At 35.7% G+C, this 144,179-nt stretch overlaps 1 protein-coding gene across 1 annotated transcript; it reads right to left on the bottom strand.

The window, feature by feature from the left end:
- Positions 1-101,968: 101,968 nt before the first annotated feature.
- LOC110665630 (zinc finger protein CONSTANS-LIKE 5) lies at positions 101,969-103,557 on the bottom strand. The gene is made up of 2 exons (XM_021825831.2): positions 102,717-103,557; positions 101,969-102,627 (listed from the first exon to the last, which is right to left on the bottom strand). Exons 1-2 carry the CDS (start codon positions 103,437-103,439, stop codon positions 102,244-102,246), a joined length of 1,107 nt encoding a protein of 368 aa, XP_021681523.1. The 5' UTR covers positions 103,440-103,557; the 3' UTR covers positions 101,969-102,243.
- Positions 103,558-144,179: the final 40,622 nt, after the last annotated feature.

Raw genomic sequence — 144,179 nt, 5'->3', positions numbered from 1 at the left:
TGTGGATGACATACTGTTGATAGGTAATGACACAGGTATGTTGACAACTGTAAAGGTATGGTTGTCAAATACATTCTCCATGAAAGACTTAGGGGAGGCAACCTATATTCTTGGGATTCGCATCTATAGAGATAGATCGAAAAGAATAATTGGTTTATACCAAAGTCTATACTTGGAAAAGGTGTTAAAGAGGTTTAACATGCTTGATTCCAAGAGAGGATTGTTGCTAGTGAGACATGGTATCCACCTTTCTAAAGAGATGTCTCCAAAGACACCTGAAGAAAGAGATAAAATGGCCAGGATTCCATATGCTTCGGCTATTAGAAGTTTAATGTATGCAATGTTGTGTACTAGGCCGGATATCGCATATGCTGTTAGTTTGACTAGTAGGTATCAATCCAATCCAGGTTTGAAACACTGGATAGCCGTTAAGAATATCCTTAAGTACTTGAGAAGAACTAAGGATTTATTCTTGATCTATGGAGGTGGAGACTTGCAATTGGATGGTTATACTGATTCTGATTTCTAATCAGATATCGATGATAGAAAGTCTACCTCTGGGTATGTGTTCATTTGTAATGGAGGTGCAATCAGTTGGAAGAGTTTCAAACAGAGCACGACTGCAGATTCCACTAAAGAGACTGAGTATATTGCTGCATCAGATGCTACAAAGGAAGCTGTTTGGATAAAGAAGTTTGTGACAGAACTTGCAGTAGTTCCTTCCATTGAGTCAGCAGTTCCAGTACACTATGACAACAATAAAGCAGTCATAGAGGTCTCACCAGAAATCCAAACACATAGTAAAGCGCTACCACATTATCAGAGAAATAGTTGGACGAGGCGATGTAGCCATGCAGAAAATAGCATCAGCTAAAAATCCAGTTGATCCATCCACTAAGCCTATGTCACAGACTCAGCTAGACCGACATCTTGAGAAGATGGGTCTAAGATATTGTAATGAATGGCTCTAGTGCTAATGGGAGATTGTTAGTAGTATGCCCTAGAGCATATCATTTAGTATGTATCTTGTACATCTTTTATTAATAAAAGGCATTTTCACTTTTCCGTTTATATAATATATTTATGTGTAATAGAAAAGGTCCATTGATATTTTATTAGAAATTCTATTCTAAAGTTGTTAAGAATATGAGTGACAGTATTTCTAGTACAAAGTATCATAAATAGGTTCACAATCGAGGATACTTCACAATAAAGACATGACTTATCCAGAAAGATTATATTCATGTTTGTTCCCAAGTTATTTATATGAGATATAAATAAAATGGAATGTTAAGTCTCATGCCATATAACAAACATAATAGGCACTTATACATGATAAGTAGGCCGAACTGAAGGAACGGAAGCGTGAAAAACACAAGTTTATACCATTGAATTCAAAAATTTTCACCTAGGGTCACATGCATCATGCAAGATTTATTTTTATCTATTTGATTTCAATGATAAACAACATATTAAAACTCTTTTAATATGTTTTTGGATCTGCATTTGCCATTTAAGATCTTAAAATTAATCAGATTAATTTTAGAACCCTAGATTAAATCAAGAACGATTATACTAATCTCTTGATGCACTGCAGTGTGTCTGCGCCTTTGAGATTCGTCTTTAGGATACCAGATGTTGTCCCTCTAGCTTGTCCACACCAAGAACACCTATGGCAGCCCTTGAACAGCTTCTAAAGCTTTTTCTATTAATTAGAAATTCAAGTTCTGCCTTTTAAGAGAATAGAGATGTAAACAGGACACTAGAAATAATTTCTAGCATTCTTAATTCAAGATATTGATAGCTAATCTATTTGAATTGATGAGAGATGAAGAAGAATAGATGAAAAGCCTCAAAGTGGCATGGCAAAGGAGAAGAGTGGCTGCTGGTTATTTTTTCTTTTCATAACCATACTTAAATAGCTAGGTTAACACATTAAACCTTGCCACATGTCACCCTTTGATTAGCTATAGGTTTAAGTGACCCAATCACATTGTGCCAAGTGTCAAACCTCTATTTAATCTTGATTTTAATCATCTTACATGATTAAAAAACATTTGGCAAGTTTATGTGTAATCCCATATGTCACCATCTCATGGTGCCACGTGTCACACTGTGAAATGACCAAAATACCCCTGTGTCTTAATTTTGAGTTCTTAACCCAAAATAATTATTTTTCTTCTTCTAATTAATTTATATCAAATATAAATTAATTAATTAATCTCTATTAATTAATTTCTCATTAATTAAATTCATGTTTAAACACTTTAAATATAAATTTAATTTATACTACACATCCAATAATCTAGATTTGGTTTCAAGTCATGCTAGGGACTTTGCAATTTAATTGCAAACCAAACCTATTTAATTAATCAATTAAACTCTTTAAATAATTAATTAAATCATATTTAAATAGGTGATAACTTGTGTATGTGTGTGACTTACTAGGCTCATCACTAATTGGCAATGAGACATGATATCAACTCTTAATATCATCAGAACTCTTTCTTACCATAAATGATTTCTCTAAATCATTTTATGCACCTCATAGACCATGGTTAACACCTAGCATAGCATGCCATGGCCACCCAATTAGTAATAAGGTTTACCTTAAATGAACCTATAATCATATGTTACCATGCACTAGAATCTCTCTGTTACAAAATCCCAACTCAAGCTGGAGTCATGGTTTATGTCAAACTCCATTTGCTATGAATATTATGTTCTCTTTTAATTTCAGTTCTTGATTAAAAGATTTTCTCATCAGAAACTCTTTTCTGAATAAATATATTGAAACATCAAGAATAATTAAACGAACATAGGATTTTATCTCTATTTACTTAGAGGAACAGATTCCATCTTGATCAACACCTACCTCCATATATAACTAGTAGGAGCCAACACATGCCCACATACCCATACATAGTACAAGTATGAAAGCAGTATCAAACTCAAACTACCTATATACAAGATAACTGTGCTATCTCAGGTCTAAAGATTATATGCACTGATATGATTTATGACAAAACATTGATAAGAGAAAACTCTATGTGCTTGTCATAAGTGTCGCTGGTTCGACCTACTTATCATTTATAAGTGCCTATCATGTTTATCATATAGCATGAGACTCACCATTCGATCTTATTTATATCTCATATAAATAACTTGGTAACAAACATGAATACAATCTTTCTAGATAAGTCATGTCCTTATTATGAAGTATCCTCGATTGTGAACCTATTTATGATACTTTGTGCTAGAAATATTATCACTCATATTCTTAACAACTTAAGAATAATATTTCTAACAAAATATCAATGGACCTTTTCTATTACACATAAATATATTATGTAAACAGAAAAGTGGAAATGCCTTTTATTAATAAAAATATGTACAAGATACATACTAAATGATATGCTCTAGGGTATACTACTAACAATCTCCCACTAGCACTAGAGCCATTCATTGTAGACCTATCTTCTCAAGATGTCGGTCTAACTGAATCTGTGACATAGGCTTAGTGAATGGATCAGCTGGATTTTCAGCTGATGCTATTTTCTACATGGCTATATCGCCTTGCCCAACTATATCTCTGATAATATGGTAGTGCCTTTCTATGTGTTTGGATTTTGGGTGAGACCTTAGTTCCTTAGCCTGTATGACTTCTCCATTGTTGTCACGGTGTAATGGAGCTGTTGACTCAATGGAAGGAACTACTGTAAGTTCTGTCACGAACTTCTTTATCCAAATAGCTTCCTTTGTAGCAACTGATGCAGCAATATACTCAGCCTCTGTAGTGGAATCTGCAGTCGTGCTCTGTTTGGAACTCTTCCAACTGACTGCACCTCCATTACAAATGAACACATATCCAGAGGTAGACTTTTTATCATCGATATCTGATTGGAAATCAGAATCAGTATAACTATCCAATTGCAAGTCTCCACCTCCATAAATCAAGAATAAATCCTTAGTTCTTCTCAAGCACTTAAGAATATTCTTGACAGCTATCCAATGTTCCAAACCTGGATTGGATTGATACCTGCTAGTCAAACTAACAGCATATGCGATATCTGGCCTAGTACACAACATTGCATACATTAAACTTCCAATAGCCGAAGCATATGGAATCCTGGCCATCTTATCTCTTTCTTCAGGTGTCTTTGGAGACATCTCTTTAGAAAGGTGGATACCATGTCTCACTGGTAATAATCCTCTCTTAGAATCAAGCATGTTAAACCTCTTTAACACCTTTTCCAAGTATAGACTTTGGGATAAACCAATTATTCTTTTCGCTCTATCTCTATATATGCGAATCCCAGGAATATAGGTTGCCTCCCCTAAGTCTTTCATGGAGAATGTATTTGACAACCATACCTTTATAGTCGTCAACGTGCCTGTGTCATTACCCATCAACAGTATGTCATCCACATATAAGACAAGGAAAGTGATAGCACTGTCACTAACCTTCTTATATACACATGGCTCATCCTCATTTTTGATAAAACCAAAGGATTTAATGGCTTCGTCAAAACGGATGTTCCAACTCCTCGAAGCTTGTTTCAACCCATAAATGGATCGCTTTAGCTTGCATACCTTGGAACCATCTTGGGATTTAAAACCCCTAGGTTGTTCCATGAAAATGTTTTCTTCAATGTATCCATTGAGAAAAGTTGTTTTGACATCCATCTGCCAAATCTCATAATCATAGTATGCAACTATTGCTAATAAAATCCTAATTGATTTAAGCATGGCAACAGGTGAGAAAGTCTCCTCATAGTCGATTCCTTGCCTTTGGCGAAACCCTTTCGCTACTAGCCTTGCCTTATAGGTCTCTACCTTTCCATCAGAACCAATTTTCTTCTTGAAAACTCATTTGTTCCCTATAGGTACAATACTTTCAGGTGGGTCAACAAGATCCCAAACTTGATTCTTATACATGGAATCAATCTCAGATTTCATAGCATCAATCCATTTTGAAGAGTCTATATCTGATATAGCTTCTTCATAGTTAAGTGGATCATCTCCATGATCTACTTCTTCATGAGTAGACAACTCTTGTTCTTCTTCATGAAGAAAACCATATCTCACTGGTGAGTGAGATACCTTGGTTGTTCTACGAGGAACAGCTGTAGATGTTTCATCAATGGGTATAGGTTGACTAGATGGATCTATATCTATCTGATCTGTTGGTTGGTCAGAATTCTCCAATCCTAACTCTATTTGCCTTCCTTTGCCTCCTTCTTAAACAAACTGTTGTTCAAGAAATGTGGCATCTCTACTTATCACAACCTTTTGTGAAGTAGGCAAATAAAAATAATATCCAAAACTATCTTTTGGATATTCAACAAATCGACCTTTTTCTGATCTGGTCTCCAATTTATCAGTGTTCAGCTTTTTGATATAAGCTGGACAACTCCAAATCTTAACATGCTTAAGACTTGGTTTTCTTCCATGCCATATCTCATAAGGTGTGGAAGAAACTGATTTTGATGGAATCCTATTCAGAATATACAAAGCTGATTCTAATGCAAATCCCCAAAAGAAGATTGGCATATCAGTATAGCTCATCATACTACGTACCATATCCAATAGGGTATGATTTCTCCTTTCAGATACACCATTCAGCTGTGGCGTTCCTGGAGGAGTCAGCTGAGAAACAATGCCATGCTCTCTCAAGTATTCATCAAATTCAGTACTCAAATATTCACCTCCACGATCTGATCGAAGAGCTTTAATACTCTTTCCTGTTTGATTTTCAACTTCAGATTTAAATTCTTTGAACTTTTCAAAAGATTCATGTTTGTATTTCATCAAATACAAATACCCAAACCTTGATTTATCATCAGTAAAGATAATAAAATAATGAAAACCCCCTCTAGCCATTTCTTTAAATGGACCACATACATCACTATGTATTAGCTCCAAAATATTTTCAGCTCTTAGCCCTTGTCCAACAAAGGGTGATCTAGTCATTTTGCCTTGAAGGCAAGATTCACAAGTTGGAGTAGGCTAAGAGCCCAATGAGGATAGAATCCCCATTTTCTCTAGTTTTGCAATCCTATCTTCTGTAACATGACATAACCTTAAGTGCCAAATATATTTTGAACTGGAGTTGGTTTTCACCATGGCATTGCATTCTTTTAGATCACTTGCATTCAATTTGTGTTTGTCATTATTATCCAAATAATAAAGACCATCATTCATATAACCCGAACCATCATATTTATTTCCAAAATAAATATTGCAAACATCATCTGTGAACTGAAATTCATAGCCATTTCTAGTCAAACTAGATATAGAAATGATGTTCTTAAAAGCATCAGGTACATATAAAATATTATCTAAACACAAAACATGTCCAAACATGTAAAAAGATTTAGATCCTATGGCTAAAGCTTCAACAGTTGAGCCATTGCCAATCCGGACTCTAATATCTTGAGAACGCAAGCTGCTACTATTTGCTAGTTCTTGCATATCATTAGAAATGTGAGAACTGGCACCAGTATCTAAAACCTAAGCTGTAGATGAACTATGAGTATCATCGGAATCTAAATAACAAGATATGGACATACCTTCCGAAGGCGTATCCTTCTTGTCCTTCAGAGAAGCAAGATACTCAGGCGCTTCTTTTCCAAAGGCCCATCCTTTTGGCAGTGGAAACACTTTCCTTTGCCTTCATCAGCTTTAGTCTTCCTTTTCTGTTTAGCTATTTTCTTGGAAGGACCAGGAATCTGAGGTTTCTTTTTCTTATTACCCTTCTTCTTGTTGGACTTTCCAGCAGAAGAAGACGCAATTAAAGCTACCTCTTTTCCTTTATTGCCCGGCATATTCTTTTGGGCAATAACCAGCATGTTGAGTAAACTAGCTAAGGTGCATTCTTGTTTAGTCATATGAAAATTTGTTACAAAATTCCCAAAAGACTCAGGAAGGGACTGAAGGATCAAATCCGTTTGTAGTTGGAAATCCATGTTGAAGTCAAGATGTTCCAATTGCTCAATCAGCCGAATCATCTTGTGGACATGATCCCCAACATTCTGTCCCTCAGACATTCTCATACGGAATAGCTGTCTAGATATCTCATACCTAGCATTCCTGCTGTGCTCACCATATAACTCTTGTAGGTGAAGGAGGATCTCACTCACACTCTGCATGTTCTCATGTTGCTTCTGTAACTCATTACTCATGGAAGCAAGCATGTAACACTTAGCTCTCATATCATGCTCCTTCCACTTGTCCAAAGTTTCATATTTCTCTTGTGTGGCCTCTGGAGGTAAGAGACCAGGAACATTTGAATCTAGAACATATCCTATATGTTCAAGGTTCAGGACAAGTTTCAAATTTCTTAACCAATAAGACAGATTAGGTCCTGTCAACCTATTGTGATCAAGTATGCTTGCAAGGATATTGGATGGTGGTGGTTGTTTTGTGCTCATTTTTATCAGAAAAGTAACTGCAGAAAATAACCCAATTAATTAGTAAATGTATCATGTAATTAACCAAAATGATTATGGTCTTTTAATCAAATTGGTCCTCCCACTAACTTAGCGTATCCTACACTTCCAAAGTAGAAAACAGAAATCCTAGTTGGATGGATTTCTAGTGGGTGATTGAATTCTTATAATTCTATTGATCATCCTCAGGTACATCCATTATTGGAATTACAATAAACTTTAAGTGAGCAACTCCTTGCCCATCACATCTCATGTGAGGTGCAATCCTTTACCTAGCCCCTAATGCTCAAAATCTCAGGTACATCCATTATTGACTTATCTTGCATTAGTTAAGTTGATCCCATTGAGCCAGTAATTATGCAAATAATTTTAATGTCCTCAGGTACATCCAATATTGGCCACTAAACCATTTACATATTTACAACATCTCATGCTTAACAATTATACTTAAGAAAATCTCTTAAATTAATTGCATCTTATGCAACTATTTAAAATTTCTTAAAATAATTGCCTCAATGGAGGGCCTATATTATAATTACTTTAATTATAGCATTTCCAACTTAATTATTTGTTTGGAAGATTTTATGGTCATTCTAATTACTATTAAGGTCTCGCTTTGCACATTATCCAATTAGCATGCATATATCATATAATAGCATACATTCCCATACATCTCATGCATTCATGGATAAGCAATAAATATGGTATGATCATGGACTTTCTAAGGGATTCAATTCTGAGCCACCAAGAATTGAATCAGGGCATTCCTAGGTGCATTTCATTCATTCATTCATATTACAAGAGTTGCTGAAGGAGTACATAATCAACACTTGATCTTGAATTCCTCCCACTGGTCCCACCAATGCTCTTAACCTCCTTGAACTTCTTGCAATCCAATATTACATGGTAATCATTGGCATACCAAGGCAAATTTACAAGAACTTAAATAAATGAAGTTACAACCCAAAAATTATTACAAACTTAATAATACATGCCCAAAATAAATTAAAATAAATTAATTAATTTACAATCCCAAAGAAACATAAAAGAAATAAATCCAATCACATTGGTCTTTTATAGTCCATGATCATCCATCATGCATATCACTATTTAATAATTAAATAAAACATACATACTTAAATTAAATTGAATATTTCATATTCAACTTAAAAATCCAAATTTGAATATGATTCAAATAAATTTAAAAATTCAGATTTGAATCTCATTCAAACAAATTTAAAAATTCAGATTTAAATCACATTCAAACAACTTTAAAAATTCAGATTTGAATCACATTCAAACATTTTTTTAAAAATCAGATTTGAATCACACTCAAACATTTTTTAAAAAATCAGATCTGAATTTTATTCAATCAATTTTAAAAAATCAGATTTAAATATGATTCAAACAACTTTAAAAATTCATATTTGAATCACATTCAGACAACTTTTAAAATTCAGATTTGAATCACATTCAAACAATTTTTAAAATTTTGATTTGAATCATAATTTAATTGTGTGATAAAATTTCTAATTAAAAAATTTAATTAGATATAAAATGGATCTTAGATCATACAACAATTGCACATTCACCATCCATTTACCTTTGCACACCATTGTGGTGCATCAACCATGCGCACCATGGTGTTCATCGTTTGTGCCGCCACCTTGGCTTTGCAACCAGCAATGAACTTTTAATCTCATGATCAAACACACAATTAAATCATATAAACATCAATCTAAATGGAAAATATAGTGGCTCTGATACCAATTGAAGGAACGGAAGCGTGAAAAACACAAGTTTATACCATTGAATTCAAAAATTTTCACCTAGGGTCACATGAAAGATTTATTTTTATCTATTTGATTTCAATGATAAACAACATATTAAAATTCTTCTAATATGTTTTTGGATCTGTATTTGCCATTTAAGATTTTAAAATTAATCAGATTAGATTAAATCAAGAACGATTACACTAACCTCTTGATGCACTGCAGCGTGTCTGCGCCTTTAAGATTCGTCTTCAGGACACCAGATGTTGTCCCTCTAGCTTGTCCACACCAAGAACACCTATGGCAGCCCTTGAATAGCTTCTAAAGCTTTTTCTATTAATTAGAAATTCAAGTTCTGTCTTTTAAGAGATTAGAGATGTAAATAGGACACTAGAAACAATTTCTAGTGTTCTTAATTCAAGAGATTGATGGCTAATCTCTTTGAATTGATGAGAGATGAAGAAGAATAGATGGAAAGCCTCAAAGTGGCGTGGCAAAGGAGAGGAGTGGCTGCTGGTTATTTTTTCTTTTCATAACCACACTTAAATAGCTAGGTTAACACATTAAACCCTTGCCACATGTCACCCTTTGATTAGCTCTAGGTTTAAGTGACCCAATCACATTGTGCCAAGTGTCAAACCTCTATTTAATCTTGATTTTAATCATCTTACATGATTAAAAAACATTTGGCAAGTTTATGTGTAATCCCATGTGTCACCATCTCATGGTGCCACGTGTTACACTATGGAATGACCAAAATACCCCTGTGTCTTAATTTTGAGTTCTTAACCCAAAATAATTATTTTTCTTCTTCTAATTAATTTATATCAAATATAAATTAATTAATTAATCTCTATTAATTAATTTCTCATTAATTAAATTCATATTTAAACACTTTAAAGATAAATTTAATTTATATTACACATCCAATAATCTAGATTTGGTTTCAAGTCATGATAGGGACTTTGTAATTTAATTGCAAACCAAACCTATTTAATTAATCAATTAAACTCTTTAACTAATTAATTAAATCATATTTAAATAGGTGATAACTTGTGTATGTGTGTGACTTACTAGGCTCATCACTAATTGGCAATGAGACATGATATCAACTCTTAATATCATCAAAACCCTTTCTTACCATAAATGATTTTTCTAAATCATTTTATGCACCTCATAGACCATGGTTAACACCTAGCATAGCATGCCATGGCCACCCAATTAGTAATAAGGTTTACCTTAAATAAAACTATAATCATATGTTACCATGCACTAGAATCTCTACATACAAAATCCCAACTCAAGCTGGAGTCATGGTTTATGTCAAACTCCATTTGCTATGAATATTATGTTCTCTTTTAATTCCAGTTCTTGATTAAAAGATTTTCTCATCAGAAACTCTTTTCTGAATAAATCTATCTGTCCTTGCCAGGAACTTGAAACATCAAGAACAATTAAATGAACATAGGATTTTATCTCTATTTACTTAGAGGAACAAATTCCATCTTGATCAACACCTACCTCCATATATAACTAGTAGGAGCCAGCACATGCCCATATACCCATACATAGTACAAGTATGAAAGCAGTATCAAACTCAAACCACCTATATACAAGATAACTGTGCTATCTCAGGTCTAAAGATTATATGCACTGATATGATTTATGACAAAACATTGACAAGAGAAAACTCCATGTGCTTGTCATAAGTGTCACTGGTTCGACCTACTTATCATTTATAAGTGCCTATCATGTTTGTCATATGGCATAAGACTCACCATTCCATCTTATTTATATCTCATATAAATAACTTGGTAACAAACATGAATACAATCTTTCTGGATAAGTCATGTCCTTATTATGAAGTATCATCGATTGTGAACCTATTTATGATACTTTGTGCTAGAAATATTATCACTCATATTCTTAACAACTTAAGAATAATATTTCTAACAAAATATCAATGGACCTTTTCTATTACACATAAATATATTATGTAAACGGGAAAGTGGAAATGCCTTTTATTAATAAAAATATGTACAAGATACATACTAAATGATATGCTCTAGGGCATACTACTAACACGAACCAATGACACTTATGACAAGCACATGGAGTTTACTCTGATCAATGCATTGTCATAAATTATATCAGTGCATATAATCTTTAGACCTGAAATAGCACATTTATCTTATATATAGGTGGTTTGAGTTTGATACTGCATTAATACTTGTACTGTGTATGGGTATATGGGCATGTGTTGGCTCCTACTAATTATATATGGAGGTAGGTGTTGATCAAGATAGAATCTGCTCCTCTAAGTAAATAGAGATAAAATCCTATGTTCATTTAATTGTTCTTGATGTTTCAAGTTCCTGGCCAGGATAGATAGATTTATTCAGAAAAGAGTTTCTGATGAGAAAATATTTTTAATCAAGAACTGGAATTAAAAGAGAACATAATATTCATAGCAAATAGAGTTTGACATAAACCATGACTCCAGCTTGAGTTGGGATTTTGTAACAGAGAGATTCTAGTGCATGGTAACATATGATTATAGGTTCATTTAAGGTAAACCTTATTCTAATTGGGTGGCCATGACATACTATGCTAGGTGTTAACCATGGTCTATGAGGTGCATAAAATAATTTAGAAAAATCATTTATGGTAAGAAGGAGTTCTGATGATATTAAGAGTTGATATCATGTCTCATTGCCAATTAGTGATGAGCCTAGTAAGTCACACACATACACAAGTAATCACCAAATTAAATATGATTTAATTAATTAATTAATTAATTAAAGAGTTTAACTGATTAATTAAATAGATTTGATTTGTAATTAGATTGCAAAGTCCCTAGCATGACTTGAAACCAAATGTAGGTTATTGGATGTACAATATAAGTTAAATTTATATTTAAAGTATTTAAATATAAATTTAATTAATGAGAAATTAATTAATAAAGATTAATTAATTGATTTATATTTGATATAAATTGATTAGAAGAAGAGAAATAATTATTTTGGGTTGAGAACTTAAAATTAAGACACAGGGGCATTTTGGTCATTTCACAAGGTGACATGTGGCACCATGAGAGGGTGACACATGGCACTACACATAAGCTTTCCAAATGTCTTTTACTCATGTAAGATGATTAAAATTAAGATTAAATATATGTTTGACACTTGGCACAATGTGATTGGGTCAATTAAACCTAGAACCAATCAGAAGGTGACATGTGGCAAGGGTTTTAAGTGGTGACCTAGCTATATAAGTGTTGTTATGAAAAGAAAAAATATATTCAGCTACTACCTCCTTTGTGCCGCCACTCTTGAGGTTCCCATTCTCTCTTCTTCTTCATCTCTCATCAATTCCAAGAGATTAGCAAACAATCTCTTGAATTAAAAATACTAGAAATTGTTTCTAGTGTCCTGTTTACATCTTTAAACTCTTAAAAGGAAAAACTTGATTTTCTAATTAATAGAAAAAGCTTTAGAAGCTGTTTAAGGGCTGCCATAGGTGATCTTGGTGTGGACAAGCTAGAGGGACAACATCTGGTGTCCTAAAGACGCATCCCAAAGGCACAAATACGCTGCAGTGTATCAAGAGGTTAGTGTATTTGTTCTTTATTTAATCTAGGGTTCTAAAATTAATCTGATTAATTCTAAAATCTTAAATGCAAATACAAATCTAAAAACATATTAAAAGAGTTTTAATATGTTGTTTATCATTGAAATCAAATAGATAAAAATAAATCTTGCATGATGCATGTGATCCTAGGTGAAAATTTTTGAATTCAATGGTATAAACTTGTGTTTTTGATGCTTTCACTCCTTCAAAAACATGTCTAGACATATAAAAGATTTAGATCCTTGAATCGTTGCCAATCCGGAGTCTAACATCTCTAGAACACAAGCTGCTACTGTTTGCTAGTTTCTACATATCATAAGAAATGTGAGAACTGGCACCAGTATCTAAAACCCAAGCTGTAAATGAACTATGAGCATCATCAACATCTAAATAACAAGATATAGACAAACCTTCTGAAGGTGTATCCTTCTTGTTCTTTAGAGAAGCAAGATACTCTGGGCAGTTCCTTTTCCAGTGCCCATCTTTCTGGCAGTGGAAACACTTTCCTTTGCCTCCATCAGCTTTGGTCTTTCCTTTCTATTTAGCTATCTTCTTAGAAGGACTAGGAATTTGAGGTTTCTTTTTCTTATTGCCCTTCTTCTTGTTAGACTTTCCAGTAGAAGAAAATGCAATCAAAGCTACCTCTTTTCCTTTATTGCCCGGCATATTTTTTTGGGCTATAACTAGCATGTTAAGTAGACCAGGCAAGGTGTATTCCTGCTTAGTCATATGGAAATTTGTCAGAAAATTCCCAAATGACTCAGGAAGGGACTGAAGGATCAAATCCGTCTGTAGTTGAAAATCCATGTTAAAGTCAAGATGTTCCAGCTGCTCAATAAGCCGAATCATTTTGTGGACATGATCCCCAATATTTTGTCCCTCAGACATCCTCATGCGAAATAGCTACCTAGATATATCATACCTGGCATTCCTGCTATGTTCACCATACAACTCTTGTGGGTGAAGGAGGATCTCACTTGCATATTGCATGTTCTCATGTTGCTTCTGTAACTCATTACTCATAGAAGCAAGCATGTAACACTTGGCTCTCATATCATGCTCCTTCCATTTGTCCAAAGCTTCATGTTCCTCTTGAGTGGCCTCTGGAGGTAAGGGGCCTGGAACCTGTGAGTCTAGAATATATTCTACATGTTTAAAGTTCAGGACAAGTTTCAAATTTCTTAGCCAATCAGAAAGATTAGGTCCTGTCAACCGATTGTGATCAAGTATGCTCACAAGGATATTGGATGGTGGTGGTTGTGGTGTGCTCATTATTATCAGAAAATTAACTGCAGAAAATAACCAAATTAATTAGTAAATGTATCATATATTTAACCAAAATGATTATGGTCTTTTAATCAAATTGGTCCTCCCACTAACTTGGTGAATCCTACACTTCCAAAGTAGAAAACGGAAATCCTAGTTTGATGGATTTCTATTGGGTGATTGAATTCTTATAATCTTATTGATTATCCTTAGGCACATCCATTATTGGAATTACAATAAACTATATGTGAGCAACTCCTTATCTATTACATCTCATGTGAGGTTCAATCCTTTTACCTAGCCCCTAATGCTCAAAATCTCAGGCACATCCATTATTGACTTATCTTGAATTAGTTAAGTTGATCCCATTGAGCCAGTAAACATGCAAATAATTTTAATGTCCTCAGGCATATCCATTATTAGCCACCAAACCATTTACATATTTACAACATCTCATGCTTAACAATTATTCTTAAGAAAATCTCTTAAATTAATTGCATCATATGCAAGTATTTAAAATTTATTAAAATAATTGCCTCAATGGAGGGCCCATGATATAATTTCCTATAATTATACCATTTCCAACTTAATCATTTGTTTAGAAGATTTTGTAGTTGGCTTAATTACTATTATGGTCTCACTTTGCACATTATCCAATTAGCATGCATATATCATATACTTGCATACATTCCCATACATCTCATACATTCATGGATAAATATATAAATATGGTATGATCATGGACTTTCTAAGGGATTCAATTCTGAGCCACCAAGAGTTGCATCAGGGCATTCCTAGGTGCATTTCATTCATTTATATTACAAGAGTTGCTGAAGGAGTGCATAATCAACACTTGATCTTGAATTCCTTCCACTGGTCCTACCAATGCTCTTGACCTCCTTGATCTTCTTGCAATCCAATTACATAATAATCCTTGGTATATGAAGGCGAATTTACAAGAACCAAATAAATGATATTACAACCCAAAAATATTACAACCATTATAATACATGCCACTAAAATAAATTATTAATTTACAACCCAAAGAAACATAAAAGAAATCAATCCAATACATTGGTCTTTTATTGTCCATGATCATCCATTATTCATATCACCATTTAACAATTAAATAAAATATACATACTATAATTAAATTGAATATCTCATATTCAACTTAAAAATCTAGATTTGAATATGATTCAAACAAATTTAAAAATTCAGATTTGAATCACATTCAAACAAATTTAAAAATTCATATTTAAATCAAAACTTATTATGTGATTAAAACTCCTAATTAAACATTTTAATTAGTCATGGATCTAATTATGGGCCTTGAAAACAAGCCCACATTCAAGCGCACATTCATGCACATGGTTGAATGAACCAAACCATGCACACCAATGGTGCTCATCATCATGCTGCCACCTATTCTTTGCAACCAGCAATGAATCAATCAACTTTTGATCAAATCACACAATTAAATAAGATATAAAACAATCTAAATGGCAAATATAGTGGCTTTGATACCAATTGAAGGAGCGAAAGCATGAAAATTATTAGATTAGAATATTAAATTCAAAAATTTTCTTTTAGGGTCTCATGCATCATGCAAGATTCATTTTTTACCTATTGATTTCATTGTTCAATAGCATATTAAAACACTTTTAATATGTATTTGGACTTACATTTGCCATTTAAGATTTTAGAATTAACTTATTAATTCATTATAATCCTAGATTAATTCAAGAACATGTGCACTAACCTTTTGATGCACTATAGATGTGTTTGGTACCTTTGGGAAGCACCTAGGATCCCAAATGTTGTCCCTCTAGATTGTCCACACCAAGATCACCAATGACAGCCCCTTGAACAGCTTCTAAAGCCTTGCCACATGTCATCTTCTGATTGGCTAAGAATTTTAATTGACCTAATCACATTAAGCCAAGCGTCAAAACTAGATTTAATCTTGACTTAGATCATCTTACATGATTGAAAGACAAATGGCAAGCTTATATGGTGCCATGTGTCATCATCTCATGATGCCACATGTCACCCTATAAAATGACCAAATTACCCTTGTGTTGTAATTTTGAGTTCTCAACCCAAAATAATTATTTCTCCTTTTCTAATCAATTTATATCAAATTTTAATTAATTAATTAGTCTCTATTAATTAATTTCTCATAATTAAATTCATATTTAAATACTTTAAATATAAATTTAACTAATACTATGCATCCAATAACCTAGATTTGATTTCAAGTTATGCTAGGGACTTTGCAATCTAATTGCAAACCAAACCTATTTGATTAATCAATTAAACTCTTTAAGTAATTAATTAAATCACATTTAACTTGGTGATTACTTGTGTATGTGTGTGACTCACTAGGCTCATCACTAATTGGTAATGAGATATGATACTAACTCTTAATATCTTTAGAACTCTTTCTTACCATAAATGATTTCTCTAAATCATTTTATGCACCTCATAGACCATGGTTAACACCTAGCATAGCATGCTATGGCCACCCAATTAGTAATAAGGAATACCTTAAATGAACCTTTTATCTTATGTTATCATGCACTAGAATCTCTCTGTTACAAAATCCCAATTCAAGCTGGAGTCATGGTTAATGTCAAACTCCATTTGCTATGAATATTATGTTCTCTTTTAATTCTAGTTCTTCATTAAAAAGATTTTCTCATCAGAAACTCTTTTCTAACTAAATTTATCTGTCCTGGCCAGGAACTTGAAACATCAAGAATAATTAAATGAACATAGGATTTTATCCCTATTTACTTAGGGTAAAAGATTCCATCTTGATCAACACCTACCTCCATATATAACTTGTAAGAGCCAACACATGCCCATATACCCATACACAGTACAAGTATGAAAGTAGTATCAAACTCAAACCACCTATATACAAGATAACTGTGCTATCTCAGGTCTAAAGATTATATGCACTGATATGATTTATGACAATGCATTGACAAGACTAAACTCCATATGTTTGTCATAAATGTCACTGGTTCGGCCTACTTATCATGCATAAGTGCCTATCATGTTTGTTATATAGCATGAGACTCACCATTCCATCTTATTTACATCTCATATAAATAACTTGAGAACAAACATGATTACAATCTTTCTGGATAAGTCATATCCTTATTGTGAAGTATCTTCGATTGTGAACCAATTTATGATACTTTGTGCTAGAAATACTGTCACTCATATTCTTAACAACTTAAGAATAGAATTTCTAATAAAATATCAATGAACCTTTTCTATTACACATAAATATATTATGTAAATAGAAAAGTGAAAATGCCTTTATTATTAATAAAACATGTATAAGATGCATACTAAATGATATGCTCTAGGGCATACTACTAACATACCTAATTAATGGAATATGTAGCAGTCACTTTTATGCATAGTGATCTTCATAAAAATTGTTGCCCTATGTCTTATGATCATTGAGAAATTTGTATCACAAATTTTCAAGTTTTGTGGAACTATTTATGGCTAATTAATTGACCTGGACTTATGTACCTGTGCCAACAAGTGTTTAGTTAGTCGGTGACTTCAGTCACTTTTGAGGTTTTTAAATTATAACTTGAGGAAGGTTTATATAACAAAGTTGTAGCCCTATTTCTCAGGTTTCTAGAAAGGTATGGCTCATCCCAATTGGAGTTTTCTAGTGGGAGATATGACTAAAAGGCATTGCAGGGTCAAATGAAGTTTGGTTAGATTCAGTTTTGATGTATTGACTTGTTCTAACAATTTGACCTAATTCTCTTGATTTTTGGGCTTTGGTCAAAATACCAATTTTGTATATCTGTGTCTTGTGGACATTTTACCACTGATTTCATTACATTTGAGTTCTTGTAGACCAAGTTATGGCCATTTTTCCAAAACTGGTCAGGTAAATTTATGTCCAGCAGTTTTTGAACAACCTAATTCTGGGCAGTTTTGTGATCCAATTTGGGCCAGCAATTTGGTTTAGTTTAAGGCATTTCTAGGTTTTGTGGTCTTCATGACAATTGTAGCCCTATATCTAAGCTTTCCAATGATATAAAATTTTGGTCATTTGGACTAGTATACAGGGAGTTATGACCAAATGAATACGTACTGTTCATTTGGTCATTTTCTGGGTTTTGTGCAGGGTCATCCGGATTTGGGCAGTGTTTAGGTTAAGTTTTGGACAAAATTTGGGCATGGTTTCTTCATGGAAAATGGGATATTTTGGGTTTAAGTTCATCTCCAATTGGCCTCATACCAATTGGAGTCACAAAATTTCAGTTATGGTTCATCAAACACAATGGACTCATTGAGTCCCAAACCTGCAGAAAATAACACTCCCAAATATTCAATCTCTTCTAACTTCCTTCAATTTGCATATATAGCACTTCAATTAGGCAACAAATAGTCTCAACAACATCAATTACAAGCCAAATCACAAAATCTCCAATTCAAGATCAAACCCTAATTTTAATTTTTCCAAATCCCACATGCACTTATGTAAATAAATTCTAACATTTTTAACCTTGTTAATCCACCTCCATAACCCATTTAAAACCAATAAAACCATTAATTTCATACTCCTCTTAGGGCTGCCAAAATTCAAGTGCCCCTTTTTCTCAAAATTTCTTTTTGATTTCATGAAGTTTACACTTAGTTTAGCATGATTTTCATGCTTAGGGAAGAGAGATTAGGAGTTTAGTGCACTAACCTCACTTGGTGACTTGCAAACTTCACTTATATCCCTTCTTTTTACTATCAATGGCTTCCTTATGGAGTGGGGAGGATTTTTAATGAAGAGGGCTATGGGTTTTGGTGAGTAAATAAGGGAAGATTCAAGCTTGAAGCTTGAACAAAAATGGTAGAGAGAGGACCAAGGTGCCAGCCATGGCAGAGAGAAGAGGAAGAAGAAGGCTTGTGGTTGCTGGCTCTTGTCTTCTTATGTGTATATATATATATATATATATATATAGAAGGCTTGTGGTTGGTGGCTCTTGTCTTCTTATGTGTATATATATATATATATATATATATATATTATGTACTTTAATATTTTATAATTTCATAAGTCTTTTTCTTTTCTTTTCTTTTCTTCTTTTTATTCCTTTCTTATTTTTCTAATTCATTTCATAAATTTTATTGTATGTTAATTATTTTATTCTCTCAAATTTTTAATTTGAAATTTAAGTCAAAATTCACCTCTAGGGGTGAAATGACTAAAATGCCATTCGTGGTGCTCATCAGATTATTATTATTATTTTTGTACCAACTAATAAATTCTCTTAAATTTTATTTATTTTCTCTAAATTTTTTCTATATTTTCTTAACATTTATTCCATCAACTTATGCCTCCTCACTATAGTTTAGTGACTGGTGTCGGTCCAAACAGCTAGAACGTCTAGAAAAATAATTAGACTAGAGTGAGGAGTCATAAATAACTCAAATATTAATAAGAAAAATTTAGGAAAAATTTTAAAAATAAAATACAACCAAGTTAAATGAGCCGGTGCCCTAGCGATCGGTAACCCAGTGGGAAGTTGCGGTTCTCGCAACTAGGAGCCCTAGACTAGGGAGAAAATTCTTAAAATAATTTTTGAGACTCCAGAGAAGAGTCATTGAGGTTTCTATGACATTAGAATGCCAAGAAAAGGCTTAGAAAAATTTTTCAATCGGTACAGACAATTTTAGTCTGTTAAGCCAAACGGAGGGCATTTTGGTCATTTCGTCTTCAGAGGAGATTTTTGACCGACTTGTCTAGTTAAGTAAATAATTATTATGATCTAAAATATGAATAAATATTACTAAAAATTGAATTGAAAATGAGTAGAGAAAAAAAGAAAAGAAAATAAAAGAAAATACCTAATTATGACATCATATGATGTCATTAAGAACCTATCCACCAATCACCATTCAAAAAGCTTACATAAAACCATTAAAAAGAGATAAAATTGATAAACAAATCTGTTTTCTTCCTCATTGCTTCAGCTGGCCGAACCCATTTTTTTTCTCTCTTCCTCCATTAGTTCTTCATTCAAGCTCCATTTTCCCACTCAATTCTACCATAAAACCTCTAGTCTTTTTCATAAAAACTTCATTTTACCTCTTGGGAAAGTGTTTGGCAGCCAAGAAAAGCCAAGAAAGTGAAGGAATTACTTGGGAAAATTCTGCTCAAAAAGGGTTAGTGCCCTAAACAATTTCTTTCTTTCTTTAATCTTGTAAGCATGCTAAATCAAGTAGAAAATTGTGTGAAATTAAAAGAAAAACTTGAGTAAATGAAATATCTAAATTTGGCAGCCATGAAAAAGTTTAAGGATTGTTGGTTTTTGATGAAATTAAGTGGCTTAATTATGTTATTGATGGGTATAGATGATGGATAAAGTGATTTGGTATGAGTTTGGTGTGTGTATGCAATGAATTGGAAATTGGAGTTAGGGTTTGAGCATGAAATTGAGACTTTGATCATGTAATGATGAAAGTGAGTTTTAATGGTCAATTAGTGACCATTTGGTTATTGGTAAACAAGAAATGAAGTGTGTTTAATGATGGGATTTAGGTTTAGTGTGGCTGCCCTAGGTGACCTGCAGAATTGGACATGAGTCTAGCAGATTTGGGCAGCCATAACATGAATTGTAGAGGTTCAATTGGTGTTTGGCCAATTGGACATGAAATTAGACACATAATGGCACAACTTTGGTGAAGAAACCATGCCTAGAAAATCAAACCAAATTAACCAAAAGTTTTCCCTAATCCGGGTGACCTGCAATCTGCTTGGGCAAAATGACCAAATGAACAGTGTTTGGTCATTTGGCTATAACTCAATGTAGAAAGGTCCAATTGACCTAAAAGTTTACCAGCAACAAGATGAGATATAGACCAACAACTTTCATAAAGAAACCTGACCCAAATTATGACCATAACCTAGTCAAATTGCCAACCAAACTTAGGTCACCAAATCTGGCAGAATCAAATTGCCCAGAAAATCTGGGTACAGGTCACTCCAACCAGTTATGGTAAAATGACCATAACTTGAGCTACAAAACTCTAAATAGAGTAATTCAAAAAGGGAATTAAAGAAGACACAATAAGGAACAACTTTGGTGAAGAAAGGTTAGCCCAGTTTCCACTCTAATATTGTCCAATGGAATAGTAAACTTAGGTAATAAAAACTGAAAATTTAGAAATGCATCTAGGGGACTTCAAATTGCAATTGGCAATTAATACTAGCAAATGTAAAACTCAAAATGTGGGATCTTGGTGTAATTAGAATTAATATATCCATTAAGTATAAAAAAGTCAACATTTTGGTTGACTAGTAAGGTGAATAGTAATCAAAATGATTAGTAAATTAAGATGAAGACCTAGACCAATTCAAACCTTAAATGCTTAGAATTGTATGACAAATGTGGACTATCCATCCTAGTCAAAATTGTTAAAAAGAAATTAAGGCCATAAATTTAACATCAATGAAATATTCATGGATTACTTGAAACATGAAAAATAAGTCACCTAATTGATGTGAATAGATAGTTAGGGCTTATATGCCCATCACAAATGGAATTCATAAAATATTAGTAACTCAACTTAAAATATAAAATTTGTAATTACATAAGTAGATTCTTAAATGTATAAATGAGAAAGGAAAAATGTTTTGAATACAATGGTACTTGTGAACCATTGTTTAGAATTGTGATCAATATGAATAACATAATGAATGAATAAATGAACCATATTAATGTATGAATGAGACATTAGTTCTCATTATTGTAGAGAGGAGAATTATTTTGAGTACAATGGTATAAAGGGATAATTGATGTGAATTGTGATCATATAAATGATCAAATGAATGTATGAATTATAATTGAAATTTATCATGAAATAACGAAGTCATAAAACACAATATATTAATATTTAATGATATTACGTGCCCTTGTATCACCTAGACATGTGTGTCAGATTGGATAGTTTGGTATGCCAATAGGGTATTGTTTTAGCAGTACTGCGAAAGGCTTTATGCCTGTATTCATGGCTTTGTGCCCGTATTCATGGCTTTATGCCCGCATTCATGGCTTTATGCCAACATTCATGGCTTTTATGCCTGATCATGTGTTATCATGGCTTTTTAGCCATACTGACTGCATACGTGGTTAACGTTCTGCGTCCCATGATATGATGGCCCGAGACACCGTGGTGTCCAGTGCCAACGACCCGTTATCCAGTTTAGTCAGCCTGTCATAGGTTACTTGGGCAATGAAATTTATTGAGATAAGTTAAGAATATTAGCAATTAAAAATATTAGAATTTAAATAAAATAAATGAGTAAGATGGCCTAAAATAAATTAGAATAGTTATTTATTAGAAAGAATCAAAATGAACTGGACCAATATTAAAATTTACTTATTAAGATATAATCTGAAACAACCTAGCAAGTATAGAGAAAATGCTAAAAGATTAGCAAAGAAAATTATAACATAAATAAATATTGCAAATGTGACTTATATAATAATATAAGCATAAATTTATTATTTTTAGATCATTTTTCTTTGTACATTATTACTGTACATTGGCGAAATAAACACTTTCAAAGAACACTAAATTAGGATAAAATATATTAAATTTTAGAAACCGCATGTGAAGTATAAATAAATCTTAATTATTTGTATTATGTTTTATTTCTATCTTTATTTGTATATTATTTCCTTGTTATATTATTGCACCACTAAGCAGTAATGCTTAGCGTGATGGAATTATTTCCTTCGTGCAGGTACTGAAGCTAGAACCCAATGGACGTTTGATTGGGAATTTTGGGAGTTTTGATCTGTAGAAATGTCTGAAGTATTCAAGGTTGTCACCTCCTCAGCAATACATGTAGATAGGGCTCACATTAAGCATATCATGTATTTTGTGTATGTTATTTATTTCTTATATTGCCATGTAAATTAGCAAATTGTAATTAATTTGTATATCATGTAAATTGAGGATTTATTTAATTATTACAAATGATGTAAATTAATGCAAATTTGAGAATTTTGCTATAAGAATGGAGCATGAATGAATTTGTACAAATGAGTATAGATTTGAATTACATAATGATTTTTCAAATGATGATATGAGTATGGATGAGATTATACTTAGAAAATATTTGTGAATTTTCAAACAGATGAATAGTAAAACACGTCAAACGAAAATAAAATAGGGAAAACTTCGTTAGTTTCTCCGTCGAAAAATAATCGATATTAAATATAATGAGAACAAAATTTTTAAAGAAATAAAGTAAGATAAGTTAGGGTGCTCCAGCACCAAATGTAGCACGCCTTGCTCAGCTACACTGTAGTCGGGTGAGGGGTGTTACATGCATACATCCAACAATTGAATGAAAGTAAACATTTTAAATATCACATATTCAAAACGAAAGAACCTTTTGGAATCTCATTCCAAAAACCACTTATATTGGTTAAGAATTTAGTTATGTTAAACTATTTAACATTAGGTTTGCAAATAAAAAGATTTGAAACTGTGTCAAAATTCTGATTTCAGAAATTTACATATGCAGTTACACCACTTGTGTAACTTTTATACAGCTATGTAACTTGGTTGTGTAATTTTCTATTTCTAGAACAAAAGGTACTTACAAGGGAAAAATGTCTTTACATGACCTCATGTAACTTTTACATGACCTCGTGTAACCTGTGTAACTTTTACACGATACATGTAAAGATGAAGCATGTCATTACATGATTGGTGTAACTTTTACACTGCTTGTGTAACTGATTATGTTTCCTTGCAATGGTGTTACACGACCATGTAACATTTCATGCCATTGGTTTAAGGTGGGCGTGAAACTTATGACTATTAACATTTATTTCAAGAAAGGATTTACACGATTGTGTAACATTTTCACTACTTGTTTAAAGACAAATCTTAGAACACTTTGTTTCCATTTTGGCATTATACAACTCGTGTAACTTTTACTCTACTTGTGTAATAGCCAAGCGTGTCATTACATGGCTCATGTAACATTTATACCACTTATATAATGCAATCTTGGCATTACATGACCCCTGTAACTGTTACACTACCCATATAAAGACAAAGCATGTCATTACACAGCCGTGTAACCAAGTCATGTAACTGGAAAACTACAGAAAAACACGATTTTAACTCTTAAAACCCAGAATTTTCCATCGACTAACAAACAGAATACAACAAAGCTCTTAATATTAAAAAAGAGTGGCTCTAATACCAATTAAAGTAGCAAAAGGGTTGGGGTTGGGTAATTAGGTAATTTTAAATTTAATTAACCTAAGTTCATGCATCTTATGCAATCACTTTTCATTTCTATGTTAACAATTAACATGCCCAACATTATGTTACAACTCTTGTAACACCAATTGGTCTTCTAACCTATTTTACTTTTAGGAAACTTAAAGAGAGAACAATCCTACTTAACCTAAAATTAGGTTTAGGGATTTTACCCAATGAGGTGCTGTATCAGTATTTAACCACCAATCCAGGAAGCAGATCTCCAAGCATAGGTTCTCTAGCCCATCTACATGAATCTTTGTGATCTCTACTCAACCCTTGAACCAAATTCTCCCTTAGTCTAACATATAAAAGGGAATGGATTTTCTTGGGTTTTTCCTTTTGGATAATTAGAGAAACAATTTATCTAACTTTGATTTAAGAGTAAAAGCTTCTAATTTCTCTTCAATATTTACTTAGAAGAAAAGGAAAAGACGATTAGGCTTTAGGTTGAGAAAAAAAAAAGTAAGAGTAAAAAGAATTTTCTATCTCATTACCTTTTCTTTGTTTTTTTTAAACGTGTGGGTTGGTCTTTTATACTCTAGGGATTTCTATATCCCTAAAGTAGGTGGAATTCTCTGAAATTTAGAAATTCACAATCCCTAAATATATTTAGTGGAGAATGAGTGTTTTTCACTAAGTAGACAAGTTTTACAAGTGCCTTTCTTTCATCAAACAAAATTGATGAGTTTTTGCTATCTCATGGTGCCACATGGTATCTTATGCCACATCACCACCAAGTCACTAAGTGTAACATCCTCCCTATAAGTGTTCTGTACGTTTTATTGCTCCAGTAGTCAAATAATAGTCCAGGCAAGTCAGGATGTCTAGAACTACACTTCGATGATAGTGAACAGACATATAATGATGAAATAAATAAAAAGAAAATACAAGAAAAATCAAACAAAAATGAAAGAGAGAAAATGATGCTAAGTTAAACGAGCCGGCACCGCAGCGATGGGTGACTGCACTGGGAAGGCCGTTGCCGACCCCAGGACCGTGGGGAACCCTCTGAATCTAATTTTGAGACATAAATAAAGGTTTATTGAAATGTAATTGACACTAGAAATATCAAAGAAAAATTAGTAAATTAGTACAAAGAAAAATGAAAAATCGAGAAACAGACAAAAATCGGTGTTACCGAAAAATCGGGAATATAACCCGAAGTGGGGTATTTTGGTCATTTGACACCTAGTGTTGCCTTTTGACCTCAATGTCCATTAAGAATAAATGATATTGCACTTAGGAAATGTCATGAAAAAAATTAAAATGGGATACAATATGTAAATAGTAAAAGAATGGTGCAAAATGAGCAAATAAGGAAACTTTAACTAATTAAATATTAAAATGAGCTTAGTGCTCCACTAACTTGAATATTGGGACACTAAAATATGCTTTGGGACAGCAGATTGCACTCATTATCATCTTCATCTTCAACCTTTAAAGTTTTGGACGAATTGAACTTCCATGGAAGTCCACCATGGCCAAACTCCCTCCATCACCATGCACCATTGATCAAGCCCTCCTTTCTACTTAGTTCCTTCATTAAAGCTTGCCTACTCACCTTGGGGAAGATATTGGCAACAAGAAAAAAAAGATTTGGTGAAGTTTGAAGGAAGCTCACAAGTGGTAAGTGTCCAAAATCTCTCCCTTGCTTTAGTAAACCTTGTGTTTAGGTTGAGGTGAGTATTTTGGTGAACAGAAATGAAAGAAATAGTGAGAAATGGACTTGTCCATTTTTGGCAGCCATGAACCTTTGTTGAGCTTGAGTTATTTTTACTTCTAATGAATGGAAATGAAGGTTAATTAATTCAAATGAAAGTTGTAGTAAGTTTGTATCTATGTATGTGCATGTAGTGTTTGAATTAAGGGTGTGAAATGAAACTTTGATGCCCTGAGCAAACTGCCATGTTTGGCAGCCCCTAATAGCATGAATTTGTGTGTGAACATGTAGTTATTAATGAAATATGCTAAGGTTAAATTGTGGGCAGCAAGTGTAAGTTACATTAAAGTATGATTATGTTGAAGTGTATGTGTAATATTGATATTGAGATATGTTGAATTTTGGTGGAAGTGAGTGTTAAACTTAATGGTGAATTGTGTTCATTGAGTACTTGAATATTCTGCCCAAAAGTGTTGCTGGAATTGTGTACAATATATATCTATGGAAGTGTTATTGATTGAATATTGAAGAAATGAGGAGGAGAAGGAATATCAAATTGGAAGTGTATGTGCTTTGTGCAGGTTGTGTGTGAAGGCAGTACATAAATTAGGCCATAAGTGCCAAACTATGAACCCAATTGGTATGAGGCTAATAGGGGGTGAAACTAGACACCAAATAGGCCAACTTTCATGTAGAAATGTTGCCAAAATTCTGCCTAGAAACTGACCTTAAAAATGACCAAATCCGGATTAGCAACCTTGCAACCCAGATTGTTGACCATATGAACAGTAGTCATTTGGATGACCATAACTCACCCAAAACATGTCCAATTGACCTGAAATTTTTACCATGGTTAGTTTAGACATAGATCTACAATTCTTTTGAAGACACCAAAGCTGAGAAATGGCCAGAACCAAGTCAAATGGCTTCCACAAATTCGGGTATAAAAACTGCCGAACCAAAACTGACCTAAAATTGACCAAATTTTGCACTAAAGGTGCAATCTGTCCAGCTTTAGTAAATTGACCATATCTTGGTCTATATAACTCAGAATGACCTGAAATTTTGCCCTGCATGCAATAAGACATAGAGCTACAATTTTTCTTCTTTGACCAGAAGCTAAAAACCAAGGGAAATAGGACTTTAAGCTAGACCAATCTAGCACACAAAAATTGAGAATTTGACATTTTGTATACAATGATGCTTGAAGCATTTTGGCAATGAATGCCAACTTGTAAAAATGGTAAATTGCACTATATTGGCAGCATATTGAGATATAAATTGTGACATATTGATGCTAGAAACAACTTATCCATATTACCTAAAAAGGTCAACATATGCATTGACTTGTGAATTATATAATAGTTAGTAAACTCCAAAAATTGAAGAATTAAACAATTAATTAATAATGTGCCCTATTTTGCCTAGTTGACTAGTATGGATAGGTTGGCATGCCAATAGGATTCTGACAGCTGTTCTGTAAATGGCTTTATGCTATACTGTGTTTTTGGCTTATCGCCTACGGCTATACATATTGTGTATTTATTTTTGGCTTATCACCAGATTGATTATATGGCTTTTTAGCCACACTATTTGCACACCGGGAGACACTTTGTGACCGATGGTGTGACGGCCCAAGGTACTAGGTACCCAGTGCTAGTATATCCATTTATCCAGTCTGGTCAGTATATAGGCTACACGAGCAGTAATTCAAGTACTATTAAATTCAAATACCTAAATCCAGTCTACCGACATACAGCACCACCAAAAATTTGTAAACACTTTATTTACTTTATTTTAGTGTATATTTCTTTATATTTGGCACCACTAAGCAAAATTGCTTAGTTAGTTGCTTTTGTAACGCGTAGGTATTGGAGATACAGCTGGGGAGCCCAGCAGACCTATGACCGGGTGAGACATCAGATCTGCACAGGAGTCTAGAGTCATCTGCACTGCATTGCATACATGGTAGGACTTAGGATATCTTGTATTTTGTACTTTTGTTGTATATTTGAAATTCAGCCATGTATTTTGTAATGTTATGAAAGCTCTAAAGTTTGTAATATTTTGTACATATTAAATGACATGGAGATTTTCTATATATATTTAAATTATTATGGACTGTATTATGGAACTTTTTAATGACTGTAAAAGTCTATTGACTTTACTGAGAAATAGAAACTGTGAAATATTTGAGATTTTGATATCATCATATTAAAATGTTTTCAACAGGTTTGGAAAGACAGTTTGTCCTAAATATAGACGGCACCTTGCCAAATTTTTATTACCAATCTTGAAACACTGATTTTATCAAAGTATGACAATAGTATCAGCATGATATGAATATTACATAAAAGACTTCTTAAAATCAAATTTAGTTCAAGAAATGAAATAATCACAGACTAGGTGTTCCGGCACGCCGTGTAGCATGCCTTGCTCGGCTATACTGTAGACGGGTGAGGGGTGTTACATTTAGTGGTATCAGAGCACGGTTTAGGCATTTCTGGACCTAGATAGATTGCACATCATGCATTGCATTGTAAGTGCTAAGATGGCTCTAATGCAGATCTTTTGATTTGTTTTGTTATTTTGATCAGAATATGGACTCCACATCGCAGAGAGCGGTCGATGAGGAAGTGGAAAGTCATGCTCCATCTATGACTGAACCAGGAGACAGGAGGGAACCTGCTCCACCGGTACCAAATGCACCAGCCACATTTTAGCAAATGGTTGAGTTCTTTAGACAGATGGCAGGAGTTATGCCACCACCACCACCTCCACATAAAAAATCTCATATGGAGAGACTCAGGAAGTTTGGAGCAGTGGACTTTCTAGGCAAAAGAGAAGATGATTCTGCCACAGCTGAAAACTGGTTGGACAGAACTGGAAGAGTCTTGAAACAACTTCATTGTACTCCAGAGCAGAATTTGGAAGCTGCTGTATCACTACTACAGGATGATGCATACCAGTGGTGGGATACAGTAACTAGTGAGGTGCCACCAGAACAGATAACTTGGGATTTCTTTCTCACTGAGTTCAGAAAGAAGTATGTGGGCAGTGTATACTTGGAAGAGAAGAGAAGGGAGTTTATTACCCTACGCCAGAGACAGCTGATAGTGGTTGAATATGAAAGAGAATTTGTCAGACTGAGCCGCTATGGGCGAGAAATAGTCCCTAATGAGGCAGAGAGATGCAAGAGATTTGAGGAAGGACTCAATGATAACATTAAAGTAATGATTATAACCTTGGGGATTACAAAGTTTGCCAAGTTGGTGGAAGCAGCACTGAAGGTTGAAAAAGTTAGAATGAATGAGTAGAACAGAAGGGACAGACAGCAGAAAAGAGGTCAGGGTCAGACCGGTACATCTTCTGCCCCTAGTAAGAAATTCAGAGGTTCGCCTACTCAGAGTTTTAGTAGAGCACCAAGTCAGGGTCAGTCACAGAGGCCCAAATCTCAGTTTGCACCAAGGAGAGGCCAGTCCACCCCTTCAATGGCTAGCTCTCCAGGAACAGGGTACAGGGGACCAGCCCCAACAGTATCTGTTGCTTGCCCACATTGCCAAAAATGGCATAAGGGTGAATGTTGGAGGATGATAGGTGCTTGTTTACGGTGTGGATCTACAGACCACCTAGTCCGAGATTGTCCTCGCAGAACTGCTACATCCACTCCAGTATCAACTGATAGGCCTGCCCCTCCAGCTCCAAGGGGTAGAAGGCCGGGTAAGGCTGAGGCAGCCGGTACTTCACAGAAACCTGTATCAGAATCTGTGGAGAGAGCAGAAGGCAGAAAACCAGCCAGAGCCTATGCTATAAGGGCACAGGAGGAACAGGATGCTCCAGATGTCATCAAGGGTACGTTCCTCCTTTATAATACTTCTGTGCATGCATTAGTGGATCCTGGATCTACTCATTCATATATTTGTATCAAGCTGCCCGTAGAAAAGGGAATACCAGTGGAGGAAAGTGACCAAGACATCCTGGTCACAAATCCGCTAGGCCACAGTGTGGTAGTAAACAAGGTGTATAAGGGCTGTCCATTGAAGATTCAAGGGAAAGAGTTCTCAGCAGACTTAATCGAATTGCCTTTCCATGAGTTTGATGTGATTTTGGGAATGGACTGGTTATCCCATCATTAGGTAATAGTAGATTGTAAATTGAAGAGAATCTCTCTGAAAACTGCTAAGAATGAAGAAATAATAGTAGTGGGTGAAAGGAAAGATTTCTTGTCCAATGTCATCTCAGCTACAGTTGCAAGGAGATGGCTGAGAAAAGGGTGTGAAGCCTATCTGGCACACATGGTTGACACTAGGCAGGGCAAACTTGACTTGTCTGACATACCCACAGTAAGGGATTTCTCTGAGATATTTCCTGAGGAATTGCCTAGTTTGCCACCAAAAAGGGAAGTTGAATTTGCTATTGAGATTATGCCGGGTACAGCTCCAATTTCAATTGCTCCGTATAGGATGGCACCTCCTGAATTGAAAGAGTTAAAAATCCAGCTGCAAGAATTACTAGATTAGGGTTCATACGCCCCAGTGTGTCACCTTGGGGAGCTTCGGTACTATTTGTAAAGAAGAAAGATGGGACCCTGAGGTTATGTGTTGACTACCGGCAGTTAAACAGAGTAACAGTGAAGAACAAGTATCCATTGCCTAGAATTGACGATCTGTTTGATCAGTTGAAGGGAGCTAGTGTGTTTTCTAAGATTGATCTCATATCAGGATATCATCAGCTAAGGGTTAAGGATGCAGATGTGCCTAAAGCTACATTTAGAACCCGTTATGGGCATTATGAATTCCTGGTGATGCCATTTGGGTTAACAAATGCTCCAGCAGCATTCATGGACCTTATGAACCGTATCTTCCATCCATACTTAGATCGATTCGTAGTGGTCTTCATTGATGACATCCTGGTGTATTCCAAGGATAAAGCAGAACATGATGAGCATTTGAGAATTATTCTGCAGACTCTAAAAGAGAAGAAATTGTATGCTAAATTGTCCAAGTATGAGTTCTGGTTGAATGAGATTGCATTCCTTGGACATATAGTATCAGCTGAAAGGATTAGAGTGGATCCCAAGAAGATTGAAGCAGTGATGGAATGGAAGCCTCCCAGAAATACAACTGAGATCAGAAGTTTCTTGGGGTTAGCTAGATATTATAGAAGATTTGTAAAGGGATTTTCCCTGATAGCTGCTCCAATGACCAAATTACTACACAAGAATACGAAATTTGACTGGAATGACAAGTGTCAAGCCAGTTTTGAGAGGCTGAAGGCTATGTTGACAGAGGCACCAGTGTTAACACAGCCAATGTCTAGAAAAGACTTTGTAGTCTACAGTGATGCCTCACACAATGGATTAGGGTGTGTACTCATGCAAAAAGGGAAAGTGATCGCATATGCTTCCAGGCAGTTAAGGCCACATGAAAAGAATTACCCTACTCATGATTTCGAGTTAGCAGCAATTATCTTCGCATTGAAGATATGGAGGCATTACTTGTATGGAGAAAAATGCTACATATACACAGACCATAAGAGTCTGAAGTATCTGCCAACCCAGAAGGAACTTAATTTGAGACAGAGGCGATGGATTGAATTCCTGAAAGATTATGATTGTGTGATTGACTACCACCCTAGGAAGGCAAATGTAGTCGTTGATGCTTTAAGCAGAAAATCTATTGTAGCATTAAGATCTCTGAATGCCCAACTATCCTTAACTCATGATGGAGTTATTTTGGCTGAGTTGCAAGTGAAGCTGAATCTGTTACAATAGATACAGGATGGGCAGAAGACAGATGGGAAATTAATGGCTGTTATGGGCAAAATCACTAAGGGGAAGGAAACTGAATATGAAGTGAAAGAAAATGGGTGCCTATATTATAAAGAAAGAGTGTGTGTTCTAGATGATAAAGAATTGAAAACCAGTATTCTGAAAGAAGCACATAACAGTGTGTATGCTATGCACCCAGGAAGCACAAAAATATACCATGACCTGAAACTCCGATACAGGTGGCCAGGTATAAAGAAGGACATAGTTGACTATGTAACTAGATACTTGACATGTCAGCGAGTCAAAGCAGAACATCAAGTTCCATCAGGTTTGTTACAGCCCATAAACATACCTGAATGGAAATGGGATCGAGTCACTATGGACTTTGTCAGTGGTCTACCTCTCACTCAGAAAAAGTATGATGCAGTATAGGTGATTGTGGATAGGTTAACCAAATCAGCACATTTTCTGCCAGTTAGAACTGATTACTCACTGGAAAAGCTAGCAGAATTGTACATCAGTGAGATAGTTAGACTACATGGAATTCCACTTTCCATTATATCTGATAGAGACTCGAGGTTTACATCTAGATTTTGGAAGAAATTACAAGAATCCTTGGGCACACAACTCCATTTTAGTATGGCTTTTCATCCTCAGACGGATGGACAGTCGGAAAGAATAATCCAAGTAAATTTTGAAACTTATTGAGTTATTGTAAATAATAATTGAACTGATAATGATAATAATAACCGAATATATGTGATAGGTCCTCGAGTATATGCTGAGAAGTTGTGTTATTGAGTTTGAAGGAAGTTGGGACAGATACCTTCCACTGGCAGAATTTGCATATAATAATAGCTATCAAGCTAGCATACAAATGGCACCCTATGAAGCACTGTATGGGAGAAAATGCAGAATACCTGTATGTTGGACTGAGTTAGGTGAAGATAAGCTAGTGGGGCCAGACCTAATAAAATAGACAGAGGAAAAGGTGAAACTGATAAAGGCCAATTTGAAAGTTGCCTCAGACCGATAGAAATCTTATGCTGACTTGAAAAGAAAGGACATTGAGTATGAAGCTGGCGAGAAAGTATTTCTCAGTGTATCACCGTGGAAGAAAGTATTGAGATTCAGGAAAAAGGGAAAATTAAGCCCTAGGTTTATTGGCCCATATGAAGTTATTGAACGTGTGGGACCAATAACTAACAGATTAGCCTTACCACCTGAGCTGGACAAGATACATAATGTATTCCATGTCTCGATGCTTAGAAGATACAGATCAGATCCTTCAAATGTCATCTCAGCAGAAGAAATTGTGGTACGACCTGACCTGACATATGAAGAAGAACTAATTAAAATCTTGGCACGAGAGGTAAAAGAGCTCAGAAATAAGACAATTCCACTAGTGAAAATCCTACGGAGACACCACAACACGGAAGAGGCAACATGGGAGAGCGAGGTGACAATGAGACAACAGTTCCCTCAGCTCTTCACATCAGGTAAATTTCGAGGACGAAATTTTTATTAAGAGGGGAAGAGTTGTAACATCCTCCCTATACGTGTTCTGCACGTTCTATTGCTCCAGTAGTCAAATAACAGTCCTGGCAAGTCAGGATGTCTAGAACTACACTTCGATGATAGTGAACAGACATATAATGATGAAATAAATAAAAAGAAAATACAAGAAAAATCAAACAAAAATGAAAGAGAGAAAATGATGCTAAGTTAAACGAGCCGGCACCGCAGCGATGGGTAACTGCACTGGCAAGGCCGTTGTCGACCCCAGGACCACGGGGAACCCTCTGAATCTAATTTTGAGACATAAATAAAGGTTTATTGAAATGTAATTAACACTAAAAATATCAAAGAAAAATTAGTAAATTAGTACAAAGAAAAATAAAAAATCGAGAAACAGATAAAAATCGGTGTTACCGAAAAATCGGGAATATAACCCGAAGTGGGGTATTTTGGTCATTTGACACCTAGTGTTGCCTTTTGACCTCAATGTCCATTAAGAATAAATGATATTGCACTTATGAAATGTCATGAAAAAAATTAAAATGGGATACAATATGTAAATAGTAAAAGAATGGTGCAAAATGAGCAAATAAGGAAACTTTAACTAATTAAATATTAAAATGAGCTTAGTGCTCCACTAACTTGAATATTGGGACACTAAAATATGCTTTGGGACAGCAGATTGCACTCATTATCATCTTCATCTTCAACCTTTAAAGTTTTGGACGAACTGAACTTCCATGGAAGTCCACCATGGCCAAACTCCCTCCATCACCATGCACCATTGATCAAGCCCTCCTTTCTACTTAGTTCCTTCATTAAAGCTTGCCTACTCACCTTGGGGAAGATATTGGCAACAAGAAAAAAAAGATTTGGTGAAGTTTGAAGGAAGCTCACAAGTGGTAAGTGTCCAAAATCTCTCCCTTGCTTTAGTAAACCTTGTGTTTAGGTTGAGGTGAGTATTTTGGTGAAGAGAAATGAAAGAAATAGTGAGAAATGGACTTGTCCATTTTTGGCAGCCATGAACCTTTGTTGAGCTTGAGTTATTTTTACTTCTAATGAATGGAAATGAAGGTTAATTAATTCAAATGAAAGTTGTAGTAAGTTTGTATCTAAGTATGTGCATGTGGTGTTTGAATTAAGGGTGTGAAATGAAACTTTAATGCCTTGACCAAACTGCCATGTTTGGCAGCCCCTAATAGCATGAATTTGTGTGTGAACATGTAGTTATTAATGAAATATGCTAAGGTTAAATTGTGGGCAGCAAGTGTAAGTTACATTGAAGTATGATTATGTTGAAGTGTATGTGTAATATTGATATTGAGCTATGTTGAATTTTGGTGGAAGTGAGTGTTGAACTTAATGGTGAATTGTGTGCATTGAGCACTTGAATATTCTGCCCAAAAGTGTTGCTGGAATTGTGTACAATATATATATGGAAGTGTTATTGATTGAATATTGAAGAAATGAGGAGGAGAAGGAATATCAAATTGGAAGTGTATGTGCTTTGTGCAAGTTGTGTGTGAAGGCAGTACATAAATTAGGCCATAAGTGCCAAACTATGAACCCAATTGGTATGAGGCCAATAGGGGGTGAAACTAGACACCAAATAGGCCAACTTTCATGTAGAAATGTTGCCAAAATTCTGCCTAGAAACTGACCTTAAAAATGACCAAATCCGGATTAGCAACCTTGCAACCCAGATTTTTTACCATGAACAGTAGTCCTTTGGATGACCATAACTCACTCAAAACATGTCCAATTGACCTGAAATTTTTACCATGTGTCGCAATAGATTTTGCGGTCGCCTGGACGATCACTCACCGAAGTGGGAAAAAGTGAGGAGTCGCCACCTTAGTTTTGAGGGAAACTAAAGAAAACCATTTGAGAAGTTAAAAAAAAATGAAACCACTTCAAAACAGAGATTCTAAGTTCGGGGTCCGTAAACGGGTGGGGAAGGTGTTAGGCACCCCACCTCGTCCCTTAATAAGGGTAAGTAGATTTAATTCTGCGTCCTTTATAAATTAGTTTGGAGGGCTTAGACGGCAATGTTAATCCTTTTGGTAAAAGGAATATTTGATCTTTCACTAAATTTGGATCACCCAGATACATAAGTAAATGAGACAACCTTAGTGAACGGGTGTGAGAATCGGATAAGAACTCTCCTCCGATCTCTTTTAAGTTGTTTATTAAAATTTTGAGGGGAGACCGGATAAGAACCCTCCTCCGATCTCTTTTAAGTTATTTATTAAAATTTTGAGGGGAGACCGGATAAGAACCCTCCTCCGATCTCCTTTAGAGTTATTTATTAATGTTTTGAGTTGAGACCGGATAAGAACTCTCCTCCAATCCCTATTTAATGTTTATTAAAATTTTGAAGGGAGACCGGATAAGAACTCTCCTCCGATCTCTTTTACGTTTATTAAAATTTTGGATTGAGACCGGATAAGAACTCTCTTCCGATCTCTTTCAGATTAACAGGAGCCTGGAAGGGATTTCTCCGATCTCCCGGATTTTTAATTTCAACTACATGACATAAGAACCTAAAGCTAAGGATTCTGGCGTTCTAAGATGCTGGGGATAAGGCTTCTCGATACCTTTTGACTAGATCGGGAAAACTAGACTTGATTTATCGACCTTCCATACGTTTATTTTACCGATATCTATTAATGACCGATCTACTCTGTTTCGTTTACTTTGGTCTTATTCCACTTTATGACATCTTTGTTGAATTGCTGTTTACGTCGGCCTAATAGTTTGGCTATCTTCCTGACGTGTTATTCATGTTCTCTCTTTTAAAAGAGACCTCTAAGTTGCAGTTACCTACGTTTACCCAACCACTTACATGCTACTAGGAGTTAGAAAAACTTGCTTTCAAAAAAAATGAAGATTAATAAAAATGAACTGATCACTAAATAGATGATTTGGGAGTGTCATTCTTTGGGGATCGTTTGTGCAAAAATAGTCTTGAAGAAAGTTGCAGATGTAAGAAGAACACAGGAAATGCAGAAAGTAAATGTAAGCACTTAATAAAACAGTGGTATGAGCTCTTACAGTAACATTCTTTGGGGATCGTTTGTGCAAAAGTAGGAAGTCACAGATGTGAGAAGAACAAAGAAAATGCAGAAAGTAAATGTAAGCACTTAATAAAACGAGTAGTATGAGCTCTTACCTGTAAGGAGCCAAATCTACTAAAATAACTATGGGGTGTCAAATAGTGATAAGGCAAGGATTGATTGGCCTGAGGGGTGGTGTTCCTCGTGAACTGGAGGGTGCTTAGCTAAAATGCGATCAGATCAAGATGAAAAGAACCGAGTGGAATGAAGTTGAGCTTGGACAATGAAAACAGAGATGATAAAAGGCAGAAAGTGAGAGTGTGACCAGATAATGAACAAACTGGAAATGTAGAGTTCCAGTATTCAGAATCTTTTCAAGAAAAACACTTCAGAAAACTAGTTTCAAAAGTCTTTTGATTGACACTTCTAAGTAGCAGAGTAGCAAACTAAATGAAATTTCAGAGTTCCTCTGCTATAATAATGACCTCTTGTCTATTTTTTTGCCGTCCACAGAGCAGTTTTATGCAGATATTTATAGGAATCGGGTGCTCTTCGTGAAGGGTCAGGATTTATTTGAGGGAGATGGAGGGTCGAGATTTCGAAGGACATGATCGGAGGTTCAGGAATTAAAGAGAATCAAAATGAATGGTTGAGATCACTCTTCATAATATTTGTCCTTTTCTTCTTTCCATCTGACGGTCCCAAATTTCCTTGTCCGGAACGATCCGAGGGCTAAGAGCGAAAGACGCTGGTATTGTCGTCTTCTCTCTTGATCTAAGGGTTCCGGGTTTGTCCTTACAAGTGGGATCAACGGTGGAGATTGGGATATCTGGGGTGTCATGACATACCACGGCATTTGTCGACGTGCGGGCGATTCTTAGGCGTGCGGTAGAGATCTCGTATGCAACGCCTTAACTACCTCGGCTCTGATTCTGACGACGGTTATTGGAATTTGTCTTATTCTTTTTGCCTACCGATCCCTCCTCTTTCTGATCTCTTTCACATGTTCTTTCCGACCTTTCATGCTGGTCTCCCACCTTCCGATCTACTATTCCAATCTTTTCCCTACTTGGTCAGTCTGGTCAAAGTATTAATTGTCCTCGATTCCGAGCGTTAAGCCGTTTTACGCTCGACAATAAATGCTCATTTTCCCCTATATATACTCCTGTCAGCGAGACATTTCTTTCATCGATTTTCCTCTCTTCCTTTCTTACTTTCCCTGTTCATTGCTCGGTGGAAGTTCTGGCTATAACTGTGGCTTTGATCTTTTTCCGATGGACTTCTTTACTCACCGACTGAAAATTCACGATCCCGGTGATCGAATGACCTTAACTGACGATGGTGAGAGGACTGGATTTGACCGATCTGTATTGCGGACCTTGGTTGTACCGATCTCGAGTCGCTCAACTGAGTTCATTCGGTTTCTCATCACATTGAGTGTTCCGACAGCGGTTTTCCTCCACATTGGGTGTTCCGACAGCGGGTCGGTTTCGGGTGGTAACATCGGTGACGATGTCTCTCATCTTCATGGGAGTCATAGTCACCCCATCTGAGCTGCACATCTATCCGATGTCAACAGCCGGTCTCCTGGTCAAACACGTCTTTTGATTCAGCCACGAGACTAGGCTTTGACATAGGCCTTTTAGATAGGATGTTCCACCGGTCTCTAGAGATCGCCCAAATGATGTATTTAGACCTTTATTGTAGTCCGATCCCTAGAGATCGCCCAAATGATGTATTTTATTTTCAATGCAATCCGATCTCTAGAGATCACAGAAATGATGTGATCCAATGTCAGTGTAATCCGATCCCTAGAGATCGCCCAAATGATGTAATCCGATCTTTTGAAAATAAAGACTTTATTTTATCGGTTATCATCTTATTATTTTTGCATTGATTATTTTTCCGATCTCTAATGTGGTTATCCGATCTGGTTCTTTACCTGAATGACACTTAACTGATCCTTTATTCAACTTATTATGCCGATCTCCAATTAACCGATCTCTGAACATTCGGATATTTGAGAGAAGTGTCAGAACAGCTGTCGAGTCCCACCAATCGATGCGCTGCCTAGAACCTCACGAGCATTAAATGCTCGGACTAGTATAAATAGGGGTGGGAGGGTTAGCCAGTTGTTCTCTCATTCCATTTTCAATCCCCTGCTCACAACTTCGAAATTCTCTCATTTTCTCAAGTTCTTCCGCCGATCGGACTCGGTAAGGGCTTTGATCCTCTTTTAGTTTAAATTCTTTGTTTCTTTTGAAAAATGAGCGGTGCAGAAGGTCGGAGAGCGGCGAGCCCTCCTTCTATTCGATTCGTGGTCATCGTCGATGAAGAAGAGGCGATCGACCAAGCGTTCAACAAGAACCTCCCGGGGCCTCCGCTCCAACTCGGGGCGGGTCATACCATCGAGGCTCGCACCTTCTTGAGGAGAGACTCTCCTATAGACGAGCTACCGTCGGTTCTTCGAGAATCCGATCTGCAATCGTTTAGCCAAGAATATAACATTCGGCTGATTAAATGCGAGCTAATCAAGTGCCACGGCGATCTTCGTGTCGATCACTCCTTTGAAGAGAATGACATGGTTATGGTGTACGAGGAACAGTTAAAGGCCGGTCTGAGGTTCCCTCTAGACGATTTCTATAAGGAGGTTCTAAAACTTCACCGAGCATGCATTGTTCAAATTCACCCCAACTCGTGGCGGATCTTGGTAGCCTTCCGAGGTCTATGCCGAGCTAAGGGAATCAGACCTACGGCTAAGGTGTTCGCCGAGCTGCACAGACTAACTCGCTGAAAGGATGGCGAACCTTTGGTTCTTTCAGGCGAAGCCTCATTGCGGGCTCTTTTCCGATATGCCCTCATCCCTTAAGAATTGGAAGAACCGTTTCTTCATTCTGAGGAGCAAAGATCCGAGCTGCTTTGAGGACTTCCCTCGTAGCTGGTGGTACCAGGGGCCCTTGCTTCCGAGGCACACTACCCTGAGTCAGGAGGAAAGTTTAATAGTGATGGATCTGAAGAGTCAGGCCGCCACTCAAAAGTATTCTTGTTTGGATGCGGTGACTGCCGAGCTGAACCATTGGACTATTCAATTGCTCACCGGCCAAGACCGCGAACTTCCGCTCTCTGACCTCGGCATTGGTATTTTCTATATCTCAGTTCTCACGACCTTAGCGATCTCACTAACCTTCTCTTTGTGCAGGTATGGCGGGTGGTGAGGGTTCTAGGAAGCGGAAGAAGGAAAGAGAGATCTCCCGAAAGATAAAGGAGATGAAGCGTTCGGAACGACTTCAAACTCCCGGTCATGAGCCTGGGGAGATACAAAGAGACCCGCCTCAACCTTCGGGTCCGCGGACCTCAGAAGCTGTCCGATCTCCTCCTAGAACGGAAGAGCAGCCTCCACCTCTCCCAATTGTTCCAAGCACAGAAAGGGGGCCTACTCAAGCTTCTGGGAGGACCTCTTCTCGTGGCGCTCAAATACTGATCGACTCCTTGAAGAATAACGGATTTGTTAGAGAGTACCCAGATTTTGCCAAAGTCCTGGGGTCTACCATCTTCTTTCAGGAGGATCGGGACAGGCTATCCCGGAATGGTCTCGATGATATCTTGACTCAATCCATAAGCCTAAACGTAGAGTGTCTGGTGAACCGGACCATGGTTCGGGAAAAGATTCAGCGTCTGGGTAAGGAGATCGGGAAGAAGAATGAGGAAGTGGCTTCCCTCCGATCCCAACTCTCATCCGCTCGGGATTATATATCTCAAGTCGAGGGACGGGCAAAGTTCCATGAAGACAGGCTGGCCGAACAGAATCATATTTTGGCTGAGAGGGACCGTGCTCTTGGGGAAGTCCAGGCGCTTCACGCCAACGAAGCCGCTCAGGTCGCTCAACTTATAGAGGAACTCAAGGAGAAAGACGAGGAGCTTAAGGCGAAGGATGAGGAGCTTAAGGAGAAGGACGAAGAGATGGTGACAGGGATAGCCGGAGCCTATGTGAATGCTCACAAGGACCTCTTGGCCGAACTCCAGAAGCGCTACCCTGAAGAGGACTTCTCCTGGATGGCCGACACGGCTCTGAGGCGGCGATGAGGACAGTGAGGAGGAAGCCAGGGTGAGAGAGAGTGAGCAGAATGTAAATCAGGCTGGGGGTGATCCCCCAGCCGAATAACTTGTACAAATTATGAAATGAAATGGAATGCCTCTTTGTTCAATGAAGGGTTGTGATCGGAAAATTTTAAACCATTGTTTGTCTGAGTATTTGATTGTATGAGCACAGCAAGACAAAAATGCAATTATTAATCTAAGTATAAGAGATCGGAAAGCACAATAAGCATTAGATCGGTGGGAAGAAATCTTGAGCAGGACTTGATTAAAATTGAAAATTTAACTTGAAAACTTAAGATCGGAACCCTCGTTAAACCAGACCAAAACCTTAGCTCTTAATCTTAGAAAAGGAGATCGGCAATAAAGCGTAAGAAAAGATCTAATGCTAGTTCACTTCATTTATCAACAGAGATCGGGGATATACAGCCAGTCGGAAATTCGACAGCGGGTTTGAGAGATCGGTAAATGATTTGAGAGATCGGCAGGGCTTTAACGAATGTTAGGACTTAGCATTGATTCAATTCCTTTTAAGGAGAGTTCGGAAATATGGTCATCTGGTAAAGAAAAATGAAGAGAAGTCGGAAATGTCATTGGCTGGCCCAGGGAGACCTAGTGCTGGGGATCGATTTCAAAGTCTTGTTGATTTTGGGGATCGGCCAAAATATGGTGTCGACAGCTGCCCCTCTTTACATAATTTCTATTAAAGGAAAGAAATTTCCGTGTCGGAATTATGTAAAGATTCAAACTCATATTTTGGACGATTAAGTGTTTGAAATTAGGGAACTAATGACCTAGAAATTGTTAACAGAGGTTGACGTACCAGAAAATTAAAATCAACTTAGATCAAGGAACCAGAGGTTGATAACAGGAAACTTAAATTAAAATCAACTTAGATCAAGGAACCAGAGGTTGATAGCAGGAAATGTAAATTGCTGGAAATTTAAAATCAACTTAGATCAAGGAACCAGAGGTTGATAGCAGGAAATGTAAATTGCATGAAATTAAAATCAACTTAGATCAAGGAACCAGAGGTTGATAGCGAGAAATGTAAATGCAGGAAATTAAAATCAACTTAGATCAAGGAACCAGAGGTTGATGACAGGAAATTTAAATTGCATGAAATTAAAATCAACTTAGATCAAGGAACCAGAGGTTGATAACAAGAAATTTAAATTGCATGAAATTAAAATCAACTTAGATCAAGGAACCAGAGGTTGATGACAGAAATTTAAATTGCATGAAATTAAAATCAACTTAGATCAAGGAACCAGAGGTTGATGACAGAAAATGTAAATTGCATTAAATTAAAATCAACTTAGATCAAGGAACCAGAGGTTGATGACAGAAATTTAAATTGCATGAAATTAAAATCAACTTAGATCGAGGAACCAGAGGTTGATGACAGAAATTTAAATTGCATGAAATTAAAATCAACTTAGATCAAGGAACCAGAGGTTGATGACAGAAATTTAAATTGCATGAAATTAAAATCAACTTAGATCAAGGAACCAGAGGTTGATGACAGAAAATGTAAATTGCATTAAATTAAAATCAACTTAGATCAAGGAACCAGAGGTTGATGACAGAAATTTAAATTGCATGAAATTAAAATCAACTTAGATCAAGGAACCAGAGGTTGATAACAGGAAACTTAAATTGCATGAAATTAAAATCAACTTAGATCAAGGAACCAGAGGTTGATGGCAAGAAATGTAAATGCAGGAAATTTAAAATCAACTTACAAAGCAAGTCTAACCCTGACACATGAAGTTCTTCCCTGATGAAGTGTACTTAACAAGATACTGAAGGCCGATGATTAATGGAAAAGGAGTTGCAAGACTTGGCCCATGACCTTCAAGGCTTCAAATGCCCCTCTTCTATTCCCGATTTTTCTTCTTATTTTATGGAAAGCGCCCTTGCGGGTTTTCACTTTCTTTCCGTCCATTTAACCAGAAGCGCCCTTTAGGGTTTTCACCTCTAGTTTTCTTTTTTTTTTTTTTTTTTTGTGAAGGCCACTTCCTGCAAATCTCATAATAAAGTACGTGAGGTTATCAATTTTTGAATTCAAATCTTATGGCAAAAATTTTAACTAATCAATAGCGCGTTAAACAAAGAGAAAGGATAGCATTAAAAAGTGGGTAAACGGGAAAACACAAACAGTAGGAATGAAGTATAACTTTATTAGGAAAAATAGACTTTCAAAGGAGAAGAAAAAGGTACAAAGATAGATCTCACATATTCCTTTTAGTTGGTTTTGAAGTCTTTTAACTGCCATTATTTCAAGTTCTCTGCAGCCTCATGCCATAATGGTCTCTTCTCCATCCTTGGTTTCATACCCTCTTCCTTATTTCTCCACTTTGGCTCTTGGGGCGCCCCTTCGGGTTTTCACTCCAAGTTTTTTTTTTTTTTTTTTTTTTTTCAGGTTTTTTTCAGGACGCCCTTTCGGGTTTTCGTCCTTTACTCATTTTATGCATAGTACCTCTTGACAGTGTCAGCATTCACGGGTCTCGGGAATTCTTCACCGTCCATATGGGTCAAGATTAAGGCTCCTCCGAAAAATGCCTTTTTAACCACATAGGGTCCCTCATAAGTTGGTGACCATTTGCCTCGGGGATCGTTTTGGTTCGACAGCACTTTCTTCAACACTAGGTCCCCGAGTTGGAATTCACGTAGGTGAACACCTTTATCAAATGCCCTAGCCATTCTCCTCTGGTATAATTGCCCATGACATGCTGCTGTTAACCTTTTTTCGTCCAGCAAATTTAACTGATCCAACCTTGACTGGATCCATTCCGATTCATCAATCCCTGATTCCTTCAGAATCCTAAAGGAAGGAATTTCGACCTCAATAGGTAATACTGCTTCCATCTCGTAGACCAGTGAGTATGGAGTTGCCCCGGTTGAGGTTCTTACGGAAGTCCGGTATGCGTGAAGAGCATAGGGAAGCATATCATGCCAATCCCTATATGTGACCGTCATTTTCCGGATTATCCTCTTGAGGTTCTTGTTTGCAGCTTCTACCGCTCCATTCATGCAGGATGATGCGGGGAGGAATTGAGATGCGGATTTTGTATTGATCACATAATTCACGAATCTTGGACCATTCAAGTTCTTGGCATTATCGGTGACAATTTCATTCGGGAGACCATGCGGCGGATGATGTTGCTTTTGAAGAATTTAAGGAACGTGTTCTGCGTGATGTGAGCATACGACGTTGCTTCGACCCATTTGGAGAAATAGTCGATGGCCACTAGGATGAATCTGTGCCCATTGGATGCCTTAGGATTGATAGGACCAATCACATCGATGCCCCACATTGCGAAAGGCCATGGTGAGACGAGGTTGAACAGTTTATGAGGTGGGACGTTTATCGGATCGGCATAGATCTGACACTTATGGCACTTCCGGAAATACTCGATGCTATCCTTCTCCATTGTGGTCCAAAAATACCCACGTCGCATGATTTGCTTAGCCATCATGTGTCCATTGGCATGGGTCGCACAATTTCCCTCATGTGTCTCGAAGAGGATTCTCTTTGCTTCTTTTGCATCTACGCATCTCGATGGTCGCCGTTGGAGCTCCTCTTGTATAGGGTTTCTCCTTTGGGAAGTATCCCAATGCTAATCTCGAATCATCTTCTTTTCATTTTTGGTTGCCCACGAGGAATTCTGCAGTTCTCTGATGAACCAGGATGTCATGATACCAAGGCTTTCCATCGGGTTCTTCTTCAATCGTGAAGCAGTAGGCTGGTTCATCCCTTGCTTTAACCCTCAATGCTTGAGTTGTCTGCCCTTCTTCCATTTGAGCCATAACGGCTAGAGTAGCTAAAGCATCGGCAAATTGATTCTTGTCCCTGCTCAGATGAGTGAAAGAGATTTCTTGAATTCCTTGATCGGCTCGATGAAGTACTTACGATATGGGATCAACTTGGGATCCTTAGTTTGCCATTCTCCCTTGACTTGATAAATTATCGAGGAGTCTCCGTACACCTCCACTTTACGATTTTCATTTCGATAGCGACTTGTAGACCCATCACACAAGCTTCATACTCTGCGACATTGTTGGTACAGTCAAACCTCAACTTGGCTATCGGGAAGTGTTTTCCGTCAGGGATACGATCTGACTCGATTCCGTTTAGGATAAATTGTTGCTCCATCAAAATACATTTCCCATACATCGACGGGCCCCTCCTCTTCGCGATCTACTTCATTAATATGCTCATCGGGAACTCAAAATCGAGCTTCATAATCACGGATAGGATTTTTACGCTAGGAGGTCGACAATTCTGCCGCCTTTCACCGCTTCCGGTCATGTAGACTATGTCGTCTTTGGGAGAGTATAACCTGCCACTTGGCTATCCTTCATGTCACGAATGGGCTCTCAAATACAGATCAAATAGGATCCAACCTGGAGATGAGCCATGTCTTGTGATTCAACATCTAGTGCTTGAGGCGATTTCTTGTCGTGCTAATCGCGACAAGTCTTTTCTAAGGAAGAGTACCTTGACTCACAATCATTGAACTTCTTGCTTAGGTAATAAATGGCCCTCTCTTTTCGGCCGGTATCATCATGTTGTCCCAAAACTCATCCCATCGAATTCTCCTGGACTGCCATGTACAGTATCAAAGGCACACTGCACAGTGGAACCAATCTTGGTGGATTTGTGAATCGCTTGATTTTCTCAAAAGCCTCTTGACAAACTGAATCCCATTGAGTAGAGTTGTTTTTCCGGAGTAATCTGAAAATAGGCTCAGCTTTGGCAGTAAGATTAGAAATAAACCTCGAAATGTAGTTCAGCTTTCCCAGAAAACTGCGCACCTCCCTTTCTGTTTTTGGGGATGGCATTTCTTGAATAGCTCGAACCTTATGCGGATCTACTTCTATCCCTTTCTAGCTTACTATGAATCCCAACAACTTTCCCGATTTAGCTCGAATATGCATTTAGCGGGTTGACTTCAAGTGGTATTTCCTGAGCCTTTCGAATACCCTCCTCATCACCTGAACGTGGCTCTCTTCTCCCCTGGATTTAATGATCATATCATCCACGTACACCTCCACTTCTTTATGCATCATGTCATGGAATAATGTGACCATTGCGCGCTGGTAAGTAGCCCCTGCATTTTTCAATCCGAAGCGCATGACCAGATAGCAGAATACTCAACAATGAGTGAAGAAAGCACTTATATCCTTGTCTTCTTCGTCCATTGGGATCGATTGTACCACAAGCCCCATCAATGCACGAACACCTACCCAATCCCGCAGCATTGTCAACTAGCACATCAATGTGGGGGAGAGGGAAATCGTCTTTCAAGCTAGCTTTATTAAGATCCCGGTAGTCAACGCACACCCTGACTCTTCTGTCCTTCTTCATTACCGGGACAACGTTAGCCACCCATTGGGGATATTTGACCACTTCCAAGAACCCGGCGTCATACTGTTTCTTGACTTCATCCCGAACCTTAAGCAGTGTGTCGGGATTCATTCTCCTTAGTTTCTGCTTCACCGGAATTGTTCCTGGGATTAAGGGAATTTTGTGCGTTACTATCTGAGGGTCCAAACCCACCATATCATCATAGCTCCAGGAAAACACATCGAGGAATTCTTTAAGCAGACCGATCATATCTCCCAATTCCTCACTCTCCACTACCTTAAGTTCCCTTTTTACTTCCTCCGTGCCTAAGTTTATTGTGCGCGTTTCGTTTTCACAAGGCACGAGGGAGGGTTCATCTTTTTCATCGTCTTTTTGTGTAAGTTCTTCCTCAGAATCACTTGAAGTAATGGCAGTTATGGGGATTTCAAAATTAACCAGAGGAATTTATGAGTCTATTGGATTATTAGGTGTTAATTGATGAATGGTCCTGAATGAATAAAGAATAGAACATGTTATAAGGGTGGAATTAAAAAGGAAAGAAAGAGAGTATTGGATTTAAAATGCGCTATCAACTCATTAATATTAATGCCATAAGAAAAGGTCCATTTACAGTATTACACTTGTCACCATGGACAAAATGATCAAGTGTAGATAACCAGAGGTACTTTACTCGAAATTGAGTACAGGGATATCCTCCGTTGTCCAGTTGTTCAGCTCTTACCCCTCAGTCATTGGCGAGACTAGGACCTCATACAAGGAGTCTAGTTGGATGACATCGATGGATGGATCATCGGGTGATTCTTCTGTATTTGCCGGATGTTGAATGACTGGTTTGGTGAAGATCTCCGTGATTCTCGGGACTACTTTCATCTTTCCCATCTTCTAGTCAAATCTCTGATCCCGAAGTATTTTCCTCATCCAGAATCGCCCATCCACGAGGGCATCCTCCTCATATCCCAAACCACTACGGCCCACCTTCTGAATAGCCGGTATGGGTTCCACGATCCCTTGCAAGGCGGTGCCCAAGCCTTTCCCTTCTTGATACCCATTCCTCGACATCACTTTGGCCACCATAGCCATAGCCCCCTCCTTCCCGGTATCTTGCAGTTCAAGGGCCTGGAAAGAACTCTCCAATGATTCTTCGGCCGCTTCCACATAAGGAAGTGATTGCGGCTTGGTGACCAGTATGGCTTCTTCGCCCCTTACAGTGATGATTTTGCTGTCCTTAATGTATTTGATCTTCTGGTGCAAAGTCGAAGGAGCGACGTCGCGGAATGGATCCATGGCCTCCCCAACGGCATAGTGTAAGCGGCTCAATGTTCATCACAGGCGTGGCGTTGAAAGTACCTGCACCGACTTGGATTGGCAAGTCAATGTCTCCCAGCACCTCTCTCCTGGTACCGTCAAAGGCTCTTACCACCATAGCACTCTGACGTATATATGATTGGTCGACCGGCAGCCTGGCTAAGGTTGCGCGAGGCAGTACATTAAGGGCGATCCGTTATCGATGAGAACTTTGGCCACTATACAACCCTTGCACTTCACGATTACATGTAGAGCTTTATTGTGCCTAAGCTGCGGGATCTACCTCCTCTTGAGAAAAGGCTACAAAGTTGGAAGCTGGATTTGTTCTACTATCTTCTCAAAGCGTCGGTGTGATGTCGGGGTTCACAAAGGCTTGATCCAGATTCTCTGCAAGGCTTGTCGGTGGACTTGAGCTCGAGGATCGGTGATACTTGATGAAATTGGGCGGTGTCTTCCTCAATTGCTCCACTTCATCATACTCACTCTGTTTCATTATTTGGAGCAGTAGTTCTTCTTCTTCTTTATGTTCAGTAGGTTCTACTTCCCCTGCTTTCTCAACCTCCTCTTCTGTATTTTTTGATGACTCTCCCATTTTTACTTTCCCTTTCCTCTTTTCTTTTTCTTCGTTCCCGTAGCACCTTCCACTTCGAGTTATGAACTCAACTTCTTGCTCAGTGGAGAGGACTTTGTTGCGATAACGGGCGAGAAGCTGGTTTGGGAGTAAGGTTCTTTGGTAGGTCCAGCATAAGTCATTCTGAAATGCTCGTGAGGAGCGAAACATGGTTTTGGTGGTGCCAGAGGTGAGGCGAGACTGGGAGTGGATGTACTGCTTGACGCATCTTGAGTGAAAACTTGGAAGTTATAGTTCTAAGGGACAGCGTGAGTATTGGTGATGGGGAGCTGGGGTGGAGTTTGAATAACCGTTACTGGTGGTGAGGCTACCGGGGGTGAGAAGGTGATTCTGGGCTTGGAGGTAGAAGCAGTTTGGCTGAACCTAGTGGTGTTCACTCCCTCTTCCGTCTTTGACCTCTTCTGATATCTCAGAACCTTGAGAGACAATAAGTTCCGGACCTCTTGCCTGAACCCCTCACAATCTCGCAACTCATGGTCAGCTGCCCCTCCATGATAAGGACACCCCGTATTCTTTTCGGATCCCGCTGCCTGAGGGCAAAGGTAGCCCTCCCTTATTGCTACAGCAAAAATCTCCTCAAAGTGAGGAACCAGCTCGTCTACTTCCAGTGTTGGTTCTTCTCCATTAGACTCTATCATATTTACACTACTGCCCGCATTATGGTTAGGCAGTGGGTTTGAGGTAACGTTGGGGAGGGAACCATTTCCCTCGATCTTCAACCACCCGTTTCGGATTAAAGCGTGCACTCTCCCTCTGAGTGCCCCGCAGTTATCAGTTGAATGCCCTTGTGCCCCTCCGTGATACTCACACCGGGCAGTGGCATCATACCACCTGGGATATGGCGGCTGGATCGGGTCTAAGGGAACTGGTGCGATTTGGTTTATACTGACAAGGTATCGGTATATTTCACTGAGAGGAAGGGGAAGAGGTGGATCAGGGTTCCTTAGAGGTCTCGGGTTGTTTTGTGGTGGTCTTGGTTGAGCTGGAGGAGGAGGTGGTCTTGGTTGGAAATTTGTAGGTGGGGCGTATTATGGGCGTGGTTGTGGATAATTAGGGAAAGAAGGTGGAATGTTTGCGATGGTTTGGCCATGAGAGGGAGGATATGGCCGGTAGTTATTTTGGGGAAATTGGGGGTAATTATTCTGACGGGTGATAGAGTGTACATCACCCTCCTTCTTCTTGCCAAAGCTGGCAGTCTTCTTTACAGGGTTCTCAGCCAACTCCTGTAGTCTTCCTATTCTCATATTAGCTTCAATTCTCTCACCAGCTTAGATGATATCGAGAAGGTTGGAGGTATTGCCAATCATCGAGGTTGAAGTAGGAGCCTTCAATGTTTGATGAATAGGAGCGAGTTCATTGTCGATCCAGGAGGATATACTGCAGCCTTCTCCCTCCATCGTTGGGCATCTTGCTTGAAACCTTCCGGTCTTCTGTGCAGTTACGGAGGTCCCTCCTTGTGGGTGCCGCATCAAAATTGAATTTGTCTTGCTTTAGAAAGGTATCGGCTAAATCCTTCCGAGTGCGACTTGCTCTGTCCAATTGTATGCACCATCTCGGAGCCGCTCGGAGGCTCTCGTGAAAGAAGTGAATGAGAAGTCTATCGTCTTCTGTTAAAGCGGACATTTTGGCAATGTAGGTTGCCGGTGGATGCTGAGGATCTGAGTTTCCGGTGTACTTGTCGAAATCGGAACCTTGAATTTGGGTGGTACCACCACATCGGCACCAATCTCGGTGGCGACACATCGATGAACCATACATGTTCAGCCCCTCTATTGCCCTCGATCTTTCTTCTAGAGCCGATAGTTTCTCGTTTTCTCTCGCCCTATGTTCTCCTTCCATCGTATGATGCGCTCCTCCAACCTGGGAGCCGAGGGTGGAGTAAATTGGAGGATCGGGATTGAAGGGTGTGGCTCGGCATTTGAGATAGCGGGTAATAGGAAAAAGGTAGGTCATTATTTATGGTCACCGGATTGACGGTGGTATTGGATCCGGATTGATGGTGGAAAGTGAAGGAGGTTGAGCGTATTGAGAATCAACCGTTGTAGGAGGTGGGGAGGTAATGGTAGGTTAGGGTGCAGTGGGCCTATTTTGGGACATCTCCTCATCATCTTCATAAGTTACGAAACACGGTCTTTTAGTTCGGACACTTGCCCCTATAGGTTACATGACTTGTTCTGGTCTTCCATTAGTCTTCTTGTTCGAGATCTTGTTAAGTACACTCATTTGAGGTTGAGCAGTGTGCTTGGTGGACTTGCGTTGTTAGAAGCAATATTGATTTCTGTAAGGAGTAAAAAGAAAATTTTAAATAAACTTGAATTTTGCAAAGAAACTAAAAGTCTGATGCGGGCCGAAGGATCTGATGGCATTTGAGAGCGAGGTTGAAATCAGTAAAAGGATAATCGCCTCGGCTTTATCATGGCATTGTTCGATAGTCGGCCAGTGAATAACGGATTGAATGCGCATTTATGATACATTCATATGGCGCATTTCAATTTTTCACATAATCCTAGCGAGGAAGTTCCTACGAGTCATACTATTCATTCACAAATTTTGCTAAACAATGGTCCAAAAATCACTTCATTAACTAAGTAATTTGTACATCGTATCTTTTACATTGGCCTAAGCTCTGGAAGGTTCTTTATAATAAGATGACATTTTCTGAGATACTCATATAACCTTTCTTCTTGGTTGGCGGGTCAAATGCTTTGGGGCATACTCGGATTCGGGTAATAGTTCTCGTTTTCCTGTGCTATTGTTCTCTCGGTGGTCAACATTCTCTTTCAGTCCTTGATAGAGAAACGACATTTTCTTTCTCTCTTCTTTCTTTAGCACACTCTTTCAAGATATCGTTGATGAGTAGTGCTTGTTCTTTCAATTCGAGCTTCTTCTTCTTACTTTCTTGCTTATATTCTTCGACGAGTACCTCTTGGTATTTCATCTTTTCCTGAAACTTGCTATTCTGTACTTTCGCTTCTTTTACCTCAGCTTGGAGAGAGTCTCTTTCCCTTTCCCACTGTACCTCTTGCTCCTCGAACCCCATCCTTTCAGCCCTTACCTCTTCCTTAAGTCTTCTTACTCTCCTTTTAAGTTTCTGCTGTTGGTCCTTCAGCTGTTTTATTTGTTCCTGCAGTTGTGAGTTCTCAGTATTAGCCTCTCGTAGTGAGTCATCCAGATGGCCATTCGTTTCTTCTAATAGGACATCTCGGAGCGGGTTACTGTCTTCGAATTTCATAGTTGAATGTTCTCGGTCCCTGTCAGCTCTCCATTTAAGATAATCGCCCGAGGTGCTTGGGCCCTTAGGCAATCTCTCCATCAGAGTGACGTTCTCCCACGATTTGCGAGCCTTTTTCAACCCTTCTTCTCCTTTGAGCTCGTGGTAGAAGCGACCTTGGTGGTATTCTTCAATGTTGATCACGCGGTGTGTTGAGCCGAGCGCCTCATTACCAATGCGGAGTGTAACTTGTGTATCCGGTTACTCCGATCGAGGACACCGTGAATACCCCGTCTGATTAAAGCGGGTTGGCTTGGCGTCCTGACTTCCTCCAACAGTAATCATGGCTATTGAAACTCAAAATCCGTTCCCACCACTGTTTTTCATTCTTCGGGCTGATCACTAATCGGATCATCTTCTCAATGGGAGGCTGGTCAAGGTACCAAGTCAATCCTTTTGTCTCCATAGGACACATGTGACTGATAATCCAGAGGTATAACAGTTGAGAACAACACTTAAGGGATCCTGCGCCTGTTATGCGATGAGGTAAGGGTTAATAAAGTCTCCGCAAGGATTGCAGGTATTGGATTAATCTGCTTCCTTTCCACCGTCCATAACACTTCCACCGCGTTGCAATTTATGATTCCCGGTGGTCAGGGAGCAGAATCGGCCGTAGATTCCCAAAGCGAGAGCTCTGAAACCGGTCCCCTTTGTTTCTCATGGAGGCATTGATCTAAACATTTCTGGAGATATGTCCAATACCAACCATGTGTTTTTCCTTTGGCCGTTTCTTTGGACTTTACTTCTTCTGGGGGAAAACCCAACATATGTGCCAGTCGTTTCTAGGTCTGCCTATGCTCGAGGTGTAAGTAGATCCGGTTCTGCAATGAGTATGGGATCCTGACAATGCCTGATATTCTTCCATTGTGGGGACCGTATCAATGTCATTGAAAGAGAATACCCCGTACTTAGGATTCCAAGCCGACAACATGGCTTTTAATGCCGGGATTTGGACCTTGACTTGCATTAAGGTTGCAATCCTCCCGTACTTCTCTTCAAAATGTACCTTGGCCTGATCGGGAAGCGACCTCCATCCGTTAGATAGACCCTCTAGGCTGTTCATTCTGACCTCTATTTTATTCAGATCTAGCGAAGGTAGCGAGCTAGCAGGTGCCTCGGAAGCATCATTTTGCGAGGGTACCGGACTATGAGCTTATTTGGACCAAAGTTTAACATTACAACCTTTTACGCGATCGACTCGAGGATGCCATGATAAAAATGATGCCTATCCTTTTACGGACTCTTGGTTTGGTAATGCTGTGAGAAAATTCGTTAGTAAGACAAATTAGGGTAATTTTGAATCATCTTTGTTGTGAGTGACACGTACACATTTATCAAAGTAGGAAAATGTGTAGGTGTTCTAGTAGGATTCAAGATTACCCTCAAAAGAAATGAACAAAAGGAAATTAAAGCAGAATAGGGTAAGAGAAAGTATGCCCCTTTTGTCCTATAGTAGGGAGACTCCTAACAGGGTGGCGCTACCTACTGGATAGTTCTATCTTATGAGGTAGTTTAATACGGCCTTCAAGTATTGTGATAGTTTAGCTCAGGAGCTAATTTTCTAAAAGCCACAGGTTCCCAAATTGCCCCTACTGTAAACAGTAGAGCCCCATTCTACCCCCATGATGTTATCGGGAAAATTCCACGAGTATCACAGTGGATAGAGCGAGTTTCAATTTGAGCAGAAGCCTTCACGGATACTAACGGGGTAAAACCCACGGGTACCGCTACATGACTCCCTCCTACTTTCCTAAAAGGGTAAGAAAGCTCGGGTAAGGACCAAAGTGTGTGAGGACATTGTTTGAGTGTTCGGTGTGTGAAGGGACACCTTTACCTCTTCCCAATTCGAGGATTTTATTTTTCCATTTTTCCTTTTTTTCCTTTTTGAAATGAAGAGCCTTTGTAAGAGATAGAACAGGAAAAACAAAATAGTTAGCGATAATAATAATTAACATATAAGACATCGCGAGTGAGCCCATCTAACTATAATTTGATCGGACAAAATTAAATCTACTTTTGGACCACTAGGCAGGGATATACTTCCCGATTGGAGTTGCCAAGTATGCAATAGATTTTGCGGTCGCACAGACGATCACTCACGAAGTGGGAAAAAGTGAGGAGTCGCCACCTTAGTTTTGAGGAAACTAAAGAAAACTATTTGAGAAGTTAATTTAAAAATGAAACCTCTTCAAAACAGAGATTCTATGTTCGGGGTCCGTAATCGGGTGTGGAAGGTGTTTGGCACCCCACCTCGTCCCTTTATAAGGGTTTGTAGATTTAATCTGCGTCCTTTATAAATTAGTTTGGAGGGCTTAGGCGGCAATGTTAATCCTTTTGGTAAAAGGAATATTTGATCTTTCACTAAATTTGGATCACCCGGATACATAAGTAAATGAGACAACCTTAGTGAGCGGGTGTGAGAATCGGATAAGAACTCTCCTCCGATCTCTTTTAAGTTGTTTATTAAAATTTTGAGGAGACCGGATAAGAACCCTCCTCCGATCTCTTTTAAGTTATTTATTAAAATTTTGAGGAGACCGGATAAGAACCCTCCTCCGATCTCCTTTAGAGTTATTTATTAATGTTTTGATTTGAGACCGGATAAGAACTCTCCTCCGATCCCTATTAAATGTTAATTAAAATTTTGAAGGGAGACAGGATAAGAACTCTCCTACGATCTCTTTATACGTTTAAAATTTTGTATTGAGACCGGATAAGAACTCTCTTCCGATCTCTTTCAGTTCTGAGGAGCACGGAAGGGATTTCTCCGATCTCCCGGATTTTTAATTTCAACTACATGACATAAGAACCTAAAGCTAAGGATTCTGGCGTTCTAAGATGCTGGGGATAAGGCTTCTCGATACCTTTTGACTAGATCGGGAAAACTAGACTTGATTTATCGACCTTCCATACGTTTATTTTACCGATATCTATTAATGACCGATCTACTCTGTTTCGTTTACTTTGGTCTTATTCCACTTTATGACATCTTTGTCGAATTGCTGTTTACGTCGGCCTAATAGTTTGGCTATCTTCCTGACGTGTTATTCATGTTCTCTCTTTTAAAAGAGACCTCTAAGTTGCAGTTACCTACGTTTACCCAACCACTTACATGCTACTAGGAGTTAGAAAAACTTGCTTTCAAAAAAAATGAAGATTAATAAAAATGAACTGATCACTAAATAGATGATTTGGGAGTTTCATTCTTTGGTGATAGTTTGTGCAAAAATAGTCTTGAAGAAAGTTGCAGATGTAAGAAGAACACAGGAAATGCAGAAAGTAAATGTAAGCACTTAATAAAACAGTGGTATGAGCTCTTACAGTAACATTCTTTGGGGATCGTTTGTGCAAAAGTAGGAAGTCACAGATGTGAGAAGAACAAAGAAACTGCAGAAAGTAAATATAAGCACTTAATAAAACAGTAGTATGAGCTCTTACCTGTAAGGAGCCAAATCTACTAAAATAACTATGGGGTGTCAAATAGTGATAAGGCAAGGATTGATTGGCCTGAGGGGTGGTGTTCCTCGTGAACTGGAGGGTGCTTAGCTAAAATGCGATCAGATCAAGATGAAAAGAACCGAGTGGAATGAAGTTGAGCTTGGACAATGAAAACAGAGATGATAAAAGGCAGAAAGTGAGAGTGTGACCAGATAATGAACAAACTGGAAATGTAGAGTTCCAGTATTCAGAATCTTTTCAAGAAAAACACTTCAGAAAACTAGTTTCAAAAGTCTTTTTGATTGACACTTCTAAGTAGCAGAGTAGCAAACTAAATGAAATTTCAGAGTTCCTCTGCTATAATAACAGCCTCTTGTCTATTTTTTTGCCTGTCCCTGGAACAGTTTTTATGCAGGTATTTATAGGAATCGGGTGCTCTTTGTGAAGGGTCAGGATTTATTTAAGGGAGATGGAGGGTCGAGATTTCAAAGGACATGATCAGAGGTTCAGGAATTAAAGAGAATCAAAATGAATGGTTGAGATCACTCTTCATAATATTTGTCCTTTTCTTCTTTCCATCTGACGGTCCTAAATTTCCTTGTCCGGAACGATCCGAGGGCTAAGAGCGAAAGACGCTGGTATTGTCGTCTTCTCTCTTGATCTAAGGGTTCCGGGTTTGTCCTTACAAGTGGGATCAACGATGGAGATTGGGATGTCTGGATGTCATGACATACCACGGCATTTGTCGACGTGCGGGCGATTCTTAGGCGTGCGGTGAGATCTAAATGCGCAGCGCCTTAACTACCTCGGCTCACGATTCGCGATGGTTATTGGAATTTGTCTTATTCTTTTTGCCTACCGATCCCTCCTCTTCGATCTCTTTCACATGTTCTTTCCGACCTTTCATGCTGGTCTCCCACCTTCCGATCTACTATTCCGATCTTTTCCCTTCTTGGTGCAGTCCGGTCAAAGTATTAATTGTCCTCGATTCCCGGCGTTAAGCTTTGTTTTACCTTTCGACAATAAATGCTCATTTTCCCTATATATACTCCTGTTGACAGAGACGTTTCTTTCATCTGATTTTCCTCTCTTCCTTTCTTACTTTCCCGGTTCTCGTTGCTCCGGTGGAAGTTCTGGCTATAACTGTGGCTTGGATCTTTTTCCGATGGACTTCCTTACTCACCGACTGAAAATTCACGATCCGGTGATCGAATGACCTTAGCGGCGATGGTGAGAGGATGGATTTGACCGATATGTATTGCGGACCTTGGTTGTACCGATCTCGAGTCGCTCAACTGAGTTCATTCTGTTTCTCATCAAATTGAGTGTTCCGAAAGCGGTTTTCCTCAACATTGGGTGTTAAACGGTAGTCGGTTTGGGTGGTAACATCGGTGGCGATGTCTCTCATCTTCATGGGAGTCATAGTTACCCCATCCGATTTGCACATCTATCCGATGTCAGCGGTAGGTCTCCTGGTCAAACACGTCTTTTGATTCAGCCACGAGACTAGGCTTTGACATAGGCCTTTTAGATAGGATGTTCCACCGGTCTCTAGAGATCGCCCAAATGATGTATTTAGACCTTTATTGTAGTCCGATCCCTAGAGATCGCCCAAATGATGTATTTTATTTTCAATGCAATCCGATCTCTAGAGATCACAGAAATGATGTGATCCAATATCAGTGTAATCCGATCCCTAGAGATCGCCCAAATGATGTAATCCGATCTTTTGAAAATAAAGACTTTATTTTATCGGTTATCATCTTATTATTTTTGCATTGATTATTTTTCCGATCTCTAATGTGGTTATTCGATCTGGTTCTTTACCTGAATGACACTTAACTGATCCTTTATTCAACTTATTATGCCGATCTCCAATTAACCGATCTCTGAACATTCGGATATTTGAGAGAAGTGTCAGAACAGCTGTCGAGTCCCACCAATCGATGCGCTGCCTAGAACCTCGCGAGCATTAAATGCTCGGACTAGTATAAATAGGGGTGGGAGGGTTAGCCAGTTGTTCTCTCATTCCATTTTCAATCCCCTGCTCACAACTTCGAAGTTCTCTCATTTTCTCAAGTTCTTCCGACGCCGATTAGACTCCGGTAAGGGCTTTGATCCTCTTTTTAGTTTAAATTCTTTGTTTCTTTTGAAAAATGAGCGGTGCCGAAGGTCAGAGAGCGGCGAGCCCTCCTTCCATTCAGTTCTCGTGGTCATCGTCTGATGAAGAAGAGGCAGTCGGGCCAAGCGTTCAACAAGAACCTCCCAGGGCCTCCGCTCCAACTCGGGGGAGGGTCATACCATCGAGGCTCGCACCTTCTTCAGGGAGAGAGACTCTCCCTATAGACGAGCTACCGTCGGTTCTTCGAGAATCCGATCTGCAATCGTTTAGCCAAGAATATAACCTTCGGCTGATTAAATGCGAGCTAATCAAGTGCCACGGCGATCTTCGTGTCGATCACTCCTTTGAAGAGAATGACATGGTTATGGTGTACGAGGAGCGATTAAAGGCGATGCGAGGTTCCCTCTAGACGATTTCTATAAGGAGGTTCTAAAACTTCACCGAGCATGCATTGTTCAAATTCACCCCAACTCGTGGCGGATCTTGGTAGCCTTCCGAGGTCTATGCCGAGCTAAGGGAATCAGACCTACGGCTAAGGTGTTCGCCGAGCTGCACAGACTAACTCTTGAAAGGATGACGAACCTTTGGTTCTTTCAGTGAAGCCTCATTGCGGCCTCTTTTACGAACTGCCCTCATCCCATAACAATTGGAAGAACCATTTCTACATACTGAGGAGCAAAGATCCGAGCTGCTATGAGGACTTCCCCCGAAGCTGGTGGTACCAGGCCCTTGCTTCGAGGCACACTACTGAGTCAGGAGGAAAGTTTAATAGTGATGGATCTGAAGAGTCAGGCCGCCACTCAAAAGTATTCTTGTTTGGATGCGGTGACTGCTGAGCTGCACCATTGGACTATTCAATTGCTCACCGGCCAAGACCGCGAACTTTCGCTCTCTGACCTCGGCATTGGTATTTTCTATATCTCAGTTCTCACGACCTTAGCGATCTCACTAACCTTCTCTTTGTGCAGGTATGGCGGGTGGTGAGGGTTCTAGGAAGCGGAAGAAGGAAAGAGAGATCTCCCGGAAGATAAAGGAGATGAAGCGTTCGGAACGACTTCAAACACCCGGTCATGAGCCTGGGGAGATACAAAGAGACCCGCCTCAACCTTCGGGTCCGCCGACCTCAGAAGCTGTCCGATCTCCTCCTAGAACGGAAGAGCAGCCTCCACCTCTCCCAATTGTTCCAAGCACAGAAAGGGGGCCTACTCAAGCTTCTAGGAGGACCTCTTCTCGTGGCGCTCAAATACTGATCGACTCCTTGAAGAATAACCGGACTGTTAGAGAGAACCCAGATTTTGCCAAAGTCCTGGGGTCTACCATCTTCTTTCAGGAGGATCGGGACAGGCTATCCCGGAATGGTCTCGATGATATCTTGACTCGATCCATGAGCCTAAACGTAGAGTGTCTGGTGAACCAGACCATGGTTCGGGAAAAGATTCAGCGTCTGGGTAAGGAGATCGGGAAGAAGAATGAGGAAGTGGCTTCCCTCCGATCCCAACTCTCATCCGCTCGGGATTATATATCTCAAGTCGAGGGACGGGCAAAGTTCCATGAAGACAGGCTGGCGAGCAGAATCATATTTTGGTGAGAGGGACCGTGCTCTTGGGAAATCCAAGCGCTTCACGCCAACGAAGCCGCTCAGGTCGCTCAACTTATAGAGGAACTCAAGGAGAAAGACGAGGAGCTTAAGGCGAAGGATGAGGAGCTTAAGGAGAAGGACGAAGAGATGGTGACAGGGATAGCCGGAGCCTATGTGAATGCTCACAAGGACCTCTTGGCGGAACTCCAATAGCGCTACAGAAGAGGACTTCTCTGGATGGCCGACACGGCTCTGAGGCGGCACGATGAGGACGGTGAGGAGGAAGCCAGGGTGAGAGAGAGTGAGCGAGAATGTAAATCAGTGGGGTGATCCCAGTAGAATAACTTGTACAAATTATGAAATGAAATGGAATGCCTCTTTGTTCAATGAAGGGTTGTGATCGGAAAATTTTAAACAATTGTTTGTCTGAGTATTTGATTGTATGAGCACAGCAAGACAAAAATGCAATTATTAATCTAAGTATAAGAGATCGGAAAGCACAATAAGCATTAGATCGGTGGGGAAGAAATGCTGAACGGGACTTGATTAAAATTGAAAATTTAACTTGAAAACTTAAGATCGGAACCCTCGTTAAACCGAACCAAAACCTTAGCTCTTAATCTTCCGAAAAGGAGATCGGCAATAAAACTGGTAAGAAAAGATCTAATGCTAGTTCACTTCATTTATCAACAGAGATCAGGGATATACCCGACGGGTCCGGAAATTCGACAGCGGGTTTGAGAGATCGGTAAATGATTTGAGAGATCGGTAGGGCTTTAACGAATGTTAGGACTTAGCATTGATTCAATTCCTTTTAAGGAGAGTTCGGAAATATGGTCATCTGGTAAAGAAAAATGAAGAGAAGTCAGAAATGTCATTGGCTGGCCCAGGGAGACCTAGTGCTGGGGATCGGTTTCAAAGTCTTGTTGATTTTGGGGATCGGCCAAAATATGGTGTCGACACCATGGTTAGTTTAGACATAGATCTACAATTCTTTTGAAGACACCAAAGCTGAGAAATGGCCAGAACCAAGTCAAATGGCTTGCACAAATTCGGGTATAAAAACTACCGAACCAAAACTGACCTAAAATTGACCAAATTTTGCACTAAAGGTGCAATCTGTCCAGCTTTAGTAAATTGACCATATCTTGGTCTATACAACTCAGAATGACCTGAAATTTTGCCCCGCATGCAATAAGACATAGAGCTACAATTTTTCTTCTTTGACCAGAAGCTAAAAACCAAGGGAAACAAGACTTTAAGCTAGACCAATCTAGCACACAAAAATTGAGAATTTGACATTTTGCATACAATGATGCTTGAAGCATTTTGGCAATGAATGCCAACTTGTAAAAATGGTAAATTGCACTATATTGGCAGCATATTGAGATATAAATTGTGACATATTGATGCTAGAAACAACTTATCCATATTACCTAAAAAGGTCAACATATGCATTGACTTGTGAATTATATAATAGTTAGTAAACTCCAAAAATTGAAGAATTAAACAATTAATTAATAATGTGCCCTAGTTTGCCTAGTTGACTAGTATGGATAGGTTGGCATGCCAATAGAATTCTGACAGCTGTTCTGTAAATGGCTTTATGCCATACTGTGTTTTTGGCTTATCGCCTACGGCTATACATATTGTGTATTTATTTTTGGCTTATCACCAGATTGACTATATGGCTTTTTAGCCACACTATTTGCACACCGGGAGACACTTTGTGACCGATGGTGTGACGGCCCGAGGTACTAGGTACCCAGTGCCAGTATATCCGTTTATCCAGTATGGTCAGTATATAGGCTACACGGGCAGTAATTCAAGTACTATTAAATTCAAATACCTAAATCCAGTCTACCGACATACAGCACCACCAAAAATTTGTAAACGCTTTACTTACTTTATTTTAGTGTATATTTCTTTATATTTGGCACCACTAAGCAAAATTGCTTAGTGCGTTGCTTTTGTAACGTGTAGGTATTGGAGATACAACTGGGGAGCCCAGCAGACCTACGACCGAGTGAGACATCAGATCTGCACGCAGAGTCGAGTCATCTGCCTTTGCATTGCATACATGGTAGGACTTAGGATATCTTGTATTTTGTACTTTTGTTGTATATTTGAAATTCAGCCCTGTATTTTGTAATGTTATGAAAGCTCTAAAGTTTGTAATATTTTGTACATATTAAATGACATGGAGATTTTCTATATATATTTAAATTATTATGGACTGTATTATGGAACTTTTTAATGACTGTAAAAGTCTATTGACTTTACTGAGAAATAGAAACTGTGAAATATTTGAGATTTTGATATCATCATATTAAAATGTTTTCAACAGGTTTGGAAAGACAGTTTGTCCTAAATATAGACGGCACCTTGCCAAATTTTTATTACCAATCTTGAAACACTGATTTTATCAAAGTATGACAATAGTATCAGCATGATATGAATATTACATAAAAGACTTCTTAAAATCAAATTTAGTTCAAGAAATGAAATACTCACAGACTAGGTGTTCCGGCACGCCGTGTAGCACGCCTTGCTCGGCTATACTATAGACGGGTGAGGGGTGTTACACTAAGCCACATTTCTCTCATGGCTTCATAAGCCAAATAATTATTCTTATCGAAATAATTTATACCACTTATTAATTACTAATTAATTAAAATCCTTTAATTAATTAAGCTTATATTTAAACATTTTAAATATTAGCTTATTTTCTTCTAATGAACCCAATTATTTGAATTTAGTTTCAAGTCATGTTATGGACTTTGTAATCTAATTGTAAACTAAATTCATTAATTTAATTAATCAATTAAATCATTTAATTAATTAATCAAATTAATATTTTCTTGATCACATTAGTTCTATTATATGTGACTTTCTAGGTTCATGACTAATTAGTAATAAGAATATGATATTAGCTCTTTAATAGCTCTAGAATACTTTCAATGCCTAGAGTGAAATTCCCTTTTTCACTCTTGGTTTCTTATAAATAATAGTTGATACCTAGCATAGTATACCATAACTTCCTAATAAGTGATAAATGAAATTCATTCCATTCCTTAGAACCTTAATCATGCATAACATGCACTAAAATCTCACAATTACAGAGTCTTAATCCTAGATAAGGTCACAGTACATGTCAAAACCCAATTGCTATGGACTATAAGTCCTCAGCTGAATTCTAATTCTTGATTAATAACAATTTCCACCAAAAACTCTTTTCTAACTAAGTCTTTTTGTCCTAGCTATGAACATTCTTTATCAAGAACAATTTAGATAGAATAGGACTTCATCCCTATTTAATTAGGCTAACGGATCCCTTTTTTACTAAACACCTATTCCCATATATAACTGGTTAGAGTCAACACACGCTGGTGTACCCATATATTATATAAGTATGTAAGCAATATCAAACTAAACCACTTATATATGAAACAACCGTGTCATCTTAGGTTAAGAGATTATGTACACTATTATGATCTGGATGACAATATATTGACACAAGTAAACTCCATATATATGTCCTCTATGTGCCACTAGTTTGGCCTATTTATCTTATAAGTGCTCACTGTATTTGTCCAAAATCATAATGTCAGATGGCATGAGACTCACCATTCTACTTTTATTTCTATGTCCTACTAATCCGTGGAAACAAATAGAGGTGACATCTTGATAGATTATGCCCAAGTAAATATCCATGACTATGAACCATTCTTAGTAGCACGTGAAGGCTTGGGAAGTGTGGGTTTGGGCCATTAGTAGGTTGAATTTCAAAATTTTATCTAGGGTTACATGCTAGCACACCTTAGTAGCTTATGAACCTAGCCAACCTCCTATGCCCATGAACATGCCAAAACACCTTTTAGCATACTTTATTAGTTCATTTGCCATTAAGGATTAATGTTTAGTATTTAATCACATTAAATGCTAATTAAAAGAGGGATTGAAATTCAACTAACCTCAAAGGCACAGAATCAATCCTTCTTACTCCCTTTGGGTGCTCCTAGGGCTCCAAGTGTTGCCCCTCTAGCTTGACCACTACAAGCTCACCAAGGATCACCAAATTGTAGCCCTAATCCTCTTTTAAAGCTTGCCAACCACTAAAAACTTAGGGTTTTTGCTTTTGGTGAAGGTTTTATGGATTTAAATGCACTAGAAACTCTTTCTAGTATTTTGATTAAAGAGAAAACTAAGCTTTCTCTCACTTATGTATGGAAGAAAGATGGAAGAGAGAAGGAAAAGCAAGTGTGCTAGCTAATAAGAAGAGGAAGAAGAAGAATACTTCTTCCTTCTGCCTTGCATTTTTATATAAGAGACAAAATCCAACTAATTGGTGCCATATGTCAACATATGATTTAATCTTGCTTTTTCTTGTCTTAATCCCATTAGGCCAACTGTCAAGCTTAGATTAAATCTCCATAAAGTTGTCTTCCATCATAGGAAGATAAGTGACACAATCATATAGGTGCCACGTGTCACCATCTCATGGTGCCACATGTCACCATGTGGAATTACCATTTTGCCCTTATATGTAATTTTGAGTTCTCAACTCAAAATTGTATTTTCTCCTTTAAATTAATTTATATCTCATATAAATTAATTAATTAATCTCCATTAATTAATTTCATTATTTGATTTATATTTAAACTCTTTAAATATTAGTCTAATTTATGTTATACATCTCATAACCTTGATTTGGTTTCAAGTCATACTAGGGACTTTGCAATCTCATTGCAAATCAAATCTATTTAATTAATTAATTAAACTCTTTAATTAATCAATTAAATCATAATATACTTGGTGAATTGCTTGTGTAGGTGTGTGACTTACTAGGCTCATTACTAATTGGCAATGAGAGATGATATAAACTTTTAATATCATTAGAACTCTTACTTACCGTAAATGATTTCTCTAAATCAGTTTAGGCATCTCATAGACCATAGTTAACATCTAGCATAGCATGCCATTGTCACCTAATTAGTAATAAGGAATACCTTAAATGAACCTTTAATTATATGTTACCATGCATTAAAATCTTTCTGTTATAAAATCTCAATTCTACCTGGAGTCATGGCTAATGTCAAACTCCATTTGTTGTGAATCTTATGTTCTTTTTTAATTCTAGTTCTTGATTAATTAGAATTTCTTGTTAGAACACCTTTCTTGCTAAGTCCATTTGTCCTGGCCAGGAACTTGAATCATCAAGAACAATTAAATGAACATAGGATTTTCTCCTTATTTACTTAGGGTAACGAATCCCATCTTGATCAACACCTATCTCTATATATAACTAGTAGGAGCCAACACATACCCATATACCCATACACAGTATGAGTATGAAAGCAGTATCAAACTAAAACCACCTATATACAAGATAACTATGTTATCTCAGGTCTAAAGATTATATACACTGATATGATATATGACAATACATTGACAAGAGTAAACTCCACGTGCTTGTCATAAGTGTCACTGGTAAGGCCTACTTATCATCTATTAGTGCCTATCATGTTTTTTATGTGGCATTTGACTCACCACTCTAACTTATTAATATCTCATACTAATACTTTAGGAATAAACATGATTACAATCTATCTAGATAAGTCATATCCTTTGTCAAGTATCCTCCATTGTGAACCCATTTATGATACTTTGTGCTAGAAATGCAGTCACTCATATTCTTAATAACTTAAGAATAGAATTTCTAATAAAATAACAATGGACCTTTTCAATTACACATAAATAGATTATGTAAAAAGAGAAGTGTAATTGCCTTTTAGTAATAAAATATGTACAAGATATATACAAAATGATATGCTCTAGGGCATACTACTAACAATCTCCCATTAGCACTAGAGTCATTCTTACTGTATCTTAGACCCATCTTCTCAAGATGTCGATCTAACTGAGCTTGTGACATAGCCTTCATGAATGGATCAGCTGGATTTTCGACTGATGCTATTTTCTGCATGGCTACATCACCTCTCCCAACTATTTCTCAGATAATGTGATAGCACATTTCTATGTGTTTGGATTTCTGGTGAGACCGTGATTCCTTAGCCTGAATGACCGCTCCATTGTTGTCACAATAGAGAGGAACTGCAGACTCAATGGAAGGAACTACTCCAAGTTCTGTCATAAACTTTTTTATCCAAACAGCCTCTTTTGCAGCATCTGATGCAGCAATATATTCGGCCTCTACAGTGGAGTTAGCAGTTGTACTCTGTTTGGAACTCTTCCAACTAACTGCACCTCCATCACAAATGAACCCAAAGCTAGAGATAGACTTTCTATCATCAATACCTGATTGAAAATCAGAATCAGTATAACCATCAAATTGTAGGTCGCCACCTCCATAAATCAAGAATAAATCCTTAGTTCTTCTCAAGTACTTAAGGATATTCTTGACAGCTATCCAGTGTTTCAAACATGGATTGGATTTAAACCTGCTAGTCAAACTAACAGCATATGCGATATCCGGTATGAAGGAGTGGAAGCATGGATTAAAGGGCATTAGAATCTTGAATTTCAAAAATTATTTCTAGGGTTACATGCACCATACCAAGTGTCTTATGATCCTAATTAATTACCAATGCCAAATTGCATACCGAAACACATTTTAGCATGCATTAAAATTTCATTTGCCATTAAAGAATGTGAATTAACATTTAATTTAATTAAACCCTAACTAAAAGAGGGGTTTCTAGGTACTAACCTCTTGATACACAATTGATGCAATTCTGACTCTTAGGATGTTCTTAGGACCCCAAATATTGTCCCTCTAGTTTGTCTACCACAAGCACACACCAAAGTTGCAATGGCAGCCCCTAGATTGGCTTCTCAAGCCTTGTCAATCAATTTTGAGATGGGGTTTATACTTTGTGAAGGTTGTATGAATGTATTGGGAGTTAGAAACACTTTCTAATAATTTTAATTCAAGAGGAAATCAAAGTTTTTCCTTTGAATCAATTGAGAAATTGAAGAGGAGAGGGAGACACCATGTTGCCATCTAACTTGAGAGATGTAACGCCCCTATTTACACAGCCTGGTATATTTCACTATTTCAGTGACCGGTGTCGGTCCGGACAATTAAGGGGATTAGAACTATACTTAAGACAACTAGATAAGCCCTGAACACAAATAATTAGTAATTGCCAATTAGTTAAGTATAAATAAGAAAAACAGAACATAAGAAGTTAAACGAGTCGAGAGTCATAACGATGGGTGACCTTCTCGGGAAGGACTGCGAAGTCGATTTAAACTCAAATTTCGAACAGTAAAATGTGACACTGAGGTCCTTAAGACTATTATAAACACAGTGGAAAAGAGAAAATCATGAAAAAAGGTTATTAAGCCAGTCAAATAATTAGGTCAGGGAGCTGGAAGAAATATTGAATTATTTACAAACCGGGCTGACCTAATTATCAAATAAAATCAGAGAAAAGAAAATTTCAGATTCAGGAATTAAATTAAAGAACCAAGGAAAAATAAATGAAAAAGAAAAAGAAAAGAAAAGCCTTTAATGACTTCATGCCTACCTTATATTATGACATCATAAGTCCAATTTAATTTTTCATACACATTTTGACCAAGTCAAGATTTATTATTAGATAAAATATGAAAATGAAAAAAAAAATAATAAAATTCAAATTTATCTTCTTTCCATTTTGGTTGCCATCTCTCTCTCCCAAATTCTCTCTCAAACCTCCATTGTCACCCCAAACTCCAAACTTGAAATTGTTTCCTCTCTCCATAAATCTTTCCCTAAACTAGTAGAAAATCTTAATTTAAGTCATTATTTGGAGAGTGGACGGAAGAAAGACAAGAAGGAGAAGAAAGGAAGAAGGAATTTCAAGCCTTGAAAAGCATCACATAAGGTTAGTGAGGTTTTTCCCATACCTCTCTTTACATGCATGCTTAAGCACTTCAAATAAGTTAGAAATTTATTTACAATCAAAAGAAAACATTTGTGGAGGACCAAAGCGAATTTCGGCCAGCCTATGAAGGGGGATGAATTGCATGAGTTTGATTGCATTAAACTTGTTAGAATGCTTGAATGAGATGTAAGAGTATGTTAAGATGTGTTGAATCAATCAAATGTAACAATTAGTGTGAATTAGGGTTTTGCACTTAGGGTTTAGGAGACAAAATTTGGAGAAAAGGTGAAATGATGTGTTTGACCTGGTTTGAAGTGAGAAATGGTCATTTGTGACCAAATGAAGTGTGTTGGAAGTGTTTGAATTGAGGTTATATTTGGATTCAATGTGGTCATGCTGCAGGCAGTAGGACCAAGGTCCCTTTGAGGGACCAAAACTGAAAATTTACATGTCTAATTGGTATGAGACCAATTTGGAATGAAAATATACACAAAATGACACATTTTTCATTCAGGAATCATTCCCAAAAAGTGACCAAAACCTAGTGAACAAATTGACCAAATCCAGAAATTCTCAGTCTGACCTGTACAAACTGACCAAATGAATAGTATTTGTTCATTTGGCCATAACTTGAGCTAGGCAGGTCTAAATGACCTGAAATTTTACCAGTGGACATATGAGATATAGACCTAAAACTTTCATGAAGAACATGAACCCAAATTATGCCATTAACCAAGCCATTTGGCCACCCAAATTTGGTGACCTAAAACTGCCAGAACCAGAATTTGCCCAGAAATCTGGGTTAAGTCCAATCCGGCAACCATGGTTCAAATGAATATAACTTGAGCTACAAAACTCCAATTAGAGTGATTCAAAAAGGAGAATAAAGTTAAGACAATAGGAAACATTTTCTGTGGAGAAAGGTTTGCTAAATTCTAACAGAAAAATGACCAATGGAATAGTGCAACTTAAGATGCCAAAATTGAAAATTGGGAATTTTGCCTAAAAGACCTAAGTTTTGAAAAAACAACCAAAACCAACAAATTTGGTGACCAAAATGTGGTATGTGGGTGAAGTTGGGATTCCCATACCTATTAAGCCTTAGAAAGTCAATAAATTGACTTAAATAGTGTAGTGAATAGTAACTCTAAAACACAAATTTTAAAGAACGTCAAGTTTGGCAGATATAAGCTAGATAAAAGTGAATTTGAATTTATTTTTGGATTTTTGCTAAGTTATGGTACTGAAACACTGTGAAACTGTGTGTTTCAGCTGAAAAAGGCTCGGAAAGTCTAAGAGACTGAGTCAAGGCCTAGAGGCGACTCATGTCAGATTTGTGCACAATAAACCTTATTTGAGCATGTTGTCATTGAAAAAAATTGATTTGGTATGATTTATGAAAATTTTGTGTTAATCATGAATTGTGTTGTCACTTTGTGAATGAAACTATGACTTTGGAAATCTATTGGATTTCTCATGAATTATTTGAATAAAATGTTTGAAATAGATTTTTTATTCACACTTAGTATGACAGTGCCTTATTATTCCTCCTCCATTTATGGGGTGAGATCGATTATTTTTCCTCCCTCTCTGATTTACTAGTTGAGGTTGTAGATCGGATGAGTACTCATTAGCTAGCTAGCCACTTCCCTCATTGATGTCGATTAGTGGGGTTGTAGATTGCTTTGTCGTGGTGTACAACACGGCATTGATTGGAAATTTTATGTCATGGCTTAAGTTGTGTATGATTTGGCAATACTATGTTTATTAAATTATTTGACCAAATTGTGCTATTATGAGTTTTGATAATTTGTGAAATGTGATTGAGAAATATTTAAATTGTGTTTTGTCAATGAATGATTTATGTATTGTATTTTAAATTTTTATTGTGCACTACTGAGTATTTTTATACTCAACGATAGCTTATTTTGCTGTCGCAGATAAGAGCAAGGAGAAAGCAGCAGAGTGAGCTGCTATTGCAGTTGAGGACTACACTGATCTTTTTATACGGGTATTGTTTTATACTCTTGTAATTATTTTGATGTAAATATTGTAATGTTTTATGTATCAATGTAAAGTTGAGCAGTTGTATAATAAATTGTAATATTATTTTTGGATTTTCTTTTTGTAAATTAAGATTTGTATTTGTAAATTTCATACTATATGCACTGTAAATGAAGTTATGAAATATTTCAAGTTGATAAATTTTTGGTTGAATTGTGGAATGAATTGAATTGTGTTGACTTGAGATTATTTGGAGGTTGGGAGTTGTGGAAAATTTATTGGAAGTGTTTTTCTCAGGTATTTGAAGAACTGTTTTCTCAAAATACAGACGGCACTCTGCCGAAATTTTTATAAAACTTACGGAAAAATAAAAATGGATAAAAATTTTTACTAGTTTTTAAGCTTTGAATAAATGATTTTAATTCCTACTAAAATGCTCACCACTTCAAAAATGTAAGAAAATGGTTTTAAAATCCCTTGTAGTGTACTTAATGAATTATTGGTAGGTGAAGTTTGGTAGTTCATTAGGTATTCTACGGGATCATGTTATGCCTTACAAAGGGGTAAGATGTGACAAGAGAAAAGAGAGAGGAGTGATTTTTTCTTTATTACTTTTCTTTATATACTTAGGTCAAACCTCATTAGCTCTCTTGCCACATGTCATCACAAGATCCCATCTTATTATTATTTGATTTAATCCTATGAAGCCAAGTGTCAAGCTCCATTTAATTCATGACATGTGGTCTTCCATCATAGGAAGACAAGTGGCAAGATCATATGGTGCCATATGTCACCATGTGAAAAGACCAATTTGCCCTTACTTTTTAATTTGAGTTCTCAACCAAAAATTATAATTTCTCCTCTTTAAATCAATTTATATCAAATATAAATTAATTAATTAATTAATCTCTATTAATTAATTTCTCATAATTAAATTCATATTTAATCAAATTAAATATAAATTTAATTTATATTATACATCCAATAATCTAGATTTGGTTTCAAGTCATGCTAGGGACTTTGCAATTTAATTGCAAACCAAACCTATTTAATTAATCAATTAAACTCTTTAATTAATCAATTAAATCATATTTTAAATGGTAATTAGCTTATATAGATGTGTGACTTACTAGGCTCATTACTTATTGGTAATGAGAAATGATATTAACTCTTAATATCATTAGAACTCTTTCTTATCATAAATGATTTCTCTAAATCATTTCAGGCATCTCATAGAACATAGTTGACACCCAGCATAGTATGACATGGCCACCCAAACAGTAATAAGGAATACCTTAAACGAACCTTTAATCATATGCTACCATGCATTAGAATCTCTCCATTACAAAATCCCAATTCGAGCTGGAGTCATGGAAATGTCAAACCCCATTTGCTATGAACATTATGTTCTCTTTTAATTTCAATTCTTGATTAATTAGATTTTCTTGTCAGCAACTCTTTTCTGACTAAATTTGTCTGTCCTGGCCAGGAACTTTAAATATCAAGAATAATTAAATGAACATAGGATTTTATCCCTATTTACTTAGGGTAACGGATTTGATCTTGATCAACACCTATCTCCATATATAACTAATAGGAGCCAACACATACCCATATACCCATACACAGTACAAGTATGAAAGCAGTATCAAACTCAAACCACCTATATACAAGATAATTGTGTTATCTCAGATCTAAAGATTATATGCACTCATATGATATATGACAATGCATTGACATGAGTAAACTCCATGTGCTTGTCATATGCGTCACTGGTTCGGCCTACTTATCATGTATAAGTGCCTATCATGTTTTTTATGTGACATGAGACTCACTATTCCAACCTATTAATATCTCATATTAATACTTTGGGAATAGACATGATTACAATCTTTCTGAATAAGTCATGCTCTTTGTGAAGTATCCTCGATTGTGAACCGGTTTATGATACTTTGTGCTAGAAATACTGTCACTCATATTCTTAATAACTTAAGAATAGAATTTTTAACAAAATATCAATGGACCTTTTCAATTACACATAAATAGTTTATATTAACAGAAAAGTGAAAATACCTTTTTATTAATAAAATTATATATAAGATATATACAAAATGATATGCTCTAGGGCATACTACCAACAATATCCCACTAGCACTAGAGCCATTCATTGCAGTATCTCAGACCCATCTAATCAAGATGTCGGTTTAACTGAGCTTCTGACATAGTCTTCGTGAATGGATCAGCTGGATTTTTAGCTGATGCTATCTTCTGCATGGCTATATCGCCTCGCCTAACTATCTCTCTGATAATATGATAACGCCTTTCTATGTATTTGGATTTCTGGTAAGACCGGGGTTCCTTAGCCTGTATGACTGCTCCATTGTTGTCACAGTATAGAGGAACCGCTGACTCAATGGAAGGAAGAACTGCAAGTTCTATCACGAACTTTTTTATCCAAATAGCCTCTTTTATAGCATCTAATCTAGCAATGTACTTGGCCTCTGTAGTGGAATCAGCAGTCGTACTCTGTTTCAAACTCTTCCAACTAGCTGCACCTCTATTACAAATGAACACAAATCTAGATGTAGACTTTCTATCATCAATATCTTATTGAAAATCAAAATCAGTGTAACCATCAAGTTATAGGTCGCCACCTCCATAAATCAAGAATAAATCCTTAGTTCTTCTCAAGTACTTAAGGATATTCTTGATAGCTATCCAATGTTTCAAACCTGGATTGGATTGAAACCTGCTAGTCAAACTAACAGCATATGCGATATCCGGCCTAGTACACAACATTGCATACATTAAAGTTCCAATAACCAAAGCATATGAAATCCTGGCCATTTTATCTCTTTTTTCTGGTGTCTTTGGAGACATCTCTTTAGAAAGGTGGATACCATGTCTTACTGGTAACAATCCTCTCTTGGAATCAAGCATGTTAAACCTCTTTAACAGCTTTTCCAAGTATAGATTTTGGGATAAACGAACTATTCTTTTTGCTCTATCTCCATAGATGCGAACTCCAAGAATATAGGTTGGCTCTCCTGAGTCTTTAATGGAGAATGTATTTGATAACCATACCTTGACAGTTGTCAACATACCTATGTCATTGCTTATCAATAAAATGTCATCTACATATAAAACAAGAAAAGTGACAGCACTCTCATGAACCTTCTTATATACACATGGCTCATCCATATTTTTGATAAAATCAAATGATTTAATGACTTCATCAAAACAGATGTTCCAACTCCTCGAAGCTTGTTTCAACCCATAAATGGATCGTTTTAGCTTGCATACCTTGGAACCATCTTGGGATTCAAAACCCCTAGGTTGTTCCATGAAAATGTTTTTATCAATATTTCCATTGAGAAAAGTTGTTTTGACATCCATTTGCCAAATCTCATAATCATAGTGTGCAGCTATTTCTAATAAAATCCTAATTGATTTAAAGCATGGCAACAGACGAGAAAGTCTTCTCATAGTCGATTTCTTGCCTTTGGTGAAACCCTTTCGCAACTAACCTTGCTTTATAAGTATCTACCTTTCCATCAGAACCAATTTTCTTCTTGAAAATCCATTTATTCCCTATAGGTACAATACCTTTAGGTGGGTCAACAAGGTCCCAAACTTGGTTCTTATGTATGGAATCAATTTCAGATTTCATAGCTTCAATCCATTTTGAAGAATCTATATCTGATATAGCTTCTTCATAGGTAAGCGGATCATCTCTATGATCTATTTCTTCATGAGTAAACAACTCTTGTTCATTTTTATGAAGAAAACCATATCTCTTTAGTGGGTGAGATATCCTAGTCGATCTACGAGGAATTACTGTAAATGTTTCATCAATAGGTGTAAGTTGACTAGATGGATCAATATCCATTTAATCTATTGGTTGGTCAGAATTCTCCAATTCTAACTCTATTTGCCTTCCTTTGCCACCTTCTTGAATAAACTGTTATTCAAGAAATATTGCATCTCTGCTTACCACAACCTTTTGTGATGTAGGCAAATAAAAATAATATCCAAAACTTTCTTTTGGATATCTAACAAATTGACATTTTTCTAATTTGGTTTCTAATTTATCAGTGTTCAACTTTTTAAAATAAGCTGGACAACTCCAAATCTTAACATGCTTAAGACTCGATTTTCTTCCATGCCATATCTCATAAGGTGTGGAAGAGACTGATTTTGATGGAATCCTATTCAGAATATGCAAAGCTAATTCTAATGTAAATCCCCAAAAGGAGACTGGCATATTAGTATAGCTCATCATATTGCGTACCATATCTAATAGGGTATGATTTCTCCTTTTAGATATACCATTCAGTTGTGGCATTCCTGGAGGAGTCAATTGGGAGACAATGCCATGCTCTTTCAAGTATTCATCAAATTCAGTACTTAAGTATTTGCCTCCACAATCTGATCGAAGATTTTTAATACTTTTTCCTATTTGATTTTCTACCTCACATTTAAATTCTTTGAACTTTTCAAAGGATTCATATTTGTATTTCATCAAATACAAATACCCAAGCATTGATTTATCATCAGTAAAGGTAATAAAGTAATGAAAACCGCCTCTAGCCATTTCCTTAAATGGACTACATACATCACTATGTATCAATTCTAAAATATTTTCAGCTCTTAACCCTTGTCTAACAAAAGGTGATCTAGTCATTTTGCCTTCAAGGTAGAATTCACAAGTTGGAATAGATTCAAAACCCAATGAGGATAAAATCCCCATTTTCTCCAGCTTTACAATCCTATCTTCTGCAACATGACCTAATCTTAAGTGCCAAATATATTTTGAACTTGTGTTAATTTTCATCATGGCATTACTTTCATTTAGATTGCTTGCATTAGATTTGTATTTAACATTATTATCTAAATAATAAAGTCCATCATGCATATAACCCAAGCCAACATATTTATTTCCAAAATAAATATTGCAAACATCATTTGTGAACTGAAATTCATAGCCATTCTAGTCAAACCAGATATAGAAATGATGTTCTTAAAAGCATCAGGTACATACAAAACATTATTTAAATACAAAACATATCCATACATGGATAAAGATTTAGATCCTATGGCTAAAGCTTCAACAGTTGAGCCATTGCCAACTCGAAGTCTAATATCTCATGACTGCAAGCTGCTACTATTTGCTAGTTCCTGCATATCAAAAGTAATGTGAGAACTAGCACTAGTATCTAAAACCCAAGCTGTAGATGAACTATGAGTATCATCAGAATCTAAATAACAAGACACAGACATACCTTCTCAAGGTCTATCCTTCTTGTCCTTTAAAAAAGCAAGATACTCTGGGCAGTTCCTTTTCTATTGCCCATCCTTCTAGTAGTGGAAATACTTTCCCTTGCCTTTGTCAGCTTCGGTCTTGCCCTTTTGTTTGGCTATCTTTTTGGAAGGTCTGGGAATTTGAGGTTTCTTATTCTTATTGCCCTTCTTCTTTTTGGACTTTCTAGCAGAAGAAGAAGATGTAATCAAAGCCACCTCTTTTCCTTTATTGCCCGGCATATTCTTTTGGGCAATAACCAGCATGTTAAGCAACCTAGCCAGAGTACACTCTTGCTTTGTCATATGAAAATTTGTCACAAAATTCCCAAATGACTCAGGCAGGGACTGAAGGATTAGATCCGTCTATAGTTGGAAATCCATGTGAAAATCAAGATGTTCTAGCTGCTCAATAAGCCGAGTCATCTTGTGGACATGATCTCCTACATTCTGTCCCTCAGACATTCTCATGCAGAATAGCTGTCTAGATATCTTATACCTAGCATTTCTACTATGCTCACCATACAACTCTTGCAGGTGAAGGAGGATCTCACTTGCATTCTGCATATTTTCATGCTGCTTTTGTAACTCATTAGTCATAAAAGCAAGCATGTAATATTTAGCTCTCATATCATGCTCCTTCCACTTGTCCAAAGTGTCTAGTTCCTCTTGAGTGGCCTCTGGTGGTAAGGGATTAGAAACCTTTGAGTCTAAAACATATCAAATATGTTCTAGGTTCGGAACAAATTTTAAATTTCTGAGCCAATCAGAAAGATTAGGTCCCGTCAACCTATTGTGATCAAGTATGCTCACAAGGATATTGAATGGTGGTGATTGTTGTGTGCTCATTATTATCAGAAAATTAACTGTAGAAAATAACTAGATTAATTAATAAATGTATTAAGTAATTAACCAAAATTATTATGGTCTTTTAATCAAATTGGTCCTCCCACTAACTTGGTGAATCCTACACTTCCATAGTAGGAAACGGAAATCCTAGTTGGATGGATTTCTAGTAGGTGATTGAATTCTTATAGTCTTATTGATCATCCTTTATTAGAATGATAATAAACTATAAGTGAGAAACTCCTTGCCCATCACATCTCATGTGAGGTTCAATCATTTATTTAGCTCCTAATGCTCAAAATCTCAGGCACATTCATTATTGGTTTATCTTGCATTAGTTAAGTTGATCCCATTGAGCCAGCAAATATGCAAATAATTTTAATGTCCTCAGGCACATCCATTATTGGCCACCAACTATTTACATATTTACAACATCTTATACTTAACAATTATTCTTAGGAAAATCTCTTAAATAAATGCATCACATGCAAGTATTTAAAATTTCTTGAAATAATTGCCTCAATGGAGGGCCATGATATTATTACCATAATTATACCATTTCTAACGTAATCATTTGTTTGGAAGATTTTGTGGTTGGCCTAATTACTATTATGGTCTCACTTTGCACATTATCTAATTGGCATGCATATATCATATACTTGCATACATTCATACACATCTCATGCATATATGGATAAATAAATAATATGGTATAATCATGGACTTTCTAAGAAATTCAATTCTGAGCCACCAAGAATTGAATCAAGGCATTCCTAGGTGTATTTCATTCATTCATTTTACAAGAGTTGCTGAAGGAGTACATAATCAACCCTTTGATATTGATTTCCTCCCACTGGTCCCACCAAAGCTCTTGACCACCTTGTTCTTCTTGCAATCCAATTACATTGTAATCCTTGGCATACCAAAGTGAGTTTACAAGCATATGGACTTTAAAGTCCTCAAATAAATGAAATTACAACCTAAATTATTATAACATTTATAATACATACTACTAAAATAAAATTAATTATTTTACATCCCAAAGAAAAATAAAAGAAATAAATCCAATCACATTGGTCTTTTATTGTCCATGATCATCCATCATGCATATTTAAAATTTAACAATTAAATGAAATATACATGCTAAAAAAAATAAATTGAATATCACATATTCAACTAAAATTCATATTTGAATCTTATTCAAATAAGTTTAAATTTATAAACCATTTTCCAAATTTAATTCTATGAAAAAAAATTTCATAAATTAATTGTGTAATTAAAATTTCTAATTAAATAATTTAATTAGGTATGGGCTTAATTATGGGCCTTAAAATACACAACAATTGCATAATGGGCCTAAAAACCAAGCCCAATAATCCAACACACCCATGGGCCGTGTATCTTGCCCAACCTGCCCCTAGAGCACCCAAACCATCTTCAAATCAATCCAAATTTGATCCAATCACACAATTAAGCCTCATAAACAATCTTAATGGCAAATATAGTGGCTCTAATACCAATTGAAGGAGTGAAAGTGTAGATTAAAGGGCATTAGAACCTTGAATTTCAAAAATTATTTCTAGGGTTACATGCACCATACCAAGTGTCTTATGATCCTAATCAATTTTCAATGCCCAATTGCATACCAAAACACATTTTAGCATGCATTAAAATTTCATTTGCCATTAAAGATTGTGAATTAAATTTAATTCAATTAAACCCTAACTAAAAGAGAGATTTTTAGGTACTAACCTCTTGATGCACAATTGATGCAATTCCGACTCTTAGGATGTTCTTAGGACCCCAAATGTTATCCCTCTAGTTTGTCCACCACAAGCACACACCAAAGTTGCAATGGTAGTCCCTAGATTGGCTTCCCAAGCCTTGTCAACCAATTTTGAGATGGGGTTTATACTTTGTGAAAGTTGTATGAATGTATTGGGAGTTAGAAACACTTTCTAATAATTTTAATTCAAGAGGAAATTAAAGTTTTTCCTTTGAATCAATTGAGAAATTGAAGAGGAGAGGGAGACACCATGTTGCCATCCAACATGAGAGAAAAAAGAGAGGAGTGATTTTTTCTTTATTACTTTTCTTTATATACTTAGGTCAAACCCTCATTAACTCCCTTGCCACATGTCATCACAAGATCCCATCTGGTTATTGTTTGTTTTAATCCTATGAAGCCAAGTGTCAAGCTCCATTTAAATCATGACATGTGGTCTTCCATCATAGGAAGACAAGTGGCAAGATCATATGGTACCATGTGTTACCATCTCATGGTGCCACATGTCACCATGTAAAAAGACCAATTTGCCCTTTCTTTTTAATTTGAGTTCTCAACCCAAAATTATAATTTCTCCTCTTTAAATCAATTTATATCAAATATAAATTAATTAATTAATTAATCTCCATTAATTAATTTCTCATAATTAAATTCATATTTAATCAAATGAAATATAAATTTAATTTATACTATACATCCAATAACCTAGATTTGGTTTCAAGTCATGCTAGGGACTTTGCAATCTTATTGCAAACCAAACCTCTTTAATTAATTAATTAAACTCTTTAATTAATAATTAAATCACATTTTAAATGGTGATTAGCTTGTGTAGATTTGTGACTTACTAGGTCCGTTACTTATTAGCAATGAGAAATGATATTAACTCTTAATATCATTAGAACTTTTTCTTAACGTAAATGATTTCTCTAAATCATTTCCAGTATCTCATAGACCATGCTTAACACCTAGCATAGTGTGCCATGGCCACCCAATCAGTAATAAGGAATACCTTAAATGAACCTTTAATCATATGTTATTATGCACTAGAATCTCTCCGTTACAAAATCCCAATTCAAGCTAGAGTCATGGTTAATGTCAAACCCCATTTGCTATTAACATTATGTTATCTTTTAATTTCAGTTCTTGATTAATTAGATTTTCTTGTTAAAAACTCTTTTCTGACTAAATCTGTCTGTCCTGGCCAGAAACTTGAAACATCAAGAACAATTAAATGAACATAGGATTTTATCCCTATTCACTTAGGGTAACGAATTCCATCTTAATCAGCATCTATCTCCATATATAACTAGTAGGAGCCAATACATGCCCATATACCCATACACAGTACAAGTATTGTCACACCTTACCCCTCCGTAAGGCATAACATGATCCCGTAGTATGCCTAATGAATTACCAAACTTCATCTACTGATAATCCATTAGATATACTGCAAGGGATTTTAAACCTTTTCTTATTTCTTTTTACAGTGGTGAGCACTTTTGATAGGTATTAAAAAAAAAATTTTAACTGAAGTGAAATCAAATAACAATATGAAGTATCAATAATTTCTGTAAAAATTTCGGCAGAGTGCCGTCTGTATTTGGAGCAAAATAGTTTTTTAAAAACCTATAAAAAAGCACTTCAAATATATTTGTTCAATCCCAAACTCCAATATGGCTCAACTCAAATCAGTGTCCTCAACACAGTTTAAACTCAATTCAATATCATTTTCAGCAATTCCAAAGATAAAGTGCAAAATAAATGAGTATTTCAAAAGCTGAAATAAAAGAATTGTAATACAATATTTTGACAAGCCAAAATAATATATAACTTTATTTTACAACTGCTCAAGACCAAGTACAATATATACATATAGTTCACATACATTACAACAAAAATTACAAAGAGGTGTTATACTCAAAATACCAGGCAAAATCCCAAAAGTATAGCACAAGCAGCCTACTCTGCAGCTTTATCTGTCTGTCTACCTGTGACAGTAATGAAAAAGCTATCACTGAGTAAAATTTACTCAGTGGTGCACAATAATAATTTAAAATGCGGTATATAAAACTTTTATTGACATTTACAATTCAAATAATTCACAATTTCATGTCACAATTTTCAAAGCTCATATAACACAAATTTGATCAAACAATTTAATAATACAGTATTGCCAATCAATAACACAACTTAAGTCATGACACAAATTTTCCCAACATGCCGTGTTATACACCACAACAAGGCATACTCACCCCACTAATCGAAATCAATGAGGAAGGTGGCTAGCTAGATAATGAGTACTCATCCATACTCACCTCAGACTGGCAAGTCAGAGAGGGAGGAATATAGTCATACTCACCCCATAAATGGAGGAGGAACATAGTAATATTGCCATGCCAAGTGTGAATCAAAACAATTCCAAATCACAATATTTAAATATTTCATACAAACCATAAATCACATTTTATCTCAAAATTTCCATTTGCAAAGTAGGCAACACAATAATTTCCAAATAAAATTCCCAAAGCCAAAATAATAAAAAATTATTCATAACTCATTTCTCTAAATAAATTTTCTAGTAAAAGCAGTGAATATAAAAAGCATTGTGCACAGACCTGATTTGAGTTGCCTCTAGGCCTTAACTCAATGTTCCTTATGCTTTTCAATATCCTTTTCAACTGAAACACACAATTTAAAGTGTTTCAGTACTCAGTTAAATTATTTCTAACAATAAAATCCAATATCTAAATTTTCTTGGTATTATTCCCTTCAATTCATTTCATCAGTCAACCTATAATGTTGACCATTAATACACACTAGGTGAATTAATTTTAATGTTCCCAATTTATCACATTTTATAGTCTCTAAGTGTTGGTATATGTTACCAATTTCATTTTAAAGCTTATTACATTTTATTGCCATTTTTCATATTTCATGGCCAATGTTTACTATCTATTAGACCAAGCTACATTATAAATTTAACATATTTCTCTTCATTAAATTGTTTCTCATTATGTCTTCTTTAATTTCCTTTTTGAATCACTCCATTTGGAGTTGTATAGCTCAAGTTATGGTCAATTAACCATAACTAAGTCAAATATAAATTTTAGTTTCTTTTTTAGGCACTTTCGGTTCTAATTTTACTAATTTATTTGGACTGTTTGTAATCACATTGAGGTCTAGCATTCTTCATAAGTATTGTTGCCCTATGTCTTAAGGACAACTAAAAATTTTACTTACCATTTTTCAAGTCTTATAGAATTCTTTATAAACAAATTATTAACTTGGACTCAAAGGTCCTATATTGGCATGGTCCTCAATTAGGTCAATGGCTTGACCTTAAATTCTGACCTTATACATTTATAATTTGAGGAAGTTGTCTAAAACAATGTTTTAAGTCTCTTTCTTAGCTTTCTAGATTGGTATAGCTCATTACATTGGGAGATTTCTTGTGGGAGATATGCCTATTTGAATTTTCTGGACTTAATGATCAATTGTACCAATTCCAGATTTAGTGTGTCAACTTAATCAACTTAATTGACTAGTTCCCTTGAGTTTTGGGTTTTGGTCAAATTACCAATATTGTATATCTATGTCTTATTGAAATTTTGGGACTAATTTCTTGTTATTTAGAGTTATATGGACCAAGTTATGGTCATTTTATTATTGCTGGTCAAGTTGCACTTATATTGCAAAGTTTAGTTCATTTTTAGGTCAAAGTCAATTCGACCAGTTTTTATAACCCAACTTTGGCGATTATGGTAATTGGCATTTCTGGGCTTGGTGGTCTTCACCAAAGTTGTAGCCATATGTCTAAGCTTTCCAACAGTATCAATTTCAGGTCATTTGGATCAGTTTTGAGTGAGTTATGGTTAAAAAACTGGCTACTATTCATATAGTCAAATTCTGGGTTTACCAAGTTACCAATTCCGGATTAGGTCAAGTTTGAGGTCCTTTTCTGGATAGAATTTTGGCAAGCTCTCTCCATGAAAGTTGGTCCATATTGAGTCTAGTTTCACCTCCAACTGGTCTCATACCAATTGGGGTCACACATTTAGGGTTATAAGTTAAATTGTATACTGCCCTTTACACTTTCCTCAAACACCAATCACATATACATTCAACTTGCCAAATTTAAACTTCTCACACCAATTCTGATTTGGTATTTTACCAAATCCATTCCTCACTTCACATTATAGTTAGTTTGGGAAGTAAATAACCAATTAACAATACACCAATTACAATTCCGATTCACCAAATCCAATTCTAACAATATATACAGATAATCACTCCTAACCATAACATATAACTTCACCATTACCATAACATATAACTTCACAACTAATTTACATACACATTTAGCAATCTTTAAGACCACAATGCGTCAAACAACTTCATAAACTCCAGCATTCTTCAAGAAGTTAACAAGCTTCCAAATTCAACATTGCACAATCCTTCAAAATCTACTTCAAAATTCTAACTCTAAACATCAATTCCCCACTTACACATAACATCATAAACTAATTAACTTCATTACCCACCAATTACCTGTAAAAAGAAATCAAGCTCCTTCAATATCCATGGCTGCCAAAAATAGTACACGTCATTAACTCCTCAAATCCTTCAAATTTCTTCACCATTTAACATTTCTCAACCTCCATACAAGCTTTAATGAAGCAAGGAAAGGAAAATGGCACTTACCTCTTTTTGAAGCTTGTTAAATCTTCTTCAAATCCTTCCCTTTTTGTTCCCAATATGCTACCCAAGGTGTATGGACCAACTTTTATGAAGAAGACTAGAAGAAAAGGTGGTTTGATCATGGAGGCATGGAGCTTCAAGCTTGGCCGGCTCTGGAGTTTTTGGGAGGATTGGATTCGGCTTGAAGATGAAATGAAGAAGAAGAAGTGGCTGAAGTGGGATATGCTGTCCACTAAGCCTTATATAGGTCCCTTAATATGTTTAAATATCCCTTAGTGCTCCACTTAAGTTTCATTAATCAATATTATATGTTAAATTTTTAATTATTCAATTTATATCCCATTTCTTTCATCATTTATATTATGTACCACAGTTTTAAATTTTCATGACATTTTCAAAGTATAATACCACTTATTTTTAATGGACATTTAGGTCAAAAGCAACTCAGGGTGCCAATTAACCAAAACGCTCCTATTCGGTTTGTATTCCCGATTTTTCGATAACACCGATTTTTGTCGGTCTCTCAATTTTTTGTTTTTCTTTGTACTAATTAATTAAAATTTTTTTAACATTTTCTAAGTCAATTATACCTCAATAAATATTTATTTAAGTCTTAAAAATATTTTTCAGGGTTCCTCATGGTCCAAGGCTAGTCAACGATCATCGCCTCAACTTCCCAGTGCGGTCACCCATCGTTACGGTTTTTAGCTCATTTAACTTAATCACATTTCATTGCTCTTATTTTTCCTTTGTTTTTCTTGTATTTTCCTCTATTGTATTTCATTATTTTAAGTCTCCTCACTAACATTTAAGTATAGTTCCAGGCATTATAGCTGTCCGGACAGACACTGGTCACCTGAACAGTAGAATGCACTACCGAATATAGGGGTGTTACAAGTATGAAAGCAATATCAAACTCAAACCACCTATATACAAGATAACTGTGTTATCTCAGGTTTAAAGATTATATGCACTGATATGATATATGATAATGTATTGACAAGAGTAAACTCCATGTGCTTATCATATGCGTTATTGGTTCGGCCTACTTATCGTGTATAAGTGCCTATCATGTTTGTTATGTGGCATGAGACTCACCATTCCAACTTATTAATATCTCATATTAATACTTTGGGAACAAACATGATTACAATCTTTCTGGATAAGTCATATTCTTTGTGAAGTATCCTCGATTGTGAATCGGTTTATGATACTTTGTGCTAGAAATACTGTCACTCATATTCTTAACAACTTAAGAATATAATTTCTAACAAAATATCAATGGACCTTTTCAATTACACATAAATAGTTTATGTAAACAGAAAAGTGAAAATACCTTTTTATTAATAAAATTATATACAAGATACATACAAAATGATATGCTCTAAGGCATACTATTAATACGGCCTAGTACATAACATTGCATACATTAAACTTCTAATTGCCGAAGCATATGGAATCCTGACCATTTTGTCTATTTCTTCGGGTGTCTTTGGAGACATCTCCCTAGAAAGATGGATACCATGTCTTACTGGTAACAATCCTCTATTGGAATCAAGCATGTTAAACCTTTTTAACACCTTTTCCAAATATAGACTTTGGGATAAAACCAATTATTCTTTTTGCTCTATCTCTATAAATGTGAATTCCAAGAGTATAGGTTGCTTCCCCTAAGCCTTTCATGGAGAATGTATTTGACAACCATAGCTTGACAGTTGTTAACATACCTATGTCATTGTCTATCAACAAAATGTCATCTACATATAAAACAAGGAAAGTGACAGCACTCGCACTAACCTTCCTATATACACATGGCTCATCCACATTTTTAATAAAACCAAATGATTTGATGGATTCATCAAAATGGATGTTCCAACTCCTCGAAGCTTGTTTTAACCCATAAATAGATCATTTTAGCTTGCACAACTTGGAACGATCTTGAGAGTCAAAACCCCTAGGTTGGTCCATGAAAATATTTTCCTCAATGTTTCCATTGAGAAAAGTTGTTTTGACGTCCATCTGCCAAATTTCATAATCATAGTTTGCAACTATTGCTAACAAAATCCTAATGGATTTAAGCATGGCAACAGGCGAGAAAATCTCCTCATAGTCGATTCCTTGCCTTTGGTGAAACCCTTTCGCAACCATCCTTGCTTTATAGGTCTCCACCTTTCCATTAGAATCAATTTTCCTCTTGAAAACTCATTTATTACCTATAGGTACAACACCTTCAGGTGGGTCAACAAGATCCCAAACTTGATTCTTATACATGGAATCCATTTCAGATTTCATAGCTTTAATCCATTTAGAAGAATCTATATCTGATATAGCTTCTTCATAGGTTAAGGATCATCTCCATGATCTGCTTCTTCATGAATAAATAACTCTTATTCATCTTCATGAATAAAATCATATCTCTCTGGTGAGTGAGATATTCTAGTTGATCTACGAGGAATTATTATAGATATTTCATTAACAGGCATAGGTTGGCTAGATGGATCTACATCCATCTGATTTGTTGATCAGTTAGAATTCTCTAATTCTAACTCTATTTGCCTTCTTTTGCCACCCTTTTGAATAAACTGCTGTTCAAGAAATATGGCATCTCTGCTTATCACAACCTTTTGTGATGAAGGCAAACAAAAACAATATCCAAAACTTTCTTTTGGATATCCAACAAATCGACCCTTTTCTGATTTGGTTTCTAATTTGTCAATTTTCAACTTTTTAATGTAAGCTGGACAACCCCAAATCTTAACATGCTTAAGACTTGGTTTTCTTCCATGCCATATCTCATAAGGTGTGGAAGAAACCGATTTAGATGGAATCCTGTTCAGAATGTGCAAAGCTGATTCTAATGCAAATCCCCAAAAGGAGATTGGCATGTCAGTATAGCTCATCATGCTATGTATCATATCTAATAGGGTACGATTTCTCCTTTCAGATATAACATTTAATTGTGGTGTTCCTGGAAGAGTCAGCTGGGAAATAATGCCATGCTCTTTCAAGTATTCATCAAATTCAGTACTTAAGTATTCACCTCCACGATCTGATCGATGAGTTTTAATACTTTTTCTCGTTTAATTTTCTACTTCAGATTTAAATTCTTTGAACTTTTTAAAGGATTCATGCTTGCATTTCATCAAATACAAATACCCAAATCTTGATTTGTTATCAGTAAAGGTAATAAAGTAATGAAAAACACCTCTAGCCATTTCCTTAAATGGACCACATACATTACTATGTATTAGTTCCAAAATATTTTCAGCTCTAAACCCTTTTCCAACAAAAGGCGATCTAGTCATTTTGACTTGAAGGCAAGATTCACAAGTTGGAGTAGGTTCAGAATCTAATGAAGATAAAATTCCCATTTTCTCCAGCTTTGTAATCCTCTCTTCTGCAATGTGACCTAATCTTAAGTGCCAAAGACGTTTTGGAGTGGAGTTGATTTTCATTATGGCATTACTGTAACATCCTCCCTGTACGTGCTCTGTACGTTCTGTTGCTCCGATGACCTAATGTCAGTTCGGGCAAGTCAGGATGTCTGGAACTACACTTCGGTGATAGTGGACAGACATAATTGATGAAATAAATAAAAAGAAAATACAAAAAAAAAATCAAAGAAAAATGAAAGAGAGAAAATGAAACTAGGTTAAACGAGCCGGCACTGTAGCGATGGGTAACCGCACTAGAAAGTTACGACGAAGGCAATTACCGACCCTAGGACCGCAGGGAACCCTCGAAATTTAATTTTGGGACATAAGTAAAGGTTTATTGAAATATAATTGACACTAGAAATATCAAAGAAAAATTAATAAATTAGTACAAAGAAAAACAAAAAATTGAGAAACAGACAAGAATCGGTGTTACCGAAAAATTGGGAATACAACCCGAAGAAGGGCATTTTGGTCATTTAACACCAAGAGTTGCTTTTTGACCTCAATTTCCATTAAAAATAAATGATATTACACTTTGAAAATTTCACGAAAAATTAAAATGAGATACATTATGTAAATAGTGAAAGAATTGAGATAAATGTACAAATAATGAAACTTGAAATAATTAAACATTAAAAATGAGTTTAGTGCTCCACTAACTCCTAATTAGGGAAAGATATGGGATCTTGGGACAGTAGGTTCCACTCATTGTCATCTTCTTTTTCATCAAACTTCATCTTGCCGAAACGAATATCCCAACCAAAACCTCCATGGCCGCCCATGCATGAGGCTCCTCTCTCCATCATCAAGCCATCATTTCCACTTGGATCCTTCATTAAAACTTGCCTACTCACCTTGGGGGAGATATTGGCAACAAGAAAAACAAGATTTGGTAAAGTTTAAAGGAAGCTCCAAAAGTGTAAGTGTCCAAATCCTCTCCCTTGCTTTAGTAAACCTTGTGTTTAGGTTGAGGTGAGTAGTTAGGTGAAGAGAAATGAAGAAAATATTGGGATATGAACTTGTCCATTTTCGGCAGCCATGAAGGTTTGTTGTTTTGAGTTTTTCTTACCTCTAATGAATGGGAATTAAGGTTGATTAACTCAAATAGAAGTTGTAGTAGGTTAATGTCCAAGTATGTGCATGTTAGTGCTTGAATTAAGGGTTTAAAAATGGAACTTTGATGCTTTGGTAAACTGCTATGTTTGGCAGCCTATAATATCATGAATTTGTGTGTGAGTTTATGAAATTTATTAATGAAATACGATAGTGTTGAATTGTGGGCAGTTTGTGTAATTGCCATGGAAGTGTATGTGTGATATAAGTGTTGATGCACATTGAATTTGGGTTGAAGTAAATGTTAAACATTAATGGTGTATTGTGTGCATTGAGCACTTGAGTGTTCTACCCAAAATGCTTGCTGGAATTGTGTACAATATATATACAAGTGCCATGATTAAATGTTGAAGTATTGGGAGGAGGAGGATTGTCAAAATTGGAAGTGTAATTGTTAAATGCAGGTTGTGTGTGTTGGCAGCACATAAATTAGGTCATAAGTGCAAAATTATGAACTCAATTGGTATGAGGCCAATGGAAGGTGAAACTAGACACTAAATAGACCAACTTTTATGTAGAAATGTTGCCAAAACTATGCCTAGAAACTAACCTTAAAAATGACCAAATCCGGAATGGCAACCTTGCAAACCCAGATTTTTGACCATATGATCAGTAGTCATTAGGATGACCATAACTCACTCAAAACAGGTCCAATTAGCCTGAAATTTTTACCATGGATAGCTTAGACATAGAGCTACAATTCTTATGAAGACACCAAAGCTCATAAATGCCAGAACCAAGTCAAATAGTTGCACAATTTCGGGTACCAAAACTGCCAGAACTACGAGTGACCTAAAATTGACCAAATTTTGCACTAAAGGTGCAATCTGTCCAGCTTTAGTAAATTGACCATATCTTAGTCTATACAACTCAGAATGACCTGAAATTTTTCCAAGAGTTCAATAAGACATAGAGATACAATTTTACTTCTTTGACCAGAAGCTAAAACCCAAGAGAAATAGGACTTTAAGCTAGACTAATCTAGCACACTAAAATTGAGAATTTGACATTTACATACAATAATGCTTAAAGTAATTTGGCATTGAATGCCAACTTGTAAAAATGGTAAATTGCACTATATTGGCAGCATATCGAATTACCATTTGTGAAATGTTGATGCTAGAATTAACTTATCCATAGTACCTAAAAAGGTCAACATTTACATTGACTTGAGAATTACATGATAACTAGCAAACTCAAAAAAAATGAAGAATTAAACAATTAATTTGTAATGTGCCCTAGTTTGCCTAGTTGACTAGTTTGGATAGGTTGGCATGCCAATAGGATTCTGACAGCTATTCTGTAAATGGCTTTATGCCATACTGTGTTTTTACGGCATATTATGCCACACTGTGACTTTAATAGCCTATGGCTATACGTATTGTATTATTATACTTGGCTTATTGCCAGATTGACTATATGACTTTTTAGCCACAATATTTGCACACTGGGAGACACTTTGTGATCGATGGTGTGACGGCCCGAGGTACTAGGTACCCAGTGCCAGTATATCCGTTTATCCAGTCTGGTCAGTGTATAGGCTACACAGGCAGTTAATTTAAGCACTATTAAATTCAAATAGCTAAATCTAGTCTTCTGACATACAGCACCACCAAAATTAGAAAAAATGAAAGGTTAGCAAATGAAAGGTTAACAACTGTAAAGAATATCGATGTCATAAATTCATAAACAATTCATTTACTTTATTTTAGTGTATATTTCTTTATATTTGGCACCACTAAGCAAAATTGCTTAGCGCTTTGCTTTTGTAACGCGTAGGTATTGGAGACACAGCTGGGGAGCTCAGCAGACCGACGATCGAGTGAGACATCAGGTTTGCACAGGAGTCTAGAGTTATCTGCACTACATTGCATACATGGTAGGACTTAGGATATCTTGTATTTTGTACTTCTATTGTATTTTGAAATTCAGCCCTGTATTTTGTAATATTATGAAAGCTCTAAAGTTTGTAATATTTTGTACATAATAAATAACTTGGAGATTTTATAGATATATTTGAATTATTATGGACTATATTATGGAACTGTTTAATGACTGTGAAAGTCTATTGACTTTACTAAGAAATTGAGACAGTGAATGAAATTTTAATCTTGAGAATACTATATTGAGACTGTTTTTAACAAGTGCAGAAGGACTGTTTGTCCAATTTACAGACGTCACCTTACCAGATTTTTATTACTATTTTTGAAACACTGATTTTATTAAAATATGAAAATAGAACCAGTATGTTATGAATATTACATAAAGATTTCTTAAATCAAATTGAGTTCAGAAAATATGATAATCACAGACTAGGTGCTCCAGCACGTCGTGTAGCACGCCTTGCTCGGCTACACTGTAGACGGGTAAGGGGTGTTACAATTACATTCATTTAGATTGCTTGCATTGAATTTGTATTTATCATTATTATCCAAATAATAAAGTCCATCATGCATATAACCCGAGCCAACATATTTATTTCTAAAATAAATATTATAAACATCATTTTTGAACTGAAATTCATAACCATTTCTAGTCAAATTAGATACAAAATTGATGTTTTTAAATGCATCAGGTACATACAAAACATGATCCAAATACAAAACATTTCCATACATGTACAAAGATTTAAATCCTATGGCTAAAGCTTTAACAGTTGAGCCATTGCCAATCCAGAGTCTAACATTTCGTGCTTGCAAGCTACTACTGCTTGCTAGTTCCTGCATATCAAAAGAAATGTGAGAACTTGCACCAGTATCTAAAACCCAAGCTGTAGATGAACTAAGAGCATCATCAGCATCTAAATAACAAGATATAAGCATACCTTTTGAAGGTTTATCTTTCTTGTCCTTCAGAGATGCAAGGTACTCTAGGCAGTTCCTCTTCTAGTGCCCATCCTTCTGGCAGTGCAAACACTTTCCTTTGCCTTTGTTAGCTTTGATCTTGCCTTTCTGTTTGGCTATTTTCTTAGAAGGTCCAGGAACTTGAGGTTTCTTTTTCTTATTACCCTTCTTCTTCTTGGACTTTCCAACAGATGAAGAAGATGTAACCAAAGCTACCTCTTTTCCTTTATTGCCCGGTATATTCTTTTAGGCAATAACCAACATGTTAAGCAAGCCAGCTAGAGTGCGTTCTTGCTTAGTCATATGGAAATTTGTCACAAAATTCCCAAATGACTCTGGTAGGGATTGAAGGATCAAATCTGTTTGCAGTTGAAAATCCATGTGAAAATCAAAATGTTCCAGCTGCTCTATGAGCCGGATCATCTTATGGACATGATCTCCTACATTTTGTCCCTCTAACATCCTCATTCGAAATAGCTGTCTAGATATCTTATATCTAACATTCCTACTATGTTCACCATACAACTCTTGTAGGTGAAGAAGGATCTCATTTGTACTTTGCATGTTTTCATACTGCTTCTGTAACTCATTAGTCATAGAAGCAAGCATATAACATCTTGCTCTCATATCATGCTCCTTCCTCTTGTCCAAGGTTTCTAACATATCCAATATGCTCTAAGTTTAGGACAAGTTTCAAATTTCTGAGCTAATCAGAAAGATTAGGTCCTATTAACCTATTATGGTCAAGTATGCCCACAAGGATATTGGATGGTGGTGGTTCTTGTGTGCTCATTATTATCAGAATATCTATTGCAGAAAATAACAAGATCAATTAGTATACGCATCAAGTTATTAACCAAAATAATTATAGTCTTTTAATCAAATTGGTCCTCCCACTAACTTGGTGAATCCTACACTTCCATAATAGGAAACGGAAATCCTAGTTGGATGGATTTCTAGTAGGTGATTGAATTCTTACAGTCTTATTGATCATCCTCAAGCACATCCATTATTGGAATTACAATAAACTATAAGTGAGCAACTCCTTGCCCATCACATCTCAAGTGAGGTTTAATCATTCATTTGGCCCCCAATGCTCAAAACCTCAGACACATCCATTATTGGTTTATCTTGCATTAGTTAAGTTGATCCCATTGAGCCAGCAAGCATGCAAAATTAACTCAATGACCTCAGGCACATCCATTATTGGCCATTAAGCATTCACATACTTACAACATCTCATGTTTAACAATTACTCTTAAGAAAATCTCTTAAATAAATGCATCATTCCCATGTTTCCATAGCTAATAATGCAAGTGCTTAAAATTCCTTAAAGTAATTGCCTCAATGGAGAGCCATGATATAATTACTCTAACTATACCAACTTAATCATTTGTTTGGAAGATTTTGTGGTCGGCTTAATTACTATTATGGTCTCACTTTGCACATTATCCAGTTTGGCATGCATATATCACATATTGGCATACATTCATACACATCTAATGCATACATGGATAATCAAACAATATGGCATGATCATGGACTTTCTACAAGATTCAATTCTGAGCAACCAAGAATTGAATTAGGGCATTCCTAGGTGTATTTCATCTATTTTATTACAAGATATGCTGAAGGAGTACATAACCAACACCTTGATCTTGATCTCCTCCAACTGGTCCCACCAATGCTCTTGACCTCCTTGTACTTCTTGCAATCCATTTACATTGTAACCCTTACCATACCAAGGTGAATTTACAAGAATTTGGACTTTAAAGTCCTTAAATAAATGAAAATACATCCTAAATTATCACAACATTTATGATACATGCCACTAAAATAAAATTAATTATTTTACATCCCAAAGAAAAATAAAAGAAATAAATCCAATCACATTGGTCTTTTATTGTTCATGATCATCCATCATGCATATTAAAATTTAACAATTAAATAAATATACATGTTTAAAAATTAAATTGAATATCACATACTCAATTAGCATTCAATTTGAATCTCATTCAAATCAATTCTAAATTTTAGGAATTTTTCCCAAATTTAATTTCATGAAAACAATTTTCAAAATTATTTGTGTGATTGGAAATCCTAATTAAACCATTTAATTAGGTCTAGGCTTAATTTTGGGTCAAAATTTATGCAACAATTGCATAAAAGAACACAAAATTAAACAAAACACGCCCTTAAAGCATAACACGGCCCGTGTAACCATTACACGGCCTGTGGCGCCGATCACACAGACCGAAGCACAAAATAACACGGGCCATGTCGTGTGACTCTGTCGGGCAGAGAGAAACACAGGCCAAGGCACGAAAAAGCACGGCCCGTGTAACCATTACACCCCCACGCCCCTACCAATAAACCCAAAAACACGGCCCGTGGCCTGGGACACTCCCAAGTCGTGTTTCATGCAGTAATTAGGTTTTTCTAGGTTTGTTGATTTCAAACCTTATCCAATCACACAATTGTGTCCCAAAATCAATCCTAATGGCAAATATAGTGGCTCTGATACCAGTAGAAGGCTTGGGAAGGGTGGGTTTGGGCCATTAGTAGGTTGAATTTCAAATTTTTATCTAGGGTTACATGCTAGCATATCTTAGTAGCTTATGAACCTAGCCAACCTCCTATGCCCATGGGCATGCCAAAATACCTTTTAGCATACTTTATTAGTTCATTTGTTATTAAGGATTGATGTTTAGTATTTAATCACATTAAATGCTAATTAAAAGAGGGATTGAAATTCAACTAACCTCAAAGGAGCAGAATCAATCCTTCTTACGCCCTTTGGATGCTCTTAGGGCTCTAAGTGTTGCCCCTCTAGTTTGTCCACTATAAGCTCACCAAGGATCACTAAATTGCAGTCCCAATCCTCTCTTAAAGCTTGCCAACCACTAAAAACTTAGGGTTGGTGAAGGTTTTATGGATGTAAATGCACTAAAAACTCTTTCTAGTATTTTGATTCAAGAGAAAACCAAGCTTTCTCTCACTTATCTATGGAAGAAAGATGGAAGAGAGAGGAAAAGCAAGTGTGCCAGCCAACAAGAAGAGGAAGAAGAAGATTACTTCTTCCTTTTGCCTTGAATTTATATATAAGAGACAAAATCCAACTAATTTGTGCCACATGTCAACATATGATTTAATCTTGCTTTTTCTTATCTTAATCCCATTAGGCCAAGTGTCTAGCTTAGATTAAATCTCCATAAAGTTGTCTTCCATCATAGGAAGACAAGTGACACAATCATATAGGTGCCACGTGTCACTATCTCATGGTGCCACGTGTCACCATGTGGAATTACCATTTTGCCCTTGTATGTAATTTTGAGTTCTCAACTCAAAATTGTATTTTCTCCCTTAAATTAATTTATATTACATATAAATTAATTAATTAATTAATCTCCATTAATTAATTTCATCATTTGATTTATATTTAAACTCTTTAAATATAAGTCTAATTTATGTTATACATCCCATAACCTTGATTTGGTTTCAAGTCATGCTAGGGACTTTGCAATCTCATTGCAAATCAAAACTATTTAATTAATTAATTAAACTCTTTAATTAATCAATTAAATCATAATATACTTGGTGAATTACTTGTGCAGGTGTGTGACTTACTAGATTCATTACTAATTGGCAATGAGAGAGGATATAAACTCTTAATATCATTAGAACTCTTTCTTACCATAAATGATTTCTCTAAATCATTTTATGCATCTCATAGACCATGGTTAACACCTAGCATAGCATGCCATGGTCACCTAATTAGTAATAAGGAATACCTTAAATGAACCTTTAATTATATGTTACCATGCACTAAAATCTTTCCGTTATAAAATCCCAATTCTAGCTAGAGTCATGGTTAATGTCAAACTCCATTTGCTGTGAATCTTATGTTCTCTTTTAATTCCAGTTCTTGATTAATTAGACTTTCCTGTCATAACACCTTTTTGGCTAAGTCTATCTGTCCTGGTCAGGAACTTGAATCATCAAGAACAATTAAATGAACATAGGATTTTCTCCCTATTTACTTAGGGTAACGGATCCCATCTTGATCAACACCTATCTCCATATATAAATAGTAAGAGCCAAAACATGCCCATATATCCATACACAGTATAAGTATGAAAGCAGTATTAAACTCAAATCACCTATATACAAGATAACTGTGTTATCTCAGGTCTAAAGATTATATGCACTGATATGATGTATGACAATGCATTGACAAGAGTAAACTCCACGTGCTTGTCATAAGCATCACTGGTTCAGCCTACTTATCATCTATAAGTGCCTATCATGTTTGTTATGTGGCATGTGACTCACCACTCTAACTTATTAATATCTCATACTAATACTTTAAGAACAAACATGATTACAATCTATTTGGATAAATCATGTCCTTTATGAAGTATCCTCGATTGTGAATCCATTTATGATACTTTGTGCTAGAAATACTGTCACTCATATTCTTAACAACTTAAGAATAGAATTTCTAACAAAATATCAATGGACCTTTTCAATTACACATAAATAGATTATGTAAAAAGAGAAGTGTAATTGCCCTTTATTAATAAAATATGTACAAGATACATACAAAATGATATGCTCTAGGGTATACTACTAACAGCACGTGTACTAGACAGTTGTATCGCTCATATCCTCAACTCTTTGAGAATGGAACTTCCAACAAGAAACTAAGGGATTGTTTTATTAACCTTAAACATTTTAAGTTGCAAGAAACATGAAAGCCATTTGTTGGGAACTAGGTTTGCAACACACAACACTATTATATTGGTCTTGGGCATACCACTAACATTGGATGGGCTAGATGTCTCCTTGCTGCCAATTATGAAGATCAATGGGGTATGGGCTTTTTGGGTCTTGGTTGGGATGAGATTGGATTGTGATTTTGAAAGAAAAATGTTAGGATGGGTAGGGTAAGCTTGTTTGATCAATTGGGAGAGAGAGAGTGTGAGTGTTTGGTTGGTTTTGATAGAGAGAAAAATAGTTAAGGTGAGAAAAGTTATTTTAAATTTAATTAGGTGAGAACAAAATTATGAGCTTAGGTCAGATTGGGTTTCTTTGGGCTAAGATTTAGTTAGACTGAGTGTCTTAAAAATTAAAACAGAAGTAGTTTTAATTTTAATTTTCAAAATAAAGTTTGGTGTGTGTGAGATTAAGTAGAGAAAGTTGAGAGTTTGAAAAAAATAACTAAGAGCTTAGTTCTAGGAAAATTCAAATTTTAATTTTATTAGATGAATTGTAGTTAGAAAATTGCTAACTAATTTTTGTTTAGTAAAATTAAATTGCCCTCCTTTTAATTGGCTGGATGAAATTTTGAATTTCACCATATTAGCCAATTTTTATTCTATAAATGAAAAATCAAATTTCTCAAGAACATCTCAAGTAGAGGCAAACTACAACAATGCAAGATGGAGCAAGTGCAACACAAGAAAGCAACAAATTCAAATTCAAGTAGGTCAAGCAACAGTGGGCCGCCAAGGTGACATTTAATTTTCTTTACATGTGTTCAATTTAAATCTCAAGCTATACAATGGGGGGCAAATTTGCAGAACAATTTAATTCTAATATTTTGGGCCTAAATCAATTAATGGGTTCGAGTTATTAAATTAAATTAATTATCCAATTAAAATGGCCTGGCCCGTGGTTTGAGCAAGTAGAAGACCACAAGGCTTAGTGCAATAATTATCTAGAACTGAAGCAGTTAAAGTGGTTACCTAAATTAAATCAGTAGTTACCTGAATCAAGGAAAATAGTTATTAGAATGCAAAGCACTACCTAGTAGTTTCCTAAAACCAAGCTACAAATGGTTAAGTTATTGCAAGGTGGTTATTTGGTTGTAGTAGTGGAGAAAGTGGCACATCATTTGTGGATAAGGTACTTGCAACGTGGAGAGTAAGTATTAGCCATCAAAAACACATGATTTTATTAAGTGACTTGATGCAGCAAATGATTCAAGGTGTAGAAAGATGATGCAGAAAGTAATAACTTGATGCAACAAACTTTGTCACCAAATAATACTTGATGCAGAACTTGGCCACCAAGCAACCTAACTCTATAAATAGAGTATTAAGGCTCCATTTCAAGGGACAACCAATCAATCAATCAATCAACACATCTGATTGACAAAATGCCTTTGTTCAATTTCTTTTAGTTCAACTTTTTTTTTTTAACATTTTAGTAGCCTTCTTTATTTTTCGATCTAGTATCAATTCAATTAAGCCTTTTTTCATTTTCATTTCAAGCAATCATTTTATAGTTCTTCCACAAACATTTCAATTCCTCTAATTAATTTCTCTAGCTTTGAATGCAATTTATAGTTCTTTTGCACATATTTGATTCTTACAAACCAATTTTTAATTCCAATGCTAGTTTACAATTTCAGTAATCAACCTTTAAATTTTAGTGCTGATTTACAATTTCTTGCAAATGTTTTTCCATTCAAACAATCAATCTTTAATTCTTTAAAAGCACTCAATTTACATTTTCTGCACAATTTTACAAGTTCTCCAGCAATCGATTTACTTTTCGATCAAGCATTCAATTTCTTTTCAATGTAATATTTACATTTCTACAATGATCAATCTCCATTTTTGAAGCTCAACTTACATTTTAATGCACAAGCAGTCTTTTAATTTTTCAGTAACCAATCTCAATTTTCTCAACTTTCATTTTGTTGATATAGGTAAAGATCTTGACGAAGCACATCCTAATGGAGTTAAGGAATACTAGGGATAATTTAGTCTTTTGTTTCCCGCCAATCATTCTTATTAGAAGTTAGACCAGCACAATTACATTCACAATTGGGATCTTAGCGTCTCTAACACTCTCGCAATCTAGTTCATACGTGAGGAAAGACAAATTATAAAAGAGTGGATCTATGCTATGAAAAACTGAACCACTATAAATTGTAATGTTTGCTATTCTCATTCCTCACTCTTTAATTTTCAACATTTTAATTTTGTTTCCTTGATATATTTGTGCTGAGTTGTTGGCTTGCTTTAATCAATGGGCTATTATAAAAGTTCAGCGTACGTAACAAGTTGATTTCTCATTAGTTGAGTTGCAAATCTTCTTCCTCTATTCTACCATGTTTTGAAGGACTAAAATGAGCTTCTTCTTCTTATGTCATCTTGCTACAAACACACATTATCAAAACAAACAAATTAGAGTACTAAGCAATATTTTTTCTTTAAGCTTCATGTAGAAATTAAAAAAAAAAATTATTGTACAATTCAACCCTCTTCTTGTACGCATTCTTTAGAATAATAACAATCACAATGAAACAGTAAAATATATCAATTAATTCATAGCCTGATCAAACCAAAGGAGAGAGGGAATAGAACGAATAGACCATGCACTCACTAAGCAACGATCACATCCACCATGCACACCGTGTACTAGAACAAAAGCACATACAATACCTTTTGCTCTCCTGTTTCGATTTTGTGGCTAATTGGTTCTAATGAAAACTAAATGGAACTTGTGTTATTTTGTTCCCAAAATTGAATTTGTGCCCCACGTCTCTTATGCATAGGGCAACTACCATGATGGTTACCTCTATATCCATTGATCCTCTTTTATTTATTTATTTATTTATTTATTCTATTAATAATAATAAAATAACATAGTTTTGGTTGACCCATCATAAATGATCCAAACCCATTTCTTTTACTATTTATAACAGGCTCATTTCCATTAACTCAAATAATTAGATTTTAATACAAAAATTAATTGAATACATATTTTTTAGAAAAAATAATAATATTTTTATGTGAAATGATCTATAACACGCTAATTGATCAATAAACCCTTCTTCATAGCGAATCAATGAATAATACAAAATGACCCGAACTTGAAAATCAATGAGAACATGGCGTCCTGTAATCTAAGTAGCTGGAATCCGCCCAATTAAGCCTATATTTTCACATCAAACTAAACCCAATTTGTTTTGAAATTATAGCCAATCTGCTTGAGCTTAGCTGGGCCCAATCCGACAAATTAAGGCTTAGTTAATTGACCCAATAATTTGGGCATGGACAATTAGCCTCTCATTGGATTTAAAAAAAAAAAAAAAACCCTTAGCATATATGATATATAAATTAAAATGGATTCATGATACATTCAATTTAGCAATCAAATTAATTTTTAAATTTATCTGCACACCCCAATTTAGCAGTATGGAAAATGGCATTTGGTGGATAGATTATTTCCGAATTTACTGAAAAAGAAAATTGGTTGAAACATCATGCCATGAGTACCTTTGTGGACTATATATTTAAAATATATTTAAAATTGGATAGATTATGAAGGCATTTTTGTCTAAGATATATAGAAAAGTTTCAAAGAGATTGATATTCTCCATATTCTAAAATGCGTCGCAAGGTTCAAGGTGTAACAATAACCTTTAAACATGGATGATTGCTAACTTCACGATGAGTCAGATGCTTGCCCATGCGAGGTTATTTCCATGGAAGGTTATCAATCCCTTACATAACACTGGAGCTGGCCTCAACAGGCTAACGCAAGGGTTAAGGTGTAACAAGAATCCTTTAACATGGATAATTGCCGACTCCATGATGACTCAGATGCATGCCTGTGAGGCTATTTCCATAAAACATTAATGGTCCCTCACACAAAATCAGCGTTGGCCTTCATAAGCTAGCACAAGGGTTAACATGTAACGAGAACTCCTAAAACATGGATGATTACTAACAAGAAAAGTGAGACCCATAATTATAATAAAAATAATTTTTAATTACATATATGATGCCACATTAGCAGGTTTAATAGAGAAAAACGGAAACTGACGGTTTGCAAATGGAGTAAAATCTTAGGGTATCACTTTGTCACAAAGTGAATTACATATTTTGAAGTGAAAAATGGATGAAATCACATGTCTTTTTTCTAATTTCCTATATAATATTTCATGGCAAAGCCAAATCAAGTTAATCAATTTGATTTCTTTTATCTTTAAAGTTATAGTGACCATATAAATTTTGAATTTGAGTTTTTTTTTTAACTATTAATGATGAAATTATTATCTTTTATAATAAAAATTATTTTAAAAAAATTATCTCATACTGTATAACTCCTCAATTATTGTCAATAAAATTATTTTATAATAATAATTATTGTGCACCTCAGAAGCGTATAAACTATAAAAAAAATAAAGTAAACACACAAAATACTAGTAATTATGTGGTTAACCCTTTCCACATAGGGCTACATCTATAGGCATGACATGTTCCAGTATAATCAAATATAAATCATCTATTACAAACTCAAAGCTATACTACTCATTAACCCATTTACCCCTAACAAAACCCTCAAATCAAACTACTCATTGTAAATATATTAGTTAGTCTCTTTCAGTTTTCTCTAGACATAACATAATATATTTACGACATTAACTGCATTACACACTACAAAATGTGTCTTCAGTCACATAGGCAAGAGTCTTTTCACCAATAGACAAGAATTCATTCTTCTTGAATTTTATGTATTTTCTCCACTTTAGGCCGAAGTCTCTTTTCCTTCATGGATTGCAATGAGCAAGAGCCCCCTCAACAATGGGCAGAGTCAAATCCTCAACAATCGACAAAGTTGCTCTCTATAATGGGCAACAGCCCCACTCCATGAACTAAAAGCCAAATAACCGTTTCACTATTCTCCTATTTATATTGTTAATTCATCAATCCTATTCTAATTAGAAATCCCACTCAATTTAAGAATAACACTAAAATAGGAGTTCTACTCTATATAGGAAATATTCTCTATCTTATTGAATAATATTTTTTCTACTCAAATTAGGAAAAAGTCTCTTTAAATTCCATTAGGATTTTGAGTCATAAATCTAGCAATCTCTACATTGACTCAAAATTCATCAACCATTACATACCTTGAATTCTTAGGTGCCTTTAGTCATCAAATCTCCATGCTTAAACTTTAATCCTTCAAATCATCAATCTTTTCCATCTTCATTTTGGGAGTAAATTGCTTCTTTCTTCAAAAAATTTTCACACCATCAACCATCTTGATTTCGCATCAAGAGTTCTACCTTAATTTTAATTCTTAACTACCTTGAGTTTGCATCTTCCATGTTGCGTGTATGACTTCTACATGTCGCAGCAGCTCCACCCTCAACCAAATGCATCAAGATTATCCCTATGCTCTTATACAAATTGTTATGCAACGCAAAAGTATGTAAACTATAAAGAAATAAAGCAAGCACACAAAACACCAATGTTTATGTGGTTCATCCTTTTCACATAGGTCTACATCCACGGTCATGCCATCTTCCACTATAATCAAATACAAATCATCCATTACAAGATCCAAGCTATACTATCCATTAACCCAATTACATCAAAGAGAATCCTCGCATTAAAGTGCTCATAGTAAATGTATTAGTTAGTCCCTCTCAATCTCCTCTAAACATAACCCAATATATTTACTACATGAACTGCATTATACACCACAAAGTGTATCTTCAACTATATGGGCAAGAGCCCTTTCATCAATGAACAAGAATTCCTTCCCTTTGAATTATATGTCTTTTCTCCACCTTAGGCCGAAGTCTCTTTCCCTTCATGGGACTGCAATGGGCAAGACTCCCTTCATCAATGGGCAGAGTCAAATCCTCAGTAATTAACAAAGATCTTCTCTACAATGGGCGACAACCCCACTCCATAAGCTAAAAGCCAAATAACCTTTCCCCCATTCTCCTATTTGTAATGTTAATTCTCTTAATCCTAATTTAATTAAGAATCCCACTCAATTTAGAAATAATACTAAAATAAGAGTTCTACTCTACATAGGAAATATTTCTCTATCCTATTAAGGAATATTTCTCCCCCTCAAATTAGGAAAATGTCACTTTAAATTTCACTAGGATTTTAAGTCATAAATCTAACAATCTCTATCTTGACTCAAAATCTATCAACTATTAAATACCTCGAATTCTTTGGTGCCTTCAATCATCAAATCCCATATTTGAGCTTTAACCCTTCAAATCTTCAATCTTTTCTATCTTCATCTTGGGTGTAACTTGCTTTTATTTTTTCACAAAATATTTGCATCATTAAGCATCTTAATTTCACATTAAGAGCTCCACCTTAATTTCAACTATCCAATACCTTGAGCTTGCGTCTTCCATGTTGCATGTAGCGACTTCTATATGTCACACCAACTTCACCTTTAACCAAATGCATCAAGATCATCTCCATGCTTTGATACCAATTATTGTGCACCGCGAAAGTTTGTAAACTACAAAGAAATAAAGTAAATATATAAAACGCTAATATTTATGCAGTTTATACTTTTCACATAGGGCTACATCCACGAGCATGCGATCCTCCACTATAAACAAATATAAGTCATTCATTACAAGCTCTAAGCTATACTATCCATTAACCCAATTACACCAAAGAGAACCCTCACATTAAATTACTCATAGTATATATATTAGTTAGTCTCTCTCATTCTGCTCGAGACATAACTCAATATATTTACTATATTAACTACATTATACAGCACAAAAGGTATCTTTAACTGCATGGGCAAGAGCCCTTTCCACAATTGATAAGAATTCTTTCCTCTTGAATTCTATGTCATTTTTCCATCTTAGGCCGAAGCCTCTTTCTCTCAATGAGACTGTAATAGGCAAGAGCCCCACATCAATGGGCAGAGCAAATTTTTACTATTCTCCTATTTATAGTATTCATTCTCTCAATCTTAATCTAATTAAGAATCTTACTCAATTTAGGAATAACACTAAAATAAAAGTTCTACTATTATAGGAAATATTCTTCTATCCTATTGAAGAATATTTCTCCACTCAAATTAGGAAAATGTCTCTTTAAATTCCACCAGGATTTTGAGTCATTCATCTAATAATAACATTATAAAATAAATTTTTAATTTATAAAATCATGAAAAACTGGTCAAATTAAAAAAAGAAAAAGTTTCACCCTTTTAAGGACCAACTTAGTATTACTGTTAAAGTTGCTATTGAAAAAAAATACTTTTTTAAATATATTAGTTAGAGAGTATTAAAAAATAATTTAAAATTAAATTTGATAAATTTTAGTAATAAAAATAGTAAACTATCAAAATAATTTTTTCTAAATTATTTTTTTAATAGCATATAAAATGGTGATTTTTTCCTAAAAAAACAGTTTTGGTTCTCAAATCTTAATGCCAAATAAGCATTAAGAAATACTAAAAGCAAAAATTATCTATAATGGGGCTAAAGTCAAGCTAATGTAATATTTTTCATTTCTAGGAAATGCATGTCTCGCTGTAGTCAATGAGACACTTTCAAGCCAATTATTGGAAACTTCTCTCTCTCTCTTTCTCTCTCTCTCTCTCTCTCTCTTTTCCTTAGTGTCACGATCTTTCTATTTACTATGTGCAATTGCATCCGTTTTAAAAAATGGGATAACATTTTAGGTAAAGGCCTCATTATTCAAAAATATATATATATTAAAGAAGAAAAAAAAAAAGAAATTTTAGAATTGCTTAAAAATTCTAGAATCAAATGTTTGGAATCATTTGGATAATAAAAAGTGATGATGTCGTGGGTTCTTGGGTGACTTGTTAAATCTCAATTTATTTGAAATCACAAAAAAAAAAGTGAGGTCAAAAGTTTGATGGCAATTACTCTAATGCTGAAGCTAGAGAATATTTTTGAGGGCTTAGAATAATAGAATAGTAGATTGCAAGAGAATGTAAAACGCGTCTGAGTAGACACCACTTATGACCTATTTATACTACTGTAGGAGACCATTAGCATTAATTCTAAGATTCTACTAGCAAATCCTGAGAATACTATGTTAGCATGGTTTTCAACGGAATCACGCTTATCATATTCAACGACAAGCCATGTCATATTGAGCTTGGCCTTGTTGAGCTAACATCATGCCGAGTTGTATTTTGATCGCTTAATATTATCCAAACAATAGCTTAACTAAATGATCTAATCGATATCTTTGAGCTCAGAAGCGATCGAACATGTCTAAGACCTAGATCGCCAGACTTATTTTGATCCCTAGACTTGAGCCAGCTTATTGCCAGATCCAACTCAAGTTAGTAGATTTGACCCAATAAAGACTAGATTTTAAGACAAATCATATCAAAAAGGTTTAATTTATTATTATTATTATTATTATTATTATTATTATTATTATTATAACATTAGATAGTGTTTAAATAGATTATTATTATTATTATTATTATTATTATTATTATTATAAAATTAGATAGTGGTTACACAGGTAATAAGATATTATCAGACTAATAAGTTAGTCGTGAAGCATTTAATTTGTAGTGCATAAAATCAGAGATTTAAATCTTAGTAATTCTGCTAATTTAAAATTTTCTAAAATATTAAATATGGATATATAATGAGATTTTGTATATTATTAAAATATTAAAAATTAAGGATTAAACTAAAACAAATTTAAATATGAGAACTAGCCTCATGTGGTGGCTGGTGGTGCTTTCTAGTCTATTCACCAAACCAAGAGATAACTCTAAAACATAGGCATGACCTAAAGTAGCTATTTACTTTTAGACTTAACCAAAAAATGATTAGTCCATAATCAATAAAAAAAAAATTATATTCTCATTGTTATTGATTTAGCATTTCGAGTTTATCAAATTTGTTTTGCTATTTTATCTTATAAAATTTATTTTCTTAAATATCAATAAATTATAGTTATAATTAATAATATAAAAATATAAAATATAAAAAATAAAAGGAAAGAAGAAAAACTTTTTACTAAAATTGAAACAAGTACAGAAGCCCTGGGAGAGAAAGGAGGGCTCTTTGGAGCAAATTCAGCGAATAAAGGACGCTAATTTACACCGACCAACTTCCCAACTCTAATTAACACCTCACAGGATTATTCCATTTATTTCTACTTACCAATTACAATAAACATATATTTATGCTTGTCAAACTACATAATCATTTATAACTATAATTATAATTATAAATTAATGATTATACTCCCTAACCCTTTTGTTTTCAAAACGATGGAACGACGCCGTATTGGGCATCGGACACGAAAGATACGGAGGAGGGGGAGTTATACAGGCGGTCCATGTCGGATTCAATTTCAGCTCGTTTCGCAAACCGGCCTTTGATTCTCGGTCTGGTTTCGGCATATGCTTTGCGAGAAGCGTAGCGTATGGTCTTTTCGAATTTCCGATTCTTCCTCTTCTCTCTGTACCTCAATACCCTAGCTTCCCGATCAATCCCACACATCTGTGCTGTTTGATTTGTGGTAGAAGTCGAGATGGATGCGATTGGATCGGTACCAGTATTCAAGTTTCGGCCAAAAGGGTACGATATATCGGACATAGAGTTCCCGTCTGGAACCACTCCTACATCAAGCGATGACGAAGAAACCTGAAAGAATTCAGAAAGAAAACACATTAAAATTTGAATCAATACACATGATGATTAGCTTAGACTCTGTCAAGAGGATAGATATTTACGCTTTGGCTAAGAGACTGAGTTGGGTAGTTGGAGGAAGAGAGCTTTGATCTACAGAAATCGACGTCGTAGCAGATATCGTTGTTGATGACTGGAATTGAAGCTGGTTTGGTCTGTACAGGCACCACGCTATCAGTAGCCCCGCTATGGCTCTGTTGAAACTCCATATCAAGTAACGGCTCCATTTCAGGGAAATATAGATCTCCGTCAGCCTTCATTTCAGGATTTTCCAAGCCTAATTTCGAATTCAGGTTAGTAGGATTCGGCAACAGCCACGAAACACCCTCCACATCATCCTCATGATTCTGGTGGTAACCGGCGGAGATACCATTTTGATCACTAGGCACTAGAAAATTAAACGGCGAAGATTTAACAATAGACTCAGCCGAGTCGAAGAAAGGCTCAACAGGAACGCGTTCGTGACGGCGAGCAAGAGGATTAGCCAAGTGAATATCTGCATCGCAGGTGACGCAGAGGGCAGCAGCGTCAGCCTTGCAGTTGACGGCAGCTGGTGCTTGTTCACAAACCTCGCACATCCAAATACGCTCGTGTCTGGACACGAGCTTATTCGCGGCATGGATCTTGGTGTCACAATTGAGACAAAGGAAAGCCGAGTCAGCTCGGCAAAACACAGCAGCGGTTGCCGTTTTGCAGAAGTCACAGCACCGGGCAGCGACGGTCCATCTGCTGGTTAAGTTCTCTACGGACTGGACATGGACCGCCATTTGCAATGGAAAACCGTGCAGATAGAGTCTGAATGGCAAGTGAAATGAAGAGATTTAAAAAAAAAAAAAAAAAATTGTTGTGGGTGGGGGCTAGTGCTTGCAGAGCTGGGTCAGTGATAGCTTGGCAATTGATTTGTATCTATCCAGTCCAAGAAGAGGATATCTGGTTGTTGACGAGTGAGGGAGGTACACGTGGATTATTTTTAGCCACATAAATGGTTTATTTTAGGACAATTATTTTTGTTTATGAATTTTAATAATGTTTGTGAGAAGTTATTGTCATTTGTCATGGTGTCTGTGCCGACGTGGGACCCATTAGGGTGAGAGTGGGGGGAAGATTGTGTCAGTGACAGGTAGAGACACGGAAATTTTCATTCGCCAACTTTGGAAGGGGAAAATTTGTTTTCTGGGTGGGGGCAACCGCGGGCAATTGCTTCTTTCTTATCCTCAAGGGTCAGCCACTTTTTGCATTTTTTTTTTTTCATTTTTCGTTACTAATTTTAAAGAAAATTAAGGTTTTTAACTAACCAAAAAATACATTGAATAACATCAATTAAAAAAGAAAAAAAGAAAACAATGTCATAACTTAGGGAATTTATTTCAAGAAAAATAATTTTGAAAAGTATTTTTAATATTTTTTATATTGAGAGTGTTAACTAAAACTAATTAAAGAAAAATATTGTTTAAATTAAAAAATAATCATTTTAAATAATTTTTTCTTTTTAAAAGGCTACAACATTTTTCAAATTTAACAAATTTATCAAATATAAAAGTATACAAATAATTGATTTAAACATATAAATATTATATTTAAGGAAAAACATGTAAGCATTAATTTCTAAGTTTTTTTTTTTACCATGAATAATAATTGATGATTGATATGGCCCACCTATGAAACTAAGTTAAATGGCTCGATCAAACAATCAAATATTTGGTCGAAAGGTTAGAAAATTTTGATTGAAATATCAAAAGGTCAAGTAACTTGGTATGTCATACCTTACCCCTCTGTAAGGCATAACATGATTCCGTAGAATACTTAATGAACTATCAGAGTTCACCTACCGATAACTCATTAAGCACCCTACAAGGGATTTTAAAACAAATATCTTACTTTTGATAAGTGGTGAGTATTTTCTAATAAGTACTTAAAATATTTAATTAAAATTAAAACTAGTTAATATTTTTGGTCCATTTTATTTTTCCACAAATTTTATAAAAATTTTGACAGAGTTTCCTCTGTATTTTGAGAAAACAGTTCTTCAAATACCTGTAAAAAGCACTTCTAAAATTTTTTTTCAACAACTGCTTCAATTTCATACTCAATCTCAATCAATTTCTCAACACATTTATCAACTTTCAAATTTCAAATCCACTATCCAATGATCATCAAAATACTAACAATCCATTTCATTCAATTTCAATAAAATAGTTCCATTCATATTTCATTAGAGACAAAACAATTTAGATACATCATTACAAAATTTACGTTAAGAGAATTTCAAAGTACTATATATATTACAACTTTATACAAATTTTATACAAACTGCTCAAGACCTATTTTTACATGTCCATACATTTATGTGCAATATATATACATCAAAAAAAATATTTACAGTTAGGGTATAAATTATACCCGAAGACTTCAAGCTGAATGATCCTCAATCTTGACTCGATCTCTTTGCTCCTCTAGTCTCTAAATCTGCGACAGCAATAAAAGCTATCGCTGAGTACTAGGACTCAGTGGTGCACAACATACTAAAATAATCTTTATGCAGAATATAAATCACATTTATTCAAAAATTTAACTAAACATGAGCATTAAACACAAAACAGGAATTATGAAATTTTAATGCAAACTAAGTTTATTTCGAAGAATCAAAACATATTTCATAAAATCCACAGTTAGATCATGCCATTCGAAATAAATAGAATCTCAATAGCCAGAGGCTAAAGAGAAATCACATCACAAGGCTAGCTAGCTCAAATATATGGATATCCATTCACATCCTCTTCTACTGGCACACCTCAACACTTCTCCAGAGAAGGAATCAAAATTCGAAACTAATTACCACCACTAGTCGTGCTAGTGAGGTGTCCAAATATATGGTCATGACACTGTGGTTTCAAAACTTATCTTAACAATTTGCTAAACATTTTCATTTCAAATATACACAATAACTTTCACAATTTAAATCAAATATCATAAAAATGCCATAATTCAATATTTCACATTATTCAAAACAGTATGCAAAAGATAATTATAAAAAGTATACGTTGTGCACAAACCTCAAACGAGTCGCCTGTTGGCCTTGACTCGACTCCTCGGGTTCTGTCCCGGTATTCTTTTCCACTGAAACACACAATTTTACAGTGTTTCATTACCATAACTTAGCATAAATCCAATAATAAATTTAACTTCACTTTTACCTAGCTCTAACGTGCTAAATTCGACGTTCTTGAAATTTTGTGTTTCGGGTTACTATTCACTGCACTATTCAAGTCAAATTATTGACTTTCTAAGGCTTAATAGGTATGGGAATTCCAACTTTACCCACATACCACATTTTGGTCACCAAACTTGTTGGTTTTGGTCATTTTCTCAAAACTTAGGTCTTTTAGGCAAAATTGCCAAATTTTCAATTTTGGTGTCCTTAATTGTACTGTTTCATTGGTCAGTTTACTGTTAGAATTTGGTAAAACTTTCTTCATAGAAAATGTTCCTTATTGTCTTAAGTTTATTCTCCTTTTTGAATCACCCCAATTAGAGTTTTGTAGCTCAAGTTATAAGCAAATTACTATTACTGTTCAAGCTGCAGAATTTGGTTCTGCAGATTTGTTGATCCATCTTCATTCAGTAATTTGATCAAGTTAAGTCCATAATTTGGTCTAATTTTCTTCATATGAAATGTTCTACTATGTCTTAGGTTTCCATCGGTTCAAGAATCGCCTAAATTGGAGTTTTCTAGAGAGAGTTATAGCCATTGAAACTTTACTGTTCATATGGCAATCTGCAGTTCTGTAGATTCAGGTCACCAATTTTGCGCAGTAATTTGATTGGGTTAATGGCATAATTTGGGTTGGTGTTCTTCATGAAAGTTTTAGATCTATATCTCATCTAACCCCTGGTAAAATTTCAGGTCATTTTGACCTGCCTAGCTCGAGTTATGACCAAATGAACAAACACTGTTCATTTGGTCGGTTTAATCTTGAGGCGACTGCGATTTTCCGACTTCGGCCATTTTGTTCACTAGGTTTTAGTCACTTTTTGGGCAGGCTTCCTAAATGAAAATTGTGTCATTTAGTGCCTATTTTCATCCCCAATTGGTCCCATATCCATTGGACTTGTAAAATTTCATTTTTGGTCCCTCAAAGGAGGTTTTGGTCATGCTGCCAGCACATGACCTTATCCAATCCGAATTGGCTTTTAATTCCAACATTTCTAACATACCTTGTAACATCCTCACTTTAGTTAGTCCGTACAGTCTACTGTTCCGGTGACCAGTGTTGGTCCGGACAGCTAGAACGTTCGGAAAAATATTTAAACTAAAGTCAGGAACCATAAATAACTCAAATATTAATAAGAAAAATTTAGGAAAAATTTTTGAAATAAAATACAACCAAGTTAAACGTAGGTGCCCAAGCGATGGGTAACTGAGGAGGAAGTTGCGGTTCTATAACGAGGAGCCCTAGACCCAGGGAAAAATTCATAAAATAATTTTTGGGACTCCAGAGAAGGGTCATTGAGGTTCCTATGGCATTAGAATGCCAAGAAAATATTTAGAAAAATTTTTCAATCGGTACAGACAATTTTGACCCGTTAAGCCAAACGGAGGGCATTTTGGTCATTTCGCCTTCAGAGATGATTTTTGGCCGACTTGTCCAGTTAAGTAAATAATTATTATGACACAAAATGTGAATAAACATTACTAAAAATTAAATTGAAAATGAGTAGAGATGAAAAGAAAAAAAAATGGAAGAAAATACCAATTATGACATCATATGATGTCATTAAACACTTACCCACCAATCACATTTAGTCAACACTTAAATTAACTAATAAAATATGTATAAGAATACAACAAAAGCTCCTAAAATTCCAGCAGCCATCACCTTCACAAAGCTCACCCGTAGCTTTCAAATTCCATAGCCAAACCTCCATTGATTTTCAACCAAAGCTTCATTTCTCTCCTCTTTTCACCATAATTCCTCCTACTCCTTTCACTAAAAATTATACCCACACCAAGGAGAAGTGTTTGGCAGCCAAGAAAACAAAAGAAAGTGAAGAATTAACAAGAGAAAATTCTGCCACTAAGGTTAGCGCTATATCTCTCCATTTTTTTCTTTAAATTTGAAGTTAGGTATATGGATTTAGTTAGAAATTCATGAAATCAAAAGAACATATCCATGTATGGACCACTTAAAAATTGTTGGCAGCCTTAGTGATGGAAGTTTTGATGAGTGTTGAATGAATTTAAGTTGCATATGGGTGGTCTTGAACATGAGTATGAGACATAAACATCATTAAGTATGTTGAATTGATGTATGTGCATTAATGGTTATTTGAGAATTAGGGTTTTAGAGAGAAATTTGGACTTTGTGTATGTGATGTTGAAAGAACATTTTAATGGTCAATTAGTGACCATTTGAGGTAAGTTGACCATAATTTGAAGTGCATTAGTGGGTTACAAAGAGTTTTGGTAGGTTGCCTAAAGACAGCAGAAATGAGGCTGTGAGTCCAGCCTGTTTGGACTGCCATATCTTTGGCTGTGTAGGTCTAATTGGTGTTTGGCCAATTGGACATGAAACTAGACTTATAATGACACATTTTTGCTGAAGAAACCATGCCCAAAAGACCAAAGCAAGTGGACCAAAAGTTGGCCCCAATCCGGGTACCCTGTAAGCCAATTCTGCAGAATGACTAAATGAACAGTAACTGTTCATTTGGCCATAACTCACTGTAGAAATGGTCAATTGACCTGAAATTTTTACAGAAACAAGATAAGACATATACAAACAACTTTCATGAAGAAACTTACCCCAAATTATGACCAGAACCTATCCAACAAGGCAGTGGCAGTCACTGTTCATGGTACTGTAGATTTGGTAAATTCTGCAGAATTGAAATCCGGCCAGCTGTGGTTTTTGGACCATATCTAGAGCTACAAAACTCCAAATGGAGTGATTCAAAAAAAGAAATTCAACTAGACAAAATAAGGAACAACTTTCATGTTTACCATTTCCTCAAATTCCCACTGCGACAGGACCCAATGGAACAGTAAAGTTGGGTCACAAAAACTAAAAATTCTGCTCTCTTGGTTTTAGGTTTGGAAATGGATTTGGTGGTTAATTTCAACAAGTTTTAAATGTAAAATGTGGTACATTGGGAGTGTTAAAACCAATGTACCTATTTTCCATCTAAAAGTCAACATTTTTATTGATCAATGAGGTGAATAGTGACACCAAAAATTGAAATTTAAAATGTGAAATTAGAAATGCATCTAGGGGACTTTAAATTGCAATTGGCAATTAATACTAGCAAATGTAAAACTCAAAATGTGGGATCTTGGTGTAATTAGAACTAATATATCCATTAAGTAGAAAAAGTCAACATTTTGGTTGACTAGTAAGGTGAATAGTAATCAAAATAATTAGCAAATTAAGATGAAGACCTAGAACCAATTCTAAGCTTAATGCTTAGAATGGTATGACAAATGTGGACTATGCATCTTAGTCAAAATTATTAAAAGGAAATTAAGAGCATAAATTTGAAGTCCATGAAATTTTCATGGATTGCTGGAAACATGAAAAATAAGTCATCTAATTGATATAAATAGATAGTTAGGGCTTATATGCCCATCACAAATGGAATTCATAAAATATTAATAACTCAACTTGAAATATAAAATTTGCAATTACATAAGTAGATTCTTGAATGTATAAATGAGAAAAGGAAAAATGTTTTGAATACAATGGTACATGTGAACCATTGTTTAGAATTGTGATTAATATGAATAACATAAAGAATGAATAAATGAACCATATTAATGTATGAATGAGACATTAGTTCTCATTATTGTAGAAAGGAGAAGTATTTTGAGTAAAATGGTATAAAAGGATAATTGATGTGAATTGTGATCATATAAATGATCAAATGAATGTATGAATTATAATTGAAATTTATCATGAAATAATAAACTCATAAAACACAATATATTAATATTTAATGATATTATGTGCCCTTGTATTGCCTAGACATGTGTGTCAGATTGGATAGTTTGGCATGCCAATAGGGTATTGTTTTAGCAGTACTGCGAAAGGCTTTATGCCCGTATTCATGGCTTTATGCCCGTATTCATGGCTTTATGCCCACATTCATGGCATTATGCCAACATTCATGGCTTTCTACGCCCGATTATGTGTTATCATGGCTTTCTAGCCATACTGACTGCATACGTGGTTGACGTTCTGCGTCCCATGGTATGACGCCCCGAGGCACCAAGGTGTCCAGTGCCAACGACCCGTTATCCAGTTTAGTCAGCCTGTCATAGGTTACTTGGGCAGTGAAATTTATTGAAATAAGTTAAGAATATTAGCAATTAAAAATATTAGATATGAAATAAAAGAAATAAGTAAGATGACTTAAAATAAATTAGAATAGTTATTTATTAGAAAGAATCGAAATGAACTGGACAGATATTAAAATTTACTTATTATGAGATAATCTGAGACAACCTAGCACGTATTGGGAAAATGCTAAAAGATTAGCAAAGAAAATTATAAAATAAATAAATATTGCAAATGAGACTTATATAATAATATAAGCATAAATTTATTATTTTCAGATCATTTTTTTTTCTTGTACATTATTACTGTACATTGGCGAAATAAACGCTTCCAAAGAAGACTAAATTAGGATAAAACATATTAAATTTTAGAAACCACATTGAAGTATAAATAGATCTTAATTATTTGAATGATGTTTTATTTCTATCTTTATTTGTATATTATTTCCTTGTTATATTATTGCACCACTAAGCAGTAATGCTTAGCGCGATGGAATTGTTTACTCGTGCAGTCAAGCTAGAACCCTTTGGACGTTTGGTAGGAATTTTGAGAGTTCGGATCTGCAGTGTCAAAGGTTGTCACCTCCTCAGCAATGCATGTAGATAGGGCTCACATTAAGCATATCATGTATTTTGTGTATGTTAATTATTTCTTATATTGTAATATAAATTAGCAAATTGTAATTAATTTGTATATCATGTAAATTATAAAATTTTGTAATTATTTTGTAAATTAAGGAAATTTGAAAATTTTGCTTATGTAAATTGAGAATGTTTACATATGAATTGAGTACGAATGGAAATGTATGGAAATGATTATGAAATTGAGTTATATGAATGAGATGTGAATTATGAGAAAACTATGAGAATGATTGATGAGATAATTATGATTAGCATGGATAAGATTTTATTTTGGAAATATTATTGAAATTTTCAAACAGGTAAATAGTAAAATATGTCAACTGGTAATAAAATAGGGGAAACTCTGCTGGTTTCTCCGTCGAAGAATAATTAATATTAAAATATAACGAGATCAAAATATGAAAGGAATAAAGTAAGATAAGATAGGGTGCTCCGGCATCGAATGTAGCACACTTTGCTCGGCTACACTGTAGTTGGGTGAGGGGTGTTACATACCTCATTTGGTCACAAATGACCATTTTTCACTTCACATTAGGTCAAAGACACCATTTATAAGTTTTTCATATTTTTGGTCTCTAAACCCTAATGTGTAAAACCCTAATTCACATATTTGTTCCATTCATGCAATTTAAAGTGTGGCACTAACACCTACCCACTTAGATTGACTTGCATGGATGATTTATTAAAGTGAAACATATCACTTTCCCCCAACCCTCATGGCTGCCAAATTGTTTGTCCTTTCATAACTTATCATTTTCTTTAACTTTTTATGCAATTTAGACTCATCTTAACTTAATCTCAAAGCTTAAAGAAGAAAAGAAAGGGAAACAAGTACTAACCTCACTTGTCAAATTTTCTTGAATTGCCAAGTTTGATTTTCCTTCACTTTTCTTCCCTCCTATTCTTCTTTAATCTTCTTTTCTAGGGTAACTTAGTAGCTTTTTAGGGTTTAGGGTTGAAACTTGTGGGGAAGAACTAAGTTTTTCAAGCTTTAAAAGCTTGTTAATGGAGGAACCTTAGGAGAGAAAAGTGAGAGAGAGATGAAAACGTTTTTTTGAAGAAGACGAAATGATTTTCCTTTTTTTTTTTTATGAATTTTTAAGTCTTGTGGAAGATCAAAAATGTAAATAAATAAATTAATCATATTCTTTATGGCATCATGCATGAGGTCATGCATGATGTCATCACCTTTTGACTTTTCCTTTTTTCATTTTCTTTTTTTTTTATTTTTTATTAGTTCTTTAATTTAATTTTCAATTACGAAATTTTCTTTTCTCCTATTTTATTTGACAGTTAGGTCAGGAGTCAGCTCATGGGGTCAATTGACCAAATTGCCCCTCGCCGGTTCATTTCGATTTCAATTAATTTCATATTTCTTCCGACTCCCTGACCTAATTATTTGATTGGCTTAAAAGATCTTTTTCGTGATTTTCTCTTTTCCACTGTGTTTATAAGGGTCCTAAGGACAGCAGCGTCACTTTTTATGGTTCGAAATTTGAGTTTAAAATGGCTTCGCAGTCGTTCCTGAGAAGGTCACCCATCGCTGTGATTCTCGGCTCGTTTAACCTCTTATGTTCTGTTTTTCTTATTTATACTTAACTAATTGAACATTACTAATTATTTGTGTTTATGGCTTCTCTAATTGACTTAAGTGTGGTTCTAATCTCCTTAATTGTCCGGACCGACACCGATCACCGGAACAGTGAAATCTACCAGGCTATGCAAACGGGGATGTTACATGGTAAAATGGTCAAAGCAATGGATAGCTCGACCAAACAAATAGGGATCGAGCAGTTGAGCAATAGTCTAAATTAGTTAAACAGTCCACATCACTTGGATAGCTCGAATAACTAAATAACGAAGATCATGCAGCTGATGATGGCACACTCATTGGATAGCTCGACCAAACAAATAAGGATCGAGCAGCCAAGCAATAGTCTAAATTAGTTAAACAGCCCACCTCACTTGGATAGCTCGGATAACTGACTAGCGAAGATCATACAGCTGACGATGGCATATTCACCGAGAATCTTGAAATCACAATTGAACAATCTGTGATTCTCACAACCACCTTCAAAGGCAACTAAGGCTTTAGTTTATAAATACTATAACAACATCCTAAGTCATTCTCTCAAACACTTTGCTAACTTGAGCATCAAAGGACTGGCCATAGGTTTTGACCTTAACCTTGTTTATATTACAGGCTAACATCACCGTTAGATTGGTTAAAGGAGCTCGTGGCAGCATCCGTTGCATCGTCTATGGGAAACAACACCTGCTAAAATCCCACAATCATTCAAATTTCTTTTCTTTTTCATCTGTGCTTTCATTAGTTTTCTCATCTTTAAACGCTAATCTTTTTCTTTTTTTTTTTTTCTGTGTTTATTGGGATGATGGTAATAGATCCACACAATACTAAAAAGGTTATGGCTACCATACAACCTACTACTACTAACACTATAGCACCTAAAGCCAATCCAATTGTGATTGGGCAAAAACTTAACATGCAATCGGGACTCCCATAAGGGCTAACAACCAGAATCAAGGCCAGAATCTTACCCATAAAAGGTGTTTCAGGGCATTAGAGAAATGGAGGCTTAGATTACTTTCCCAAAGGTTTTGGTACTTGTAGATACCTTGTAACACCCCTATTTGCATAGCCTGGTATATGTTACTGTTCTGGTGACTGGTGTTGGTCCAGACAATTAAGAGGATTAGAACTATATTTAAGACACCTAGAAAAGCCCTGAATGAAAATAAATAGTGAGTGCTAGAAGGTTAAGTATAAATAAGAAAAACAGAACATAAAAGGTTAAATGAGCCGGGAGTCACTGCGATGAATGACCTTCCCGGGAAGTGACTGCGAGGTTAATTGTAACCCAAATTTTAAACAGGGAAATGTGACGCCGAGGTCCTTAGGACTATTGCGAACACAGTAAAAAAGAGAAAATCACAGCAAAGAATTGTTAAGCAGGTTAAATAATTAGGTCAGGGATCCAGAAGAAATATCAAATAACTTACAAACTAGATCGAACCGGCGATGAGCAATTTGGTCAATTCACCCCTAGAGCTGACTCCTGACCTAACTGTCAAATAAAATCGAAGAAACGAAAATTTTGAAATCGAGAATTAAATTAAAGAACTAATAAAAAAATAAATGAAAATAGAAAAAAAGAAAAAAAAAGTTATTACATCATCATGATGACCTCATATGTGACATCATAAATAATTTTAATTTTCCTACATAAATTGGCCAAGTCAAAAGCATTATGAAAGACATAAAAATACATAAAATAATTGAAAAGAAAAAAAATCCTTCTTCTTCTTCCTCAAGAGTGGCCGAAACCCATCTTCTCTCTTCCTCCATATGCACCTCCATTAAAGCTTGAGTACAAGCTTGATTTTCCACCAAATTAGACCTAAATCCCCTAAAGTGTTCTATAAAAACTTGTTACATTAACTTGAGAAAGCATTAGAAGAAGGAAAGAAAAGAAGAAAAGGAAGAAAGTGAAGAACTGAACATCAAAGAAAGGTTAGTAGTTTGAATTGAAAAATTTTAGTTTATTACTTATGTTCTTGGTGTAAGTAACTTAGAAATTAACTTAAAATCAAAAGAAAACAATTATTGGGGGACCAAAGTAAATTTTGGCCAGCTTATGTGAGGGTTTGAATTGATTGAATTTGGTGTAATTGAAAGGTTGTTTAGGTTGAATTATGTATCTAGAGTATGGATATAATGTTTTGAATGCATTAGATTTGAACTTGATGTAATTAGGGTTCTTGAGCATGTGAAAAATTGGAAAAAAAATTTGAGAATTGGTCAAATGATGTAATTGACCTTACTTGAGTTGAGAAATGGTCAATTGAGACCATTTGTGGTGTGTGTGAATTGATAGAACCAAGTTACAATTAGGATTGGTTAGTGTTCAAATTCTAGCAGTTTGACCTAGGTCCTTTTCAGGGACCAAAAATAAAAATTTACTAACCCAATTGGTGTGAGGGCAATTGGGAATGAAACTAGACACAAAATGGACCATTTTTCATTTAGGAATCATGTCCAGAAAATGACCATAACTTAGTGAACAATTAGGTCAAACTCGGGTGTAGTGCAATGCCACTGTACAAAAATGATCAAATGAATACTGTTTATTCATTTGGCCATAACTTGGGCTATACAGGTCTAAATGACCTGATTTTTGTGGCATTGGAAAGGTATAATATAGCACTACAACTTTGATGGAGAACACACCCAAATTCTGTCCATAATCCAGTCATTTTGCCACCCAAATTTAATGATCCAAAACTGCCAGAACCAAATTAGGTGCCCAGAAATCTGGGTTAAACCAATCTGGCCAGCCATGTTCAAATGGTCATATCTTGGGCTACAAAACTCCAAATGGAGTGATTCAAAAAGAGAAGTAAAGTTAAGATAATAAGGAACAAGTTTTATGAAGAATACTTTGTCAAATTCTCACAGCAACAAGACCAATGGAATAGTATAAAACAGGACATCGAATCTAAAAATTTTGAAATTGTACATAGGAGACCTAAAATTTGAAGAAACAATCAAAACTAATAAATTTGGCACCCAAAATGTGGTATGTGGGTATAATTAGATTTCCTATACCTATTAAACATAAGAAAGTCAACATATTGACAGGAATAGTAACTCCGAAATGAAAATTTCCAAGAACGTTAGTTTAAGCATATTGGAGCTAGAATTAAGTATATATATGAATTAATTATTGGATTTATTGTGAGATAAGATATTGAAACACTATAAATTGCGTATTTCAGCTGAAAAAGACCTGAAAAAGGATAGGGTAAGCTAAGTCAAGGCCTAGAGGCGATGTCATACCTTACCTCTCTGTAAGGCATAACATTTTCCCGTAGTATATATAATGAATTATCGAACTTCACCTACTGATAACCCATTAAATACACTACAAGGGATTTTAAATAATTTCTTATGTCTTTTTACATTAGAGAGCACTTTGGACAGGTTTTAAAACCTTTTACTCAAAGTTCAATTACATAACAAAATTGCAATATCAATAGATTCCATAAAAATTTCGACAGAGTACCATCTGTATTTTGAACAAAACAATTCTTCAAAAACCTGCAAAAAGCACTTCCAATATATTTGTTTCAATCCCCAACTCCAATAATAATTCAACTCAAATCAATTTTCACAACCCAATTCAACTCAATTTCAGCAATTTCAACAAAAATAAAATACAACTAACTAAGTAATTTTAAAGCTGAGATAAGATAATTACAATACAACATTGATAGGCCAAAATATAATTCACAACTTTATTTGTACAACTTAAGTTTACAACTGCTCAAGACCAAGTACAATATATACATACAGTTCACATACATTACAATAAAATTACAAGAAAGTGGTATACTCAATATACTCGGCAAAATCCCAAAAGTGTAGTACAAGCAGCCTACTCTGCTGCTTTATCTGTCTGTCTACCCACGACAGTAATGAAAAAGCTATTGCTGAGCCAATGTCTCAGTGTTGCACAACATTAAGAAAATGCAATTTAAAACCATAAACCATAAATCACATAAACTATGGATACTTAAAATCATAGTTAATTTCAAAAGACAGAGAATGTCATAAAGAATTAAATTCCATTTCACAATGTCTCAATAAATACTAATAAATCACACACACAGCTTAATCATGATTCCAAAGTCCAATTCGTCCCAAAAGCCAATGGCTAATGAGGAATAACATAGCTAGCTAGCAATTATATGAGTAATCATCCTATTCGTCATCAACTGGCACACACTTCAATACTTCAGCTAGAGAGGGAATTCAAAGCCAATTCGTCCCACTAGACAAGCTAGCGAGGAATTCAATCAAATATATATGATAGCTGTGGTTTCAAACCATTTGCAATATTTTTCAAGCAATAAGTATCCATCAAATTTCATTCAAACAAATTTTTCACAATTTAAGCAATAACATACAAATTGTCATAATTTATTTCAAGTGAAAATTCAAAAGAAATAACTATTGTGCACAAATCTCATATGAGTAGCCTCTTGGCCTTGACTTAGTGGTTCTTTCCCCTTCCTCGAGTCTTTGCTAACTGAAACACATAATTTAAAGTGTTCCAGTACTTATTTAAATTGTTTCTAATAATAAGGTTCAATAATTAAATTTAATTAATACCATTACTTTCATTAGTCAACCTATAATGTTGACTTTTGATGCACTCTAAGTGAGTCAATTTTAATATTCCCAATTTGTCACATTTTATAGTCTCTAAGTGTTGGTATATGTTACCTATTTCATTTTAAAGCTTATTGCATTTTATTATCATTTTTCAGATTTTATATGCTAGATTGCTCTAGCTAAATGTCTTGTTTCCCTTAGTTTTTAGGTTCTAGTCAAAAGAGCAAAATTGTAGATTTATGTCTTAGTGACATTTTGGTACTAATTTCACGTCATTTGGAGTTTTCTGGACCAAGTTATGGTCATTTTTCTATTGCTAGTCAAATTGCCTTTTTATTGTGAACTTAGGTCATTTTTAGGTTATTTCCAATTCTGGTAGGTTTTATACCCAAACTTATGCAAGCATTTTGACTTGTTTATGGTCATTTTCTGGATTTGGTGGTTGCCCTATGTCTAATCTTTCCAATGATATAAATTTTAGGTCATTTGGACCTGTGTATAAGGAGTTATAGTCATTTTCGTAAATACTGTTCAATTGGTCAAATTTCAGGGTTGCAATGCTACCAATTTGGATTAGGTCAGTTTTCATGTCACTTTCCGGATAGAATTTAGGTCTACTTTCTTCATGAAAGTTGGCCTATTTTGTGTCTAGTTTTGCCTCCAATTGGCCTCATACCAATTGGGGTCACAATTTCACACTTACAGCTCAATTTAGCTACTGCCCTTGTATACTTCTCTCAAGACCAATCACATACATTTTTACTTGGTAAATCTCATACCAATTCTGATTTGGTATGGTACCAAATCCATTCCTTACTTCACATTATAGTTAATTTGAGCAGTATATAACTAATTGACAATACACCAATTACACTTCCAATTCACAAAATCCAATTCTAACAATATATACACATAATCACTCCTAACTATTACATATAAATTCACTACTAAATTATATAAACATTTAGCAATCTTTAAGATCACAATTCATCAAATAACTTCATGAATTCAAGCATTCATCAAGAAGTCTCAAGGCTACCGAATTGCTCCAAAATGCAAAAGTTTCCCATAATTGCTTCAACACCAATTTTCCACTTGCTCAATCATCACTTACACAAGAAGTTAACTTGCTAACACCTTAAATCACATTAATCAATATTAATTCTCCACAATACATGTAAGAATAATTCATTAAATATGCAATTCCATGGCTGTCCACTTAAGCAATTACACAGAAATTTTCAAATTCAAAATCAATTTCCAATTCAAGTACTCAACTTCAACATACACCTACAATTAACCTACTAGAACTTTTATTTACTTCAAACATCATAAATTCCCATCAAATTCATGTGAAAACAATTAAAAGCCCTTTAATCACCATGGCTACTGAAAATGGAGCACCTCCATAACTAATCAAAACCTTTAATTCCTTCCATAAATCCACTCACCACAACACCAACACAAACTTTAACAAAGAAAGGAAGAAAAATGGGACATGTACCTCAAATTGAACTTGTCAAACTTCTTCAAATCTCTCCCTCTTTGCTCCCAAAATGCTGCCCAAGGTGTGTACTCCAACTTTAATGAAGAAGACTTGATGTTTGGATGGCTTGATCTTGAGTGGATGAAGCTCCACACATGGGACGACAATGGAGTTTCTTTAGAATGAAATGGGTTTGGCAATTTGAAGATGAAATGAGGAAGAAGAAGTGAAGTGGCCATCCTTGTCTTTATGTGCTTTTTATACTTCACTTAGTGGAGCACTAAGTCTAATTAAGCATTTAATTAATCTAAGTTTTCATAATTATAATTAACACCCTAATTTCTCACTATTTACATTTCATTTCTAATTTTCATTTTTCATGGGCTTTTCAAACTTTAATTTCATTTATTTTTCATGGACATTTAGGTCAAAAGCCAACTCGGTGTGTCAATTGACCAAAATGCCCATTTTCGGTTTATATTCCTGATTTTTTGGTAACACCAACTTTTGTCGGTTTCTCAATTTTTCGTTTTTCTTTGTACTAATTAATTAAATTTCCTTCGACATTTTCTAAGTCAATTATACCACAATAGATGTTTGTTTAAGTCTCAAAAATATTTTCCAGGATTCCCCGCGGTCCAGGGCTAGTCAACGATCCTCGCCGTAACTTTTCGATGCGGTCACCCATCGCTAGGGTTTTTGGCTCGTTTAACTTAATCACATTTCATTGCTCTTATTTTTTCTTTGTTTTTCTTATATTTTCCTCTATTGTATTTCATTAACATTTAAGTATAATTCCAGACATTCTAACTATTCGGATAGACACCGATCACCGGAACAGTAGAACGCACTACCGAATATAGGGGTTTTAAAATTCTCCCCCCCCCTCCCCCCCCCCCCCCGCCCTTAATATAAATTTCATCTCAAAATTTTACCTGGTTTTAGTCTCTGAACAACTGTGGATGCTGTCTCCTCATGTCCTCTTCACATTCCCAAGTAGCTTCCCGCCCTGAATGATGGTTCCACAACACTTTAACCAGGGGTATCTGCTTGTTCCTCAGCTGCTTCACCTCATATGCTAGAATCTCTATGGGTTCTTCCTCATATGAGAGGTCTAGATTTACCTCAATCTCTTCAACAGGTAGAACATGAGATGGGTCTGATCGATACCTCCTCAACATAGACACATGGAAGACATTATATATCTTGTCCAACTCTGGAGATAGTGCCAATCGGTATGCTAGAGGACCCACTCTTTCCAAAACCTCATATGGTCCAATGAAACGAGGACTCAGTTTCCCCTTTCTGCCAAATCTCATAATCCTCTTCCAAGGAAAAACTTTGAGGAATACCTTATCACCCACTGCATATTCAATATCTCTTCTCTTCAGATCAATATAGGACTTCTGACGGTCTGATGTAGCATTGAGTCGATCTCTGATCAATCTGATCTTTTCCTCTGTTCGCTGAATAATTTTTGGGCCAATCATCTTTATTTAACCTACTTTATCCCAACATAGGGGAGTTCTGCACTTTCTGCCATACAAAGCTTCATATGGAGGCATCCCAATGCTTGATTGGTAGCTGTTGTTATAAGCAAACTCAATCAAAGGTAAGTGTGTATCCCAACTACCTTCAAACTCAATCACACAAGCTCGTAACATATCCTCCAAGATCTGAATTACCCTTTTAGACTAGCCATCTATCTGTGGGTGGAATGCCGTTCTGAAGTTCAATCTAGTTCCTAGGGCTCTCTGAAGACTATCCAGAATCTAGAAGTGAACCTAGGATCTCTGTCTGATACAATCGATACTAGCACCCCATGCAGTCTCACTATCTCATCAAGGTATAGTTTGGCCAATCTCTCCAAACTATAATCCATTCGGACTGCTGTCTGTTCCTCATCACCAACCTCCAAACTGGCACACAATACTTTCAACTCATATACCATGGACAAAGGAGAAACTCTGAGACTTGCCATAGTCTTACGACTTAAGGTGTTAGCCACGACATTAGCTTTCCATGGCTGATAGTCTATTAGACAATCATAGTCTTTAATCAGTTCTAACTATCTCCTCTGTCTCAAATTCAATTCCTTCTGGGTGCCCAAGTACTTCAAGCTCTTGTGATCTGTGTAGATATAACACTTCATACCATATAAGTAGTGTCTCCAAATCTTCAGAGCAAATACAATAGCTGCTAGATCCAAGTCATGTGTCCGATAGTTCTTCTCATGCGGTTTCAGCTGGTGTGATGCATAAGCAATGACATTTCGATCTTGCATCAGTACACAACCTAACTCATTGTGAGAAGCATCAATATAAACTGTGTATTCTTTACCCGGGGTAGGTAAAGTAAGGACTGGAGCTTCAGTTAAACACTTCTTGAACTCATTAAAACTCTGCTAGCATTTATCTGTCCACTGCAATTTCACATCTTTCTGAAGCAGATTAGTCAGTGGAGAAGCTAACATAGAAAACCCTTTCACAAATCGGCGGTAGTATCTAGCTAAACCTAGAAAACTGTGGGCTTCTGTAATATTCTTGGGCGGCTTCCAATTAAGGATAGCTTCTATTTTACTGGAATCTACCTTGATCCCTTTAGTTGACACAATATGTCCTAAGAAAGAGATTTCCTTCAGCCAAAATTCACATTTCGATAATTTGGCGTAAAGCTGTTTCTCCCTCAAAGTCTGTAGCACAATCCGCAGATGTCTGTCATGTTCCTCTGCATTCCTCGAATATATCAAAATGTCATCAATAAACACCACCACAAACTGGTCAAGATATGATCTGAAGATAGTGTTCATCAGATCCATAAAAGCAGCTGGAGCATTAGTTAACCCAAATGGCATTACCAGAAACTCATAGTGACCATATCGAGTTCTGAAAGCAGTTTTCGGAATACTCTGCTCTTGCACTTTTAACTGATAATAACTAGATAGCAAATCAATTTTGGAGAACACAGCTGCACCTTTCAACTGATCAAACAGATCATCAATGAGAGGCAATGGATATCTGTTCTTTATTGTCACCTTATTCAACTGCCGGTAGTTAATACATAAGTGGAGAGTGCCATTTTTCTTCTTAACAAATAATACTAGCACTCCCCAAGGTGACACACTAGGACGGATGAAGCCCTTTTCAAGTAGTTCTTACAACTGTACCTTCAACTCCTTCAATTCTGCTGGTGCCATTCTATATGGTGTTATGGAAATTGGATCCACACCAGGCATAACATCAATCTCAAACTGCGCTTCTCTTTCTGGAGGTAATCCTGGCAATTCATCAGGAAACACATCTGGAAAGTCACATACTGTAGGGATGTCCCTCAATGTTGGGCTCCCCACTTGGGTGTCTACCACATGTGCCAAGTATGCTTCACATCCCTTTCTGATCATTTTTCTGGCTAGTGCAACTGAAATGATGTTTGATAGCAATAGCTGCCTCTCCCCGTGTATTACCACATCACTGTACTGAGGGAAACCAAAAGTGACTATCTTCAATCTACAATCAATCATGGCGTGATGCCTGGCTAACCAATCCATGCCCAAGATGATATCATAATCTCTGAAGGGCATTTCAACGAGATCAGACAAAAAAAGTATGTCCTTGGACCACCAAAGGACAATCCCTATATATTTTATTGACCCTGACCTCTTGTCCTAGCGGACTTGTTGCTAGCACCTTAAAGTCCATTTTCGTACATGGAACAGCAATGCAATCAATGATGCTAGCACTCACATAGGAGTGGGTAGAACCCGGATCAAATAACACAAACACATCTTGATTAAAAGTTGAGAAGGTACCAGCCACAATATCAGGTCTTTCAGCCTCTTCTCTCTGTCTCATTGTGTAGACTCTGACTGGAGCACTGCCTTGATCTGACTGATTCACTGTGCCTTGGCTACCTGATGGACTACCTCTACCCCTGCCTCTACCTCTATCAGCTAGTTGTGAACTTCTGGTGGCAGGATTCTAAACTGACCCTTTTGCAGTAGTAGGAGGTGGCCCAACTCTACGGGCACTAGTGCAGTCTTTGGCAATGTGTCCTGTGCCCCCGCAGTTATAACAGGCTCCTATGGCCTTGTAGCACACCCCACCATGATTTTTATCACAAGTTTCACATGGACGAGGAGGGTAGGAACTTCTAGTAGTCTGCTAACCAGATAGAGGAGGTCTCTGTCCCGAGAATCTTCCCCTACTAGACTTTTTACCACCCCTGCTTTGTCCCCTAAAGTTCTTTCTCTTTCTAGTAGGACCACTAGAACTCTGATCTACTGACTTCCCCTCTTTCTCTTTTTCTGTCGTCTCTATTTTCTTTTTCTCTGGGGCCGCTTCTGACTCAATTCTTTCTACTTCAAGTGCTTGAGAAATGAGCTCAGATAAGTTATTATGGTTGAATCCGACCACTTGTATTCTGAGACTAGACTTCAAGCTGATTTTAAACCTCTTACATCTTTCTTTGCTAGTAGAAAGGATACTGTAACATCCCCACCGTATGTATTCTGTACGTTCTATTGCTCCAGTGGCCAAATAATAGTCCAGGCAAGTCAGGATGTCTAGAACTACACTTTGGTGATAGTGAACAGACATATAATGATGAAATAAATAAAAAGAAAATATAAGAAAAATCAAAGAAAAGTGAAAGAGAGAAAATGAAGCTAAGTTAAACGAGCCGGCACCGCAGTGATGGGTGACCGCACCGGGAAGGTCGTTGCTGACCCCAGGACCACGGGGAACCCTCGAAATTTAATTTTGAGACATAAACAAAGGTTTATTGAAATGTAATTGACACTAGAAATATCAAAGAAAAATTAATAAATTAGTACAAAGAAAAACGAAAAATCGAAAAACAAACAAAAATCGGTGTTACCCAAAAATTAGGAATATAACCCAAAGTGGGGCATTTTGGTCATTTAACACCAAGAGCTGCCTTTTGACCTCAGTGTCCATTAAGAATAAATGATATTACACTTTAGAAATGACAAGAAAAATTAAAATGGGATACAATGTGTAAATAGTAAAAGAATGGAGCTAAATGAGCAAATAAGGAAACTTTAATTATTTAACCATTAAACTATTACCTAGTGCTCCACTAACTCCTAATTTGGGACAGCTATACAAGTCATTTGTGGACAAAAACCATCATTTTCAACCTTGAGAAATAAATAACCGAGAGAAACTCACCATGGAAGCCACCATGGCCGCCCCACATGCAACCTCCATGGGTGCATGATCAAGCCACCATTTCTACTGGGTTCCTTCATTAAAGCTTGCCCACTTACCTTGGGAAAGATATTGGCAACAAGAAAAACAAGATTTGGTGAAGTTTTGAAAAGCTTTAAAAGTGGTAAGTGTCCAAAACCTCTCCCTTGCTTTAGTAAACCTTGTGTTTAGGTTGATGTGAGCATTTTGGTGAAGAGAAATGAAGAGAATAGTGAGAAGTGAAATGGTCCATTTTCGGCAGCTATGAGTATGTGTTGTATTTGAGTTTTTCTTACCTCTAATGGATGAAAATTAAGGTTGATTAACTCAAACGAAAGATGTAGTAAGTTAAAATTTAAGTATGTGCATGTAGTGCTTGAATTAAGGGTGTGAAATAGAACCTTAAAGTTTTGAGCAAACTGCCATATTTGGCAGCCCATAATATCATGAATTTGTGCGTGAATATGAAGTTTATTAACAAAATATGATAGTGTTAAATTGTGGGCAGCATGTGTATGTGATATTGAAGTATGAGTATGTTGAAGTGTATGTGTAATATTGACATTGAGATATGTTAAATTTTGGTGGAAGTGAATATTGAACTTAATGGTGATTGCGTGCATTGAGCACTTGAATGTTCTGCCCAAAATTTTTTGCTGGAATTGTGTACAATATATATATGGAAGTGTCATTGATTGAATATTGAAGTTGTCACACCCTACCCCTCTGTAAGGCATAACATGATCCCGTAGTATACCTAATGGATTACCAACTTCGTCTACTGATAACCCATTAAATACACTACAAGGGATTTTAAAAACTTTTCTTACTTCTTTTACAGTGGTGAGCACTATTTACAGATGTTAAAGACTTTGTGAACTGAAGTGAAACGACTAACTCATTTAATTTATTTGGGATTTCTGTAAAAATTTTGGCAGAGTGCCATCCGTATTTTGGATAAAACAGTTCTTCAGAAAACTTGTAAAAGCACTTCAATATGTATTTGCAAATCTCAACTCCAATATATTTCTCAACACAAAATATTTCTCAACTCAAATCCGCAGTGATTTTTCAAAGACTGAGATACAAGATTTATAATACAAAACTGTTCGAGTAAATGAAATCTCAACTTTATATTTACAATAATTTACATTTAATTACATACCAAAATGTTTTACAAGAGTTTCTATACAACTGCTCAAATAATTTACATACATATTATTACATGCATACATCAAAACCTATGTACATGGGTATATCTATGATATACCCGAGTGATTGAATGTATCTTCAAAGAAATTTACTCATCGCTCTATGCTCTTCTTACTGCATGACAAGATACAAAGCTATCGCTGAGTGGTGAACTCAGTGGTGCACAACTATAATTTAAAACATAGTACAATATACATTGACAAAATTTACAGTAAATAATTTGGAAATCTGAATATTCATCAAATTCCACAACTTAAAATATTCATTGCCAATAATGTAAATCAATTGTATATATGACTTTGATCACAAAATTCAATTTATCAAATCATGACTATCCCTTTAAGTAATTCCAACAAAATCAATTATACATAAACCATAATTGAAATCACAATTTCTTACCATTCAAAAGCCATTCTGTATCTCAAAAATCAATCTTTATCTCACTAATATGCAAGACTAATCCGAAGGGCCATATTCGATGTGATTCTAACTCCCTATGGTCGGGGAGGTCGAATCAGATTCTAACTCCCTATGGTCGGGAGGTCGAATCATCGTGCTCAGTACCATCACAATAATGAATCTTCCGCAAGGGCCAGAACGATAAAATAACTTAGATTTAACCTCAAATCGGAGGAAAATCTAAGCTGTGTGCAATACCATGGTAATCAAAACACAACTAACTCCATTGTCTTCTCAACAGATGAGAGAGACGGGTAATAACCTAGTCAAGCATCTATAGTGAGATATAAAACAATGTCACAATCCTTTTAGTGAGCATAAATCACAATATAATTCGATTCAAAGTCAATTCCAATATCCAATAATTTTTATGCTCAACACAATTCAAATCATAAATTTGCATTTTTCCATGAAAATTACCATCACAATTCAAAACATGTTCTATCACAATTTTCCAAAACATAATTTATTCAATCCATAACAATACTTAATACTTGTGAAAATACCATTTCACAAAGCTAAATTCATACATACTATAACAATTTCAATAATCATTGAATTAAATCCAATGCTTGCTGAACATAGTACATAAGAAAAATATGTCATTTAATCATATGAAATATTCAAAACAAAATCAGTTAAAAACTAGTTGTGCACAAACCTTTGATACTTGTCTCCTGGTCTGGACTCAGTGTTTCCTTCCCTTTTCCTGAGTCTTTGGTAACTGAGAAACACAATTTGAAGTGTTTCAGTACTAAATTAAACTGTCTCTATCGATAGTGTTTGGTAAATAATGCACTGAAAGCTATTATTTGCTTAATCACCTAATATACCGACCCTCGATGCGTTTTAGGTAAATTAGGTCTTAGTGTCGTTAATATGTCACATTCGATAGGGTTTTAGGTTTGGTACGTTTTACCAAAGTCATTTTCCTTGTTTAGTGCATTTCAGTGCAAATTGCTGGATTCCGGGATACTGGTTTGACCTAACCGGACGATCTAGTTTCCTCGGTTTTCGGGTCTCGGTCGAAACTAAAAACTTGTAGATCTAGGTCTTATTGCACGCGGGGCAAAATTTCAGGTCAATCCGAGTTAAGTAGACCAAGTTATGGTCATTATACTATTGCTGGTCAAATGGTACCATTTTAGGTCAATTTTAGGTCAATTTGGTCAACTCTGGTTCAGCCAGTTTTTGGACCCAAACTTTTGCAAGTTGTTTGACTTGCTTATGGTCATTTCTGGGCTTAGGTGTCTTCATAAGACTTGTAGGTATGGGTCTTAACTATTCTTGGTCAAAATTTCAGGTCAATTGGACCTGGTTTGAGTGAGTTATGGCCTAAACACTCACTGCTGCCCAATTGGTCATTTTTCAGGTCCTAATTGCACCTAATCCGAATTGGTCATTTTCTTAGGTCACCTTGCAAGCAGAATTTTGGTATGTTTTCTCAATGAAAGTTGGCAAATTTTGTGCCTAGTTTCACCTCAAATCGGTCTCATACCAATTGAGGTTACACATTTAAGCTTATAGGCTAAAATGTACACTGCCCTCAATATGCCTTTCACACCCCACTTCAAACACACATTTACCTTTGCAATTTGTTTACTTACCTACCAATCTGTTTTGGTACATTACCAAAAGCATTTTCTACATTACATTAACATTACTTTGGGCAGATTACCATTACCCTCAACACACCAAATGTAATTCACATTTACAATTTCTAAGTACCATTACATACACACCTAAGCATTACCAATTTTACATACACTTTACAATATCAATCTACATACATATCATCAATCCTTCTAGGTCAATATTCTGCCTACACTTCCTTCAATATATACATTTACTCAAGTGTTCCCAAGCTGCATAAATCTTCTTCAACATCAAAGTGCCGTCCAAGTTACCAATTCCCATCCAAGTGCATAAATCACCATATAAACATGAAATAATTCACTAGGTTACTATATCACCATGATCAACATTATTTCTCATCAATTATATGCACAAATATCTCATAAAAAACGTGACTCATGGCTGTCCAAAATGAAAACAACAATAACTCTTCAAACTCAAAATTTTTCTTCACCAAACCAACACCCATAACATGCACACAAAACTTAACAAAGGAATTCTCAAAAAATGTAAGCTTACCTTTGATTGTAACTTGCTAAACCTTCACCAAACTTCTCAAAATTGGTATCAATATCTTCCTTGTGATGTGTAGACAAAGTTTAATGAAGAAACCTAAGAGGTTGGAGTTGAAAATGGAGAGTTAAGAAAGCTTGCATGAAAAATGGATATGGAGTTTCCTCTCACCTTCATTCACGGCAATGTTGAATTCATGTGGAGAAGATGGAGTTTCAGCTGCATATTAAGTGTACACATGTCCCACTATGTGTTTAATTAATTCCCTTAGTGGTCCACTAAAAAATTAAATCATATTTTAAGCTAAACTTTCACTTAATCCCACATTAAACCCTTGATTTTAGCTATTTATTTTAGGTACCCCCAAATTAATTTTTCATTTCATTTTCTAAGTGTAATATTATTTATTTTTAATGGACATTTAGGTCAAAAGACACTTCAGGATGTCAAATGACCATAATGCCCCTGTTAGATTCGTTCAGATTTTTCTAACAATCGTATTTTGTCTGTTTTTCGATTTCTCACTTTTCTTTGTACTAAATATTTAAATTTTCTTTAATCATTCTAGTGACATTTATACTTCAATAAGGCTATATGTATGACCTAAAAATGTTTTCAGGGGTTCCCATGAGTCGGGAGCTAGTCAACGGTCCACGCAGTGACTTCCGTCTGATCACCATCGCTAGGGTTCTCAGCTCGCTTAACTTAGTCACATTTCTTTGCTATTATTTTTCCTTTGTTTTTCTTGTATTTTCTCTTCTTGTATTTCATTATTTTATGTCTCCTCACTCATATTGAAGTGTAGTTCTAAGCATCCTAGCTGTCCGGACTGACCTTGCAGCAATGAGCAGCACTCTACGAACTTAGGGGTGTTACAATTCTCCCCCCCTTAAATAAATTTCGTCTCGAAATTTTACCTGGCATTAGTCTCTGAACAGCTGTGGGTGCTGTCTCCTCATATCCTCTTCACGTTCCCAAGTAGCTTCCTGGCCTAAATGATGGTTCCACAGCACTTTAACCAGGTGTATTTGTTTGTTCCTCAGCTGCTTCACCTCATATGCCAGAATTTTTATGGGTTCTTCCTCATATGAGAGGTCTGGATTTACCTCAATCTCTTCAACTGATAGTACATGAGATGGGTCTCATCTGTACCTCCTTAACATGGACACATGGAAGACATTGTGTATCCTTGCTAACTCTGGAGGTAATGCCAACCGATATGCCAAAGGACCCACTCTTTCCAGAACTTCATATGGTCCGATGAAACGAGGACTCAGTTTCCCCTTTTTGCCAAATCTCATAATCCTCTTCCAAGAAGAAACTTTGAGGAATACCTTATCACCCACTGCATATTCAATATCTCTTCTCTTTAGATCAACATAGGACTTCTGACGGTCTGATGCAGCCTTAAGTCTATCTCTGATCAATCTGATCTTTTCCTCTGTCTGCTGAACAATCTCTGGCCCAATCATCTTTCCTTCACCTACTTCATCCCAACATAAGGGAGTTCCGCACTTTCTGCCATACAAAGCTTCATATGGAGGCATCCCTATGCTTGATTGGTAGCTGTTGTCATAAGCAAACTCAATCAAAGGCAAGTGTGTATCCCAACTACCTTCAAATTCAATCACACAAGCCCGTAGCATACCCTCCAATATCTGAATAACCCTCTCGGGTGGCCATCATGCATGCGTGGGTGGAATCTTTGTCTTTGAAGTTCAATCTAGTTCCTAGGGCTCTCTGAAGACTACCCCGGAATCTAGAAGTGAACCTAGGATCTCTCGGACACAATTGATCTGGCACTCCATGCAATTTTACAATTTCATATATGTACAATCGGCCAATCTTTCAGGCTATAGTCCATCCGGCGGCAAAAAGTGAGCAGACTTGGTTAGTCTATCAACTATAACCTATACTGCATCATGACTATTCTGTGTCCTCGGAAATCTCATCACAAAATCTATAGTTATCTGTTCCCTTACAATGTTTCATAGGGTGTCACTTGTATGCTAGCTTGACACTTATTAATGTATACAAATTATGTTAGTGGAATGTATCTGTCCCATCTCCCCTCGGATTCAAGGACAGAAGTTCTCAGTATATTCTCGAGGGTTTATTACATTTTACAGGTTATTATTATCATTTCATTTCATTATTTATAGAAACTCAACGAGTTTTAAAATTTACCTGAATCACTTGTTTCGATTTGTCCATCCGTGCGAGGATGATAAGTCAAATCTTGATATCTTTAAGCTTATAGCAATTACTGTGGTACAGGTAATTCACATTAATGTAATCGAGTCACTGACTCTAGCTACCTTACAAGTGTAGTCGTTTGATAGGCTAGTTCTGAAGTTTTAAATTTATGACTAAAATTTTCACATTTATTTCCAGTAATAGTACTCTATTCGGGTGCAACTGTATCAATTTATAGATTACTTACAATTATTCTTAATTTATTATACCACAAGGAAGCACGTAGCTCTACACAATAATCCCGTGTCGGTACTGTAATCTGCAGCTTACAATACAAACATCGAGAACATTATATAGTCACTACGTTATAACCTCATGGGCTAGGTTTTCTTAACATCTTATCTTTCTCGAATTCACTAATATCCTAAACCAATTCTGATTACAATATCCATTAATAATTACTAACAGTAACATCTTTGCGCTCATCTAGAGCAATTCTATTACTGTAACTTACTTTTCGGTCCTCATGCCTTACATTAAGTAGGCTTGCCAATTAGCTTTATAATTTATGGTGTGTTAGAAAATACTTTTAACTAACAATTCTTCCAAAATTAATGTCAATCATACTTGTTATTGTAGTTTTAATCCTAAAAGACTAGTCACTAACACATCAAAATTCATTTCCATGTGAAGGAATAACAACAGAACATATAGTTCTGACACTAACACACAACTAAGTAGTGCTGGGATCAAATAATAACTAATTGTTTCTTTCAAAAATTAAGAACTTACCAGCAGCTACATCTGAAGTTTCTGCTCTTTCTCCTTGGCGCATAGTGGACGCTCTGACTGGTGCGCTACCATATTCAGGTTGATTCACTGTGTTATAGTGGTGAGGAGTACCAACTCTATTTCTATCTTGACTCGTCGATGGTGCAGGAAATCGGAGAGCGGTCGAGGTGGTTTAGTACAATCTTTAGCAAAGTGTCCAAGTTTTCCACAATTATAGTAGGCTCCAGAGGTCTTATAGCATACCCCACCATGATATATTCCATAAGTTTCACATAGGCGGGAAGGGTAGGAACTTCTAGTTGTTCGACGACTGGACCTTGGTGGTCTCTGTCTTAATAATCCACCTCTATCATATCCCTGAGCTCGGGGTTCCTCAAATTCTTTTCTCTTTCTCAAATTACTGTTCGAGCTCTGACCCATAGATTTCTCCCTCTTTTCTATTTCACACTGCCCTTGTGGGGGTTGGGTCTGTACTTGGGCTTGGGCTGACAGATTATCAGCCATTTGTTGAAAGAAAGTGGCCATTTGCTGGGCCATTTGTGCAGTAATTGGTACGGGTAAAACTGGTATAGTCGGGCCTTCGATACTTTGTGGAGCTGGGGCCTCAACTTGTTCTTCTGCCATCACAGACTGTTCTATTATCTCATTCTTCTCTTCCATTTTTCTCACAGAGTTTTCTATTCCTGTACAACCAACATAAGGAGATTCCTCTCCATTAGTTCATATTTATGATGTAAATGTACTATATGTATCAAACATTTGAGCAGTTGTAGTTACCGACAAAAAGATTTCAAATTCACAGTTCAAAATTTACTTTAAAACCATTGCTCTGATACCACCAAAACATGTCACACCCTACCCCTCTGTAAGGCATAACATGATCCCGTAGTATACCTAATGGATTACCAACTCCGTCTACTGATAACCCATTAAATACACTACAAGGGATTTTAAAAACTTTTCTTACTTCTTTTACAGTGGTGAGCACTATTTACAGATGTTAAAGACTTTGGTGAACTGAAGTGAAATGACTAACTCATTTAATTTATTTGGGATTTCTGTAAAAATTTTGGCAGAGTGCCATCTGTATTTTGGATAAAACAGTTCTTCAGAAAACTTGTAAAAGCACTTCAATATGTATTTGCAAATCTCAACTCCAATATATTTCTCAACACAAAATATTTCTCAACTCAAATCCGCAGTGATTTTTCAAAGACTGAGATACAAGATTTATAATACAAAACTGTTCGAGTAAATGAAATCTCAACTTTATATTTACAATAATTTACATTTAATTACATACCAAAATGTTTTACAAGAGTTTCTATACAACTGCTCAAATAATTTACATACATATTATTACATGCATACATCAAAACCTATGTACATGGGTATATCTATGATATACCTGGAGCTGATCTGAATGTATCTTCAAAGAAATTTACTCACTGCTCTATGCTCTTCTTACCTGCGACAGCATACAAAGCTATCGCTGAGTGGTGAACTCAGTGGTGCACAACTATAATTTAAAACATAGTACAATATACATTGACAAAATTTACAGTAAATAATTTGGAAATCTGAATATTCATCAAATTCCACAACTTAAAATATTCATTGCCAATAATGTAAATCAATTGTATAAATGACTTTGATCACAAAATTCAATTTATCAAATCATGACTATCCCTTTAAGTAATTCCAACAAAATCAATTATACATAAACCATAATTGAAATCACAATTTCTTACCATTCAAAAGCCATTCTGTATCTCAAAAATCAATCTTTATCTCACTAATATGCAAGACTAATCGGAAGGGCCATATTCGATGTGATTCTAACTCCCTATGGTCGGGGAGGTCGAATCAGATTCTAACTCCCTATGGTCGGGGAGGTCGAATCATCGTGCACAGTACCATCACAATAATGAATCTTCCGCAAGGGCCATAACGATAAAATAAACTTAGATTTAACCTCAAATCAGAGGAAAATCTAAGCCTGTGCACGTACCATGGTAATCAAAACACAACTAACTCCATTGTCTTCTCAACAGATGAGAGAGACGGGTAATAACCTAGTCAAGCATCTATAGTGAGATATAAAACAATGTCACAATCCTTTTAGTGAGCATAAATCACAATATAATTCGATTCAAAGTCAATTCCAATATCCAATAATTTTTATGCTCAACACAATTCAAATCATAAATTTGCATTTTTCCATGAAAATTACCATCACAATTCAAAACATGTTCTATCACAATTTTCCAAAACATAATTTATTCAATCCATAACAATACTTAATACTTGTGAAAATACCATTTCACAAAGCTAAATTCATACATACTATAACAATTTCAATAATCATTGAATTAAATCCAATGCTTGCTGAACATAGTACATAAGAAAAATATGTCATTTAATCATATGAAATATTCAAAACAAAATCAGTTAAAAACTAGTTGTGCACAAACCTTTGATACTTGTCTCCTGGTCTGGACTCAGTGTTTCCTTCCCTTTTAATGAGTCTTTGGTAGCGAGAAACACAATTTGAAGTGTTTGATACTAAATTAAACGTCTCTATCGATAGTGTTTGGTAAATAATGCACTGAAAGCTATTATTTGCTTAATCACCTAATATACCGACCCTCGATGCGTTTTAGGTAAATTAGGTCTTAGTGTCGTTAATATGTCACATTCGATAGGGTTTTAGGTTTGGTACGTTTTACCAAAGTCATTTCCTTGTTTAGTGCATTTTAGTGCAAATTCTTTGGATTAGGGATCTTGGTTTGACCTAACCGGACGATCTAGTTTCCTCGGTTTTCGGGTCTCGGTCGAAACTACAAACTTGTAGATCTAGGTCTTATTAGATGCGGGGCAAAATTTCAGGTCAATCCGAGTTAAGTAGACCAAGTTATGGTCATTATACTATTGCTGGTCAAATGGTACCATTTTAGGTCAATTTTAGGTCAATTTGGTCAACTTTGGTTCAGCCAGTTTTTGGACCCGAACTTTTGCAAGTTGTTTGACTTGCTTATGGTCATTTCTGGGCTTAGGTGTCTTCATAAGACTTGTAGGTATGGGTCTTAACTATTCTTGGTCAAAATTTCAGGTCAATTGGACCTGGTTTGAGTGAGTTATGGCCTAAACACTCACTGCTGCCCAATTGGTCATTTTTCAGGTCCTAATTGCACCTAATCCGAATTGGTCATTTTCTTAGGTCACCTTGCAAGCAGAATTTTGGTATGTTTTCTCAATGAAAGTTGGCACATTTTGTGCCTAGTTTCACCTCAAATCGGTCTCATACCAATTGAGGTTACACATTTAAGCTTATAGGCTAAAATGTACACTGCCCTCAATATGCCTTTCACACCCCACTTCAAACACACATTTACCTTTGCAATTTGTTTACTTACCTACCAATCTGTTTTGGTACATTACCAAAAGCATTTTCTACATTACATTAACATTACTTTGGGCAGATTACCATTACCCTCAACACACCAAATGTAATTCACATTTACAATTTCTAAGTACCATTACATACACACCTAAGCATTACCAATTTTACATACACTTTACAATATCAATCTACATACATATCATCAATCCTTCTAGGTCAATGTTCTGCCTACACTTCCTTCAATATATACATTTACTCAAGTGTTCCCAAGCTGCCGCAAATCTTCTTCAACATCAAAGTGCCGTCCAAGTTACCAATTCCCATCCAAGTGCATAAATCACTATATAAACATGAAATAATTCACTAGGTTACTATATCACCATGATCAACATTATTTCTCATCAATTATATGCACAAATATCTCATAAAAAACGTGACTCATGGCTGTCCAAAATGAAAACAACAATAACTCTTCAAACTCAAAATTTTCCTTCACCAAACCAACACCCATAACATGCACACAAAACTTAACAAAGGAATTCTCAAAAAATGTAAGCTTACCTTTGATTGTAACTTGCTAAACCTTCACCAAACTTCTCAAAATTGGTATCAATATCTTCCTTGTGATGTGTAGACAAAGTTTAATGAAGAAACCTAAGAGGTTGGAGTTGAAAATGGAGAGTTAAGAAAGCTTGCATGAAAAATGGATATGGAGTTTCCTCTCACCTTCATTCACGGCAATGTTGAATTCATGTGGAGAAGATGGAGTTTCAGCTGCATATTAAGTGTACACATGTCCCACTATGTGTTTAATTAATTCCCTTAGTGGTCCACTAAAAAATTAAATCATATTTTAAGCTAAACTTTCACTTAATCCCACATTAAACCCTTGATTTTAGCTATTTATTTTAGGTACCCCCAAATTAATTTTTCATTTCATTTTTTAAGTGTAATATTATTTATTTTTAATGGACATTTAGGTCAAAAGACACTTCAGGATGTCAAATGACCATAATGCCCCTGTTCGGGTTACGTTCCCGATTTTTCGGTAACACCGTATTTTGTCTGTTTTTCGATTTCTCACTTTTCTTTGTACTAATTATTTAATTTTTCTTTAATCTTTCTAATGAGATTTATACTTCAATAAGGCTCTATTTATGTCCTAAAAATGTTTTCCAGGGTTCCCCGCAGTCCAGGGCTAGTCAACGGTCCACGCCGTGACTTCCCGGTGCGGTCACCCATCGCTAGGGTTCTCGGCTCGCTTAACTTAGTCACATTTCTTTGCTTTTATTTTTCCTTTGTTTTTCTTGTATTTCCTCTTCTTGTATTTCATTATTTTATGTCTCCTCACTCATATTGAAGTGTAGTTCTAAGCATCCTAGCTGTCCGGACAGCACTGGGCACCGGAACAGCAGAACGCACTACCGAACTTAGGGGTGTTACAGAAGTAATGAGGAGGAGAAGGAATATCAAATTGGAAGTGTATGTGTTTTGTGTAGGTTGTGTGTTGATGGCATTACCTAAATTAGGTCATAAGGGCCAAACTGTGAACCTAATTGGTATGAGGCCAATGGGGGGGTGTAACTAGACACCAAATAGGCCAACTTTCATGTAGAAATGTTGCCAAAATTCTGTCACACCCTACCCCTCTGTAAGGCATAACATGATCCCGTAGTATACCTAATGAATTACCAACTCCGTCTACTGATAATCCATTAAATACACTACAAGGGATTTTAAAAACTTTTCTTCTTTTACAGTGGTGAGCACTATTTACAGGTGTGAAAGACTTTGGTGAACTGAAGTGAAACAACTAACTCATTTGATTTATTTGGAGTATCTGTAAAAATTTTGGCAAGGTGCCATTTGTATTTTGGACAAAACAGTTCTTCAGAAAACCTGTAAAAAGCACTTCAATATATTTTCAAATCTCAACTCCAACATTTTTATCAACACAACACATTTCTCAAGTCAAATCCATAGTGATTTTCAAAGACTAAGATACAAAAATATAACCCAATTTTTACAAGCCAAATAACTCATAATTATTTTACAACTTTATTGTACAACTTAAATTTACAACTGCTCAAAACCAAGAACAAAATATACATACAGTGAATATACATTACAGTACAAAATGCCACATATGGTATACTCACTATACCCAAAATCTCTCGCTGGCGGTACTAGCAGCCTAGTCTGCTGCCCTGTCTATCTCTCTACCTGCGACAGCAATAAAAAGCTATCGCTGAGACAATGTCTCAGTGGTGCACAACATTTACCAAATACAAATTTTAAATCACAATTCATAAATCATATCAATAGTGGATACTTAAAACCATAGTTAAATTCAAGACAATAAATGTCAACAAGAATTTAAACTCCATTTGTTAATATCACAATAATTTTCAATAAGTCAGATCATGGTTGAATTCAATAGACAGTATATGTCAATAAGAGTTTAAATCAATTTCACAATCTCACAATACATAATAACACAATTCGATCAAATAACTGAAGAATACAGTGTTGCCAATCTATAACACAATTTAGGCAAATAGCTTAAGAATACCGTATTGCCAATTCATACACAATTTGATCAAATTACTGAATAACACAGTTTTTTTCCAATCAATGACACAATTTGATCAAATAACTGAATAATATCGTTTTGCAAATCAATAACACAATTCGATCAAATAATTGAATAATATCGTTTTGCAAATCAATAACATATAATTAATCATATGAAATCTTATTCAGAGTAAAATCAGTTGAAAACTAGTTGTGCACAAACACAATTTAAAACAATAATATACAAATAGTCAATATTTATTTCAATTGAAAATTCAAGAGAAATAGTTGTTGTGCACAAACCTCTGATATTTGTCTCCTGGTTTTGACTCAGTGTTTCTTTCCCTTTTCTTTGAGTCCTTGTTAATCGAGAAACACAATTTGAAGTGTTTGGTGCTAATTTAATTTGCCTCTAACGATGGTGTTTAGTAAATAATGCCTGAACTCAATTATTCACTTAATCACCTAATATACCGACCCTCGTTGCGTTTTAGGTAAATTAGGTTTTAGTGTCATTAATATGTCACATTCGATAGGGTTTTAGGTTTGGTACGTTTTGCCAAACTCGTTTCCTTGTTTAGTGCATTTTAATGCAACTTGCTGGATTTCGGGATACTGGTTTGACCTAGCCGGACGGCCTAGTTCCCTCGGTTTTCGGGCTTGGTCAAAACTACAAACTTGTAGATCTATGTCTTATTGCACGCGGGGCAAAATTTTAGGTCAATCCGAGTTAAGTAGACCAAGTTATGGTCATTACACTATTGCTGGTCAAATGGTATCAATTTAGGTCAATTTTTGGTCAATTTGGTCAACTCTGGTTCGGCCAGTTTTTGGACCCGAACTTGTGCAAGCTTTTGACTTGCTTATGGTCATTTCTGGGCTTTGGTATCTTCATAAGACTTGTAGGTATGGGTCTTAACTATTCATGGTTAAAATTTCAGGTCAATTGGACCTGTTTTGAGTGAGTTATGGCCTAAACACTCACTGCTGCCCAAATGGTCAGTTTTAGGTCTCAAGTGTACCTAATCCGAATTGGTCATTTTCACATCACCTTGCAAGCAGAATTTTGGTATGTTCTCTCAATGAAAGTTGGCACATTTTGTGCCTAGTTTCACCTCAATTGGTCTCATACCAATTGAGGTTACACATTTAAAGTTATAGGTCTATTTGCACACTGTCCTCTATGTGTCTTTCAAACCCCAATTCAAACACACATTTAACTTGCTCTACCTTAAATCCCCATACCCAATTCTGATGTTATACCATTCCATATTCATTTATCACTTCTTACTATGGTCAATTTGGACAGAATACAAACATTCTCAATACATCAATTACAACCCTAAACCACAAAGTCCAAATTTAGCAATATATGTACATAATTACACCTAATCATTACATATAATTTCCACTACTAATTTACATACACATTCATCAATTCTTCTATGTCAACATTCTGCCAATACTTCCATCAATACATACAATTATTCAAGGGTCCCCAAGCTGCGAAAACCTTCTTCAACATCAAAGTGCCCTACAATTTACCAATTCCCATCCAAGTGCATAAATCACCATATATATGTGAAATAATCCTCTAGGATATTAAATCACCATGATCAACATTATTTCTCATCAATTATATGCATAAATATCTCATCAAAAACGTGACTCCATGGCTGTCCAAAATGAAAACAACAATAACTCTTCAAACTCAAAATTTTCCTTCACAAAACCAACACCCATAACATGCACACAAAACTTAACAAAGCTATCTTCAAAATTATGGACTTACCTTATGCTTGGAGCTTGTTAAACCTTGCTTAAACTTCTCAAATTTAGTATCAAACTCTTCCTTGTGATGAGTAGACAAAGTTTCATGAAGGAACCCAAGTGAATGGAGTTGAAATGGAGGGATGGATCAAGCTTGCATGAAAATGTCCATGGAGTTTCCTCTCCCTTCATTCACGGCAACTTTGGTACAATGGAGAAGATGAAGTTTCTGCCTTGGATAATGGATGTACACCTGCCCCACTATGTCTTTAGTTTATTCCTTTAGTGGCCCACTCACATTATTTAACCATATTATAAGTTTAATGTGTTATTTACACCATTTCCACTCCATTTTTGGCTATTTATTTTAGGTACCACTAAACAAATTTTTCATTTCATTTTCTAAGTGTAATATTATTTATTTTTAATGGAAATTTAGGTCAAAAGAAAATTCGGGATGTCAAATGACCATAATGCCCTGTTCGTGGCATTCCCAATTTTCAGTAACACCGTATTTTGTCTGCATTTTCGATTTCTCACTTTTCTTTGTACTAATTATTTAATTTTTCAATGATCTTTCTAATGATATTTATTCTTCAATAATGGTCTATTTAAGTCTTTAAAATGTTTTCCAGGGTTCCCATGATCCAGAGCTAGTCAACGGTCCACTCAGTGACTTCAGGTCATGATCACCATCGCTAGGTTTCCCGGCTCACTTATTCGGTTACATTTCTTTGCTATGATTTTTCCTTTGTTTTTCTTGTATTTTCTTTTTTTGTATTTCATTATTTATGTCTCCTCTCTCATAACAAGGTGTGGTTCTAGGCATCCTAGCTGTCCGGACAGCACTGGTCACCGGAACAGCAGAATGCACTACCGAACTTAGGGGTGTTACAATTCTCCCCCCCTTAAATAAATTTCGTCCACGAAATTTTTACCCGATAACCATCTTACAATAGTCATACGTTTATTTCTCCTTTCTATATGATCGTAAGACTTTTAGCAATCTAATACAATGTTTAATTTGTTTGGATAACACCAATCTCCTCTTACTATTATGCTGTCTAATATTTTGGTTCGCGTTGCTCCTTGAATGACCCTTGAGGTCATGTTAGAATCATTCATCAGTCATTGGTCCTCTGACCATTCTAGTCCATAGTCTTCCTCACATTTGTAATATTTCTACATTACACATGAATCAACTGCTCAATTCTCTACTTTCATAACTCTTTTTATCTGTCAATATTCTATAACTTACTTCCTTTTATCTTGAACTATAACCTTTCGATATTTTAACTTTTGAGTTTTAGATCCTAAGTAGGATTTTCAAACTTATTTCTAACAATTAAATTCTGTCATGGCATAACTATACCAAAAACGGATGCCGTTGGCAACTATTCTTATCTAGGTGTACGATCGGGTGATCGTAGCTCTACACAATAATCTCAAGTCGATCTTATGTCTGCGACTACGGTATAAACATCAAGAACATTGCATAGTTACTACGATACATCCCAATAGATCAAACTTTGTTATCTTTTATTCTTTTTGAATTCAACGATATTCGAACCTTATTCTGATTACAATATCCATTAGCAATTTCTAACAGTAACCTCCTTGCCCTCATCTAGAGCAATTCCATTACTGCATCTTACTTTTACGTCCTCTTGCCTTACATTAAGTAGGCTCGCCAATTAGCTTATAATTTTATGGTGTGTCAGCAAATACCTTTCGCCGATAAACTCTTCCAAAACTAATTTCACTTGTTATCACAATCCTTATCCTAAAGGACTAGTCACTAATGCATCAAAATTTATTTCACGACCTCTGTACAATAATACAAGGAGATTTCCTCCGTTAGTGCATATTTATAATGTAATGTCTTGTATGTATCAAACATTTGAGCAGTTGTAGTTCTGACAAAAAGATTTCAAATTCACAGTTCGAAATTCACTTTAAAACCATTGCTCTGATACCACTAAAACATGTCACACCCTACCCCTCTGTAAGGCATAACATGATCCCGTAGTATACCTAATGAATTACCAACTCCGTCTACTGATAATCCATTAAATACACTACAAGGGATTTTAAAAACTTTTCTTCTTTTACAGTGGTGAGCACAATTTACAGTGTGAAAGACTTTGGTGAATCAAGTGAAACAACTTACTCATTTGATTTATTTGGAGTATCTGTAAAAATTTTGGCAAGGTGCCATTTGTATTTTGGACAAAACAGTTCTTCAGAAAACCTGTAAAAAGCTCTTCAATATATTTTCAAATCTCAACTCCAACATTTTTATCAACACAACACATTTCTCAAGTCAAATCCACAGTGATTTTCAAAGACTAAGATACAAAAATATAACCCAATTTTTACAAGCCAAATAACTCATAATTATTTTACAACTTTATTGTACAACTTAAATTTACAACTGCTCAAAACCAAGAACAAAATATACATATAGTGAATATACATTACAGTACAAAATGCCACATATGGTATACTCACTATACCCAAAATCTCTCGCTGGCGGTACTAGCGACCTAGTCTCACATACTGTCTGTCTCTCTACCTGCGACAGCAATAAAAAGCTATCGCTGAGACAATGTCTCAGTGGTGCACAACATTTACCAAATACAAATTTTAAATCACAATTCATAAATCATATCAATAGTGGATACTTAAAACCATAGTTAAATTCAAGACAATAAATGTCAACAAGAATTTAAACTCCATTTGTTAATATCACAATAATTTTCAATAAGTCAGATCATGGTTGAATTCAATAGACAGTATATGTCAATAAGAGTTTAAATCAATTTCACAATCTCACAATACATAATAACACAATTCGATCAAATAACTAAAGAATACAGTGTTGCTAATCTATAACACAATTTAGGCAAATAGCTTAAGAATACCGTATTGCCAATTCATACACAATTTGATCAAATTACTGAATAACACAGTTTTTTTCCAATCAATGACACAATTTGATCAAATAACTGAATAATATCGTTTTGCAAATCAATAACACAATTCGATCAAATAATTGAATAATATCGTTTTGCAAATCAATAACATATAATTAATCATATGAAATCTTATTCAGAGTAAAATCAGTTGAAAACTAGTTGTGCACAAACACAATTTAAAACAATAATATACAAATAGTCAATATTTATTTCAATTGAAAATTCAAGAGAAATAGTTGTTGTGCACAAACCTCTGATATTTGTCTCCTGGTTTTGACTCAGTGTTTCTTTCCCTTTTGCTGAGTCCTTGTTAACTGAGAAACACAATTTGAAGTGTTTCAGTGCTAATTTAATTTGCCTCTAACGATGGTGTTTAGTAAATAATGCACTGAACTCAATTATTCACTTAATCACCTAATATACCGACCCTCGTTGCGTTTTAGGTAAATTAGGTTTTAGTGTCATTAATATGTCACATTCGATAGGGTTTTAGGTTTGGTACGTTTTGCCAAACTCGTTTCCTTGTTTAGTGCATTTTAATGCAACTTGCTGGATTTCGGGATACTGGTTTGACCTAGCCGGACGGCCTAGTTCCCTCGGTTTTCGGGCTTCGGTCAAAACTACAAACTTGTAGATCTATGTCTTATTGCACGCGGGGCAAAATTTTAGGTCAATCCGAGTTAAGTAGACCAAGTTATGGTCATTACACTATTGCTGGTCAAATGGTATCAATTTAGGTCAATTTTTGGTCAATTTGGTCAACTCTGAGAGTTCGGCCAGTTTTTGGACCCGAACTTGTGCAAGCTTTTTGACTTGCTTATGGTCATTTCTGGGCTTTGGTATCTTCATAAGACTTGTAGGTATGGGTCTTAACTATTCATGGTTAAAATTTCAGGTCAATTGGACCTGTTTTGAGTGAGTTATGGCCTAAACACTCACTGCTGCCCAAATGGTCAGTTTTAGTTCTCAAGTGTACCTAATCCGAATTGGTCATTTTTCACATCACCTTGCAAGCAGAATTTTGGTATGTTCTCTCAATGAAAGTTGGCACATTTTGTGCCTAGTTTCACCTCCAATTGGTCTCATACCAATTGAGGTTACACATTTAAAGTTATAGGTCTATTTGCACACTGTCCTCTATGTGTCTTTCAAACCCCAATTCAAACACACATTTAACTTGCTCTACCTTAAATCCCCATACCCAATTCTGATGTTATACCATTCCATATTCATTTATCACTTCTTACTATGGTCAATTTGGACAGAATACAAACATTCTCAATACATCAATTACAACCCTAAACCACAAAGTCCAAATTTAGCAATATATGTACATAATTACACCTAATCATTACATATAATTTCCACTACTAATTTACATACACATTCATCAATTCTTCTATGTCAACATTCTGCCAATACTTCCATCAATACATACAATTATTCAAGGGTCCCCAAGCTGCGAAAACCTTCTTCAACATCAAAGTGCCCTACAATTTACCAATTCCCATCCAAGTGCATAAATCACCATATATATGTGAAATAATCCTCTAGGATATTAAATCACCATGATCAACATTATTTCTCATCAATTATATGCATAAATATCTCATCAAAAACGTGACTCCATGGCTGTCCAAAATGAAAACAACAATAACTCTTCAAACTCAAAATTTTCCTTCACAAAACCAACACCCATAACATGCACACAAAACTTAACAAAGCTATCTTCAAAATTATGGACTTACCTTATGCTTGGAGCTTGTTAAACCTTGCTTAAACTTCTCAAATTTAGTATCAAACTCTTCCTTGTGATGAGTAGACAAAGTTTCATGAAGGAACCCAAGTGAATGGAGTTGAAATGGAGGGATGGATCAAGCTTGCATGAAAATGTCCATGGAGTTTCCTCTCCCTTCATTCACGGCAACTTTGGTACAATGGAGAAGATGAAGTTTCTGCCTTGGATAATGGATGTACACCTGCCCCACTATGTCTTTAGTTTATTCCTTTAGTGGCCCACTCACATTATTTAACCATATTATAAGTTTAATGTGTTATTTACACCATTTCCACTCCATTTTTGGCTATTTATTTTAGGTACCACTAAACAAATTTTTCATTTCATTTTCTAAGTGTAATATTATTTATTTTTAATGGAAATTTAGGTCAAAAGACAATTCGGGATGTCAAATGACCATAATGCCCTGTTCGTGGCATTCCCAATTTTTGATAACACCGTATTTTGTCTGTTTTTCGATTTCTCACTTTTCTTTGTACTAATTATTTAATTTTTCTTTGATCTTTCTAATGATATTTATTCTTCAATAAGGGTCTATTTAAGTCTTAAAAATGTTTTCGGGGTTCCCGCGATCGAGGAGCTAGTCAACGGTCCACTCAGTGACTTCGGTCTGATCACCATCGCTAGGTTTCCCGGCTCACTTATTCGGTTACATTTCTTTGCTATGATTTTTCGTTTGTTTTTCTTGTATTTTCTTTTTTTGTAGTTCATTATTTATGTCTCCTCTCTCATAACAAGGTGTGGTTCTAGGCATCCTATTGTCCGGACAAAGATCGGTCACCAGGCAATGAGCACGCACTACCGAACTTAGGGGTGTTACAAATTCTGCCTAGAAATTGACTTTAAAAATGACCAAATCCGGAATAGCAACCTTGCAACCCAGATTTTTGACCATATGAACAATAATCATTAGGATGACTATAACTTACTCAAAACAGATCCAATTGACCTGAAATTTTTATCATGGATAGCTTAGATATAGAGCTACATTTCTTATGAAGACACCAAAGCCAAGAAATGACCAGAACCAAGTAAAATAGCTTGCACAAATTCAGGTGCCAAAACTGCCAGGACTAAAAGTGACCTAAAATTGATCAAATTTTACACTAAAGGTGCAATCTGTCCAGCTTTAGTAAATTGACCATATCTTGGTCTATACAACTCGGAATAACCTGAAATTTTGCCCCGCGTGCAATAAGACATAGAGCTATAATTTTTATTCTTTGACCAGAAGCTAAAAACCAAGAGAAATAGGACTTTAAGCTAGACCAATCTAGCACACCAAAAATTGAGAATTTGACATTTACATACAATGA

Source organism: Hevea brasiliensis, chromosome 17 (assembly GCF_030052815.1).
Source record: "Hevea brasiliensis isolate MT/VB/25A 57/8 chromosome 17, ASM3005281v1, whole genome shotgun sequence".
Classification (NCBI taxonomy): Eukaryota; Viridiplantae; Streptophyta; class Magnoliopsida; order Malpighiales; family Euphorbiaceae; genus Hevea; species Hevea brasiliensis.
The sequence above is the reverse complement of the archived record's forward strand: the minus strand, read 5'-3'. Positions and strand labels throughout refer to the sequence as shown.

Bases quoted from the DNA above. Each gene is read 5' to 3' on its own strand.
- LOC110665630 (XM_021825831.2), bottom strand. From the start codon at position 103,439: ATGGCGGTCCATGTCCAGTCCGTAGAGAACTTAACCAGCAGATGGACC. The intron at 102,628-102,716 runs GTAAATATCTAT...GAATTCTTTCAG, and splicing joins CTCAGTCTCTTAGCCAAAGC to GTTTCTTCGTCATCGCTTGA.